We start from the raw sequence: 144,179 nt of genomic DNA on the forward strand, positions 1-144,179 counted from the left end.
CATTATATTTAACTCCATTAATCATCATTCATTGTGATGAATATTTAATAGAAGAATATTTAATATTAGATTAAACTTGAAAAAATAAATTTATAGGAAATAAATAGGGGTTAATATTTTCTTTATGCTCTGTTGAAAATTATAACATTGAAATATTTTATCTGTAAAGACAGATGAATATTCATATATTTCATTTAAGGAGCGCACATATTTTCCATGCACTTTCTCAAGAAGGTTAGAATTGTTTAGTACTATTTTCATGGTTTTTCTATTGCTAGAAACAGCTAAAGGAAAATAAGCCAAACTAAACTAGAAACTTCTTGTATTTTGTAGTCTTTCTTTGGAAGCCACTCCATTTTAATGTGAGAAAAGATAGGCACTCGCTTTTTATGACTGTAATTGAAATTGTTAGTGCCCCAAAGTAACACCTGATTGGCAAAAGCTTCCTTCTCAGCAGTTCCTTTTCTCAGTCAAAGCACTTTGCACCTGTGGAGACAAAAGCAATATATTTTGTCATCATGTATAATGATAATGGTAATGTTTCTGTGAGTGAACCACAGTATTATTTCAATAGTGTGTGACATTTTGAATCCTAGTTCAATAAATTGCATACATTCAGTTTTATGAAACATGTGGTCCATTAGCCCATTGCAGGAGAGAAAGGACTCTCATTACATGAGAGAAAGGACTGACTGCTGAGTTACTGATAATGTGAATTAAAAAAGGACTTTAAGCAAGATTGTATGCATTGAATTTTTTTATTATTCTTTCTTTCTTTTGAACAGTTCACAGGGATAGTTAATCTTCAGATTAGTTCACAGGGATAGTTAATCTTCAGATTAAAAGACCGTGGTGTGATATTTCACTGTATTCATGTCTCACACAACAGTTTGTTCATAATCATTTTTTTATCCTGTATTATTTTAATATCTATCCCTACATTTAAACTTTGGTTTAAATCATCAAATTTTGAATAAGCCCTGGGCATTATGCGTGTATCAGGGCAACTAAACATTACTATATTTTACCTAGATTTATCAAAGCTGGGCTGATTTTAAAATGCTAAATAATTCAGTTTTGAGACACTTTTATTATAATATTATTTTTGCTTTGTTGTCAGTGTATCTGGATACAAATCAAAATAACAAGACTATGTATTTTTTTGTATCCACTTACACTTCTTATGAAATAAAATTCCTGGTTTCAAATAACAAAATTATTGGTCTCGTGGCATTTGTATTCGGAGAAGACATACTTCAAACTTGATAAACCTATTGTAGCTGCAAATTTAAAATGTAATGATGAGAAAACACTAGGACTTGGTGTATTGCACATGTTTGGAGAAAGCAAACATTGCTATAGCTGCCACAGTAAGACCCTTACTATAATGGAGTTGACTGATTGCTTATTGTTACACAGCTACACAAATATGAAATTATCTATACAAAGCTTTGGGGATTCAAAGATGCAAACTGAATAGCTAATAGTTTTTATGAAGGCTTCTTGGAACTTATTCTAAAAGTTTAAGCACTTCTAATTTTTGGAAGTTAGCTTACAAAATTAAATTCAGATTTTTTTTCCCCAGTTTACATTTCTGTATTTTAGTGACATTTGTTCCTGTGTCATCTAATAGGGCCGGAGAACAACTATCTAGCCAGTTAGATTTGCTGAAAATATTTGCAGCAAAATCCTTAGGTTTCCTTTCATCAACGTTCCTATCACCTGGAAAAGGACAATAAGGGCCCATAGGTTTGTAACAGTCCACGGGAAAAACATGGTGAGAATGTGATAAAGTGATACAGTAACCCTAGATTTAAGCCACTTCAACTTTGCTTATGACATATTTAATACTTTTAATAAAATGTTTGCTAGTTGCAAATTTTTTTAGCTGATTTGGCCATGCACAATGTACTTATCATTGTAGAGCCAAATTCTAGTACAAGACTTTGCATATACACCAAAAAAAAGCTGAATGGGAAAAAAAGGTTAAGGAAACTTTGTATCGGTGTTTCATATGACATTTTTTTTGTACCTATAGTTAAATAGAACTTTTTTTAGGAAACTATTGACAATACCAAGAGATGTATAATCCAGATATGAAATTTTTGAAGGTGAGTGGGGAGATCCATGTTTTTTAAATTAAAGTCCTTAATGCTATTTCATTATTCAAATATGATGTTTTTCTGGCTATTGATTTTCTTCCAGTTTTCGGAGCAGCAAAATATATTAAATGTAATATTTTAATTCCTAATTTAATCATTCAGACACATCTGGTTTCTTACTGCAGAAAAAAAGAGATAATTAAAAACAGTCTTTTAGGAAAATTGTTTCAAACGCTGCTGTTCTTTCACTTAGGAAAGTGAAGCTCGCAGATTTTATTCTCTTTTTTCAGAATACAAATATCCAATTTGTAAAACAAGACATTCATTTAAATTGTAGATGTTATTAGGGAATATAATTAAAAAACTTCTCTCAACCCAGACAGCCTCCCCAGAAAGTTGGAAGAGAAATAAAAAAGATTTTTATTGTTAAATAAGCATAAACCAGAATGTGATGCATCACGGGCAATCCACAATGAAAGCTCACCCTTCTAAGTGGCTAAGTGAACACAACCATTAAATACACATTCTTACGGTATTTCAGAAGTTAGGAGCTAATCTCTTCCCAGGCAACCGGATATCTTCCTTGATTACATTTCAAAAGGGTAAAGAGAGAGCTTCCAGTTATAGGTTTTCTAAAGTAAATTGGAGGAGGATGTCTGTTTTTATGTTCAACAGGGAGAATGAAGCCTTTTTTATGTTTAAATTTGTTTTGCCCTTTCAATTTAATAGTCTTTGAATCTCAATCTAGAATTGCCTTTACAAAGAATATAATGGCAATCTTAAAGCTCAGTTTTGCTGAGATGAGTGAATGAGTACAGTTTTTAAAATACTAGATGCTACTGAATCATCGATTGTCCACTTTTATTTCTATGAAAATTACTGGATTTTCCCCATTGACTCAAACTTTTGATATTGGCTCTGAATTTTAACTACCATTGATGTTAATGTTTAACTATTCAAATTATCTTTTAAGAGTGCCTGACATGAGAGAAAACATTAATTTCCAAATCAGTGACTTCATATTTAGAAAACAATAATGTTCATTTGACTTGAAGCAGAAAGTCTCCAAAGTGATACAATTGATCAATTACGTTGGATTGCCAGGGCTGCTATGACAAATACCACACAATGGGGGTGGGTTGGCATAGAGCAAGGATGTGTCTCAGTTTTAGAGGTTAGAGCTGACATCACGCTCTTGGCAGGGCTTGCTTTCTCCCGGCGTGTGTAGTGTCCTGGCAGGCTTCTGTCACATGGTGTGTGCTCTTTCTCCTGTGACTGTCCTGGTTTCCACTCACTCCTGCTTTCCATTGACTGTATCTAAATTTCCTTTGCTTATAAGGACTCAAGTCATATAGATGAAGCCATGCCCTTATTCAATTTGGCCTCATCTAAATATGACCTTCAGTGACCCAAATGGGGCCACACCTAAACTAATTATAATATCTTCAAAGGTCCTATATACAAATGGGTTTTCACTCCCAGGACTTGGCATGTCCTTAGTGGAGGGTATGAGTCAGTTTCCAACACCAGGCAAACCAGAGAGGACGTGGAGATCAACTCAGCAGCATTCCCATTAAAATGTTCAACAAACACATCATCTCTCCCACCAACAGCATAATGACTACTGCGATGGCAGTTAAAAAATATAGATCCCTCACATCCAGAAAAAGCAGAATACAAACGCTTGTATCAAAGAATGGATGAAATTTAACATAAACTGCATTCTTCTTTACTCTGGCTAATAATAAGGATTTTCTTTCCACCTTTTAAGTGGGCTTGTGTGAGTAATTGTGGAAGTCTGAATGCATTTTAAAAGCAACACACAGAAAAGATAAACTTCTGTAAGGTCAAACTAATAATTCAACATTTTGCTCTGCTGCTTTTAACAACGCCATTGTTTGTTTGTTTGTTTCTATGGTTTTAAACAAACACGGCGGTTTCTCCCCACTTACTTAGAATTTTCTCCTTTTAAATTTTTAGTCAGTTTCTTTGTTTTTTTGGTACCCCATTGGACAAATGAATCAATGCTTTTTAGACTTAACAAATAAAGCTTTTTGTTTTTTTGATTACAGTTCATAATTTATTTACATACTTAGTATGGTAGAGGATATATTCTAACATGCTGAATAAACATCAAAATTTCTAACTTCTCCATTTTACTTCAAATGACATGATTTAATCTATGGCATGATTCAGATATGAAGTATTTTTCATGTAGGTTCTCATAATGTCCTCATATAAAAGCTATGAGTACCAAATTATATAGCATAAACATTTTCATAATTCCGAGCTAGCTTTATTCCCAGATATCCAAATGCTCAGCAAACATATAACAAAATGCTTTCGTAATGACTGTATTAATGAGATACTTACCCAATATCAATTGAATTAAGTGCAGTACCAAGAGTCCTTCCGTGTTATTACATGACTTGTAGAAAAGTTTTTTTTTCATTTTTACATAACTATTTTTGGACCCACACAGGCAATTTAAAAGAAAAGGGAAGAAAAACAAAGAAGAGGTAAAAGAGCAAGAAAAATAGGAAAAAGATTACCCTATGAGTTATATCAACTTTAGCAATAATATTTTAGGAATAAAATTAAAGTTGAGATAGCTTTACAAACATAATTTTAACTTCAAAGTAAAAGTTTATATTTTAGGGAGCATAAGTTCTATCTGGAATAAGCAAAAAAAAAATATATATATATATATAAAAATAAATAAATAAATAAATAAATAAATAAATAAATATATATATATATATATATATATATATGGTATATGTTAAATACTAGTGCTGTAAGTTAAATACTAGTGCTGTAAGTGAAAAGCCACAACCAGCTCCAGCTCTTTACGTGTATGTGATTTGTATGGTCGCCCTACTTAGGAAAAACACAAATGAAAACAAAGCAACAAATATCTCTCCCCTTCTGTTAATGTCAGTTCCACTAAAGTTTTAATAGGAAGTCACCAATGAAATTATTACTCAGAGATGTTGTATCACAAGACTGAAACAGCAGGCATAACGATAAAAGGAAATAGGAGTTATATTGAAAATTATGGTTTTAGTGAGAAGAATTTAGAAATACAGAGTATTTCTGCTGAACAGAGCCTGGCAGTTTTGGATATTGCAAAAATCAGCCATTATGAAAGCTGAAAGCTAAAGAAAGGGGTTTGTGTTTGTTGTGAATATATAAATATATTTGTATGTGAAAATGAGGAAAAGGAGAAAGTGCCTTAATTGTAATTGTCTTTTAAGATATCAGAAACAAAGGTCATCTCATTCTTAAACCTTCTACTAGGACTATTTTGTAGAATATTACAAAAATTCACCTTTGCTTCTCTTTACTTTCGAGGAACACTTTACCAACTCTGCATTTTTAAATTTCCCCTTGGGTATCTCTATATAGATGAGTCACAGACTTGGCAAACCTATTGTTTTAGGAGAATTTATTGTCTCAATCTAATAATTGAATCACTTTCTTCTGGTAACGCAGGCTTTCCTTGAAATTATTTCATCTCCTTTATCTCCTTTTTTCCTTACATACAGTTAATTCTAGACCGTGTTTTCTTTCCTTAAATTTACAACACATATTAATGTTTGCTTTTTTATGTAGGTATTCATTATTTATATTTTGTACACAATAGTTGCTCAATAACTATTGTATCCATTGAGAGAACATTTTGAGTTCCTGCCATGCACCAAGCAAATTATTATGAGCTGGACATAATTCCTGAACTATGGAACAGAAGTTATATTGGATCAATGAGTGTACATCAGCAATATTGTTTTTTGTTATTTCTGTTTTTCAATTGCATTTGTATTCCTCTATCTTCTGGCTTATTACAATACTTTTCTTACTGTCTTCCATCTTACCGATCCCAAGTGTTCCAATTAAAATTACTTTAGGAAATATTTTATTTTCTTTTTCTATTTTTTGCCTGCATTGTCCAATCAATTTTCTGCTTTGTCTTTCTCTATGGATATACAGAAACTATGTTTCAGACACACTACTCATTATTTTTATTATTAGAGCCATTATTTTCTTCTCTTACTTCCTTTCCTTGGATCTTTCACTGCATATTGAATAACACTCTACCAAATAACACAATAAAATAAATTTATAAATAATAATGCTTCTTTAATGGGCTGTACAACTGCTTCCAGCTTCATGAGGCCTCTTTCACTTTTTAATTTTTTATTTCATGCCCCCTAATAATTCTCTCAAGTTTTGTTTTTACTACTTCTTTGTTTGATTTACCTTTACAACTGTCATATTCTACTAGAAGATAATAAACTCCAGGATAGGAAATCATGATTGCATTGCACACACCCACCCACACACACACACACACACATATTTAATTATTGGTGCACAATAGGGTTTGTTGATTTAAGTCAAACAGAATACATCCTACTAATTATCTATGATTTACAGTGCAATGGGCAGATGTTCTTTAATAACAATTTTTATACCCCACTTTCATTTGATAACTGCTTTTTATTGTTCTTATAAAATTTTCCATAATCATATAACTTAAATCAACATATACAATGGCACTTATAAATGATGACTTCCTTTAGAAAGCATGAAAAGATATAAGGTAGATAAATTATTCATTTCTGTATTCAGACAGTTCTTTGAGTGCCAGTCCCTAGAAGATTACCATAAATTATGATTCCTCTAAAAGTTGCGATAGCACTGATTATTGAAATACTTTGAATTTTCAATCCAGCTGAAAAGCCACCCTATCTATAAAATATCTGAAGATATTCCCAATGATCAGTAAATTTTCCAGTATCATAAATACCATAGCCACCCTTATTAAGAAATATATTTATATATATTTAAAATTGTGGTACCTTGGCTGCTTTGGTATTGTTTTTGGCCTTAACTCAGATATCATCACCTTCAAAAAACCTTTTACAGATTTGGCTGAATGCCTATCCTCTCTATTTCTGAGTGTCAAATGCTAGTGAAAATCAAGGCGTTTAATGAAAAATATCTGTTAATAAGTATGTCTTGCTAATAGAGGTAAGCATTTGGCAGATGCTTTGTTCAACTCCTTTTTTCCAATATATTTCGAGTTTGGCACAGAGAAGACAATAAGTAAATATGTGCTCACGAAGTGACCCTTGGATTATATTCTATTTAATTCCTGACTTCCAGATATGAGTTAGGTTAAGAAGACATCATATGTGTGTGGTTTTCTTGTTTCTTTTTATTTCTTTTTCTAGAGTAATGCAAATTTTCTCAAAATGATCATGGTGATGAATGTACAACTATGTGATGATACTGTGAGCTAGTGATTGTATACTTTGGATGGACTGTATAGTGTGTGAATATATCTCAATAAAACTACACTGGAAAAAGAAAATGAAGACCTCATAAAAGCTCTTAATTTGCTCATGTTTTCAGTCGTAATAGAAATATGTACAATAGTAACAGGTAATTGTACAATTGTTTAAAATTTTTACACTTGGTGGTAAACTGATTAAGATGAGAGACTGTTGGGGATTGAATCATGCCCCCCACAAAAGGCATGCTTGGAGCCCAACCCCTTTTCCCGTGGATGTGAGTCTATTTGTAAACAGGACCTTTGAAGATATTTTTAGTTAGGGTGTGCTCACACTGAATGAGTGTGGGCCTTCATCCAATATGGCTGAGGTCCTTACAAGCAAAGGAAATTGGACATGGAGAAACCATGGGGAGCAGCCGGAAGCTGAAAGTCAACAGAACCCAGAAAACAAAGAAGACTCGCCTTGTGCAACGGCCTGTGGGGAACAGCCAAGTTACCCCAACAATAGCTGGTCAGGCAGAAAATACCAACACCTAGAGGAAGCAAGCCTTTTAGGCCTGAAACCATGAACCAATAAATTTCTGTTGTTAAACCAACCCATTGTATGGTATTTATTTAACAGCTAGGAAACTAATACAAAGACTGTTTCTTCTTCAAAATGTCTAGAACATATTGGTACCAAATTAAAGTTTATTGAATGAAGGCAGTTATATATTAATAAGTTGATTAAAATGTGTCTCTCATAATGGAATGTTTGACCTTTTTGAGCAAAGTTGCATTCAGCTTTGTATTCTTGATGTAAAATATAAGAATAACAATCATGTTTTGAAATAATATATTAATTACTTTGTCTATAAATTGCCATAGTGCGAAGAAACTTCCAAAATCAGACTTTTGGAGTGCAGAGGCAGGAAGGGAAATTTGAAATGAACTCAATATCTGAGCTGAGTGTGGTAATGATTTCTGCTAAAAGAAAGAAAAAATGAAGCACGGGGAGGAATCTGGAAGTAAATCAATCAAATAAAAAACAAAATTCTCATGCCCCTTATATGTCAGACTTCTTTTTTTTAAACCATATTTTTAATGGAAAATATAGCATATATACATAGAAGTGATAACTTTCCAAGTGCAATTTAACAAGTAGTTAGCGAATTTCAAAGACTATTATGGGTTACAGTTCCACAGTTTCAGTAATTTCCTTATTGTGACATATAACATATATACAAAAAGATAATCTCTTTCCAAGTATGGTTTAACAAGTAGTTATGTAGGAAATTTCCAAAGTTCTATGAGTTACAGCACCAGAGTTTCAGTTATTTCCTTGTTGTGAAATATAGCATATATTCAAAAAGGTGATAACTTTCAAATTACAATTTAACAAGTGGCTATAGAACAAATTTCAGAGATGTAAGCTTCACCTAGATATGTCACACTTCTTTTTAAGTAGTATTATTTAGAATTCAACACATAATTTCCACAAATTATTTGTTAATCTGTACTCATAAAAGGAGAATATATTTAATGCCCTTAAGCTAATATCTCTTCATTGTGATTTTTCACAAAATGAGGACTCAAATCCATTTGTTTTGAAAACAAAGAGAGTTTGAGTCAAGTCACGTCAGCTGTTTAGCAATGCTAAGTCTACCATAAATGAGGTCAATGCACCTGATGATATGTTAGCACACGTTTACTTGAATCTGTTACTTGTATTGAATGTTGACTACAGTCAATTTGTGGGAGTTTTTAAAATAAAAACTGTAAATTATCATCCATCAATTTGATAATGTTCTTCTTTGTGTCAAAAAATAATAATTTGAGTCCACTCATAGCAATATCCTGTTGTGTCTTTTCATCTCATAAAACAGCAACGTGAAATGGGTTCTTGATATATTTATAATAGTAGGAGGAAGACAATTCAGGGTGAATGTACTTGAACAATTTTGGGAATTAGAACTGTCTTTATAAAATGATCCTATGTCTGGCAGCAAATCCATAAAAGTGATATTTTTGTGTTACTGTTATGTCTTCTTGACCTTTAAATTCCAGCATTAGCACATGTGGGTCAATAAATCTTAGCAGTGTCCTCAATTAAAGTCACCATGTTCTTATTATGCTTACGAGCAAACTGCCACAAACTGTTTGCTGTAAAAGCAGCCTGAGTAAATGGAAGCATTTTGCCTTCTGTACAAAGGGTCATCGTCAGTGCTGAATGCAATTAGAGGTCAGGGTAATGACTCAAATCAACCTAGAAACAAACACCCATACAGAAATGCAAACACGACAGGATTCTAGAGCACTGCCTTTGCCAACATATACAGTGAAATGTTATTAGTTTGTTTTGTGTAGTGTTAGCATGAAATAAATACACACTCAATAACAGTAATGCACACATGTATGAAATAAACACAAACTTTGTAATTTTTTACATCTCTCTAAATTGAGTCCTCTCATTCAACAAATATATAATTAATTTCACCTGTTTGACCAGCAAAACATTAGGCTAGTGAGGATAAAGATGAATAAACCATGTCCAGTGCCATAAACAACTCATGGAATTTATCAGTTCCACTCAAACTCACATTTCTATAACTCACCTTTTTTTTTTTTTTCCTGGTTAAAAAATGCCTGTTACTAGAAAGACATTTTGTTTAACTCCTAATATTTTGGCAAGAAAATTAGAGTTTTTGGCAAGTGTGTGAGAATACTATTTTTATGGGATAAAAACCCCATGCAAAACCAGTGCTGCACATTGATAATGCAAATGTAATGGGTAAAATGGTACATGACTTAAAAGTTTGTGAATACTTCTAAGACATATAAATGAATTAATGTGTTAATGTGAATGCTCTCAGAAAGCCAAGTCCTAATTAGATTTTTAAAAACAAGAAAAGCATAAGATAATTTTAATCAATTATAATATTGCATATAAGTAAGCAAGATGAATTTTATTTGAAAAATACATAGAGATAAGACTTGCAGATAAAGCATTTTATTGTGCTTATGCAAATAAAATTCAATTTAAATCATATTCTCCACAATGAGGATACTAATGTTTGTTTGCTTTTTAACACATAGAAATATATACCCAAATAATGAAATTTATTCAAGGTTTATTTGACTCTTCTTCCAATTCTTTGATGCAGAATATACTTCACTTTCTTATGAAAATGGACAAACTTTCTTGTTATCATATGATGAATATTGGAATGCTTACTCATATATAAGCAGAAGTGAAAATTCCAACTACAGTGATTTGATTCGGGAGACATGTTGCCCATTGTCTATCTAAGCACAATGAAAGAGTTTCTGAAAATATCATTAAAGGTTTGTCTTGCCAGTGTGGTGCCTTCATCAGTAAAGTTGAGTAGTGCAATTGCAAACTCAGTGGTCAGATTATAAACATTGTATCTCCACAAGTAATGTTGGATTATAAAGCTATTGGAGTTTCTCCAGAATTCCCCAGCACAGTCTAAAAATTGCAAAGCCGAAAGAAGCATACAGAAAGATACATTTCCCAAGGTATAGGAAATAAACCAGGAAGCATCTCAACTTTTAGAGAAATAAGTTACGAATTCAGCAAACTCAGTCTGTCTAGTTAATATTCTTTTGAGGATATCACTGTGAAGATGTTGCAATATATATTGTGCAGTATTTAAAATTATCTCTATCATTATGAGGAAAACCATCTGAAAAACATTCTTAAATTGTTATTCCTTGACTGAAAGGAATGGCTTTTAATTCATTTTTTACCATCTCTGATTTCCATTTTTAGTTTTTAAGACATTTTATGGTGTCAAAATATAATGTTTAATTATGTATAGGATTGAGAATAATAAAGAAATGGCCATACACACTAGTGTATTTTTAAACGATACTAAGAGCATTGAACTATCTAAAAAATAAGTTTTGACCTCATAATTTATCACTTAATTGTAGGAAATACTATACAGTAGGAGATATATTTGAGAATACAGTGAGGTAAACCTTTTGCCCCTGTGGCCTTCTGACTTTATGAGGATTATTAGAAATGACATGCCAGCAACTATTTAAGTGTGATTATATGATCCTATTGTTAATAGACAATTATAAATCACTTAAGAATGAACTATAAATAATACCGTGGGCTTTTACTTCTCAATAACTAAAACTAAAAATTTTTCATTTTCAGAAATCAATATCAAAGTAACTTGCCTGAAAAGATCACCCATCTATTAACATCTGGATAGTGTCCAAAACAGCTCCACAAATTGATTTGCCAGCAATGACTTCTCAAAGTAATCTGATTGAATTGAAAGAGAGAAGAATTAAAATGAATGAAGGAAGAGGCGAGCTATCTGTGTTTAATCTCCTGTTTCATCAGAAATCGATTAACTAGCTGACTTTGGGTCCAAAAGAATTAATTATACTCAGTCTCCAGTATAATTAACAACACTATGGCCATCTCCCAAAATATTCATTAAAGAGTCAGGAACAATATGAAATTCAAATTAAAGTTGGAAAAAAGATTAAACAGAAGTAGTCATCTCTAAAAAGAATCATACTACATCTGAGATGAAATCATTTGAGCAATACAAAATATGGAAATACATTTTGTGTTACATTTAATTATCATTAATTCCAACACTGCAAGCTGGCAGCTATTTTAGGCTCATTGCATGGACTAAAATGGGCTAGAATGTTAATATGGATCTATCCTCATTGGAATAATGGGAATATGCTTCAAAGTTAACAGAAGTTTAGAAATAAGTTCAGAGTTTCAACTGATTCTTATAGTTTCAGTTACAAATACGCAATATACATAAATGCTAATAATACACTGATTACACTTCAGGAAAAAAGGCAACATTTTTCTTTATTATTGATAAATTTTAAAATATATACCCAGATTGTGGTTTGTTTGAAACAATTTTTGGTTTTATATTTAGAGATATAATTTAAATCTCATGTATAAAATATCTAATGTTAAATGAGTAAAATTTCAAGGAAGCAATCAAATTTCCAGAGAAATATTACTAGTATATTTTGCAAAAGTACAGCCTGCTGTAATATTTGGGCTTTAGTGTTAATAATTTCCCTCTCTAACTGCAGGTAAATTTTGCAACTGTTGGGATGGGATATATGGGGCCATATATTATGTATATATCAAATAAATGGAGTGCGTTATTTGGAAAGATACCTCAATCACCGTAATAGCTGGTCAGAATATTTTATAGATAAAACACAAAATTTTAATTTATGGAAGATGCTGGTTAATATATTTTAAACTTTGATATGTTATGTTTATCTCTGTTACCACTTAGGATCAGGTTTCAATTATTCAAGTTTTTAGTATGGTACTGAAAGGTCAGTTCATTACAGGAAATTTTTTTTAAAAGTAAAAACAAAAGTAGACATTTTGTGATAATTTTCTAATAAAAGGTTTTATATATATATTTATATGTACTTCTTGTTCCACACTTACAAAAATAGTACTAAGTCCTGTTATCTTCGAAGACATAACTGAAGTTAGGTTCCACAGTTTTGAACATTACTGTTTGGGGACATATGTATATGTCTTTTAATGAATGCCATTTGTATGAAATTTGAAAGCATATTTTAAATATCCATTACTTACATTCTCAAGTATATATATTTATGAAGGTCATTGAACCTGGAATCTGACTTAGAAATGATTACTGATATGCTGCATTTTGTCCACACAATTGGTAGTATATATAAAGAGCAAAACCATAATTAATTTCTTCAAGTAAAAATGTGAGAAGAAAAATATAAATCTAAAAGCACTTTGATGGTCCTGGGATGTGCATGTTCTGAGCAGTGTGAGTGCATTTTGGGGCTTATAAGACAGATCTAGAGGTTGTCTGTCCCTCTGAGCAACTATTCCAGTTTGCTGAAGTTGCTGTTATGCAAAATACCAGAAATGGATTGGCTTTTTTAAAGGGGATTTATTAGGTTACGAATTTAGAGTTCTAAGGCCATAAGAGTGTCCAAACTAAAGCATCAGTAAGAGGATACCTTCACTGAAGGATGGCCATTGGCATCTGGAACATCTCTTGCAGCTGGGAAGGCACTTCGCTGGCGTCTGTTGGTCCTTTGCTCCCGGGTTGCGTTTCAAAATGGATTTCCCCAAAATGTCTCTGGGCTTCTGTCTCTCTTAGCCTCTCTCTGCTCTCTGCTTGGTTCTCCTGGGGCGTTTCCCTCTAAGTGTCTGGGGGTCCTCTCTTAGTTTCTCTGGGGCAAACTCCGGGCTTCATCTCTTAGCTTAGCATCACCAAATGTCCTTCTGACTGCGTCTCCAGGCATCTCCAAGCATGAGCATATGTGTTGGCTCTTGAGCTCTCTTAAGTGCTCTAGTGAACTAATCAGGACCCACCCTGAATAGGCAGTGTCTACACCTCCGTGGAAATAATTTAATCAAAGGTCTCACACACAATTGGGTGAGTCACATCTCCATGGAATCAACTTAATCAAACCTCCTGTTCTAATCAAGACTAGTAAGTCTGCCCCCTCAAGATTGTATTAAAGAACATGGCTTTTGTGGGGGACATAATAGATTCAAACCAGCAGAGCAATAAAAGTTTAATCTTTCCTTTAGTTCACCAGGAACATGTCTCCAAACATAGTTCAACGTAGAATGTTAGGCAAATGTAACAGGGAAATAATTGGATATTATAGTTAAAATATAACAGAAAATACATAACAGAAAAATATAACAGAAAAGCTTCAGAGAGTTTCAAAACTGGGGTTGTTAGGGCAAAGTTCAACTAAAATAAAACTAGGAGAAAAAAATAGTTAATGTAGTTTGAAACATCAAGAGAATATGAGAGGAAAATATGGGATAAATACTAAAAGATATCTAAGTGAATATATTATCTACAAAATAAAAAGAAACATACATATATAAAGATTAAATTAAACTGAATATATGATAAATAATTATAAATAAATGGAAATTCAGTGCTTATAGAACAAAAGGGTAAAGAGACAATGTTGCTATAACTAATCCAATGCTATGAAAAAGAAGAAATGAGTCACCCATTTTTAAATTCCTAGTCTCACCTTGTGTTTCATGTTAGATGCTAGAATGGGCTCAGGGGTTCCTTAGATTCATCAAATCAGAGGCTTGTTTTCTATCAGAGTATTGATCAGATTTGATCCTTGTTTCAAACAGAGCATGTGTGTACTTTTCAGAAAGGATCCTAAAAAACTGCCTTCCTCATAGATTATACTTTCTTTTTGGTTGCCTTTCAATAATAAACACATATCCTTGCTTTGCATTTTCAAAAGGAACTCCTGCAAAATCAACTCTAACTTTAAAGGATTTCCTTAAGATATATAGAAAATGCCAATGGTTTTCTATCACCATTTTCTATACCTGGAGATCAAGATATAAAAATAACTCAATACCACAGGCACTTTAAAAAATAAACCATATGTGCCAGAGATTATAATGAAAAATACATGTTTTCATCTGGCAAGTTGGTGGCTAAATGCATCTGCTGGCATCAGCTGCTGTTGTCAGGGAAATTGTGAAAATTTTAATTTAGGAATTGATTTCTGCACTAAGACAATTTAATTTTGCTACTGAGTTGGCTGGATTCACAATTTTTTAGTTTCAACTGGAGTTATATTAAGTACTTAAGTCACATCGTAACTGAAGTTACAGAATATATGAAATATGTAAATGTGCTTCATTTATATTATACTTCAATTTTTGAATCATACACTTATACAGAAATATGCTTTTTTTGTGCATTAGGACCAGAAGAAACTTTGTAAGGGCTTGTCAATATACAAGAGGGTCACTTTTTTTTTTTTTTCCACCTTGATTTAGCTTCCGAACTGATATGTTTTCAATCAGACCTAAAATTAGCAAGTACAACCACATGAGAATGGACATAATATTGATGGCATAAAATCAGTAAAAGATACAGTTTGGGTATTTAAAACAAGCTAACCATTTTTCTACTAGACTGCACAAAGAAAGAAATTACTAAATTTATTTCAAATAGTCTGAATTTCTTAAACACCCTTAATGCTATGAAGAGATGATATATTAGGAAACTATGCTATATAATTATAAAGCATCTTTGTCATGATATACTTTTCAAACTGCTTCAAGTTTGAGTCCTTTTCTTGACTGATAACTTCTGGTGTGCAGATAATGCTTATTTCTCTTAAAAGGAATTCATGGATGGATAACATACTTTTTAAAAAGCATTGGTAAAGAAATTTAAAGTTTATAATATAAAATGCCAAAATAAAATTAGTGAGGTAATTGTCAATACATTGAAACAGATGTAATACAGAAATTTGCAAATTACGGTAAGTTGGGATTTGGGTCAAGGTGTCAGAATAGTATATATGAGTAAATAAGCATTTGTCTGTATTGTGGAAAATTAATCCTAGTCAAATACTCAAACTTGAGAATCAGAACATCAAATTATTGGGTGGGAGGAGCAGATAGAAGTTGAAGGAGAAGCAAGTAAATGGTGTAAAATATACAGATTTAAGGGATCAAAAGCAAAGGTTAAAATAAATCTGCAGCTAAATACGTTCTTGCTTTATCAACTAGATTTTATCCCTTTCAAGTCACTACGTATCTTCTAACAGGAGGTGAGAACAGCAGGCAGCTACTTTCTAGCCCCCCAACGAGTGAATCATATTGTCAGCACACCACAAATATCATCAGCTTGTGGTGTCAGCAGCTTTTCTCATGGTATCCTCAACATCTCATAAACTCAGCAGATTCTGAGCTGTCTTCATAAAACTTTTGGGGGAATCACACCACTCTGTCCTTCAGAATAGAGAGGGTAGATATTATGCTGTATAATTAGTAACAACATCAAATTCCAAGAAGAGCTTTTTATTCACATTTGAAATCCAGTTTAACATCTTGTTTTTGTCGTTATCAATTGACATTAATGTCTAAGAGCTTGTTGGTTTTTTCATTCAAGACCTCTTGGGATATGAGACATTAAATAAAGCCAATGGTGTTAGAGACATGGCACAATGTAGATCAAGGACTAGCAAACTACTACTGGCAGGCCTGTTTGTACAAATGAAGTTTTATTGGAACACAGCCACACCCCATTGCTTGAGTATTGTTTGTGGCTGCTGAAATGGCAGAGTTAAATAGTTGTGACAAGAGACCAGCTGGACCAAAAAGTTGAAAATATTTACTGGCTGGCCCTTTCAGAAAAAAGTTTGCCAACCCCTGGCAGAGATGAAGAAGAGGTAGATTTGGTGTTAGAATATTGAAAGTAAGGTTCTTCACCTATTGCACAAGTTAATTCACTTCACTAAAGACTACCATGGGCATATACAGAATAAGAAGAATAGCCAGTTTTCCTCTCAAATTTCAATGAATGTTGAAAGGATTTGTAAATTATGAAGTATTATAGATGTAAGTCATTACTATATATGCTAGGTGATACTATGGCATTGTTTTGGTCTTTCAACAAATGATCATTGAGGGGCTGCCAGGTATTTTACTAGCCATGAGACATGTAATGGTGAACAAGGAAGACAGAGTTTCTGATTTTAAGAAATTTATAATCTTGCATATCCTAAGATGATTGAGGATGAGCCTTGTGTTAGTGTGACCTAAGAAAGGACTGTGGGTGTGTGAGCTTCTTCCTACTAATGGGCCATTGCCGTAGACTCACACTGATCGACTCCACCCGTTTCTCCTTCTCTTCTTCCTCTTTCTTCTTCGTCTTCTTAATACAACCTGGTTCATTCTTGTAAATTATTTTCCAATAACATTTTGCCAACAATTTTTGATACCAGTTGCATGTCACTGCAAAAGCCTCCATCCTTTACGACAAAATGTGAAGGTATAGGAAATATCTACTGACAAAATTAAGAGAAACCTGGCAAACTTGAAGCCCAACACAGGTTCATGGTCCATTTGATAGGGACTTAATGATTATTACAAATATTAAAGTAAATACTGAATCTTTAAAAGATAATGGCAGTCTCAAAGTTACTATTCAAAGCAAATATGAAGATACAGACAGGTTTTTTTCCCTAAGTGGCAATGTTATGGCATACTGCATTACTCCATGGCATGTGAAATTAATACATAGTTAACAAGAAGTCATTTCCTTCTACATTTATTTTTTGGGGAAAATTTGACAATATAGAAAAATACAAAAAAGTTAGTGTTCTTTTTCTATTCCAGGATCCCATCCAGACACCCTCATTTAGTTGTCATGTTAAGTTATTCTTTGTGGCAGTTTCTCAAACTTTCCTTGCTTTTGATACTCTTGACAGTTTTGAAGAGTGCTGGTTAGGGTTGCTTTTTGTTTTATTTTTTTTTAAACTTTACCAAAAAATTAAAAACAAAAACATTTCAAACAAAACAAAACAAAGGAATAAGAAAAACAAATATCCCAAAAGAACTACATTGCTTCCAACATGCTCCTACCGTATCCCAAGAAAATTAATGAAACATAGTCATTCCTGAGCATTCCCATATCGTTAAGATTACCCTCAATATCTTATCTGTTCTTATTAGATTATCTTTCCCCCTTCACTAGTTGCTGTGTATCTCTGGGTCCCCAACATTCCACAATATAAGACACTTGTTTTACGTTTTTCACAGAGTTCATGTTAGTGATATCATACAATTTCTCTCCTTTTGTTTGCTTTAGAACAACCCTCTATTGAGATTTGTCTGATGTTTTTTCCCAGGAGTTGACTGGGGTTAAAGGGCTTTGGGGAGGAAGACCACATAGGTAAAATGCTATTTTCATCACATGATATCAAGGATACATATGATCAATGGTATATGACGTCCGATATTGGCCTCGATCACCTGACTGAGGTAGTTTGTCATGTTTCTCCACTGTTAATGTTTTGTCTTTCCCCTTTTCAAGTGTAGAAAGTCACTATACCCCACACTTAAAAAGTTATCCTATCTCCTATCCTTCCTTGATGGGGGAGTATATATGTAAATTATTTGAATTATCCTGTATGAGAGATTTTACTATTTGCCACCATTTATTTATTTGTTCAATATATTTTTTTTTTTTACCAGTATGGACTCATGGATATTTATTTAATAGTTTGAGTTGTAATTCAATACTTCTCTATTTTGTTGCACAAGTTGTTCTAACTTTTGCCATTTGAGAGCTCTTTCAGTTGGCTCCCTTGTCCCCAGTGAAGGTGTGTGTGTTGTTGTTTTGTTTTGTTTTGTTTTTCAGCACTTCCTTATCTTCTGGTTCTAGACGATGCTCCAGGTTAATCTTTGTAAATTCCTGTCTTGGTCTCAGAATTGGCCATGTCCCCAAGGATCCCTGGTTTCTTTTATTGGAGAATGGTGTTAAAAACCATGAGCTGGGTGCTAGGTGTGCTCATTGTTATCGCGGTGTCATTTCTTTAGGCTCAAAAGATGACAAAGAAAGGAAATATATGTGTGTATACTAATTTGTGTATATATAGATACCTATAAACATCTCTGCATATAATCTTTATCTATACTAAGGTAAACATGGGTTCATACTGATCTCTCTAATTCCATCCTGTATTGCACGGATCATTCCAGCCTTCTTACCTTGCTTATTTGTAAATAACCATGTGGACAGTGAAATGCCTGGCTCCCAGCACCACTGTCCATTTACTTAATTGCCCATTTCCATGGAGAGCAGTATTAGAATTGTTATACTGTACCCATGTAGGAAATCTTTATTAACTAAATTACAGAGCTTGTATGGAGTTCTTTTTTCCTTTAGTCTTAAAGACTCCACTGATGTCCCAAGTTACTTAGATCATCAACTTTTCCACCCACTCCCTTCTCTGAGGTTGTTTCATACAATTTTATTAGAGAAGTTGTAGGTTTACAGAAAAATCATGTATAAAACTCAGAATTCCTGTATACCACTCTACTATTAACACCTTGTGTTAGTGTGGTATATTTGTTACAATTCTTGAAAGTTTTTATAATTGTGCTATTAACTATAGTACATGGTTTAACTTAGGGCTCACTGTTTGTGTTGCACAGTCCTATGTCATTGTTTCTTTTTTTAATTTTTATTCTAGTAGCATATATACAACCTAAAATATCCCCTTTTAACCACATTCAAATACATAATTCAGTGCTATTAATTATGTTCACAGTGCTGTGCTACCATCACCACCATCCATTATCAAAATATTTCCATCATTCCAAATGGGAACCTTAAGTTCCCATTCCCTGTCTCCACCTCATCCCCTGGTAATGCCATCCATAGTAGGCATCAGCTCATATGCCTACTACTGTGAATTTCTTCTCCCTCTTTGGGTGGAGTGTCTAGTTTTTTTTTCTTTAATTTCCTTTGCGTTCAGTTATGTATTCATAATTACATGAAATGTAACAGTAAATAACAGTAAAAATGTTCACTGTTATATTTCATCTAGCGCTTGTGAAACGTTTATTCCATGAGACATCTCCCTTCTCCAACCACTGCACCCTGGCTTCTTTCTTCACCATTCTGAAATTGCACTTTTCTAATTCTATCTCATAATTTGATATTCCTCCTTTGTTTCCTAGTTTTGACCCAAGATCTGCAAACTTTTTCTATAAAAGGTGGCATAATAAATATTTTAGACTATTTGGGCCACCTGGTCTCTGTTGCAAATAGTTAGCTCTGCCCTTGTATTACAAAAGCAGCCATAAACAATACATAAACGAATGCATATGGTTGCATTCTGGTAAAACTTTATTTACCAAAATAGGCAGTGGGATAAATTTGGCCCATAGGCTGTGGTTTGCCAATGTCCATGGCATCCGAATCCCTCTGCCCTTGTCTTCCAAATTATTCTTTCCTGGTTTTCTTCCCACATTTATGGAAGATTCTTCTCTCTTCCTGGTAAGCATTCCTATGTGTTGACTTACTCCTCAAATGTTGATTAGTCTGCGTGTTTTCCATGGGTAACCAATCCCACCTGTATCTTTAGCTATCATCTCTATATACTGATTACTACTAAATGCTTTCTGGCAGCATTAGCAAACCAGAGCAACATCACATTATAAACTACCATAATCCTCGGCAAAATATGAGACAACTGGCAAAAAGCAGTTGTCTCATATTTTTTTTTTTTTCTGTCAAATATATTCCCTCAGAGTAGTTAGTTTGCCATATTGATTGTGGGGGAAATATACCCACAGATATAAATACCCTAAATGATACACTTAGCAGTATTCAAATTATGAAGTAAAATTAAAACCCATAGTTTCTGTGCTATGTTCTTACCACTTTATTTTAACTTCCAAAAATCTAATGATCTCAAAAAAGGTTAACAACTTCATTTTAAATGTCACATATTTATGATAGTAGTTAATATCTTACAATGTTAGATAGCCAGTGTTTAACTTAGATAAAGCAACAGGTCTTAGAAAAAAATACATTTGTGACCTCAATTAAAAAAAAAAGGTTATATAGCAGTATTTATTTGGTGTTCATAAGTTCTATATTAAAGTAAAGGTAAACTTTTATCTGCTTTACAATAACTCATCAAAACAAAATTTAGAGTAGACTTGACATCTGTGCCAGTTTGGATGTATTATGTCTCCCAAAAAGCCATTATCTTTGATGCAATCTTGTGGGGGCAGACGTATATTGTTGATTAGATTGCAATCCTTTGAATGAGTGTTTGTCTATGGAGATGTGACTCAATCAACTGTGAGTGAAACATTTGATTGGATAATTTCCATGGAGGTGTTACCCTGCCCATTCAGGGTGGGTGTCAATTGGATCACTGGAGTCCTGTAAAGGAGTTCACAGACAGAAGAACCTCAGAGAGACTGAGAGTGACATTTTGGAGAGGAGCTGCAGCCCAGGTAGACACTTTGGAAGATGCCATTTTGGAAAGCAACCTGGGAGCAAGCAGACGCCAGCCACGTGCCTTCCCAGTTAACAGAGGTTTTCCGGACACCATTGGCCAGCCTCCAGTGAAGGTACCTGATTGTTGATTTATTACCTTGGACACTTTATAGCCTTAAGACTGTAACTGTGTAATCAAATAAATCCCCCTTTATAAAAGCCAATCCATTCCTGGTGTTTTGCATTCTGGCAGCATTAGCAAACCAGAACAACATCACATTATAAACTACTGTAAAACTTGGCAAAATATATGAGACAACTGTTTCCAGGTCCTGCACAACAGGCCATGCAAGCCTATGATAAGTGAGCAAAGGGAAATGTACTTGGTGAGCCTCTCTTCACATGCTTTTTGCCAGGGATGCTTTCTCAACCATTGGGCAGCATGAAGAAGTCTAAGCTGAGAGCTGGCTGAGTTGAGGAGTCAAATAAACAGGTTGGGAACCACAGACGCAGCTGAAATTCCCAGGGTAGAATACCAGAAAAGAGATTGCTTGGCTTTAAGAAGGCCAAGAAATTGGATGGAGTTTCACCATGAGTTCTTAAGTACTTACTGAAGAACTGGGCTAAGGAAACAAAAGTTAAGACTCCATAAAGCCTATCAAATAGTGACAGTTGCAAGACTGGTTACTGGACAGAGATCCCAGGTGTTACACAATGCTAGGATGTTTGGATCAAAACGGAGTAGAAAAATATCACTGTACCTCTCCAGAATGCATTTGAGAACCCAGCAAAACTGACCTTTGCAGTGAAAACCATGCCCAGAGTAAGGGCCATGACGTAAGTCTAAGAACAAAACCAACATTGATCCACTCTAATGAAGAGCAAGGTTCTCTCTCTCTCTCTCTCTCTTTCTCGCTCTTCTGTAATTGTACTCCTTCCCCTCTCAGAGGACTCTGCCTCTCCTTCTCTCCTCCCCAGGCATCCCTCATCCCCTGAAATCTGCCTTTCCCCTCAAATGGAATCTCCAGCAATTTAACCGCCTGCCCAAAGAAAACCCAACCCCCTTTAGATAAAGACAACATAATCCAAAGTCCACACAACTTGTTAAATATGTCCAATGTATAATTTATATATTTAAACACACAGGAAAATCAAGAAACAGTCATTAGCGAACAACGTTGGAATTAATAAACAGGCATTGAAACTAATAAACATAAATTTTAAAGGAGCGCTTGTAAATATTTCTAGGAAATAAAATAAGGCAAAAATGGTGATGTTGAGTGAACAGACAGGAACTCTACGCAGAGAAACTAAAAGTATAAACTAGATAGGAATGGAAACCCTACAACAAAAAAGCAAAATATCTCAGTTAGAAACAAAACAAAACATTGGATGGGCTTAAAGCAGATTGGAGTCAGTACAAGAAAAGGTCAGTGAACTGAGACAGACCCAAAAATCCATAGAAATTATCTAAACTGAGCACACAAGAAAAGAGATTTTTAAAATATTTTAAGCAAGATTGAGTATTGTATGCACCTTGAAGTATTTTTATGCAAGCTTTTTTAACCTTAGAGTGGTGAAACCTTTCTAACTGACTTGAAATTCATAAGCTGTCAAGAAAAATTTGATAATTATGGCTGTATGAAATAATAATAATATCAATATTTTATTTTGTGAAAAATGTAAGCAATGGCAAATGAAAAACAGTGAATTCTAAAAAATTGAAACTTTATTACAAAATTAGGCTATCTCCTTATATAGAATGTTTCTAGAAATCAGTAAGAACAAAAACTTAATAGAAAAATGGGCAGAGTCATAAAAAGGCTTTTACTACTTACAAGATGGCAAAGGTAAACTAAAGCTACACTGAGTTGAAATTTTTCACATATCATATTGTCAAAAAAAATTGGTGGTTGATGACAGAGTAGAAGATGTGATTAAATACTCTCCTATATTCCTGGTGAGAATGGAATTAATATGCTCTGTATAAGGGAAAACTTGGCAGGCTCTATTAAATATTCAAACACATATATTCTTGGACTCAACTACTCATTTCTCGGCATTTATCTTGTTTGCCCACTAGCAACGTGAGGTGTGCTTAAATTAATTATTAACTTTAATTATCTAATGTCAAAATTGCTTTAATAATAATTGCCTTAACATCAAAAGGTTGGAATGAAACTCAATTTCATAAGTGGTGGACTAGTGAAATATGTTTTGATATACACATGGAATGTAATAAAATGCAGCAATTCAAAGCTGATTATTTTCCCATGTTCTGATTTGGGAAGTATTCAAGATATATGGATAATAAAAAAAAAAAGGATAAACCAATATATGGGCTCTAATACAATGTGCCTAAATAATATGTATTTATATTTTCATAAAATTTCTTTAATAATACAATAAAATAATAGTGTGCATGTACGTGTGTGTGTGTGTGCATGTTTGTATTGGGAGAGTCAGGGGATTCAGGAGTTTCAAGGAACTGGGTGGGAAGATGGCAATGTTGACAAAAAGACTTTTCATTGTGCATGACCTTTCTGTTTTAATTTTTAATGTGATTTTTAACCTATTTTATGAATAAATTAAATTCACCCACATCATGGCATTTTGTGCAGATGAAATTTTTTAATAGCTGTAGTTAATAATATCATTATATCATCATCATCACCATTATTCTTACATTCAGTAGTTCACAGAATTGGTGAAGATATTAGATGGCCAGGCTTAGGACACAAGGGTAAGCCAAGGGAATCTCGGTGGCAGGGGCTACAGTCAAAACCATGGTCGTATCACCACACCAGCCTGATTATGAGGTTACTGCTGACACTATTTTTAATGCTGCCATTAAGTTATCATTGCTACTTGATTCTCCAACTCTAGACTTCTGATTGTGTTGCCAAAACTGTGAGAAATTTTCTGTTATGTCTCTCTCTGCAAAAATCTTTCAAGATTCAAAATTGAGAGGCGGGGCAAGATGGCAGACTGGTGAGCTGCAAGCTTTAGTTACTCCTCCAGGAAAGTAGGTAAAAAGCCAGGAACTGCGTGGACTGGACACCACAGAGCAATCTGTCTTTGGGCATACTTCATACAACACTCATGAAAACGTGGAACTGCTGAGATCAGCGAAATCTGTAAGTTTTTGCGGCCAGGGGACCCGCGCCCCTCCCTGCCAGGCTCAGTCCCGGGGGAGGAGGGGCTGTCAGCTCTGGGAAGGAGAAGGGAGAACTGCAGTGGCTGCTCTTATCGGAAACTCATTCTACTGATTCAAACTCCAACCATAGATAGACTGAGACCAGACACCAGAGACTCTGAGAGCAGCCAGCCCAGCAGAGAGGAGACAGGCATAGAAAAAAAACAACACGAAAAACTCTAAAATAAAAGCAGAGGATTTTTGGCGTTCTGGTGAAAACAGAAAGGGGAAGGGCGGAGCTCAGGCCTTGAGGCGCATATGCAAATCCCGAAGCAAAGCTGATCTCTCTGCCCTGTGGACCTTTCCTTAATGGCCCTGGTTGCTTTGTCTATTAGCATTTCAATAACCCATTAGATCTCTGAGGAGGGCCGTTTTTTTTTTTTTTTTTTTTTTTTTTAAATACTTTTTTCTTTTTCTAAAACAATTACTCTAAGAAGCCCAATACAGAAAGCTTCAAAGAATTGCAATTTGGGCACGTCAAGTCAAGAGCAGAACTAAGAGAGCTCTGAGACAAAAGGCAATAATCCAGTGGCTGAGAAAATTCACTAAACAACACAACTTCCCAAGAAAAGGGGGGTGTCCGCTCACAGCCACCATCCTGGTGGACAGGAAACACTCCTGCCCATCGCCAGCCCCATAGCCCAGAGCTGCCCCAGACAACCCAGTGTGACGGAAGTGCTTCAAATAACAGGCACACACCACAAAACTGGGCGTGGACATTAGCCTTCCCTGCAACCTCAGCTGAATGTCCCAGAGCTGGGAAGGTCGAGCAGTGTGAATTAACAAAGCCCCATTCAGCCATCATTTGAGCAGACTGGGAGCCTCCCTACACAGCCCAGCAGCCCAGAACTGCCCTGGGGGGATGGCACTCACCTGTGACATAGCACAGTCATCCCTCAACAGAGGACCCGGGGTGCACAGCCTGGAAGAGGGGCCCACTTGCAAGTCTCAGGAGCCATACGCCAATACCAAAGACTTGTGGGTCAGTGGCGGAGACAAACTGTGGCAGGACTGAACTGAAGGATTAGACTATTGCAGCAGCTTTAAAACTCTAGGATCATCAGGGAGATTTGATTGTTAGGGCCACCCCCCCTCCCCGACTGCCCAGAAACACGCCCCACATACAGGGCAGGCAACACCAACTACACACGCAAACTTGGTACACCAATTGGGCCCCACAAGACTCACTCCCCCACTCACCAAAAAGGCTAAGCAGGGGAGAACTGGCTTGTGGAGAACAGGTGGCTCGTGGACGCCACCTGCTGGTTAGTTAGAGAAAGTGTACTCCACAAAGCTGTAGATCTGATAAATTAGAGATAAGGACTTCAATAGGTCTACAAACCCTAAAAGAACCCTATCAAGTTCAGCAAATGCCACGAGGCCAAAAACAACAGAAAATTATAAAGCATATGAAAAAACCAGACGATATGGATAACCCAAGCCCAAGCACCCAAATCAAAAGACCAGAAGAGACACAGCACCTAGAGCAGCTACTCAAAGAACTAAAGATGAACAATGAGACCATAGTACAGGGTATGAAGGAAATCAAGAAGACCCTAGAAGAGCATAAAGAAGACATTGCAAGACTAAATAAAAAAATGGATGATCTTATGGAAATTAAAGAAACTGTTGACCAAATTAAAACGATTCTGGACACTCATAGTACAAGACTAGAGGAAGTTGAACAACGAATCAGTGACCTGGAAGATGACAGAATGGAAAATGAAAGCATAAAAGAAAGAATGGGGAAAAAAATTGAAAAACTCGAAATGGACCTCAGGGATATGATAAATAATATGAAATGTCCGAATATAAGACTCATTGGTGTCCCAGAAGGGGAAGAAAAGGGTAAAGGTCTAGGAAGAGTATTCAAAGAAATTGTTGGGGAAAACTTCCCAAATCTTCCAAACAACATAAATACACAAATCATAAATGCTCAGCGAACTCCAAATAGAATAAATCCAAAAAAACCCACTCCGAGACATATACTGATCACACTGTCAAACATAGAAGAGAAGGAGCAAGTTCTGAAAGCAGCAAGAGAAAAGCAATTCACCACATACAAAGGAAACAGCATGAGACTAAGTAGTGACTACTCAGCAGCCACCATGGAGGCAAGAAGGCAGTGGCACGATATATTTAAAATTCTGAGTGAGAGGAATTTCCAGCCAAGAATACTTTATCCAGCAAAGCTCTCCTTCAAATTTGAGGGAGAGCTTAAATTTTTCACAGACAAAGAAATGCTGAGAGAATTTGCTAACAAGAGACCTGCCCTACTGGAGATACTAAAGGGAGCCCTACAGACAGAGAAACAAAGACAGGACAGAGAGACTTGGAGAAAGGTTCAGTACTAAAGAGATTCGGTATGGGTACAATAAAGGATATTAATAGAGAGAGGGAAAAATATGGCAAACATAAACCAAAGGATAAGATGGCTGATTCAAGAAATGCCTTCACGGTTTTAACGTTGAATGTAAATGGATTAAACTCCCCAATTAAAAGATATAGATTCGCAGAATGGATCAAAAAAAATGAACCATCAATATGTTGCATACAAGAGACTCATCTTAGACACAGGGACACAAAGAAACTGAAAGTGAAAGGATGGAAAAAAATATTTCATGCAAGCTACAGCCAAAAGAAAGCAGGTGTAGCAATATTAATCTCAGATAAAATAGACTTCAAATGCAGGGATGTTTTGAGAGACAAAGAAGGCCACTACATACTAATAAAAGGGGCAATTCAGCAAGAAGAAATAACAATCGTAAATGTCTATGCACCCAATCAAGGTGCCACAAAATACATGAGAGAAACACTGGCAAAACTAAAGGAAGCAATTGATGTTTCCACAATAATTGTGGGAGACTTCAACACATCACTCTCTCCTATAGATAGATCAACCAGACAGAAGACCAATAAGGAAATTGAAAACCTAAACAATCTGATAAATGAATTAGATTTAACAGACATCTACAGGACATTACATCCCAAATCACCAGGATACACATACTTTTCTAGTGCTCACGGAACTTTCTCCAGAATAGATCATATGCTGGGACATAAAACAAGCCTCAATAAATTTAAAAAGATTGAAATTATTCAAAGCACATTCTCTGACCACAATGGAATACAATTAGAAGTCAATAACCATCAGAGACTTAGAAAAATCACAAATACCTGGAGGTTAAACAACACACTCCTAAACAATCAGTGGGTTAAAGAAGAAATAGCAAGAGAAATTGCTAAATATATAGAGACGAATGAAAATGAGAACACAACATACCAAAACCTATGGGATGCAGCAAAAGCAGTGCTAAGGGGGAAATTTATAGCACTAAACGCATATATTAAAAAGGAAGAAAGAGCCAAAATCAAAGAACTAATGGATCAACTGAAGAAGCTAGAAAATTAACAGCAAACCAATCCTAAACCAAGTAGAAGAAAAGAAATAACAAGGATTAAAGCAGAAATAAATGACATAGAGAACAAAAAAACAATAGAGAGGATAAATATCACCAAAAGTTGGTTCTTTGAGAAGATCAACAAGATTGACAAGCCCCTAGCTAGACTGACAAAATCAAAAAGACAGAAGACCCATATAAACAAAATAATGAATGAAAAAGGTGACATAACTGCAGATCCTGAAGAAATTAAAAAAATTATAAGAGGATATTATGAACAACTGTATGGCAACAAACTGGATAATGTAGAAGAAATGAACAATTTCCTGGAAACATATGAACAACCTAGACTGACCAGAGAAGAAATAGAAGACCTCAACCAACCCATCACAAGCAAAGAGATCCAATCAGTCATCAAAAATCTTCCCACAAATAAATGCCCAGGGCCAGATGGCTTCACAGGGGAATTCTACCAAACTTTCCAGAAAGAACTGACACCAATTTTACTCAAAGTCTTTCAAAACATTGAAAAAAATGGAACACTACCTAGCTCATTTTATGAAGCTAACATCAATCTAATACCAAAACCAGGCAAAGATGCTACAAAAAAGGAAAACTACCGGCCAATCTCCCTAATGAATATAGATGCAAAAATCCTCAACAAAATACTTGCAAATCGAATCCAAAGACACATTAAAAAAATCATACACCATGACCAAGTGGGGTTCATTCCAGGCATGCAAGGATGGTTCAACATAAGAAAAACAATCAATGTATTACAACACATTAAAAACTCGAAAGGGAAAAATCAATTGATCATCTCAATAGATGCTGAAAAAGCATTTGACAAAATCCAACATCCCTTTTTGATAAAAACACTTCAAAAGGTAGGAATTGAAGGAAACTTCCTCAACATGATAAAGAGCATATATGAAAAACCCACAGCCAGCATAGTACTCAATGGAGAGAGACTGAAAGCCTTCCCTCTAAGATCAGGAACAAGACAAGGATGCCCGCTGTCACCACTGTTATTCAACATTTTGCTGGAAGTGCTAGCCAGGGCAATCCGGCAAGACAAAGAAATAAAAGGCATCCAAATTGGAAAAGAAGAAGTAAAACTGTCATTGTTTGCAGATGATATGATCTTATATCTAGAAAACCCTGAGAAATCAATGATACACCTACTAGAGCTAATAAACAAATTTAGCAAAGTAGCGGGATACAAGATTAATGCACATAAGTCAGTAATGTTTCTATATGCTAGAAATGAACAAACTGAAGAGACACTCAAGAAAAAGATACCATTTTCAATAGCAACTAAAAAATCAAGTACCTAGGAATAAACTTAACCAAAGATGTAAAAGACCTATACAAAGAAAACTACATAACTCTACTAAAGAAATAGAAGGGGACCTTAAAAGATGGAAAAATATTCCATGTTCATGGATAGGAAGGCTAAATGTCATTAAGATGTCAATTCTACCCAAACTCATCTACAGATTCAATGCAATCCCAATCAAAATTCCAACAACCTACTTTGCAGACTTGGAAAAGCTAGTTATCAAATTTATTTGGAAAGGGAAGATGCCTCGAATTGCTAAAGACACTCTAAAAAAGAAAAATGAAGTCGGAGGACTTACACTCCCTGACTTTGAAGCTTATTATAAAGCCACAGTTGCCAAAACAGCATGGTACTGGCACAAAGATAGACATATAGATCAATGGAATCGAATTGAGAATTCAGAGATAGACCCTCAGATCTATGGCTGACTGATCTTTGATAAGGCCCCCAAAGTCACCGAACTGAGCCATAATGGTCTTTTCAACAAATGGGGATGGGAGAGTTGGATATCCATATCCAAAAGAATGAAAGAGGACCCCTACCTCACCCCCTACACAAAAATTAACTCAAAATGGACCAAAGATCTCAAGATAAAAGAAAGTACCATAAAACTCCTAGAAGATAATGTAGGAAAACATCTTCAAGACCTTGTATTAGGAGGCCACTTCCTAGACTTTACACCCAAAGCACAAGCAACAAAAGAGAAAATAGATAAAAGGGAACTCTTCAAGCTTAGAAGTTTCTGCACCTCAAAGGAATTTCTCAAAAAGGTAAAGAGGCAGCCAACTCAATGGGAAAAAATTTTTGGAAACCATGTATCTGACAAAAGACTGATATCTTGCATATACAAAGAAATCCTACAGCTCAATGACAATAGTACAGACAGCCCAATTATAAAATGGGCAAAAGATATGAAAAGACAGTTCTCTGAAGAGGAAATACAAATGGCCAAGAAACACATGAAAAAATGTTCAGCTTCACTAGCTATTAGAGAGATGCAAATTAAGACCACAATGAGATACCATCTAACACCGGTTAGAATGGCTGCCATTAAACAAACAGGAAACTACAAATGCTGGAGGGGATGTGGAGAAATTGGAACTCTGATTCATTGTTGGTGGGACTGTATAATGGTTCCAAATGCTGGAGGGGATGTGGAGAAATTGGAACTCTTATTCATTGTTGGTGGGACTGTATAATGGTTCAGCCACTCTGGAAGTCAGTCTGGCAGTTCCTTAGAAAACTAGATATAGAGCTACCATTCGATCCAGCGATTGCACTTCTCGGTATATACCCGGAAGATCGGAAAGCAGTGACACGAACAGATATCTGCACGCCAATGTTCATAGCAGCATTATTCACAACTGCCAAGAGATGGAAACAACCCAAATGTCCTTCAACAGATGAGTGGATAAATAAAATGTGGTATATACACACGATGGAATACTACGCGGCAGTAAGAAGGAACGATCTGGTGAAACATATGACAACATGGATGAACCTTGAAGACATAATGCTGAGCGAAATAAGCCAGGCACAAAAAGAGAAATATTATATGCTACCACTAATGTGAACTTTGAAAAATGTAAAACAAATGGTTTATAATGTAGAATGTAGGGGAACTAGCAGTAGAGAGCAATTAAGGAAGGGGGAACAATAATCCAAGAAGAACAGATAAGCTATTTAACGTTCTGGGGATGCCCAGAAATGACTATGGTCTGTTAATTTCTGATGGATGTAGTAGGAACAAGTTCACTGAAATGTTGCTATATTACGTAACTTTCTTGGGGTAAAGTAGGAACATGTTGGAAGTTAAGCAGTTATCTTAGGTTAGTTGTCTTTTTCTTACTCCCTTGTTATGGTCTCTTTGAAATGTTCTTTTATTGTATGTTTGTTTTCTTTTTAACTTTTTTTTTCATACAGTTGATTTAAAAAAGAAGGGAAAGTTAAAAAAAAAAAAAAGAAAAAAGTCAAACAAGGAAAAAAAAAAAAAAAAAAGATGTAGTGCCCCCTTGAGGAGCCTGTGGAGAATGCAGGGGTATTCGCCTACCCCACCTCCATGGTTGCTAACATGACCGCAGACATAGGGGACTGGTGGTTTGATGGGTTGAGCCCTCTACCATAAGTTTTACCCTTGGGAAGACGGTTGCTGCAAAGGAGAGGCTAGGCCTCCCTGTATTTGTGCCTAAGAGTCTCCTCCTGAATGCCTCTTTGTTGCTCAGATGTGGCCCTCTCTCTCTGGCTAAGCCAACTTGAAAGGTGAAATCACTGCCCTCCCCCCTACGTGGGATCAGACACCTAGGGAAGTGAATCTCCCTGGCAACGTGGAATATGACTCCCGGGGAGGAATGTAGACCCGGCATCGTGGGATGGAGAACATCTTCTTGACCAAAAGGGGGATGTGAAAGGAAATGAAATAAGCTTCAGTGGCAGAGAGATTCCAAAACGAGCCGAGAGATCACTCTGGTGGGCACTCTTACGCACACTTTAGACAACCTTTTTTAGGTTCTAAAGAATTGGGGTAGCTGGTGGTGGATACCTGAAACTATTAAACTACAACCCAGAACCCATGAATCTCGAAGACAGTTGCATAAAAATGTAGCTTATGAGGGGTGACAATGGGATTGGGAATGCCATAAGGACCAAACTCCACTTTGTCTAGTTTATGGATGGATGTGTAGAAAAGTAGGGGAAGGAAACAAACAGACAAAGGTACCCAGTGTTCTTTTTTACTTCAATTGCTCTTTTTCACTCTAATTATTATGCTTGTTATTTTTGTGTGTGTGCTAATGAAGGTGTCAGGGATTGATTTAGGTGATGAATGTACAACTATGTAATGGTACTGTAAACAATCGAAAGTACAATTTGTTTTGTATGACTGCGTGGTATGTGAATATATCTCAATAAAATGATGATTAAAAAAAAAAAAAGATTCAAAATCATAGTCACGCATGGGGAAATGGCTAAATCTTGATCATTTGCCATCCCCCAGGTTTCAGGAGCCATCATTGAGATAAACTTTCTTCTTTTACATCCATTGTAGCCTGTTGGATGCTACGTCTCTCAAACAGAAAACACGTGGTGCTTGCAAAAATAATCCCATTATTTTACTCTTCCCACTATCCATGACCTTTGTTGTATAATGTTGAAGTGCCTCTCTTTCTCGGAGTTTGGACTCATCCATGAGACTCTGGGTCCATGGGATGTTTGCAAAAATATAGCAAGCAGAGGCTTTAAAAGATTTTGTACAACAGAGCTAGCTTGGTCTGCCACTGCCATAAGAAGGGCATGCTGAAGCTAGCCTGCTGATCCTAGGAAAGAATGAAAGACGTGTGGATCAGAGCCAAAACAGATGAATGGATTAGCAAGCTGATCTGAACCTCAGACACAGGAACAAGGCCAGCTGAGACCTGACAAGCTCAGCTTAGATCAGCTGAACCTTGCAGATGTGTGAGCAATAGTATGCCATTGAGATTTTGTCATTGTTCGTTAGGCAATATAATTATGGCAATAAAAAAATGACAGTCATCCGAAATAGATCAATTCTTAGTGATCAGTAAAATAATTCAGATTCTGTGTGACCAAAAATATAAACTAAACAATAACAAATGTCCATATACCAATCAGGTCCTAACAGGAAACAGGTGGCATGCTCTCAAAGGCATTTAACTTTAGATAATAGAATGAAGCTACTGTGTCCAGATGTGTGGGGAATGTCATGGAACCAATGGGAGATGGTGAGGCACCCAGGAATTTATAAAAGTGGGAAGCTATTATGACCTCAAAGTCTAAAACAGAGGCAGCAGTGCCACAGCAGCTAGGAGCTGGCGCCATGGGAGAAAGCCCCATGAATTGAGCTATAGTTGTAGATAAACAGCAAAATTTTACAGTTTCAGAGAAGCAGGAAGAACCAGTGAGAGGTGAATACCGAAACCACTGCTGCCTTCCACTGGGACCCAACTGGAAGCCAGAGGGTAGGGAAGGCTGTTGGGTTATGTGGACTCTGAAGATCACTTTCCAGGGGCACAAAGCAGGGCAGAAGGGGAGTGGGAATGGATGTGGGATGGCAAAGGGAGAACAAGTAGCACAGTCTTCTTTATTGAATATGCATATTTATTGAACCATATTGTATTATTTGAGACACCCTCTGCTGTACGTGAAATCACTTAAGTCAGTAGGAAAAAGTTGACCATTGAGAGAGGGACATGACTGTGGAAACCAAAATCAGGACTAATGTTAAACTTCAGGAACCTACTTGAACCAAAGGAAAGAAAGCCTTACTCCATCCCTTCACTGCTCTCCTCTTTTACTCTCTGAATGTCTACTTCACTCTCCTTTCACCACAAACCCTCTTTTGTGGGTCAGCACAGTGCACTCTAGGTTACACATAATGGAAAGATGAAGACTGAATATTTCTCAGTCCCAACTGCTAATGGCTAGAGAAGTGGTTAATCTGATTAATCCAGATTGGTCCATGAATCATCTTCCCCTCCAGACATCTCTTGCTGAGGAGCAGGAGCCACTTTATTCAATATGACTGATGACCCATTGTTCTGACCATGCAAATTGAGGGACCTGTGGGGAAAATTCCAGATGACATTGCTGTGAATTGGGCAGAACTTCTACCTACACAGTACATGCTTAAATTTTTATTATTGGTTTTTCTTAGAAATTTGGTAAATGTCAAATCTCCACTTACCAAAAGAGAGAATCAGGATCCCTCTAGGGAAATAAGAGATGTAAATGATTTGACATTTCATAACTAAGTTTTTATCTAATTAGAAGACACATACACACACCACTTGGTATGTAATGTAGGACAAATGATGAATCAGGACATAACATAGAGGCTGGCTGAGATTGGAGGCTGGGTGAAAAAGATCCTGAGTTTATTTTCATTTTCTTTCCCAAACTACAAATATATTGCATGAGGGATACAGAGATCAATGATGCTAGGAGGTGTTGATGAATACCCACCTCCAGTGGCACATTTGTTTTTTTTTCAAAGTTGCATTTTCACAACAGCACAGATCTGCAGGCTTTCTGCATCCTACGCTTTATATTTTGTCTCTTTTTGTGTGGGGGTTGGGTAGAGTAAGAGTCTATCTCATAACTATAATAAGAAGAGGCTTGCAGATTCACTGTTACGTACTTCTGCATTATTTCTTAGTGCAACATTTGGCATACGGTAAATGATAAGGTGCAGAAATGGGTTCTCCTCCTTGCTGTCTATAATGTCCCCACTCTGCTCTGACCTTACAAATTATTTTATTGCTTTACTACTAACACTGGGTGTTCAAGGCTCAGTATAATTACCAATCTTCCTGGAAACCTTTTTTGTCCCTTTCCCTGTTCTCCCATCAAAATCTTTCAATGCATAATAGGTCATCGCAGTATATTGTAGTCATCAATTTTCTTCTCTTGAGGTAGGAGTGCTGGATGTTCAGTCAAAAGTCAGACCAGATCTAGACAAGTAGCATAAGAAAAGGAACAAAACAAGAAGAGGAAATTCAGCTGATGAAGTTGCCAAGTAGGTTTCCATGAAAAGATTAAACAAATCAGAAGTATAATCAGGAAGATTTATGAAAGCATTCATGCTATAAAGGATATGACACCTGGCTTTTGAAAGATGTAAGATTTTGTCTGCAGGACAGAAGGGATAGATGTATTAATATCGGAAGAAAACATACATAAAAATTCATGAAGGCTTGGAATTCCTGGTATACAGAGGATGTAACCTTTTTTTGTACTGGGAGACGTTTTTCATTATTAAAATAGTAAATTGACAACAACAAATGTGGGTTCAGCCTATAGATAGTTGGACTTCCAGGCAAGAAATTCTCAAGTTCCATTATAATCACATCAGCTAATCTGTAATGACCATTATACCTTAATTTCAACTATTCGTTAAATAAAATCTTTTAAGTCATTTGACACAATCTTTAAGAAAAAGAAATGAAAAAATAAAACATGAGAACCTCTGGTTTCTGCACATACCATAAGACTATTAATTTATTTTTATATTCTATGCCACTCGATAATAAGAAAGATTGTACTGAATCTTTAAGGTACATACATAGAAATTTGTATTCTGGCATAATTTAAGCAAGAAGAATATAGCTCTCCAGTAAACAGTAAGAATATACTACATTTTTTTTAAGGTTAAAAGGACAATTCCGTCAGAGTTAGCCTCAGTCAGTTTTTATCCCTGATTGTGGGAATTACGTCAATCACTGTAGACAGCCCAGTATTAAGGAAAAAGTGTTCTTGACTAAAGTTCCATAATTTTAGTTCACTGTAGTACACCGTATCTCAGGCTGAGAAACACATAATAAACTTAACAATTTATCAATTCTATTATCTGGTTATTTCTGAAAGAAGTTTACTCATTTATCCTGTATGAAAATTTCTGGATGATATATTAAGAAAGCACTAATTACACTGTATATTTATATAATTTCTGCAAGGTAAAATGAAAAGGGAAACCATAAAGAAAATTCTTCACATTGTTTTTGCTTTTTATTAGCCAAACAATAGACTTCAGATCAGGATCAAACAATAAATTGTGATTACTTTGCAGTGACTCTGTTGACTATGTCAGTGGGTGACGTGAGCTAGTTCAATAGTTTTCAAACCTTCCTGTTTGGGATATATTTTATTGTGACAAAAGCCTCCATAGCCACAAGTACATCTGATTTCATGAAGAATAATATTCATTATAAAGAGCTGGTGTCTTTGACAATTAAATTTGGTCATTACAAATTCACAGGACTAAAAGAAACTGGAACTGTATGCAATTTTTAGTTAAAACAAGTGTCAAAAAAGAGCACCAGCTCAGGATAGGCTGATAGTGGCTTGACCACTGAAGAGTTAAAACCTGGTCAAAATGTTCAGGTTGTTTTGCAAGATGGATGTTGTGTTGTGATGGGAAGTTGGGTGTGGTAGTTTTTTGAGGCGGCCTCCAGCCTTAGCCCAGTTTGTGTTTGATGCTTGCCTAGCATGATGGGAGTTCTGCTTAACTTGCTTGCCTTAGCATGTTCCTTTGCAAAATGGAGGTATGAAAGTTACCTGTCTCGCAGACTTGCTAGTAAATGGCATCATACATGGGAAATGCTTAGCACAGAGCTGGGGACATAAGAAGTCAAAGTAAATGTTAACTATATTAATAGTCGGTTTTCTATTTATTTCTGTAATTTCATGTAAGTGCAAAAAAAAAAAAAAAAAAGGTAAATGATGACTACTTTGAGCTTAAAGACTATGTTTCTCAAGCACAAATAGGTTAAGAGGCAAATGTCCCTGACTAGATGATGAGAAACCTAGAGTAGAGGTGTGAGTGGCTGCTTAGCAGGCTTAAAGTGCCTATGATTTAGGAAAGATAGTTCATCATTTTAAAGAAGATGAATTAGACTTTGGATCTTTCTATCAGGCACTGCCCTTGAAGAATGCATCAAGTAATTCTGCGAGGAATTAAAGTCAGAGCCTGAATTATTACAGTGATTTTGCCCCCAATACTGTATTTTTTTGAGAACCTTTGTTGCTCAGAAAGAATAATTATTTCTTATTAGACATTCTTTTACCAACAGGAGTTGTAAAAGCCTACTAAGGGACAGGCATAGGTTCGATAAATAGTGATACCATATTGTTTCCCAATCAGGAACTGTTTAGAATGAAAAGGATATTACACAAGTTAAAATCAAATGATTTTTACATGTTCATGTGTTAACTAATCAATTGATTTTATTATATCTGTGATCTATAAAATAACTAAATTAAAATATTTAAAAGTAAGATTCTGTTTAAAATATTAAATATCATCTGTTTGAATTAAGAACATTTAAATCAAGTTTTAATCTTCACAGATTAATTTTATTTTTATGAAATTAAAAATGTTTAATAACTTCAGTTGTTTTTTTCTTTTAATCACAATATTTTTAACTGAATTAATATTCTCTCACAGTCTAAATGCAAGCCTTTAAAATACTCCTTCTCTCAACTCTGATATTAAATTCAAGGCAATACCACACCCCAGAGGGAATGGCAGAAGTCAGTGCTGCCTTTGACAGCCTGGGGAGGCAGGGGTGGTAGCTATCAGATAAGCTTGCTGGAAATGACATGAAACATAAAAAAACACTTCGCACAGTGCCTGGAACATAGTAAGACTAAAGAAATGTTAACTCTATTAATATTTGTTTCCTATTTGATGTCTCTAATTTTATAAAATTGCAACAACTGGTTACATTTATATCTCCAATCTCGCCAATAAATTCACCGCATACCAAATGTCCTCAAAGCCAACAGTGGACCACCACAAACACAATCTAGCTGTAGCTCCAATTCCAGATGCTGTGCCACACATGGTATCTTTATTGGTGCAAATGAACATACTGTCAAGCATATGCTAAGCCGCCATCTCCATAACTCTATCCTCTGCAGGTTTGTAGGGCCAGGTTCCCAAAGGTGAAAGACTTACCAGGATATAGAAAGAATTCCACTGAAATATAAATTAAAAAATACAAGCTCAGTAGCTTCTCTTATCCATCCTCTACTATCCAGTCCAGATTCCCCATACTCTTAACAAATACCTATGCTGGTCTCAGGGACTTAATATGAGGCATGACCCTTAACATCATGCCAGGCCATTCTCAGGCCAGAATTTCTGCACGTGTCTTTTCACCATCAAGCTGGAAAGACTGATTACCAAGTAATGTCCAAGTGAATCCTCTGGGAGCCAAACATCTTTTTCCCTGCCCTCAATGTGAAATCACTTCCTCTGTTGATGATCAGGATCAGTTAACCCTCCCAGGATGATGCTAAACTTTCCCGCCTGCTGTTCTCTTGGTGTGAGTTGCCGAAAGTGTCCATTGGGCATCTGCACCTCTTGGCAAAATTGTGCTGCTTCAGAAGCTAGACTTCATGAACTTTTTTGTGATTCCACTTGCTTGCAATGTCTTTGCCATTGGCCTAAGAATGTTCCACAGTAGAAGCTCCTCAAACCCCAGTCTGAGCTCCAGATTAAACGTACTAGGCATAGACCTGAGCCCAAACTCAGTGACAAGCCAAGGCCCCCTTGGATCCATAGCTTGAAGCAGAGACTCTAAACTGAGCAAAGCCTAAATCATCTGGCATGTGCCTCCCCAAAGTCATGTGAGTGATTAAAACAGTTTTAAAACTACATAATTTTAGGGTGGTATGCACATAGAGAAAGCAGAAATGGGTATGTGGAAGTGGGGTGTGGGATGATACTGTAACAGAAACCTGTTATATGTGGCAATATTTTGGAACTGTGTGGTGACTGGTGAGCAGAATAACAAAGGCTGGAGAATGACAGTGAAATTGTTATACATGTTTGGAAAAATGGTGAAGCAAAATATTTGGGAAAACTGTCACCTGCGGTTTTTTGAAAGATAAAAAAATACTTTTATACTGGGTAATGGTCATTTATCAGCAGAAGGATGACAGGGCAAGCACACGCCCCGGGTGAGGAGGTCCCACGCAGCCTGATGCAAGGCCTGTGGGGGAACCGACCCGCTAGGCTGAGCCCGATGGCACTTAGCCATCCCATGACACAACAGCGATAATGATATTCCCGGAAACCACTGAGTTTAGGGAAAGTTTATTGTACAGCAAAAGTTAAATCCTACTGCAGAAAATGTGTCAGTTGAATCTATTCTAAAATTTTCCTTGTGACATTCTGAGTGACATTTCATTTTTACAATCACTATATTCTACAGATAGAGGAAGTATGTGTGAAAAATCATGAAAAAAGATATCGAAAAATTAAAAATGTAGTATATGAGGGTTGCAATATAAGAACAGTATAGGTTGAGTTAAATGGAGCAAGGAGAGTGGAGGTGATCTGAGGGGAGAGAAAGAAGCACAGAGACTGTGGGGTGAAGATGTATTGGGGAAAGAGAAAGTGGCGGCAAAGGCAGGTGACGAGAAAGGTGAGGGAGAATGATAAGTGACATTAGTGAACACTCTATGAATCTGGGGTTAAAATAAAATTTAATGCTTTTCTGAAATATCCTGGGGGAAATTATATTGAAACAAAGATTGGGGTATGTGAATTTTTGGAGGAAGGAAAAAACTAGTTTTTGCCTTTAATTCTGAAATATAACTTCACAAGGTACACACCAAATACTAAATTAACCCAAATAAGAAAACAATCCGTTACATGCAAAACAAATACGTATTGTCTCCAATGTTTTTCTTTTTATTCACAAATAGTAGAAATTTTTTTCCAATGTAGTAACCTCTGTCATCCATGTAATTTCTACTATGTTTGAAGAAACTAAAATAAATCACCACTCAATTTTCCTGTCCTCTGTCAGAAACCAACTTCCTCTCTTCCTCTTTTACCTTCTTTCTCTTCCTCCAGCTTTCCCTCTGAAATAAAATGAACCTGATGTTGGATGTGTTTTAAAAATATTAAACACTGGCACACTGCCTTGATTGTTCATTTTTTTTCAAGTTGTTTAAATGATGGATTATGGATGTGTTACCAGTATCTTGTTTTCTGTAGACAGTGAGGATTTCCAGTGAAGTTTAAAAATAAATAAATAACAAGGAAACTTTAAGAAATGCATTGGTCTATTGCTTTGGGGTTTGGTGTAATCATAGCAAAAATGCTTTGTTGGCTGATTTCATAATGGGGACTGGTCTCTTTTCTCCAAGCACAGTCATAAAATTGCTTTGCCATTTTTTTCAATTACCAATAAAACCTGTCAAAGAGCCATGCTCAAAAGTGAGTCATTAGCTGAAGTCAGCTCTTTTATTTATATTTAGTGGACCCTCAGTACTTCTTGCATTTAATATTGCAACCAAGAGGCATCCAAACAATTGTCTATTACCCTAATACCACATAATACTTTAAATATTTTTACTCACCAGCCTCCAATATAATCCATTTAGACATATTCTTAAAAAAATAATACCAGTTGTTTTTAATCCCAGATGCTATTCTGGGGAAAATATTTGTGTTGCAACAAATTACCATAATAGTGGAAGCATGGCATATATAACGTAGGCATATGTCAGTCCAACAAACTGTGTTTAATAAGCTATTAAAAGACTTTTTGGTTTGTTTAGTGGAGTAAAGTAGAGCGTGTTCTGTTGTAATAAATAATATAAAGGTTTTCCAATGACAAATATGAGCACATAGTGTTGTGGCAAAAATGCCACCCATGACCTGCAGCAATTTTCAGAATCACATAATGATGTGAAGACAGGGAAGAATGGTGCTTGATAAAACAACGGCTCTACTGAGGAAGACAAAAATTGGTGACATGGCATTTACAGGATTAAAGGAAACAAGAGAGGGGGACACAGAGCCTGGATGACTTCCACATTGAAAGAACAACTCGTGAAATGCATTGATCCATGTCATTGTCTATTCAGCATGTATCCCAACATTACTGTGATGGCAAAGCTCAAATTCTGCTTCCGCATGAATTTCATAAAATCATAGACTCCTAATTGAGGAAAGAGATGTGACACCAAATAATTTAATCTCCATGTAGACATAGAGGTGCAATAATAGGCTTTTTTACACAATCTGTTTCACTCATTTAAAGTGGTGACCTGTGATTACATGAAAGCAAGAAAATCTGTGAGATCAACTATATGTAACATAAAATACCATTTAAAGGCAAGGCAGGCTCCCATTGCTGTGCCTAATTATATCTCCATCTGTACTCCACACAGTGCAATATTTGTGTGCTTTCCGTACATTCAGTGAACACAGTGATTTAGTGTAAAAAGTATAAGCTTTGGAACAACACAGAGCAAAGTGCAAATCATCAGCCACGATCAGGCTATATGACTTTTCTCTATCAGTGAAATAAAGCTAATGATACATATTTTATAGGATTCTTTGTTGGAAAAAGGCAATGGCATAGAAAATCCCTTGTGTACTCTCAGCAAAAGAATGATACTCTACAGTTGCTGGTTCCTTTTCCCTTTTATTAGTGCCTTCATACAAAATAAATGCAGTGAAGCACCTAGCTAATATTTCTAGCTGTAAAGTTGGGATGAAGATGCCATTGACTTAATACCTGGCTCTGGAATGGCTACGAATTCCTATGTGTGGCAAAATTAGTGTGGACCATCTTAGGAGCTGTAGTAACTTTTTCCAAACATCCCCTATTCTTACCTAGACCTTTCAGATGATCAGATGTGTGAGAAACAAGGACATTCTAGATAAAATTTACAAGTTTTGATTATATTTCTCATCTTGGCCTACGTGGGATCATGTTGAAAGATTTCGCAAGCAGTGTACTCAACCACATGGTCATTGTCTAAATCCAGGACCAGGTCAATCCAGCGTGAGAATCCAGGTGATGCAAACACAAGGAAGGATCCTTGTGGCCAAACTGCCACCCAGGAGGATGTATCTATCAGCCTGGCCTGGAATGGCCACAGATAAATCCTGAATTTTCAAAGTCTTTATATACCCCACTTATTTTGGCCTGGTCATTAGTCATGAGGCAAGTGGAGATGATCCCTTTATGAGGACCTTCACATTCAGTAATAAAATTGCTTTTTTATAATCTGCAGACTAGGAGAAGGTGAAGGAGGTAGGCAGAAATCATTTTGTGTTGATTTGTGAGAGGCTGCTCAACAATAAAAGCAGTCTATGGCAGCAGGCAGTGTGGAATGTCCATCAGATCCTTTAACTATGGGCCATTGTTGAGTGGTGTTTGGGATATAGGCACATATTTGTCAGGCAGTAAATGAGTTATAAGTATGAAAACTTGAAACCATTCATTTTTAAATGCCACAATGGTGTGATGTGGGCATCATGATTGGATTAGAAGAGGACCATTGGAACCTGAGAAAGTGTTGACTGTGATGAGGCACCAACGAAAACCCTGAGGTGGGCTTACAGGTCTGATGGTCAAATGCCCTGTGCCCTGCGGCCTCTTTCATCACATAGCCATTTGGAGCAGCGTTTGGCAGAGCTCACAGCGTGGGGTGCAGAGGTGACTGCTATTTCAGACACAGTCATGTTTCTTGCCCCCAGTCAGTAATGTTGGACTTGGTGCCATGCCTGGTGAGATAATGGATCCAAGCAGCAATGATGGCAACCTGGGAAGTGACCACTTGATCAGCAGCTCAAGGCCAGTCAGTCTCACGAGAGGAGGGACTTCTATGGCGGGATCTCATGTGTACAAAGACTGTCCTAGTAATACCTTTCTACAGTCCATGGCCCCGTAAAGGGCTCTCTTTAACTTGATAGTCTGTAGCCTTTCAAGTAACGGATGAGACTGCTGTGTTATTGGTAACAACTCAAGAATCAGTAACAATATAGTGTTCCTGGTCTTTAGGAGTACTGTCTGACGCCAAGGTGATGAATGTTCAACCGGCTCATTGTGCTGACTGGCTCTTGCTACAGTGGCTCTTCCAGAAGTGGACACCATCAGATTTTAATGCCCACAAATGTTTAAAAAAAAAAATTGCCAATCGTCTTTGTACATATTTTTTCTTTAATGAGGAATAATATACATGTAAAAAAGACACACTTAAAGGCTTCATTTAAATTCTTTTAAATCAAATCTTTAAGAACATATGTTGTTGGAATTACATTCATTTTTTCCAGCATTTTCCAATTTGTGGTAGTTTGAATTGTATCACTTTTAAAAAGCCAACTGCATGTAGAGGGCTCTGTAAATCAAAGGTCTGTTGAGCCAGGATTTTTTTTTTAGGAGTAGCAATTGTCCCTTTAGATAACTGCCACTTTTCCTTATAAAGCTGAGATGCTACTAGGATGGCCGGCCACATCCACAAACACCTTATTTCCATCTGACAATGGAGGCCTTTTGGGTCTTTCCTTATTGTTTGTGAATTCTGAGTTGACTCAGGCAACTCAAGCAAGTGGCCCAGCTGGACTGGGAAATGTCCTGTGGTTGAAGAGCACAGGATCTCCCATAACACTGCATCAGATAGATGGCCCCACATTACAGCCAAGGAGATGCCAGAGGGGGTTCATGGCTTCCAGTGACCTCACCATTTCAAAACTGTAAAAACAGATATTGCAACATCTTTAAGATGCTGTGCTGACGGCAGGATGGAATAATCTGTTGAAGTTATAACTGAAAAACTAGTTAGGAGATGTAATTTTGATTGAAGTGGGTGGGGTACCCATCTTCAGGAAGGAGTACACATTTTGGATCAAAAGCCTTTTTCTTAGGGTTCACTCTGTGTTGTACGGCTTTATGTTGTTTTTAATTTATATATATATATATATATATATATATATATATATATATATATATGTATTCTTATACACACACACACACATAATACATAGCATATAAAACTTGATGTAAACTATAGACTATAGTTAACAGTATAACTTTGTTAATATAGTCTAATCAATGGTAACAAAGGTACTGCACTTTGCAAAATGTTAGTAACTGAGAAACTGGGGGTGGGGGTGGAGGTGGGGGTGGGCAGCGCATATGAGACGTCTACTTTCTGCATGGTTTTTCTGTAAACCTATAACTGCTCTATTTAAAATTTTTTGAAAAAGGAAAAAAAGAAAGCCTTCATCTTGCATGATCTCCCTAATGAGAATATATGAGTATGTAACTAAGGTTGAAAGCCAGAGTTAACCTTTTTACCTTCATCTAGTAACCTTCAGAATTTATGTTATTTTTCTCATAATTCTTGATTTTGTGGATTTAGAAGTTCTTGTTCTAAAGGGAAACACTGGATTCCTTATTTTAAGGAAGCAGCAGGCAAAGGGGAGTCGCCATCTTGGCGAGAGCACTTGACCGTGATCATGACAAGAATGTGGGGCTGCTGTCACCCAGGGGGATAGGGGTAAGTATATTTGACACCTGGCTATTCTATGTGGGTACTTCCTGTCACCTAAGTTTGATAGGAAAGAGGAAAGTATAACAACCCAATCTTCATAAAATCTTAGTGATCATGGGCTCAGTCCTCTCAGGGGTAAGGGTTTGGTCTGGCCTCAAAGGAGCCATTAGCTTCAAAAAGGTGCCAGCTGAGTGTAAGGAGGTTGAAGAAATAAAAGTTCAAAAGGGAGGCAATGAGTTTGAGTTGTGGCCCCAAGGGCAGCTGCAGCAATGGGGCTGGAATTCTTCCCAGTGACATTGCTCTCCTAATTTCTCCCTCCTGGAAGAACCACACCTATAACTTATAAGAGATGTAGATTTGTAGGCACAAAAGGTGGGCTCTCGTGGGCACTGCACTTTGCCACCTAGATCCCCCTTAAGGAGTGAAGGACTTATTCCTCCAGGGGCTGGTCCTCATCTGTTCTTTTCACCTGCCTAGTCCCTTGTTGCAACAAGGTCCAAGTCTGAAGGGCCATCCTAGCTCCTAGTATCACATGGGGTCAGCCATGGCACTCATTTTGCCTGCATAGCATATAGAACAGAAACGTCTGTTTCTGCTTAGTCTTGCTTTCCCTCCCTTTCCTATTTTTACTCAAGAATATGCCCTAAAAATGTCCTTCATGTTTTCCTCTGTCTCAGAGTCTGCTTATGAGGAACCCAAGCTGTTAATTATACATGACCTTACCAGAAGGATCCCCCAAGTATTGCTTTCATTGTTGTAAAAGACCTAGTGGTTTTAGCTTATTGATGATTAAATATGCTTTTAAATATAAGCCAATACTTGTCATAAATATATTACCATTCTAGTAACACTAATTGAAGTATAATATTCACAGTGAAAAGAGCAAGGAGTCAATATTTTGTGGTGACTGTCTTAAAACAAAAACTACAGAATAAAACCTAATAAGTAAAGCATCCAAAAGAACATTGATTGAATAGTATGTAGATTATAGTGAGCAATATTGAGCAATTTGAACACATTTTTATAACAATAGTTAATACTAGTAATTAATAAATATATTATGTATTGAGAGTTTTGGAAAAGAATCTGTAAGATTAAATATTACCTTAGTAAAGAATAACAATGTACATGAGTTTGGTATACAATAAATAAATCACTTAAGAAAGAAAGTGAAAGAATGCATGCTTTATACAAATAGGTACCTGAAAATTTTGATTATATTTGCAATCATAGCTAAAATGTAATCAGCTGAAGATCCAAAACATTGAAAAATCTCACTCAAATTAAAGGGAATGTGTTGAAGGTTATTTGGCTCTTTGGTACTTCCAAAGTCCAAAATGTGATATAGAAATATTGAAAAACATATGTCACTTTATTGGTCTTTCAAACATCACTTTAAAGGAGATATCTTTATGTACCTAAAGTAATTTGTAAAATTCTATAAAACCTAAAATTGAATTTTAAAAATGTAATTTAAATATTTAGCAGAAATCCTAGCTTGGCAAAATCAATCAGGCCCTAAAGAATGTTTAATAATTAAAGACACTTTCAAGGTAAAATATATCATATTATTCCCAGTTATCACTCTCTCCAGATATTGATTTATCAAAAAAAATACAGGTAAGGCTTAGTGGCCTAATCAATATATTTGAAATTATATAAAAGTCTCTAAAATTGGAACTTTGAAGAAGACATTTAATCCATACTACCAAAATAGCTGAAACTGCATTTTGCTTCACTACAATTAGAGTGGGTCAATCTGAATGCATTATGCTAATTTTGAATCATGTGCAATTGAGAAGGTAAAGTGACAGAGTGACAGAACGTGAACATTCAAATAAAGCTTTGTGAGAAATAGATATAATGGGATCCCATGCCCACTGTATTTACCTTTAGTCTTTCTTTGGAGTGTTTTACATTTATAAAGATAAACAATCACTTATTTTATTTAGTAGTAAGTGTGCTATTTCCCTATTCCTGTAAGATCTTATATAAATAAGAGCACTATTAAAGAGTGTGTGTGATGGTTAATTTCAGGCATCAACTTGGTTAGGTTACTGTGTCCAGTTTTTTGGCCAAGCACTGGCCTGATTGTTACTGTGAAGATGTTTCATGGATGAAGGTGCATTGATAGTCAGCTGATTGTCATATAAGGCTGATTGCATCAACAATCAACAAAGGGGATTGCCCCCAGCAGTGAGCGTAGTCTCCTCATCGAACGTTTGGGGTCTTAAAAGCCAGAATGGAAGATTTCAGCAGTCAGAAAGAAAAAACTCTGCCTCTGCTTCAGTCAGCAGCTTCCTCTAGGGAATTCAGCTTCACCTTTGTTGGAATTTCCAGCTTGCAGCCTGCCCTGCAGAATTCAGGCTTGCCAACCCTCACAGTCACACGGGCCGATTCCTACAATCTCTTAATATGTATCCTGTTGGATCTGTTTCCCTAGAGAACCCTAATAAGAGAGTGCATCTATAGATGGAAGCAGAGGTGTGCAAATCAGTGGTTTATAATTGACTGTCTGAAAAGTATCTAGTCTGAATATAGGAGTTAATTATAAATTTTTCTAACATAAAAAGTAAACTCTTAGTTCCCCATCTTCTGAAACAACTACCTTACGATGGGTTGGCTTAAACAGTGAGAATTTGTTGGCTCAGGGTTTTGAGTGTGGGAGAAGTCCCAGCTTGAGGCACCGGTGAGGAGATGCTCTCCCGGAGGACCGTGGTGCTCTCGGGCGGCTGCCGGGTCCACAGGTCTGGCCTCTCCCGTCATCTGATAACGCACAGGGCTGCGCCTTCTCCTCTACCTTCTGGATTCCTTTGACTCCTAGATTCTGTTTCCTTCCCCCCGACTTTTTTCCTGATGTCTGAATTTCATTCTGCTTATAAAGTATTCCAGTCATCTGGATTAGAGCCCAAGATGATTTAGTTAGCCACACCTTAACTAAAAATGACATCTTCAAGGCATCCTATTTATTGTCATTCACCCCCACGAGAATGGATTAAGATTAAGAACATGCTTAATCTGGGGTGCACAATTCAACCTATAAGTATCTTAAAATTTACAAATAATAATACAATATTAAGAAGTCGTTCTTGTACATGCACAAGCCATTTTATTCCTTGAGAGCACTTAAGGATTTTTGTTGAACACCTGTGTACAGGGCCAAGCCAGGTTTGCAGTCGCCAAGTGACTGTAACTGTCATGAATGCTCTTTGATATTTTCCTTTATATTAAGTAGTAGCATGGAAATGAAACACCAAATACAGATGTTGTAATTGTTCTCGTTTGTAAATGATATAAACAATGCTCAAATATTGGAAGATTATCGCCTTATTGTTTAAGCTATTCATAATATAACCAATAGAGATGCAAAACATTTTTAGGTTTAGTTTAAATGATTAATATTTTCTCCATCACTTTTTAAATGCAGATAATTAGCAAAACAATGAATCAAGTACTGATTTAGAATGTTTGCAAACTTCTCGGTGTAAATGTTACAACTTGGTTGATTGTCACCCAATCACCTGACATTCCTGAACATGGAGTTGAAAGGAGATGCACATCAGAATATCATTTTATAGTATTTCTACCATACAGATATAATAGATGTAAGTACTCTCAAGAGTACAATTGATATTGAAATATAGCATAATTAGAAAGTAATGAGTTTCAAGTATTTATTAGCATTGTTTTTTTCATATAATTATTTCAATTTACTTTTATATTATTTAATTTCTAATAATGGCGCTCTTTATCAACCAGCTCACAAAAAATTCCAGAAAATTCAACAATCAGCTCTTGCATTCCCCTACAATCCAGCTGCAGTACACTTGTGGATAGAAAAAAGACAAATATATATGATGAACAATTGGAAGAATAGTAACTGCTGTGAGGAAATGAAAATTCATAATGGGATTGAAAAAAATAGCTATCTTTAAATATTTGAAAGAATGCATGTGGAAGAGGAATTGTCATTTTTCTGAGTCTAGAGATCTGTTATACAATTACTGATGCAGTTTAAGAGGGGCAGTCTTCAAATTAATATAAGAACAAACTAAGAAAATTGCTTTTCAGAAATGTTCCATGTAGAACTTCTGGTTTCAGCTGGGAAATATAAAGGGCTTGAAGTACTTACAGTGAGAAAAAGCTGCACATACTGAACAGCATCAACTTTTCTTGGATGCACCAGAGAATGGAGGTCATTGGCAAACCATCACCCCCAAATCTTGAGGGCCAGAAGAATGCAGAGAGTCACAGTGAGATCTGCTGACCAGAGTTCTGCTGACCTGGGACAAGAAGCTACTGGTGTCATAAACTGGTCAAAAACTTATGTGGTATTTTTGACACATTATTGATAAATGTGGATGAGAAAGAGAGTCAGAAACTCCAGGCAGTCTTAGACATTTAATCAATACTACCCCACAAATTTTGTGGGGTTTTCCACCAGGAATCCCACCATATTCTCACATATGAGATCCAAGGACAATCCCCATATGGCTCTGGCAGGTGACAGGAACAGGAAACATTGTAACATATGTCCAGATCTTTGACCATGAAATAAACTACTTTGCAGGGGAAAGGACTTTACTGAGTGTGCTGGTTTGGATGTATTATGTCCCCCAAAATGCCATGTTCTTTGATGCAATCTTGTGGGGGCAGACATATTAGTGTTGATTAGGTTGGAATCTTTGGATTAGGTTGTTTCCATGGAGATGTGACCCACCCAACTGTGGGTAATACCTTTGATTAGATTATTTTCATGGAGGAGTGGCCCTGCCCATTCAGCCTGAGTCTTGATTAGTTTATCTGAGCCCTGTGAAAACTCAGACAGAAGGAGCTCCGTGCTTTTGAAGCTTAGACAGACATTTTGAAGATGGCCATTGAAAGCTAATGCTGACATCTGGGAGAACGCCATCTTGAAAAGTAACCTGGGAGGCGGGGCAAGATGGCAGACTGGTGAGCTGTATGTTTTAGTTACTCCTCCAGGAAAGTAGGTAAAAAGCCAGGAACTGCGTGGACTGGACACCACAGAGCAATCTGTCTTTGGGCATACTTCATACAACACTCATGAAAATGTGGAACTGCTGAGATCAGCGAAATCTGTAAGTTTTTGCGGCCAGGGGACCCGCGCCCCTCCCTGCCAGGCTCAGTCCCGGGGGAGGAGGGGCTGTCAGCTCCAGGAAGGAGAAGGGAGAATTGCAGTGGCTGCTCTCAACGGAAACTCATTCTACTGATTCAAACTCCAACCATAGATAGACTGAGGCCAGACACCAGAGACTCTGAGAGCAGCCAGCCCAGCAGAGAGGAGACGGGCATAGAAGGAAAACAACACGAGAAGCTCCAAAGTAAAAGCAGAGGATTTTTGGAGTTCTGGTGAACACAGAAAGGGGAAGGGCGGAGATCAGGCCTTGAGGCGCATATGCAAATCCCGAAGCAAGGCTGATCTCTCTGCCCAGGGCACCTTTCCTTAATGGCCCTGGTTGCTTTGTCTATTAGCATTTCAATAACCCATTAGATCTCTGAGGAGGGCCGTTTTTTTTTTTTGTTTTTTTTTTTTTTTAAATCCTTTTTGCTTTTTCTAAAACAATTACTCTAAGAAGCTCAATACAGAAAGCTTCAAAGAATTGAAATTTGGGCACGTCAAGTCAAGAGCAGAAATAAGAGAGCTCTGAGACAAAAGGCAATAATCCAGTGGCTGAGAAAATTCACTAAACAACACAACTTCCCAAGAAAAGGGGGGTGTCCGCTCACAGCCACCATCCTGGTGGACAGGAAACACTCCTGCCCATCGCCAGCCCCATAGCCCAGAGCTGCCCCAGACAACCCAGTGTGACGGAAGTGCTTCAAATAACAGGCACACACCACAAAACTGGGCGTGGACATTAGCCTTCCCTGCAACCTCAGCTGAATGTCCCAGAGCTGGGAAGGGGGAGCAGTGTGAATTAACAGAGCCCCATTCAGCCATCATTTGAGCAGACTGGGAGCCTCCCAACACAGCCCAGCAGCCCAGAACTGCCCTGGGGGGACGGCACTCACCTGTGACATAGCACAGTCATCCCTCAACAGAGGACCCGGGGTGCACAGCCTGGAAGAGGGGCCCACTTGCAAGTCTCAGGAGCCATACGCCAATACCAAAGACTTGTGGGTCAGTGGCAGAGACAAACTGTGGCAGGACTGAACTGAAGGATTAGACTATTGCAGTAGCTTTAAAACTCTAGGATCATCAGGGAGATTTGATTGTTAGGGCCACCCCCCCCTCCCCGACTGCCCAGAAACACGCCCCACATACAGGGCAGGCAACACCAACTACACACGCAAGCTTGGGACACCTATTGGGCCCCACAAGACTCACTCCCCCACTCACCAAAAAGGCTAAGCAGGGGAGATCTGGCTTGTGGAGAACAGGTGGCTCGTGGACGCCACCTGCTGGTTAGTTAGAGAAAGTGTACTCCACGAAGCTGTAGATCTGATAAATTAGAGATAAGGACTTCAACTGGTCTACAAACCCTAAAAGAACCCTATCAAGGACAGCAAATGCCACGAGGCCAAAAACAACAGAAAATTATAAAGCATATGAAAAAACCAGACGATATGGATAACCCAAGCCCAAGCACCCAAATCAAAAGACCAGAAGAGACACACCTAGAGCAGCTACTCAAAGAACTAAAGATGAACAATGAGACCCTAGTACGGGATATGAAGGAAATCAAGAAGACCCTAGAAGAGCATAAAGAAGACATTGCAAGACTAAATAAAAAAATGGATGATCTTATGGAAATTAAAGAAACTGTTGACCAAATTAAAAAGATTCTGGACACTCATAGTACAAGACTAGAGGAAGTTGAACAACGAATCAGTGACCTGGAAGATGACAGAATGGAAAATGAAAGCATAAAAGAAAGAATGGGGAAAAAAATTGAAAAACTCGAAATGGACCTCAGGGATATGATAGATAATATGAAGCGTCCGAATATAAGACTCATTGGTGTCCCAGAAGGGGAAGAAAAGGGTAAAGGTCTAGGAAGAGTATTCAAAGAAATTGTTGGGGAAAACTTCCCAAATCTTCTAAACAACATAAATACACAAATCATAAATGCTCAGCGAACTCCAAATAGAATAAATCCAAAAAAACCCACTCCGAGACATATACTGATCACACTGTCAAACATAGAAGAGAAGGAGCAAGTTCTGAAAGCAGCAAGAGAAAAGCAATTCACCACATACAAAGGAAACAGCATAAGACTAAGTAGTGACTACTCAGCAGCCACCATGGAGGCGAGAAGGCAATGGCACGATATATTTAAAATTCTGAGAGAGAGGAATTTCCAGCCAAGAATACTTTATCCAGCAAAGCTCTCCTTCAAATTTGAGGGAGAGCTTAAATTTTTCACAGACAAAGAAATGCTGAGAGAATTTGCTAACAAGAGACCTGCCCTACTGGAGATACTAAAGGGAGCCCTACAGACAGAGAAACAAAGACAGGACAGAGAGACTTGGAGAAAGGTTCAGTACTAAAGAGATTCGGTATGGGTACAATAAAGGATATTAATAGAGAGAGGGAAAAATATGGCAAACATAATCCAAAGGATAAGATGGCCGATTCAAGAAATGCCTTCACGGTTTTAACGTTGAATGTAAATGGATTAAACTCCCCAATTAAAAGATATAGATTCGCAGAATGGATCAAAAAAAATGAACCATCAATATGTTGCATACAAGAGACTCATCTTAGACACAGGGACACAAAGAATTTGAAAGTGAAAGGATGGAAAAAATATTTCATGCAAGCTACAGCCAAAAGAAAGCAGGTGTAGCAATATTAATCTCAGATAAAATAGACTTCAAATGCAGGGATGTTTTGAGAGACAAAGAAGGCCACTACATACTAATAAAAGGGGCAATTCAGCAAGAAGAAATAACAATCGTAAATGTCTATGCACCCAATCAAGGTGCCACAAAATACATGAGAGAAACATTGGCAAAACTAAAGGAAGCAATTGATGTTTCCACAATAATTGTGGGAGACTTCAACACATCACTCTCTCCTATAGATAGATCAACCAGACAGAAGACCAATAAGGAAATTGAAAACCTAAACAATCTGATAAATGAATTAGATTTAACAGACATCTACAGGACATTACATCCCAAATCACCCGGATACACATACTTTTCTAGTGCTCACGGAACTTTCTCCAGAATAGATCATATGCTGGGACATAAAACAAGCCTCAATAAATTTAAAAAGATTGAAATTATTCAAAGCACATTCTCTGACCACAATGGAATACAATTAGAAGTCAATAACCATCAGAGACTTAGAAAATTCACAAATACCTGGAGGTTAAACAACACACTCCTAAACAATCAGTGGGTTAAAGAAGAAATAGCAAGAGAAATTGCTAAATATATAGAGACGAATGAAAATGAGAACACAACATACCAAAACCTATGGGATGCAGCAAAAGCAGTGCTAAGGGGGAAATTTATAGCACTAAACGCATATATTAAAAAGGAAGAAAGAGCCAAAATCAAAGAACTAATGGATCAACTGAAGAAGCTAGAAAATGAACAGCAAACCAATCCTAAACCAAGTAGAAGAAAAGAAATAACAAGGATTAAAGCAGAAATAAATGACATAGAGAACAAAAAAACAATAGAAAGGATAAATATCACCAAAAGTTGGTTCTTTGAGAAGATCAACAAGATTGACAAGCCCCTAGCTAGACTGACAAAATCAAAAAGAGAGAAGACCCATATAAACAAAATAATGAATGAAAAAGGTGACATAACTGCAGATCCTGAAGAAATTAAAAAAATTATAAGAGGATATTATGAACAACTGTATGGCAACAAACTGGATAATGTAGAAGAAATGGACAATTTCCTGGAAACATATGAACAACCTAGACTGACCAGAGAAGAAATAGAAGACCTCAACCAACCCATCACAAGCAAAGAGATCCAATCAGTCATCAAAAATCTTCCCACAAATAAATGCCCAGGGCCAGATGGCTTCACAGGGGAATTCTACCAAACTTTCCAGAAAGAACTGACACCAATCTTACTCAAACTCTTTCAAAACATTGAAAAAAATGGAACACTACCTAACTCATTTTATGAAGCTAACATCAATCTAATACCAAAACCAGGCAAAGATGCTACAAAAAAGGAAAACTACCGGCCAATCTCCCTAATGAATATAGATGCAAAAATCCTCAACAAAATACTTGCAAATCGAATCCAAAGACACATTAAAAAAATCATACACCATGACCAAGTGGGGTTCATTCCAGGCATGCAAGGATGGTTCAACATCAGAAAAACAATCAATGTATTACAACACATTAAAAACTCGAAAGGAAAAAATCAATTGATCATCTCAATAGATGCTGAAAAAGCATTTGACAAAATCCAACATCCCTTTTTGATAAAAACACTTCAAAAGGTAGGAATTGAAGGAAACTTCCTCAACATGATAAAGAGCATATATGAAAAACCCACAGCCAGCATAGTACTCAATGGTGAGAGACTGAAAGCCCTCCCTCTAAGATCAGGAACAAGACAAGGATGCCCGCTGTCACCACTGTTATTCAACATTGTGCTGGAAGTGCTAGCCAGGGCAATCCGGCAAGACAAAGAAATAAAAGGCATCCAAATTGGAAAAGAAGAAGTAAAACTGTCATTGTTTGCAGGTGATATGATCTTATATCTAGAAAACCCTGAGAAATCAACGATACACCTACTAGAGCTAATAAACAAATTTAGCAAAGTAGCGGGATACAAGATTAATGCACATAAGTCACTAATGTTTCTATATGCTAGAAATGAACAAACTGAAGAGACACTCAAGAAAAAGATACCATTTTCAATAGCAACTAAAAAAATCAAGTACCTAGGAATCAACTTAACCAAAGATGTAAAAGACCTATACAAAGAAAACTACATAACTCTACTAAAAGAAATAGAAGGGGACCTTAAAAGATGGAAAAATATTCCATGTTCATGGATAGGAAGGCTAAATGTCATTAAGATGTCAATTCTACCCAAACTCATCTACAGATTCAATGCAATCCCAATCAAAATTCCAACAACCTACTTTGCAGACTTGGAAAAGCTAGTTATCAAATTTATTTGGAAAGGGAAGATGCCTCGAATTGCTAAAGACACTCTAAAAAAGAAAAACGAAGTGGGAGGACTTACACTCCCTGACTTTGAAGCTTATTATAAAGCCACAGTTGCCAAGACAGCATGGTACTGGCACAAAGATAGACATATAGATCAATGGAATCGAATTGAGAATTCAGAGATAGACCCTCAGATCTATGGCCGACTGATCTTTGATAAGGCCCCCAAAGTTACCGAACTGAGCCATAATGGTCTTTTCAACAAATGGGGCTGGGAGAGTTGGATATCCATATCCAAAAGAATGAAAGAGGACCCCTACCTCACCCCCTACACAAAAATTAACTCAAAATGGACCAAAGATCTCAATATAAAAGAAAGTACCATAAACTCCTAGAAGATAATGTAGGAAAACATCTTCAAGACCTTGTATTAGGAGGCCACTTCCTAGACTTTACACCCAAAGCACAAGCAACAAAAGAGAAAATAGATAAATAGGAACTCCTCAAGCTTAGAAGTTTCTGCACCTCAAAGGAATTTCTCAAAAAGGTAAAGAGGCAGCCAACTCAATGGGAAAAAATTTTTGGAAACCATGTATCTGACAAAAGACTGATATCTTGCATATACAAAGAAATCCTACAACTCAATGACAATAGTACAGACAGCCCAATTATAAAATGGGCAAAAGATATGAAAAGACAGTTCTCTGAAGAGGAAATACAAATGACCAAGAAACACATGAAAAAATGTTCAGCTTCACTAGCTATTAGAGAGATGCAAATTAAGACCACAATGAGATACCATCTAACACCGGTTAGAATGGCTGCCATTAAACAAACAGGAAACTACAAATGCTGGAGGGGATGTGGAGAAATTGGAACTCTTATTCATTGTTGGTGGGACTGTATAATGGTTCAGCCACTCTGGAAGTCAGTCTGGCAGTTCCTTAGAAAACTAGATATAGAGCTACCATTCGATCCAGCGATTGCACTCCTCGGTATATACCAGGAAGATCGGAAAGCAGTGACACGAACAGATATCTGCACGCCAATGTTCATAGCAGCATTATTCACAATTGCCAAGAGATGGAAACAACCCAAATGTCCTTCAACAGATGAGTGGATAAATAAAATGTGGTATATACACACGATGGAATACTACGCGGCAGTAAGAAGGAACGATCTGGTGAAACATATGACAACATGGATGAACCTTGAAGACATAATGCTGAGCGAAATAAGCCAGGCACAAAAAGAGAAATATTATATGCTGCCACTAATGTGAACTTTGAAAAATGTAAAACAAATGGTTTATAATGTAGAATGTAGGGGAACTAGCAGTAGAGAGCAATTAAGGAAGGGGGAACAATAATCCAGGAAGAACAGATAAGCTATTTAACGTTCTGGGGATGCCCAGAAATGACTATTGTCTGTTAATTTCTGATGGTTGTAGTAGGAACAAGTTCACTGAAATGTTGCTATATTATGTAACTTTCTTGGGGTAAAGTAGGAACATGTTGGAAGTTAAGCAGTTATCTTAGGTTAGTTGTCTTTTTCTTACTCCCTTGCTATGGTCTCTTTGAAATGCTCTTTTATTGTATGTTTGTTTTCTTTTTAACTTTTTTTTTCATACAGGTGATTTGAAAAAAGAAGGGAAAGTTAAAAAAAAAAAAAAAAAAAAAAAAAAAAAGATGTAGTGCCCCCTTGAGGAGCCTGTGGAGAATGCAGGGGTATTCGCCTACCCCACCTCCATGGTTGCTAACATGACCACAGACATGGGGGACTGGTGGTTTGATGGGTTGAGCCCTCTACCATAAGTTTTACCCTTGGGAAGACGGTTGCTGCAAAGGAGAGGCTAGGCCTCCCTGTATTTGTGCCTAAGAGTCTCCTCCTGAATGCCTCTTTGTTGCTCAGATGTGGCCCTCTCTCTCTGGCTAAGCCAACTTGAAAGGTGAAATCACTGCCCTCCCCCCTACGTGGGATCAGACACCCAGGTAAGTGAATCTCCCTGGCAACGTGGAATATGACTCCCAGGGAGGAATGTAGACCTGGCACCGTGGGACGGAGAACATCTTCTTGACCAAAAGGGGGATGTGAAAGGAAATGAAATAAGCTTCAGTGGCAGAGAGATTCCAAAAGGAGCCAAGAGGTCACTCTGGTGGGCACTCTTATGCACACTTTAGACAACCCTTTTTAGGTTCTAAAGAATTGGGGTAGCTGGTGGTGGATACCTGAAACTATCAAACTACAACCCAGAACCCATGAATCTCGAAGACAGTTGTATAAAAATGTAGCTTATGAGGGGTGACAATGGGATTGGGAAAGCCATAAGGACCAAACACCACTTTGTCTAGTTTATGGATGGATGTGTAGAAAAGTAGGGGAAGGAAACAAACAGACAAAGGTACCCAGTGTTCTTTTTTACTTCAATTGCTCTTTTTCACTCTAATTATTATTCTTGTTATTTTTGTGTGTGTGCTAATGAAGGTGTCAGGGATTGATTTAGGTGATGAATGTACAACTATGTAATGGTACTGTAAACAATCGAAACTACAATTTGTTTTGTATGACTGCGTGGTATGTGAATATATCTCAATAAAATGATTATTAAAAAAAAAAAAAAAAAAAAAAAAAAAAAGAACGAGGTACCCCGTAGCCTAGCCCTTGTCCCAGGCTGATACCCTATCTTCTGGGCTGCACCTTGCCTAACTGCACTTCATTACCATGGAGTGCTAAATAAGCCCTTCATTACGATGACCAGAAACACCTGCCATTTTGCCTCGTAATTCTCCACACCCACTCTCTTTCAAAGGAACTATAGGTAAGAATGTAATAATAAGCCTTCCTGGGCCAAAGGGAACTAGCCTATGCCAGGCTATGATTCGAGCACTTTGATGGTCATGCCCATTACCCCATGGCCTGGCCTTGGAGCCCATCTGTGGGTGGGATCCTGCCAGCTAGCCTGCCATGGGCCCAAGGACACCAGGAAGAACGAACGCCTTAGAAAACTCCAAGTCACAGATGAAGTGATATTGAACTCATTTGTTTGCCCAACAAATATTCATGGACAGGCACTGAGACCCAACATGACTAAACTTTTTTCTCTGCCCTCCAGGTTAGCTAAAGCTGGTGAGGGAGATGGACTCTTCCACTTACAAGGGGTGACAAGTTCTAGGAAAGTGGGAGGAAGCTTAGAGGTTTGTGGAAGCCCAAAGAGGAGTATCAATCCCACATCTGGGCAGGAGAGTGTGATCAAGGAAAAATTCCTAGGGAGATGATGATGTAGGAAAGAGCAGTCTAGGGGCTGAGAAAATAACATGAGCATTGTTGTGAAGCTAATAGAAAGCAAATCATAATCTAGAAACTGAAAATAGTTCAGTATTCTTGCAGCAGAGCATGAAAGTGAAGGTGGACTTTTGCTCTGTATGAGGGCAGAGAAGTGTGCAGGAGCAGGTCATGCAGAGCTTCTCAAACCATACTCAAGAGTTTGGATTGGATCAAGTTGGCAGGGTGGAATGAAAGAATTTTAATGTTGAATGGGGTCTTCAAGGTCATCTAGATTAATCCTCATTTCCAATGTAAGAATCACCTCCATTTATCCATACAACAAATGCTTACTGAACCAAAGCTTTGCCTGTATGTGAGCTGGGACCTGGAGTTGCTCAGCTTCTAATGGGCAAGAGACATGTAACCAGGTAATTGTAAAACCAGGATAAAAGAACTCAGACAGGGGACAAACTAGTAGTCTGGGAGTTCACTGAAAATCCCAGAAACTAAGACTGGTTCATAAGATAGGGCACAGGCCTCTACCATAAGTTTTACCCTTGGGAAGACGGTTGCTGCAAAGGAGAGGCTAGGCCTCCCTGTATTTGTGCCTAAGAGTCTCCTCCTGAATGCCTCTTTGTTGCTCAGATGTGGCCCTCTCTCTCTGGCTAAGCCAACTTGAAAGGTGAAATCACTGCCCTCCCCCCTACGTGGGATCAGACACCCAGGGAAGTGAATCTCCCTGGCAACGTGGAATATGACTCCCAGGGAGGAATGTAGACCTGGCACCGTGGGACGGAGAACATCTTCTTGACCAAAAGGGGGATGTGAAAGGAAATGAAATAAGCTTCAGTGGCAGAGAGATTCCAAAAGGAGCCGAGAGGTCACTCTGGTGGGCACTCTTATGCACACTTTAGACAACCCTTTTTAGGTTCTAAAGAATTGGGGTAGCTGGTGGTGGATACCTGAAACTATCAAACTACAACCCAGAACCCATGAATCTCGAAGACAGTTGTATAAAAATGTAGCTTATGAGGGGTGACAATGGGATTGGGAAAGCCATAAGGACCAAACACCACTTTGTCTAGTTTATGGATGGATGTGTAGAAAAGTAGGGGAAGGAAACAAACAGACAAAGGTACCCAGTGTTCTTTTTTACTTCAATTGCTCTTTTTCACTCTAATTATTATTCTTGTTATTTTTCTGTGTGTGCTAATGAAGGTGTCAGGGATTGATTTAGGTGATGAATGTACAACTATGTAATGGTACTGTAAACAATCGAAAGTACAATTTGTTTTGTATGACTGCGTGGTATGTGAATATATCTCAATAAAATGATGATTTAAAAAAAAAAAAAAAAAAAAAAAAAAAAGAAAAGTAACCTGGGAGCAAGCAGACGCCAGCCATGTGCCTTTCCAGCTACAGAGGTTTTCCAAAAGCAATTGGCCATCTTTCAATGAAGGTATCCTATTGTTGATGCCTTACCTTGGACACTTTATGGCCTTAAGATTGTAGCTTCGTAACCAAATAAACCCCCTTTATAAAATGCTGATCCATTTCTGGTGTTTTGCATAATGGCAGCATTAGAAAACCATAACACCGAGCCTTTCCCAGCTGGGGGCAGGGAAGTCCTCACAGTCCAACCCCATCCAACCTTCGTGTGTCACTTAAGGAGACTATGCACCTAGGAGCTATACACCTGGAGAGAAACTTGTGAAGGTCACAACCCAGAGGTCCAGATACATTAAAAGACTGAGACTGAACCACAAGATGGTAGAGCACACCCCTTCCATTCCACCTTACCACCACTCCAACCAGCTGCAGAATAATAACATGGGCTTACAATCAAAAGAGAACAAAGCCCAATGCCTAGCCAGAGTAACATAAAACCTGACACTAAAGGCCAATTTGCCTCAGTTTCTATCACATGATACGACATTTCTGGTTTTCAAACAAAACTTAGAAAGCATGCAGAAAGGCAAGAAAAGAATCTGAAAAGAGAAAGCCAGTATCAGAACTGGGATCAGATATGATAGAAATGTTAGAATTATCCAACAAGGAATTTAATATAACTGTGATTGATATGTAAAATGAACAGAAGGGAGGAATTGAGAATAATCTCTTTTAAGATACCTGCATTAAACAGGAAGCAATATAGTATTATTTCAAGGTAAACTTGGTTTAAAATGTACATCCAAATTCTAGAGCAACCACTAAATTTTATTTAAGAAGTATAATTGATATACTAAAAAAGAAGACAAAATGGAATTATATAAAATGCTCAGTTAAAACTAGAGAAAGCAGTAAAAGAAGGGGATAAAATAAAAAAAATTTAAATGCAATGAATAGAAAACAGAAACATAGTAGATGTTAATTCACTTATATCAATAATAACTTTAAATGTGAGTGATCTAAAAACATGAAGTACATAACAGATTGTCAGAATGGATATAAAAAGCAGTCTACAGCTATATGTTCTTTATAAGAAACCCACATTAAGAAACAGATAGGTTAAAAGAAAATGGATGAGGAAAGATATAACACACTAATACTAATAAAAGAGAGTTTAAATAGCTATATTAATTTAAGACAAATCAGTCTTCAAAACAAGGAAAATAATCAAGGATAAAGAGGAGCATTACATAAGATATAATGATCCTAAATGTGTATGCACCTAACAATAGATGTCCAATAAGTGTGGGGAAAAAAACAATAGAATTGCAAGGAAAATAGGTAAATCCACTATTATAGTTGGGAATTCTGCTCAGCAAAAGACACTGTCAAGAGAATGAGAAGATACGCCCCAGTGTGGTAGTACACATTTGCAAAATACGTGTCTCATTAAGGACATATATTCAAAATATTCAAAGACCATTTAAAACTCAATAATGAAAAACCAGAAAGCTCAATTAAAATCATGAGCAAAATATTTGAACAGAGACCTCACCAAAAAAGTTATACAGAAGGCAAATAAGCAAATGAAAGTTAGTTCAACATTATTTGCCAAAGATAAATAAGCAAATGAAAGGTAGTTCAACATTATTTGCCAGGATAGAGCTGCAAATTAAAAGAACAATGCGATATCACTACATAATTATTAGAATGACTAAAATTCCAATACCTGACCATATCAAATTCTTACGAGAATGCAGAGCAAGAGAAATCTCATCCATCGCTGGTGGGAATGCAAAATGGCACAGCCACTTTGAAAGATAGTTTGGCAGTTTCTTACAAAGCTAAAATCAGCTTTATCATATGATCCAGCAATCGTGCTCCTAGATATAATCTAAGTTATTTGTAAGCGTATCTTCTTACATAAACCTGCACACAGATGTTTATACAGCTTTATTCATAATTGGCGAATACTGCAAGTGAGCAAGATACTCACCAATAAGTGAATTGGTAAACAAGTGGTGTATCTGTACAATGGAATATTATTCAATAATTTAAAATGAGCTATCAAGCTATGAAGAGACATAGGTGAATCCAAAATGTATTTTGTTAATTCAGAAAAGCCATTCTATTTGGTGGGAAGAGGGCTTAAACTCAGCATGATTAAGATCCTGACGTAAGCCTCTCTTGCCTTAATAAAAGTATGGTTTAGTGAAAAAAAAATTATCACTTTTAGTTGTCATTAGAGACTTCAATTCAGGGAATAATAAAGCCAAAAATAGAAGGATAGTGGCATTGGTGCTATACCTTTAAGGACATAAAGTCCCAATAAATAAAATTCTAGCTCAAGACAGAGCTGGGCTGTGCCTCAAGGTTGACTATGGTCTAGGCATTAGGCGATAGGCTAGGACATGACAGAATCAACCACTGCATATTTGAGTAGTTTCCTTGAGTGCTCAGGAAGATAGTAAATGGGATCAAGAATAAATTGTTTGAAGATGATAGTGTTATTATTAATAACAATTATAGTTACAGAATTACGAATGTAATTTTATGAAGACTGAGGAGCTAAAAGAAGGACATTGTGTGAATGAACACAGAAACTCATGTCATCTAGAAAACAACTGGTCCAGTTTAGGGTAGGGGATCTCCCTTTCCAGTGGGAAAGGGCTGTACAAAAAATATCCAATCTGAAAAGGCCACAATCTGTATGATTCCAATTATATGATATTCTTAAACGACAAAACTATAGGTCTAATAAGATACATGGTTTAAAGGGGTTTGAGCAAGGCAGTGGGGAGCAGGTTAAACAGGTGAAGGATGGGATTTTTATGAAATGATCTTTATGTAGTGACAGAAGGCATTTCTCAAAACTCACAGAAATTTACAGCACATAGGGTGATATATAAAAATATTTAAAACATCGTTTAGGAAGTTGGAGGATTCCAGGGTAGAATTCAGAGTGTGATGAACCAATCCAACAGTAGTAAAGATGTGTGTATGTGGGTGCAGGTGGGAAGGGAGGTGTTGACCAAAGTAATATTGAAACTGAGTGGAGTCTGGTCTAAAGGCAAAAGAAACTGTACATAAACACAGTGCTGTAGTTGGCAATGTTTTGTTTTGTTTTGTTTTTTCTCATGGGGGTATGGGTTAAAAGTCTACTCCTAGTATACTGGAATTGAACCATTAAGAATATAAATAATGGGTGGCGGAAGCTACGTTTCTCACTTTTTGAGTGAGAATTTACACACACGTAAGGGGTGGAGGTTAGAATGATCCAAATGGTAATGAATCAGAGTTGGATACATCAGTATGAATTCATGATTACCTTTATAGATAAAAATGGTTATATATAGAAATAATATTGTGTTAATATACATGAACTATTAAACAGAAACATGTATTTCCTTGCACTCTCAGCTAAGAGGGCCCAGAAGTAATGACACCCAAGTGGAAATGAGCACACTCAGAGCCAGATCTTTATTCCAACTGCCGTTAGTCAATAAAAGGAACAAGGGCTCCTTGAAGAAATGACTGATTCTAAGACAGGACCAGGAAATATACAAATTAAGCCTGGTGCATCTGTAGAGAGGAAGCAAATGCTAACACACACACACACACACACACACACGATGACTGATGTGTGTCAAAGGAACATCATAGCCAACTGAAGCACACCAAAGCTGGAGTAATTTGAGCACCAAAACAAATAAAGTAGTATTGGGTTATAATTCAATTCCATAAATAATAAATATCCAGGAGTCCATATTGATATAAATAAGTGATTGAGTGGATAAATATATAAATGGGGGAGAATAGATCCACCATGCAGAAAAATTCCAAATAATTCATGAGATTCTTCTCCCTGAAGGAGGTGGGACACGATTCCCCACTCCCTAAGTGTAGGCTGTGCATAGTGAGTTCTTTTCATTGAAAGGGGGAAGAAAGAGTAGCTTTCCAGGGATGAAGCCTGGCAAACACATCAACCTGGTGATCAAGGTCAATTCAACAGTGTTGCTTCATGTCAACAGAATGTTTTCTTGAAATGATGTAGTGAAAATCACAAGTCACCTCTCAGTCTTACTACCAAAACCACATAATCCTTGTCTAACACTAAAAAACAAAACCCTTCAAAACATGAAATATTCCCAATTGAAGGAGAGTCTACAAAATGCTTGACCATTACTCCTCAAAACTGTCAAGGTCATCAAAAATCATGAAAAGTCTGAGTAATTGCACAGCCAAGAGGAGTCTAAGGGATGTGATGACTAATATAATGTGGTATTATGTATGGGATCCCAAAATAGAAAGCAAAGACATTCATGTAAAATCTAAGGAGCTCTGAATAAATTATGGATTTTACTTGATGATATCTTATCAGTATTACTGTAATAATTGTAACAAATCCACCATATAAATGTAAGATGTTAATAATGCAAACTGGGTGTGGGGTATATGGGAACACTCTGTACTATATTCATAACTTTTCTGCAAGTCAAAAATGTCTCTAAAATTAAAAAAGTTTCTTAAGAAAAACTGTACTGTGTGTTTAAGTTCTCAAAAGCAGAAAATGTTTAAATTGAGGATGGGTGGTTGTAGGTTGGACGATTTCCTGAAATGAATGCAAACGTGGACTAAACTCATCTAAAGTGCTTTGTAGTATATTATAAAGTAAGGTCTGCTTTCATATCCCCGAGGCTCAGCATGGTTTATTTGAATCAGTGTAGAAAATGCTGACCAAGCCTCTGTCTTTGCCTTCTAGAAACTTGCAATAGAGGAAAAGAAGTGATTTAAAGAAATCTCATTAAAACTTGAAGTCCCATGATGCAGCAAGCTGAGGTTGCTATAAAAGCAGAACGGAAAACCAAGCCGAGCCTCTAGGGGTCAGGAAGGCTTTCTGGAGGAGATGATTTCTTGATTTGACTCTTGAAATTAAGGGGTATCATTCAAAGAAGGAAGGAAGGGACATTCCCGAAGAGGTAACAGGAATAAGGAGAGTAGTGAAAGAACACTGCAGCAACTAGAAGCCATTCTGTTTAGCAGACTATAGAATCTGTGACTGATTCTCAGTAATCTGCAGGAGTCAGGTTATGTGGGGCTTTCTAGATGCCATGTAAATAACTCGCATTTTCCTTCTATATTCAAATTGTTTTGCTCAAATGTGTTAGCGCTTCCTATTCTCTAGTATACAATGCTTTTATTCTTAAAAGTTGTCATAAAAATAAGTATTTTTCCTGTTCTGATTTCATGCAATTATTCAGCATGAACATTTTAGGGTAAAGTTTGGCTAACATCTGGATATTATTGCAAATTTGCCTTCAGGGATGTATTTCAGAATGGCTGCTATGAAGAATAGAATATAACTTTTCTCATTTGAAAGAACACACTAGATTATTTTGTGGTTGTTGTTTTCAAATAGGAAAAAAAACCAGGACACAGTAGAATTAGGCAGCTCTCACATGGACTCATCAAACACAGTCTCAACCACTTTGTCTCAGAACAATGGAAATTGTTTTTATATGTATTTCATAATCTGCTAAAATTCTTAAAGCAACATAGTCCATTTATACATAGATATTTTTTAAATCTTTCAGTCATTGATTTCTGCCTATTTGTACAGGATGCCAAAGGCAGTTAGAGACTCCTTGAACAAAAACTAAACTACCAGCTGCTGATTTTGTAATCCAGAAAAGTTTACAAAGAGAATTGGTCTTCATCACACATGCTTGCTCCCTCATTACTTCCTCTGCATGTTCAAATAAATGTTGGATACATCACTCTCTTTCTAATTGTAATTTCTTAACTAAGTTAATAGAGACAAGTTCTGTGGATGTGCATCTCATGGTGTGAAGAAAATATCGCCCATCAAGTAACACATCCCCTACCGAGGTGATTAAATTAACAGAACTGTAATTAAATGAACAGCAATTGTTGGTTTTGAAAGCTCCCCCTCACACAATATTTCATAAAGTGATTAGAGTGAAAGGCCCTTTAAGCAGGGACCTTATACTATCTTAGAATTGAATAAACTCTACAATAAAAGTTGTTTTGTTAACTTTTTATTTATTTAATGGTAACTGCTATAGAGACCTTCCTAGAAAGCATCTAAGATTCAGAAATAAGCTATGTTCACTGATGCCAAAGTGAGGGCACACATATATCATCTGACAGCAAAACTTAACACCATGAGCTCGGCAAAACTTTCTGAGGCTCTGAAATATGATAATAAACATATTTTTTCCAAAATGACTCCCTTTCATAGTTTTGCAAACAACCGTTTTTACACAATAGCACTTTTGCTAACAATTCATTGAGGCTTGTTAACAGGGGAGTTTGCAAAGTTTATGAAACTGAGTAAGTCAGAGTTTTTCAGTAAAGCGTGTCAGTATGCTTATTGAGAACACAGATTATTGTCAAGAATATCTGGGTTCAAATCTCGGCTTTGGCAATTATCTACCGCTTATAGGCCACACACAATCTCCTCTGCTGAGCGCGGCATATGGATTAGCATTTGTGAACAGCCACCAGCACATTTCCCGGGTGAGCACACCTATCTGTGGCGACAGATGCCGTTGGTTCGTTACAATAACACTGGCACAAGTCTTTCCTTGCTGTGATTAGCCAGTGGGAATGGAGGTCCTCCTTTGTATATTCTGCATCCGTATACCCCATTTTTCTCAAAGGTCTTGCAGAATGGTGATTATGCTATTAGTTTAGAGCATACTGGGTTTGCCACTTATCAGCTGGGCGAATGATAAATCATGTAATCTGTCTGAAACTTTGTTTCTCCATGTGCAAAATCGGGTGACAATTATGCATTAATTTGCCCCCCCCCCCAAAAAAAAAAAACCCAAATCTTAAAAGAGGACTTTCTTGCAGGAATTTAATTTTGGCAGGCTATAGCAGGAAACAGGAATGGGGGGCTGAGGAAGAGTGAGATTATGAGGAGGAAGCAATAAGGCTCCCATCCACAGTGGGAGCTCAGTTCCACAGCCCCCTGGGAAACTTACGGAGAGCGCCTGGAATTGTCCATCTAGAGAGCGGGCAGCTGGGAGTTTATCCTCTTCTAGCCCTGGCTGGGTTCCCTGCCTCCAGCGCCCAGAAAAGGCTTGGGGCAGAAAGGAGACAGCCCTCAGGGTGAGCTGAAGGGAGAAGCCGTCAGCACGTCTGAGCTCCCGTGGAACTGTGCAATGGAAGGCAACGTGGACGCTGAGAGCAGCTGTACGTTTCTACTTTATGGGATTATTTTAAAGATTAAATTTAAAATATATGCAGAGCATTTAGAAAAGTTCTGTAGAAAGCATGTAATAAATGGTTATTCTTATTAACGTCATTTTTATTGTCATTATTAGGACGGTCACTTTTATTATTCTGAGATGAATTATGCACTTTGAGACAGATCATCCATTCATTCTCTCACATGCATTGAAAATAAAAGACCTTTAATCTGCTGCTTTATACCCTATCTCACCCATAGCCTGTGCAGGACGTGAACGAATGGATGTAGTTTATATTACCTTCTTATTTCTTTTATATTGGTCATAAAATAATTGTTCATAGGATTGAAACCTAGTAATTCTACTTTAATTCCCACTTCTAATTGGCTGTGGTAATCACCTGCATTAAATTAGTCTCATTAAGTGTAAATAGCATCATATATTCTGCTTGCCAAAATACCAACAAGAAGCCTTCTTATTACTGAAGACAGTAATCTCTCCCCCTCTCTCTTTTATGCACTTCCTTTGTGGATCTTGTAGAGTTCACAGCTCCAGTAACATTGCATAAGTGTTTCCTGTGTTCTCACCGTCTCTCCTTTGGTTTTTGACCTTACGCTACATCATTTCTTTTCCCTTTTACGTCTCAGATGGTACAGCCTGAGACACATGTCCTTTTAATTATGTCCCTTTTCTTCAGCTTCCTGACCAATTATTAATTCATTCTTTCATTTCACAATGTTCTACACATTGTGTTAGGTACAGGGTTAAGTCCAGCAAATATGGAAGACTCCGTCTCTGCTTACTTATTTACCTTTCCTGTTGTTTTGACATTAGTAGATTAATTTCTAATCTCCCTTTTCATTTTTTATTCTACCATATTTTTAACACCTTCCAATCATTAAAATCCATATATCAAAATAAAAAAAATACTTATACATAATTTTCTTTGAAATAAGCAGGAAACACTTTGTATACTGAGAGTGTCTATGCAAAATAGAACAAAAAAGGGAAAATTTAAGTCAATGATTACAAAGCTTATGAGTGTTTCGGTGTTAATGAGTGATAGTTTTCCTTTTACATATTTATTCCAGTGTTCTTGTTTTATTGTTATGCTTCATTGCACTTATCTTTTCTCTATTTTTTCACTTTTATTGACATTTGACATTTAAAACAAAATTCTCAAATCTTAACTGTATATATAACTTGGTGGATTTCTGTATTCTTTAAGCCATGTAACTCCCGTTCAGAGCAAGATATGGAATGATTCTCGTGTGTGTGTGTGTGTGTGTGTGTGTGTGTGTGTGTGTGTGTGTGTGCGTATATATATATATATATATATATATATATATATATTTAATGTTTTTAATGTAATTTTATTGAGATATATTCACACACCATACAATCCATCAAAAGTATACAATCAATGGTCTACAATATCATCACATATTTGTGTATTCATCACCATGATCATTTTTAAAACATTTGCATTACTCCAGAAAAAGAAGTAAAAAGAAAAAAGAAGACCCCAAACATCCCATATCACTTCCCCCTCCCTCTTATTGATCACAAGTACTGCACTCAACTCAATTTTAAGACTTATAATAGAGGTAGGTTAACTAAGAGAGTGTGGTATTGTCAGCAATAGATAAATAGATCAGTGGAACAGAACAAAACATCCAGAAGTAGATCATAAAAACACAGGCTCTTGTACATTTTTGTGTTTAAAAAAAATGTGGCTATATTAAAATGAATAATTTATTGCATAACTATATAAATACTAGAAATTTTCAACTTTTAATGATTACAGTGCCATCCTGATCATTGTAAAAAAAGCATCCAGAATTATGCTATGATTGATAATACTTAACATTACACTTCCATTTCATTTTAGTCTGATTTCAACCATTAGCAGTCATTTGAACATCTTGTGTAATGTTTTTCTTTTTTCCTTTTCAGGATCTAGGAGGGTGGAAAACTCTTTAGAAGTTCCTTTTCATTGAAAATGCACAATGTTAGATTTTAGATATACAAACTTCAAGTTCTTTGTTAGAACATTTATTCATACATACATATGCAAGTTATTTATTAAAAATAGGATTATTTGCATTTATTGATTATAAAAATATTTAAATATCAGTGTTTTCTTCGTACAGTATATTGGAAATGATCGAGTTATTGCATAATTCTGTAACCGGTGCCCTGCTGGCAACAGTGCCAGGCAGAACCCCATTCTAGGTTTGGGACTCTTAATATGGAAAGAATTCAGAGACGAGAGGGACCAGTAGGAATAAGTAGTAAAGTTTATTAAAGAAAAAGGGAAAGATAAACATTACAAAGAGAATGTCGATGTGTTCAAGGGAGAAGCATGCACTGAGAGGTAGAGGGTTAGCTTGTTATAAAGGGAAGTTTTTCAGTGACCTTCTTATGTCAACTTTTGAACACTTGGTGTCTTCTTTGTTCTCGGAGGGGATAGTTATCACAGAGATAAGAACTTGTGATCTGCCCTTGCATATCTAAAATTTGTCTTTGGGAAGATGTTTAACAACCTTTATGACCCCTTGCTTTCTGTAATTAACTAAGACTTTGCTTTGGGCCCATGATTTTACAAGTGCTTATGGTTTGGGGAGGTTTCAGAGCTTTAAGGGAAATTCTTGTGCAGTGAGAAGTTTGTAGCTCTACTATCTCTGTTGAAGCTGAATAAAAACCAGGGACCAAGCCTTGATGCCCTCTTCTATCCTGCCTCAATGCATCTATAATCATGCTAACTTTCACACAAGAAGACTTTTCTGAAGTTTCTATCCAGCCTAATCTTTTTATCGTTAGAAACTTTTATTGCCACTCCATTGCCCACAGAAATAAAAATGGTCCATTCTTCTTGGGCTTGAAATGAAGTTAATTCTTGATCTGCACTCAGACCAGATTTTTGTCTTCTTTAATCTCAGTCTAACAAATAACACCTAAGTTCCCAACAAAACAAATCCAGTTTTCAGCTTACTGTATTTTCTTCTTTACACATGATTACCTTTCATGTGCTGCTCCTATGGCTAAAGATGCTTTGCTTGTCAGTTGTCGGAAATAAAGTGGTACCTGTAAGGGAATAAATGCTCTCTCGGTTCTGGAGGAGAAAAGAATTTACTTACGATCTTGCAAGATGGGGCATCCAGCCAAACACGCGGAAGGTTGGCGCGCCAGAGGAAGAGAATGGCGATCTTTAAATCTCCTACTCCTAATTCGCAAGTCCCTCCCCTGTTTCCCCATTGACTGGGTACTACAGAGGTTACAGCCTATCCGAGAACACTAACTAATTCATCTTTTGAGATTTTAATTTGTACAGCCAATCCTAGAGAGCCAACTAGCTCATTATTGAGATTTTGAACTGATTAGCCAATCCCCCCCCAAATTTTTTATTTTTTTGCTGTGAGTTCCCGCCTCTGATACTACCTCATGTCTCTTTATATCAGGCAGATTCTCTCTTCTCTTTGTCTGGGGCTTGTTTAAACTGGTTTTGCCTCCATTTCCCTTATTCCATGCTGTCTCTATGTGAAAATGAAACTTATTCCTTTCTTACAGATTCCCTCCTCTTTCTTTTTAAACACTTTTAGTTTTCACATTTTAGATTCTCAAATTTGCTAAGGGCTTTTTCACATTCCTCATCATAGGGATCTTTCTTATTTTTGATTCTAGTGGTTTTGATGGGTTTTTGAACTAGCCTTTGAGCACACGGGATTATGTAGCACCCAGCTGTTATAAACATTTTGGCTGGAATGATAAGGAAAATTAAAATAGATGTTGCAATTCCTTTCCATTTCTCGAACGAATTTTCCAACCATTCTATGAGTGGGTTGTTAATGTTAGAATTCTTTTCTAGTTTCTGAAATAAGGCTGTTAAGCCTTGTAGGGCTTTGGTGATAGTTCCATTAGGTGCAGTATTATTGGGGATGAATGTGCGACAATTTCCCCCAACTATAGCACAGACGCCTCCTTTTTCAGCTAGCATCATGTCTAGGGCCATTCTGTTTTCCCATGCCATTCGGCTAGTGGCATCTAACTGTTCTGCTATTTCTTTAATGACATTCCTGGTATAGTTGATAAATTTTAGCTGATGATTGACATTTTTATTGATGGTGACCCACCAGAATAAGGACGATTTAAATTCTGCAGCTAATTGATTTTTAGCTTTAAACTCATTAGGAACTTTCTGGGGAACCCCTATACTATCTACAAACATTTTTTTATTGAAGGAACTAGGTACACTTTGTACATTTTTCTTTTCTCCTTTGCCTTGGGTTGGTACTTTATTACTTTCAAATGCCAGGGTAAATGAGATAGCCAATTGAACCAGAGCACAGATTCCTCCCCACCTTTCAGGTAGTGTTGGCCAGAGGATGCCCTTCCCACAGTACCACCAGAGGTCTGCTCGGGGTATAGTTAGGCTGGAGAAGTTGCCAGTACTATCCTTGCTCACATTCCACACCTGTGTACACAAAGCCATGGTACCAAGATCCTGGAGCCCTTCTTCCCATCTGGAGAGACAGGCAGAGTGGTTTCCGGGACCAAGGTGAGACGCTGGTATGGCTTTGACACTTCCCTCCTGGACTGGAGGGAAAAGGGAGGACAACGTACTACAACTTTCACCAGGAGTAGCATTTTGAAAGAGGAGTGTTATACATTTAAACTCCCTTTCATGCTTTTTCATCCCCAAGGGGAAGGGCATAATCTGAACAGTGGGTTGTTTGGTTGTACAAGCATAACAGTCACTTCTGTTTAGACTCTGGATGGTATGTTTGCCCCATTCTACCCAGGCATTTGTATTTCCATAACCTGTCTCTATTTCTGTGGTTTGCTTTAAGTTTTTGGCCTTAAGTATTCTAATGACCTTGGGGTCAATTTGAACTGGAGAGTTAAATTCCAGCCAAGTTTCCCTTAATGGTTTTTCCTCCAACCTGGGTAAGACCCATCCCTCATACTGTGTGGTCCACCAAGCAGTGTTCCAAGAATAACAGGGGTTAGGTGTCTCATAAGTTATACTCTCAAATGTTCGCCCCCCAACAATCTTGCTTTCTATTTGAACAGTCTGCTTACATAAATGCTTATATTCCTCCCTCAGTTGTTGCTGATGTTTTAGATTTTTACAGCTCATTACTTGACAGACATCAAATTGTACAGTTTGAGACTTTAAGCCTTTGACTACACTTATAACCAGCTTAGCAGAACCTGTTACTCCTTGAATATAGAACATTATGATCAGTATAAGCAATTTCATCATTAAGCTATACACAGAGCACAATGCAAACATAGGGTTTAATCCAGCCCTTCCTCCCTCCTAGTATGTTCTTTCAACTGTTGCCTATTTAAGGTGATCCTTAGGGGATCTGAGGTAGGAGTCACTTTCCAGGATTCAGGTTGAGTTGCTGGATACTTATCGTCTGGTTCAGGCACTGGTCTCTTCACTCGTGTGTAATGAGTCCAGCCGCTTTCTGCCGTTCGGACTGCCGTCTCAGTTGTCAGCAAGACTTGATAGGGTCCTTCCCAGATTGGTTGAAGTTTGGATTTTTTTTTTTTTTTTCACGACTGGATCAGAACCCAGCTGCCAGGCTGATGTCGATGGGCAGCAAATTCAAGAGGCGGGGTCTGAGCCAGCAGTCCATGGTGCCTGAGAGATGATAAAGTAGAAGACAAGGCCAGTATATAATTCTTAAGAAAAAGATCCGTTGTGTCTAGGGAGGGGAGCTCTCCAGTCCTCCTGGGGAAAGGCAAACCAAAAAGCATTTCATAAGGGGAAATTCCCAGTTCTTTTCTAGGGGCAGTCCTGATTCTTAGTAGAGCTATAGGTAAGCACTTGATCCAAGGTAACTTTGTTTCCAAAACTAATTTAGAAAGATGTTTCTTTATGGTTTGATTCATTCTTTCCACTCTCCCAGAGGATGGTGGATGCCAGGGAGTGTGGAAGTCCCAAGTGACACCCAGGCTTCTCATGACATTCTGCAATACATGGGAGGTAAAGTGACTGCCATTATCAGAGTCTATATTTTCCACTAACCCATAACGGGGAATGATTTGTTCAAGGATAACTTTAGAAGTTCCCAATGCTGTAGCTGAGGATAGAGGGTAGGCTTCCACCCATCCAGTGAGGTGGTCGACAATTACCAAAATATATTTTAAACGACCGATTGGTGGCATTTCAGTATAATCAACTTGAATGCTCTGGAATGGTCTCAGGCCCGGCTCTCTTCCCCCTTGTACCTGTTTTCTTAAAACCTTTTTATTAATTTTCTGACAAATTATGCACCGCTCACAGATTTGTTTAGCAACTGTATAAAGGCCTACACATCCAAATTGTTTAAGTACTACATCACACACGGCTTGTACCCCCCAACGACTCCCCTGGTGTAGGACTGCTAATATCTCCCTCATTATTTGTTTATTTAACATTTGTCTGCCATCTGGGAGAAACCATTTCCCCTGATCATTTAAGGTTGCTCCTAACTGTTTCAACTCTTTTACTTCTTTGGCAGAGAATGTAGGGACCCCAAATTCCTTAGGGATAGAGGGTATTAGGACCATTATTTTTAAAGGGGGGTAGAGAGAGGCCTCCTTAGCCTTTTCATCAGCCAGCCTATTGCCTTTTGCCTCAAAAGTAGGTCCCTTCTGGTGTCCATTTATATGCACCACTGATATTTCTCTAGGTAAGAGTAGATTGGTTAATACTTGTTTCACCAATTCCCCATGAACCAGTTCTTTTCCTTTGCTATTGATTAATTCCCTTTCTTCCCAGATCTTTCCAAAGGTGTGGACTACCTCAAAGGCATACTTAGAGTCAGTGTATATTGTACCATCCTTTCCTTCTAATAATTTGAGGGCTTGATTTAGTGCATACAATTCACAAGTTTGAGCTGACCACTTATTGGGCAATCGGCTAGCTTCTTTTACTTCACAAGTTATTCCATCTACAACTGCATAGCCATTGTGCCTTTCTCCTTCTAGGACTTTGGAGGATCCATCTATGAACAGTCTTTCCCCCGAGTGCAGGGGAAGATCCCTTAGGTCAGGTCGGACTCGAGTTTGGTATTCAATTAGGTCTAAACAGTCATGCTCGGGGGTCTCTACTTGCTCAGGCCCCTTCCAGAGGAAGGAGGCCGGGTTTAGGCCATGATCTGTTGTTAAGACCAAATCATCTTTTTCCATTAGGATTGCTTCATATTTTAAGATTCGAGAATCAGTTAACCATTTCCCTGCCCTTTGAGACAGAATAGTTCTCACTTGATGAGGAGTACTAACTACTAATGCCCCTCCAAAGGTTAATTTCCTGCTTTCTTCTACTAAAAGGGCAGTTGCTGCAATGGCTTGAACACACCCAGGCTACCCCCTAGAGACTGGATCTAAAACCTTCGAAAGGAAAGCCACTGGCTTTCTTTGGCCTCCCCAGATTTGGGTTAGGACCCCCAAAGCTGTTCCCTTATCTACTGTAACAAACAGGTGAAAGGGTTTTTCGAGGGAAGGAAGTGCTAGAACAGGAGCTTGCACCAATGCCTGCTTGAGTTCATTTAATGCCTTTATTTTCACTTCCTCCCATTCTATCTTGTCAGGCTCCTCCTCTAGTAATTTTTGGTATAGCTCTTTAGTTCGAGATGCAAAAGAATCTATCCACAATCTACAGTACCCTACTAATCCCAGGAATTTTCTTAGCTCTCTTTTTGTTTGAGGAAGAGGCAACTCTACTATGGCCTGGATTCTTTCTGGATGGATTTTTCTTTTTCCTTCACTTATGAGGTGGCCTAGGTACTTAACTTCCCTTGCTACAAATTGCAGTTTACTTTTAGATACCCTTAATCCTTGTTCCCCTAAAAAGTTCAGTAGATTTTTCGTAGCTTGAGCCACCACTTGCCTTTCTTTACCTGATATTAATAGATCATCTACATATTGCAGAAGGGTGATTTCAGGTGGGACTGGAAATTTTTCCAGTACCCTCTCTAACTCTTGTCCAAAGAGATTGGGGGACTCCGTGAAACCCTGAGGTAAGACCGTCCATCTGTATTGCTGCTTTCACCCATTGAAGGGATCTTCCCACTCAAAGGCAAACAGGTCTCTACTTTCTGGATCAAGGGGACAGGCCCAGAAGGCATCCTTTAAATCTACTACACTAAACCACTTATGATGGAAGGGAATTTTACTCAGGAGAGTGTAAGGATTAGGAACTACAGGGTGTCGAACCTGGACAATTTTATTAATGGCCCTTAGATTCTGCACCATTCTCCAGCTACCATCTGGTTTCTGAATGGGGAGAATGGGAGTATTAAAAGAGGACATACAGGTTTCCAAGAGTCCATCTCGAAGGAGACCCTCAATGATGGGTTGGAGTCCCTGTCTTCCTTTAAGAGGAATAGGATATTGTTTCTGGCACACGACCTCCCCTTCCTTTTTTAACTTGATTTTAATTGGGGGAATTTGCAACCCTCCCCTGTTTCCTTCTTTTACCCATACCTCCTCCTTAATGTCTTTTTCATTTTCTTTAGTGAGCAGGGCCAAAACCTCAATCCGTCCATTCCTTACCTCTAAATCCAGTCCCATAGGTATTATTAGGTCTCTTTTTAATAAATTACTCCCAGCTTCTGGGATGTGCAACAAGGGAGCTATGATTTGATTATTTTCCCAACAAATGTTAGTAGGTTCAAGAATGGGAACTTTAAATCCTTCCCCTTTTACCCCTGTGACGGTGAGGGAACTGCCAGAGAGCCTGGCCCCCTTTGGAAGATGATTTACAGAGGAGCAAGCTGCTCCAGTGTCTACTAAGAATGTAATTTCCTCTTGATATGGGCCCACCTTTAAATTTATTAAAGGCTCCCGGTGGGCTTCTGAGATGAGGAGCCTCTGACTCTCCTAGTCTTCAAAATTCATTAGCGGTATAACTCGACCCTCCTTCTGTAAGTCTGGGCACTCCCTTTTGAAATGGCCAGGCTTTTCACAATGATAACACCCTGCAGAGTTCTGCATTTTCCTTGCTCCTTTTTTTTAAATTAGTCCAGCCCCCTCCCCTATCTCGCCTCTGTCTGCATCCCCCATTTTCTGTTTCTAATCTTTTCTTGACCAAGTGGTCAACAGTGGCTATCATGACTTTAGCCTGCTGCTTTTGTTTTTTATCCTCCCTTCTTATAATTTCTTACTTCTGCACTCGTTAATGGGGCATTTACATACCCGACTTCCTTTGGCCCCATAGGCACCTCCCTCAAGGGGTAAAGGGATTTAACGGGGTGATGTTCCTTTACTCTCTTTCCTTCAAGAGTTTTTGGAAATGGAAAATTCTGTACATCCTTTTTGCACTGTGTTAATTCTTTCCTCAACCATTGATGGGTCATATCTGGTGGGGCAGTTGGTGCCGATGGGCCTCCTGATTCCCCTGGAACCTGTGCGGACCTTATTAGGTCCTCAGACTCTAACAATCTCTGCCCTGGGGGAGGAGGGGAATAGTAGGGAGGAGGAAGGCTTAATAAGGTGTCCCAGGGTTTAGATTCTACCAACTCATCTTCCAAGTTTGGGTTTTTATCTTTCACAGGGTAAAGGGGAGTTTTTTTGTTCTTTAGCCAGCACGTGGCATAATCAGACTCCTCCTTAGAAAAGGGTTTCTTCTCATTAACATAAATTACAAGGTTGGCACAGAGCCAGTCCTCCTCTGTCCCATACTTTGGCCAGAATACGTCTGGCGGTGAAATGCTTTCTTCAGTCCAAATGTAACAACAATATTTAATCATTTTCTTTTTGTCCTTTCCCTTGGTCCGATCGCTATCGGTCCAATATTTTAACATCCTACCTAGTGGGCTATCTGGAGGGATGTCCCCGAGGGACTCTATAGGTGCCCCCTTTTCTTCTTCCCCGGCTGGCCAACTGCCTCTATTTCCCATCCTGAGTCTTGTCTGGGCTTCTTTCTCTCAGTTCCTTTCGCTTCGTCTGTCTCTGGCCCTTTCCCTCGCAGGAGAAGGGAACCGCAGATTGAGACTCCGCACTTGCTTCGTGCAGTATGTCGCACGTCTCAGTCACACACAAGCAGCTCCAGACTCATCAGGAATTCCTGACCACCAAGGCAATATATTACTTTCCATACCTTGGTCCGTGCACGGAGTTGCCTGGTCAAACAGAGGCAAGCCTTTTCCCCCTTTTCTCATCCACAACCGGCAGATCCAAGCGTCTGGTCTCGGGCCCTTTAGCTGCCGGAGATGGGCCCCCAATGGCGGAGTCCGAGACTGCTCAATCAGCGGGGCGTGCCTTCCCTTTGTTCACCTTGGGGGTCCCCCTCCGAAGCTTTGGATCCCGGATGAGCCCCCAAGTTGTCGGAAATAAAGTGGTACCTGTAAGGGAATAAACGCTCTCTCGGTTCTGGAGGAGAAAAGAATTTACTTACGATCTTGCAAGATGGGGCGTCCAGCCAAACACGCGGATGGTTGGTGCGCCAGAGGAAGAGAATGGCGATCTTTAAATCTCCTACTCCTAATTCGCAAATCCCTCCCCTGTTTCCCCATTGACTGGGTACTACAGAGGTTACAGCCTATCCGAGAACACTAACTAATTCATCTTTTGAGATTTTAATTTGTACAGCCAGTCCCAGAGAGCCAACTAGCTCATTATTGAGATTTTGAACTGATCAGCCAATCCCAGAGAGCCAACTAGCTCATTATTGAGATTTTGAACTGATCAGCCTATCCCCCCCAAGTTTTTTATTTTTTTGCTGTGAGTTCCCGCCTCTGATACTACCTCATGTCTCTTTATATCAGGCAGATTCTCTCTTCTCTTTGTCTGGGGCTTGTTTAAACTGGTTTTGCCTCCATTTCCCTTATTCCATGCTGTCTCTATGTGAAAACGAAACTTATTCCTTTCTTACATCAGTGTTTTTGTTTTTGTTTTTGTTTTTTTGTCTGCCTGAAGGTAACATCCAGATTAAAGGTTAAATTATCTGTGAAGTTATCTTTTGACAACCCAAACTGCTGCCTTGTCTAAGCACCTGAGTCATAAACTGCCTGCCCCAATTGAACATGTCTAATATTTAATCAAAATAATTTCCTTAACTGACTGTCGCTCCTAAGAGAATAAAGATACGTAAGGGGAGGCTCCATGTCCTGTTCATCTGTGTATTACTAGGTGTTGTTGGAATGTAGTATAAATTGGCCAAATAAACGAACAAGTGGATACTTCCCTGGGCATTAGTGAATTAGGTTGCTATTTCTGAGTGTGAATTTTTGGTAGAATTTTCTACATGAAACGTCTGTTTTCATCTCAAATTTCCATGTAATTTTGAACAAAAAGTGCATCTAACCATTGAATTGTTTAAGAAAAAAAATTTCCTTTAACTAAAGTGGGTCATAATAAAACTCAGTATTTTAAGGATGAAAGAAGCAAATTGTAGTTGCAGCATTTCTTGCATAACATTCACTTATGGACCTGTTTTCTAAGTATTTGAATTGATACAAAATGTCCCAAATGATACGAGATTAGCCACTCTACATTAGCTGATCCTTTGTGAAGTGGCAGCAAACCCAAATGTCACCTCTTGCAAATCAAAGGCCTGAGCCATTTGGTGAAATACCCGGGAAGGAAAGCAGCTTTGATATGGTAATGATTCAATGTGTTATGCATGAAGGGTTGCTCACCCTGGACACCATATCAACTCCAGCAGAAGAACTGATTATTACACTTTGTTTCATTTACTTTCCATGCTTCACATGAAAAGTGAATATGAATGAAGAGAATGCTAATCTTTGTTTTTGGAAAACCAAACCTTCGAGGGAATAATATATCTTTTTTTTTCCCTTACACCCACTTCAGGATTTCTAAAGGCTATTTCACTCTTCATGGAAATATTTGTTTCCATTCCTGGACTTATCTTTTGCTCCTCCACTCTAGCCAGCTTTATTGAATGGATGAGTTCACTGCTATACTGTAGAACAATTTCCAATAATAGATACAATTGATTTAATGCCTTCTCTATCAGGTGTTGTGCGTGCATTTTCTTTAATAATGAGTGATTCTACTAAAAGCGAAACTCACAATGTTTGTGCCATTCCCTGTAGTTGCACACATGAAAACGGGTGGAGAAAGGGTTTAAACTCTATACTCATGTTTACCTTGTTCCAATGGCCATGTTCTTTGAAGTCCATTGTAAATGGGCTACATTTTGCTAGAGTAACAGATAATTGCCAAATAAATCTCAGTGACATTCCACAAAATAAATTTATTTCTTGCTGATATTCTATATCCTATGTGAGTTTATATTACATAAACAGAATATGTATATCTATCTTTATATCTATCTATGTATCTATTCATATCTATCTACCTGCCCATTTATATACCTATCCTCATATATTTGACAGCAATCAAAATCTGAGAGAAGTAGTATAAGTATGCATATGTGTATATATTTTAAAATATTTCTCATGCTTACTAGCAGTCTATGAATACTCTTTTTCAGTTTCTCTATTTTATTCACCCCTCCTTTTTTTTTTTTACTTTTTTAAACAAAAATTGTTTCTTCTTTTCAAATAGTAGGTAAAATTTGCTGCCACGTTAACTGCCCTAAAGTTCTTCTTATTCATTTCTCTCCTATGCACAAAACCTTGAAAAGCTGTTCATTGATGACAAGATTGGTTTAATGAGTACTGCAAACCTGACACACAAATATTATTGCTTGATTGCTGTCAATTTGGGACTCCCTCTCCTGCCTAAGGTTGGAAATACGTCTCCCCAAATCCTATGTCTCCTATGGCCAGTGAGAGATACTCACATGGAATTTGGAAGGTGAAACTGAAGAGGAGGCCATTATTCTCGGATGGCCCTGGCTGCCAGTGGCTTCCTCAACTGTGAGGTGACTTCCTTTCTCTTCTGCGGAGGGAACTCCTATCACAGTCAAGGCAGGTGTCACAAAAGAGCCACCAGAGTCTTTGATGTCCCAGGTTGGTAGCCAGATGCATCTGTGTTCTTATACTCTCCTGTGCATTCCCCCTGTACCGCTTGCATTGAGGCTGGAATGTGTTTCTCTAATACTCCAACTGCACCTTTGCAAATTTTGTTCTCATGGCTCTTCCCATGTTCCTGTGAAGACTTCATTCCCTGCCAGAGTCCCTGCAAGGCTTGTTTTCCAGGCCATCTGTGACTTGGTCCAAGAGACATGACTCTATCCTAGCGTGCGTGGATGCCTAGCTCAGGCAGAGTCACATTCCCAGCCTTTTCCTTACACCTCTCCTTAAACAGGCAACCGTCAAATGGAGCATTTAATCACAAAAGTCATATTTTATTCTGCCTTATGTCACAGTTTTAGTTGTTGGTTCCTTTCCTGGTGATGATTTTCCTTAACTCCATTTCTATGTATCAAAGTCTTACTAATTTTTCAGGAGCTATTTTAAATGCCACCTCATTCTTGATACTTCTATAGTCTGTTCGTTTAGAGGTACTCACTTCCTTTCGATATTCAAAAGGTATGTCTCATACTTCCTTCCATTTTCATTATCACTTTCAATCATGTCTTTTAAATAAATGTGTACATATTTGTTAGGGATAAAAATGGAGACTGGTTTTCAATATTTATTTAGATTGTTTTGCTTTTCTGTAGGGTTCAGTTTGTGAGGTGGTGGTGGTGGTTGCAGTGATTTAGAGTTCTTATAAACGAGAATAATTTTTGAGATAAAATATTTTTAAGCTGCTAGTCACTTGTATGATTTATACCTATCAAATAAATATTTTTTTAATGTCAGTTATAGCAATTAGTTGTAAAAGAGGAGAAAACAGCATCAAACAAATGCAGCCCTTTTACTAGATCTTCAGCACACTCGAAACTTAAAATTACACCTTTGGGACACATGCCTCGCTGCGATACGATATTTTACAGGCCTTATTTTAGTAGGTTTCTCAGAAATATTTGACACTGGTTACCATTTCATCTTTCTTAAAGCACTCTATTTTTGACTTTAATAAAAACAGGTAGACCAAGTTCTCTTCCTACATCTGTGTTTAGTCATTATCAATCTTCTTTGCTAAAATCTATCACATACTTCACCGCTCAGTCTTCAGTTCTCTTCTCATTTCATTCTACTTCCCTACATGTTCTCTATACACTTAGGAATTTAATTATTATTCATCCGTACCCCAGTGATACTAGGCTGTGCTTTGTATACCATATATGATCTGATGACTCAAATTTCTATTGGGACAAATAACCCAATTAAAAAATGGGCAAAGGACTTGAGCAGACATCTCTCCAAAGAAGGTATACAAATGGCCAGAAAGCATCTACATCATAAGCAATCAGGGAAATGAAAATCAAAACCACAGTGAGATACCATTTCACACACATTAGAATGGCTGCTATTTAAAAAAATATGGAAAATAAGTGTTGGAGAGGATGCAGAGAAGTGGAACACTCATTCAAGGCTGGGGGGAATATAAAATAGCGAAGCTGCTGTGGAAAACAGTTTGGCAGTTCCTCAGAAAACTAAGTCTGGAATTATCATATGACCCACACTACCACTACCGGGTATATATACAAAAGAATCGAAAACCAGGGCTCGAACAGATATTTACACATCAATGTTATCCACAACTACCAAAAGATGGAAGCAACCTAAGTGTCTTTCAACTGATTACAGGATAAATTTAATGTGGTATATACACACAGTGGAATATTATTCAGCTGTAAGAATGAAGTCCTGATACATGGGACAACATGGATGAACCCATATGACAACATGTTGAGTGAAATAAGCCAGGTAGAAAAGGACAAATATTGTATGGCCTTAATGATTTGAAATAATTAGAATAGGCAAACTCGTATAGGACATATAGGGATTTTATCTTCTGCATTGATTCCCCCCTATAGCATTTGTCAAATTTGGTGAGTTTATTAAAAATCCTTTTTCTTTTCAATGATCTCACATAGTTGATAATTTTGAGACATCTTTTGAGTATGAAAATTTCATTAAATAGTGGTCATAAAAAGTCTTTTGATAGTTATCTGATTTAAATACTGTGGTTTGAGTAGCACTTCTGATATGGAGGAGTAAACATCTAAGAACCTGGCATTCTCACAGATAGAAAATAACTGTAACTCTGGAAATTATGCAAATTATACCTGAAGTCTCTGGGGATTGAATAAAACCAGGGAGATTAGGAGGAAATTTGAAACTTGAGGAACTTCCCACCATAGTATGAATTCCCAGTTTGTGTGGTTGTCCAGAGAACACCTGCAGTCACACTGAGGGAGGTTAAAACTCTGATAAGAGGAAACCGTCTTTCTCATGGAGAGTCCAAGAGAGGAGCCTGAGGCCCAAGAGCCACAAGAGACTGAGGGGGAAATTCCATAAAGTAGAAAACCAGAGAAAGCAAAACCCCATGTTTGTGTATAAACTTCGACCAAGTCTCTGAATGAACCCTGAGCCACACATGCCTCAGGCAAACAGAAAACAATCTAAATGGAAATCAGTGCTGCAGGTGAGAAAGTTTGCAATTTGAATCAGATCAAGCTGACTGCTTGCCAGAAAAAGAGATAACCACTCACTGGAGGAAAAGAACAGAACCCAGAGTACCACAAAATAATGTTCACAATATCTGAAAGCAATCCAAAATTACTGGACATGTGAAAGACAAACAAACAAATGAACAAACAATGGAAATGTGGCCCATGCTCAAAGGGGAAGAAAAATAGCAATTAAAAGTAGCTAAGACAGACAGAACCTAAATGCTGGGATTATGAGACAATAAATTTAAAAGACGGAAAAACTCTCAGCACACAGAGGAAACTTAATAAAGAACTAAATTTTAAGCAACGTAAACTAACAAAATGGCATCACTTTTGTACCTTGCACCATCTAGGGTACATTTGTGTGTTATTAATCTCTATATTGTCTAATGCAGCATTTTACTGAGTTAGTTCTATTGATGTTGTTTAAAACACTGCACATTATATCACACCGTTCTTTGTAAACATTTTAAGGCTAATTTTTGTGGACATCCTTGCTGAATAATAGTTGTATATTTAAAAATATAAATGGCAAGTTCTAAATATAAGAAGTTACTTTAAAATTTTAGGTCTTGCCAAGCCTTGCTCTTATAATTCTATTTAATTTCCTCATGTGTAAAACAGAGATAATTAAACTTTTTCTTAAGGTGAGGTCAAACCATTTCTAAACTACAAATCAGGTAATAAGAACCAGTATTTGATAAGGAGAAACACTGGAGACAAGGGACTTTAGTTCAATAAAATCACGGTTATGTACTGTGAAACCAGAAGGAAGCATCAAGAAATCAGCATCTGGTATATCAAGAATTATTTGCTATCAAAAATTTTGTTCAAATTACATCAAAGAAAGCAGGCTTTAAAATGTCTTCTGGAATTATAGTGTTAAAAACTAATAGGTAGAGGACACTGTATTTACACAATAAATGCAAATCCTCCTACAATCTATATTTATCGTGTAGTGCCTTTCATCCTGAAGTGCTTTAAAAATTGATTTACAAACTCTGTGTATAGCAATCATTTTCATTTCTGAAATGCACTTTATTTGTTATGCATACATATAATGCATTTTATGAATTTCAGGGTATAGCAGAGCAATCCCCAGCTATCACTTTGAGTTTGAAATACTATTTTATGGTTTCAGGAAAACAAAATGACAAGTTGCTTACTCTGGTTTCTGTGACAAATCTGCCTTTGCAGTAAGTGGAGCTCTAACTGAAACATACATTTCAACTTGCAGGCAGCAAAAAAAAACAAGAAATATCAACTAGGGGCTCATGATTGGGTGAGGCATTAATTAGCAAGAAATTTAATGGGTTACCCTTATCTCCAGAAAACCCATTTAGGTGCTATATGGAGGAAATAAAAAGTACAGGCTCTGGCCTTGATGATCACACAGATTAATTTGCACAGAAAACATATAGCTACATCTAGATTGGAGTATTTTCCTTATGTAGCATACCAATAGATGTGAACAAACTCACGGCTCAAGCTCAGTTCACAAGTGCTTGGAGAGTGCAGTAAGAATAGAATATTCAGAGCAGGACTGACTTAACAGATTCCTGAAGGAAGGAATTTGAGACAAGTTTTTATTGGTAGAAAGGTTAAAATACTCCTAACACTTATTGGTAGTCTTATAAGTGAATGTATTAGTGTACTTATCAGTATGCTTGCTGTACTAATTCTATAAGAGTTGGTACACTTTCAATATTTTCAATTCATTTGTCATTTCATGTGATGATTCATTATTCATCTGTGTATTCTATCAATCACCCGTTCATTCATTCAAATGATTTATTGGGCATTAATGTATTTCAGAAAATGTGGTGGAACTCAGTGACGATTAAGGAACAAGACACAATCTGTGTCCTTGAGAAATGATTACTATTATTAAGATAATTTGTTTTTTGATACCTGTTAACACTCATGGGCTTAAACAATCAATTAATAAATTAATATATATATATTAAAGTTTAATAGCTAAAGTTTGGATATTGCTTGTTTATATCTACAAATATATACTAGATAGACAGCAAATGTCCTACATGATCCCTTTTTCATGATCCTTATGCATTAGATTATTTTCAGCAGTTGACAGAATATTATAGAGTGATTACAACTCTTTCAGTTGCCATTCTGAGAAGTGTCTCAGTAACAAAACTCTATCAATTCAATACCATGATGATAGTGGTAGAAATATTTTTAAAACTATACATTGAAAATTTTACCCTATTGAGTTATATTTTCAAGTAGATTTTCATTATGAAATTGGAGGTATATTGCCACAAAAGTAATTTTGTCCTCAAGATACAATAAATCACATTTTTTAAATGCAGACAAAGGAAGAAGGGAAGCACATAACCAGGAAAGAAATGGGGTACATAAGGTATATGGACTGTGAAAAGCAAAATAAAGTCAAATCAATACCAAAAGAAAACAAGAATATAGTTTTTATTCATATTTCTGATTATTATTTCTAAAATAATTTTATAGGAATAGATGGTACGGGCCACTAAACTGAATCTCCCTGACTATATTTCACTCCTTTAATGCATTCTTCTCTTATCCTTTCTCTGTCTATCAGTATGTTTCTCTTAAAAACTTATCTCCTTTTCTTTACAATTCTAAGGAAAACATAAAGCTCTTTGCTGCTATATAAGCACAAATATGATTTCAGGTATTGTGAAAATTGCTATATCTGTCATCAAATTTATGACCCAAAGACAGTTATATATTATAATAAATATATCCATGAATAAAATTCATATACATAATATAAACATACATCACATTTATAATTATCCTTATATGACTCTTACAACATTATACACATAGAGCACTTCTGAGTGATATAGTAATTATATTTTTCAAGTCAAAAATTAAAATGCAAAATTTGACATGGAATTTTGTATATTGGAATTGCTTCTAAAGTCAGGAGACTATATCCAAATCAAATTAGAAATCGACATTTATTTCGGAGATGAATAGTCGGGAAAATTTGAAGTCGACAGCATTATATGTAGCAATATATCCAGATTTTTTTAAATGCTAGGCAAAATTATATGTATTCCAAAGAAATATAAGTGCTTATATTCTAGGATCACAAAAGAAATAAAGGAAAAATCTGATTCACTGTATTTTGGGAGAAAATATTTTTATTTTTACCAATCACCACTATCCTTAAGATTTTAGGGAGAGCATATTATTAAAACTATACCTTATATCTCATTTTTTGATCAGATTTATTATTAGAAACAATACTATGTCCCAGAGTTTCTTTACTATTACATATGGATTTTGAGTAATGAGACTGAGTATAGTGTCAAATTCATAGTTGAATATTATACCAGTGTAATAAATGAAATAATTTATATTAAAAACCTTCAAGTTTATTTAAATCTTGATGTTTAAATAACATCTAAACTTGAAAGTGGAGTGATATGACAATATTGATAATAATATTCAGATAGCTAATCCTATTGAGTACTTACCAGGCTTCCATTCACTGTGTTTAGTCCTTATTGATTATTCACATGGTTCCCATTGCCATGGTAATAAGATGTTGTTATTGACTATTTGAAGATATTACAACTTTATGAGGCTTAAAATTTGTTATAGGTCACAAAATTAATTACAGAGCTAAAATTTAATACAATGTATGAATGAATGAATGAGTAGATAGATGTAGAAAGGAGAGAGAAAGAAATGAGAGCGAGAGGGACAGATATAGGTAGATGGAAAGATAGACACTTAGATACAGAGATACAGATATACAGAGATTTGGAGATAGATATTGATAAAGATAAAGATGTAAAATATCTGTCTCCATGTGCATTGAGTTTTTCCTAGCTTTTCATCTATCAGTAAAATCATGGATAATTTACCCACAGTTTGAGAGTACTAAACTTCAGTAGAGAAGATGTTTCTTCTCATGTAATTATTTTCAAAATCCCATGGTTTGTTTTTTGGTCTTTAATAATGGATAGCTTCAAGCTAGCAGAAAAGATTACTATAAAGGTAGATGTCATACTTCTAAACTGTTTTTAGGACTCTTCATTATTGAGAACATCTAGTGAAGAATACACATATCTTTATTTAATGTCTTCATAGTATGTGATAAATGCCCTTCAGCCTGAAAAGTTATGTGCTTGAGCAATAGATTCAAACATGACTATAATTATTATGTTGGAAAAGTTATCTAAAAGTGGATTTGATTAAGTAAAATGCTGGGAAAATTATGAAATGGTTGTAAGTTTTAGTTAGATGTATTAATTACTGAGTTTTCTAATGAATGTAGATGCAAAAGTAGTTCTCCCAGGCTCCTGAGGGAACTTTACGTATATAGTTTTACCTGCAATTGAGTCAAGTTTTCAGTACTTCAAAAATCTTATTCTTTTATGTTTCTATTTTCAACTTTGGATGTATTGGGTAAAAACCATGAAATTTAGGAAGTCTGTGTTAGAACTGTGAAAAAAAGTGTATTCCATTATGCATCATATTTATATGTGTGTGTGTCCTGATTACAGATAAAATTTTTAATTAGGAAATATTAAATATTTTTTAAAGTAGTAACAGCCTTAAAATATCTTTTATTTGCATTTTTTATTCATGCATTCACTCTTACGTAACCCATCTACATGGCTGCACTTTGTGCAGAGAGTGAGACACTAGGCCAGAATGTCTGGGCCCAGCCAGCCAGTCCTTCTGTCTGTCCTCAACGCTGAACTTGGGGACATGGACCTGTGGGGCCATCCATGCTCCACCAGGAGTTGAAGATGATTTACAAGCCCGCAATAGGTTCTCAGATTAATATGAAGACATATGACCTGGTGTCGGTTTATAAATCCACATGGGGAAAATAAGAAGTGCAGAGAAATGCATGTCCTCAGGAGGCAGAAAAAATGAGAGTCACTGCATAAAAAAGGGTCAAAACTTACGGATATTGCATCAGAAGTCATGCCAGCTATTTGGAGCCAGAGTCCTTTCTGAATTGGTCATTTTTCTTGTTCCATCAGTTAAAGAATTTGAATATCACCCCTGTGTCTACTGTAGACAAGAATATTATAATATTTATTCCATTGTCTGCCTTTACATATATGGAACAGTAAAAAAACAACTATTGAAAACGATGTCTATTTGTTGCACTTGCTTAAATAGTAGTGTTTAAATTCATATAGGTTTACCCCATTTCATAAACAGTCATTAACATAAAATATATTATTTGTTCATAATAGCAGTGATATTAGGTATGGCAGGAATCATTTGATTTCTTTTATAAAAGAGACTCTGAGGTAAATGGGGGGAAGGAGCTGGATGCTTGGTGTTTTCTTCCTGAGCTCCTGAAAGCTTTTCTTAAAGTCAGTGGCTCTTGGCAAGTGAAACACATTGAATTCCTTAGTCAGGTTGCATAAATTGTAATGCACACTCCAGTGGAATTTAAAGAGTTCAGGACTACAGATACATATTTGTTTTAAGTCTCCAATGATTTCAATGTATACATTTGACAACAAACAAATAAACAAAAACCTGTTCTCTATAGGTTTATCCCTTAGCTTACAAATAAAAGTAAATAAGGAATTAAATATTAAATTGATGCAGTAATCATGTTCCCATTCTCAATGAATAATTCAAGCATTCTTTTGAGGAGTCCCGTTTGTTCAGTTATTCACAAAGATGAATAACTCTCTGAATAGATCACAATATAGAGGTTGTGAACTAACAGTGAGCATACAAAATAATATATTTGAATATTGTATTTAAGAAGCTCTAATGTGTTTGTGAAAAACTTCATATGTCCTAGAAATGTGTATAAACATATATAATGTATATGCAAATACATACACATATATTTTTTGTCATATACATGCATGAACAAATACATATCTTTGACCTATATGCATATTATACATAATATTCCAAATTTCACAATAGATGGAAAAATATTTTCATCATGGTAGCTTTCCCCAAAGTAAAACTAATTTATCTTGTTCAGGATTAGATCTTTTTCTCTCAACAACAGAGACAAGTTATATTCATTCACATAGCTAGAAAAAATTTTTCTCAGTTGTAACTCAATAAGTCCAAAAGTTTTTTAGATAGATAAAAATTACCAGTTTCTTCAACTTCCTGACAGGCTCATATAATGAATGGCAATTAAAGGGCTATTGAATGAATCTGAAGGGTAATAGAAAATGTTAGGTTGACTAGAAGAGGAAATTAAGGAGAAATGGAATTGCAGAGAAATCAAAAAGTAAGGAAAAGAGAGTGGATAATTAGAGAGAAGGCACATAGCAAGAAAGGAGCCAAGAAAGAGGAGATAGAATATAAATTTAAACAGAAATTGCTTAGAGTGTCCTTTCAATATAGAAGATGACACTCATAATTAATGTAAATTTTGACTCAGCCTGTCTTGTTAGAAGCTAGATGAGTGGTGTTTCCTCTATATATTTTTACACCATAGTTGAATAAGCAATCATTGTCTTTAAAACCATTAAAAATTTTTCAAATAAGTATCTCTCTGAAAATTCAGGTGAAGTAAGCAGTGTTTCTATTACAGGTTTTAATGTATTTAATTCTTGATATATATATATATATATATATATATATATATATATATATATATATATATTTTATTTTTTTATTTTTCCACTTGGGTCTTACGATGCTAATGTGCATTTATGGGGCTGCTTACCCCTAGCTTTTCAAGGTAATAATGTGGAGAATAAGGTACAATGAGACCCTGGTATTCGTTTGTTAATCTTTGGAAAGTTCTTTGTTTTCATAGTTAGAAACAGAGAAATAAGCTCATCACTAGATAGAGAAATAAGGATAATGTTACAAATAATCATCTCATGTCTTTGGATGTAAGCAAAGAGATATGCATTATAATTTTCCAAAGTACTTTTCTGTAAGTTATCTTTGAAAACTAAATCACAGGAGTTCCTAAAACTCTTCTATGAGGTCTTTTCACATAGACAGAACAGCACAAGCCTCCAATAGGATTTTCAGTCATGACTTCAGGGAAATATTACCTTAATTTATTCTGCAGACAGAATAAATGAGGGCTGAGTTTTCCCTCAAATAATTGTCAAGAACCTGAGGCTTGAGTACTTCATCAATTTGAGAAAGTCAAGAGACACTTTTAAAATCAATTTGCTACATCAATAGCCAGGGTTTGCTGTAAATACTTGAAGTATATCAAACAGAAGAGTGATGTGTTTACTCCTGAAGCTTTTAGTTCATTGTATTCAAAGCTTTAAATAAATTCTCCACAACTAAGGGCCCTCCTGAAAGTTTTAATTTCTAAAGGTCTGAAACAGTCTTTCCCCAATTATTCTCAAACCAGGAAAACTACTGCCTTCCAACTAACAAAGTTTCCCAACTAAGTTTCTTTTTGAAAATCAAAGATCATTCATGTGGAACAGAGGGGGGAAGACTTGCTTAGATTTAAATCTTAATTCCAGAGCTGTACCTAAACTATTTTTTTCTCAAATCTAGTCAATTAGGTAAAGAAGTCGACAATTTCTCATTATTTATATGGTGGTGATGACACAGCTTATCCTGGAAGTAGATTTGTTTTTATTTTTTTCTGTCCCATTGATTTTTACCAGTAATCTTGATTGGGAAATTCAAAGATATTGAAGAATCCATACTTTTTTTTTAAAATTCAATTTTATTGAGATATGTTCACATATCAGATAATCATCCAAAGTGTAGAATCACTGGTTCACAGTATCATCACATAGTGGTACATTTATCACCACAATCAGTTTTTGAACATTTTCATTAATCCAAAAAAAAAAAAAAGAATAAAAACAAAAATAAAAAAAGGAACACCCAAAACATCCCATACCACTTACCCCCCTATTATTTATTTATTTTTTGTCTTTGCTTTCATACTCATCAGTCCATACACTGCATAAAGGGAGCATCCATCTCAAGGTTTGCACAATCACACAGTCACACCTTAAGAGCTATATATTTATACAATCATCTTCAAGAATCAAGGCTAAGAGATTACAGTTCAACAGTTTCAGATATTTCGTTCTAGCTATTCCACCAAAAACTACAAAGGATATCTATAGAATGCATAAGAATAACCTCCAGAATGACCTCTTTATTCTATTTGAAATCTCTCAGCCACTGAAACTATTTTGTTTCATTTCTCTTTCCCCTTTTGGTCCAAGAAGGCTTTCTCAATTCCACAATGCCAGGGCCAGGCTCATCAAGAGTTCCGTCCCATGTTGCCAGGGAGATTTACACCCCTGGGAGTTATGTCCCACTTAGAGTTGGCTTAAGGGAGAGCGGCCACATCTGAGTAACAAAAGAGGTTCTCTGGGGGTGACTCTTAGGCATAATTATAAATAGGCTTAGCTGCTTCTTTGCAGGAATGTGTTTCAGAAAGGCAACCCCCCAAATCTAGGGCTTGGCCTATTAAATTGGTAGTCCCTATTTCTTGTAAGAATATCAGGAATTCCCCAGGTGGGGAAGTTTAATATTTCCAAATTTTCCCCAGTCCCTCAACGGGCTTTGCAAATACTTTTTAATTTTCTGTGCAAATTACTGTGGGATGTATCAGGGCTTCACACTAACAAGTACAAACCAACCAGATCTCACTCCCTATTCAAGGTTCCATGTGTTTATGGTGTTCAAATAAACTGACAATACAAGTTACATTAGAAAATGTGCTATAGAAAATATAAATTTTACACCAAATAACCATCTCTTCCTTTGGCCTTACATGGAAGTTGAAGTTTTAAAACACTGTCAATATCATCCTTTATCCCTTAGTCTGATTTGCCTAGTCCTAACCAGATCAGCTTCATTCATTTCTCTAATTGAAGTCTGATCTCTTTTTCAGCTTTTTAAACATTTGCTGTCTGGGGTAATGCTGACATTCATAGCCACAGAACTCTAGCTCTGATTCTTAGGTGTCACACAGTTACCTGAAATTCCAGGGAACAACCAGATTATACACAAAGAGCTCAGCATCTCAGGATTTAGAAATTCCCGTAACCACTCAGGAATAGATGTGACTGCTTTAAGAGCTTACAATCTACGAATCTTTATGATAAGCCTTCCACTGATAACCCATGCTCTCAGATTCAATTCTCAGAGTTTGCACATTATAGTTAGTTCATATAAATGAGGCATTATAATGTTTTTCTTTTTGATTCTGGCTTATTTCATTCAACATACAGTCCTCAAGTTTCATTCATCTAGTTGCCTCACAGCTTCATTCCTTCTTGCAGTCACAAGAATCCATACTTTTTGATCTGAACATCTTACAACACAACAATCACGATTGTTGATTTGTCCCATAACTCACTCAGGTTTGTGTTTCATTACTTGAAGGTGAACATGGAATAGTGAACAACGAAATACCAGCTTAAATATTTCACTCATCTCCATTATGGGGATAATGAAGCTAAAGATCAGAATGAAACATGGAGTAAATACAAAGCCATGCTTAAATCCCAGCTTTCTCTCTTCAATATTTATATTCTATTAACACAATCACATTATATAGTTCTTTCCTTGGATAAGTGCAATTAAAATTATATGTAGGCTTGAATATCTTAGTAACACATAAATTTCATTCATATAGCTCTTCAACTCTTCTAAACCCACTTATAATGTGATATTAATAAGATAACTATGAAGTAAAAAACAATGGGTGTTTCAGATCTGTATTTATACATTAACATGATTACTTGAAATGTAATCTTATAAATTATTGCCTAATTATATGCCTTTATCAACTATACTGTGATGTACAGGTTTTTAAATTTTTTTCTAATATTACCCAGCTTATCTTAACTTTGTTAGTGAGAATATTAAGTTATGATAATGGATTTCTTAAAAATTGCATATAAATTCCATTTAAAAATAATGCAAATGCTTGGAAAAACTAGAATGATTGTCTTGTTTGTTCTCTTTGTTTAGAAAGTATATCATTATAAAGCCCTAACAGTTCTTTATATTGTACCTTTAAATTTGTTCATGTTAAGTGAGTGGCTATATAGATTATTGATCCAATCTGAATTCTCATTAAGCAGAATATATCTTAAAATATCAATAGATATTCAAGAATGCCTCCTAAAATATTCAAGATACTTCAGTGAATATCTTGTCAAAGTTTTAAAAAACATGTCTATTCTTTATGCTATCATAAGGCATCATACAGAACAGCTCTTTGCCACTCTCAATGATCTATTTAAACTCATTTAGCTTTTTAGACATCAGCAAAGGCAACTAAAAAAACAAAAGATAAATGGAAAAACTGTTTACTTAAAATATCATCTAAAGTAATTAAACTTTGAGCCTAACAAAATGCCCCCCAAATATGTTTGAGTTTTGACTGGAATTTTGTAATACTGGACTGGCAAGCATTATTTTTATGCAATATGGGAATTTGAACTCATTTTTAAAGTATCTTTTATTTTGGAAAATAATTTTTAGTAGTGTACCATGGAGCTTTCATCAAGTTTCACCATAGTAACAAATGATATACAAATCACACATTTACATATCAAATATTTATAACTGAGTCATGTGCACGTTCTGCAGAGTGGCATCGGCTCTGCTTCCCCGGTGTCATTTATAGCACTGCCTCATTTACAACACTGTCTCATTTACGGCACCTATGGGTCTGTACATTTTGTAACGGTGCTATTAACATGTAATTGACAATACGAATCCTTGGCGTGCCCATAGCCTTGCACATACACAGGGCCTTCAAGATTCCAATTACAGTGTTGGAGTTTTACAAAACCTCCTATATACATCTCTTTCCTATCTCCCAGATTTTCCTTTTAAGCTTTTTTTTTTTTGATGAGCCTCTTGCTTGACCAAACTGGTGACACCACTTCAGGCAGCTATAATGTTAAGTAATTACCCCTAATTGTTTTAGACAAATTATCTTGGGATGGGACTGTTCTCAATGAACAAGCTCTGAGTCAGATGGGAATTGGGCATGGTAAAACATCACAAGACCTGTTGTTCTTAACAGGAGTCAGTTTTTTTTTTTTATTATTGAATAACCACTCTTCAGATTGTCTCAAGCCTTTGAATAATTTCCAGAGTTTTGCAAAAGTGAGTTTAACAATTTTTTGCCAGTTTTCTCATTGCTTTTTATAGAGCAGATTTCCAAAGATTCTTACTCTTCTGAATAGCAAAGATAGAGGAAGAGTCATGCATCTTATTTTCATTGTAGTTGCCTGGTTGCTTGACATAGTCTTTGTTAATTGAAGTACTTAAACTTTCAAGGTGAAACGTATATGTGTGTGTATTTGTGTGTGTGTGTGTGCTCTACACTATATACTTGAAACAAAGTGAAATATATTATTGAAATATATATAAAAGTAGTATGTACATCTGTACATGCATGCATACATGTGTGTATGCCTATTTTCATTAACATTACACAAATGTGTAACATAACACATTTATTTGCAATGTGTTTCTATTAAGAAGTATGATCTAAAATAATAGCTCAGTTTCCTAATTTAATATTATTTTGAGGCAATTTATTACCAGCATTTTTCTATATCAAAATTACTGTTTTAAAAGTGGGCACTTTCCTACTTCTGAAAATTAGGGCGATTATAACACAATTATAAGGTGTTTCTAAAAGACTATAGTGACAAAACTGTATAATCCTAGTAAACACTTCTACCAAATTATAAGTTAAATCCAAAGTGTCACAATCATAGGAAACACTTATATAAGGCCTGCTATGGGAAGGGCACCTTTAAAAAAAAAATATGTATACACACACACACACACACACACTCACACACACAACATTATTTAACCTTTATTTCTCCCAACATATTGATGAGAGTGCTCCCATTTTTTATATCCATTTATAGTGGCAATTTATATACCTAGAAATTACAGGTAATTTGCCCAACATCACACAAGTTGCATGCAAGGAGGTGTTAAACTACTGTTTTTAAAAGGTAAAATTGTAACACTTGCAGTAAAAAAATTACATGAAAAATATTTTAACTCCTTAATTAGTATGGATCTAGTAAAATATTAAAACCTGTTCAATAAGTATTTGAGCAGCTGGATCTTATAAGCAATTTAGTGAAGGAATTTTATGTTACATTTGCTGTATAAAACAAAGTGTTTAAATCCTGCAGAATGATAAGCCATAATATTTGGGGATATATTTTCCACCAGACAGAAATTATTTAAATTTTACCAGACAAAAATCTATGCTAACCTCTCTACCCCTATGGAATTGTAAAAGCCCCATCAATACAAAGACAATCATCATTGCTAAATTCATCCCTATCATGTTTATGGTCAGAATTAAATGTAAGATAAGGCCTAAAAAGAGTGCCTTGTTTAAACAAATATTTAGTTATTGATACTTCATTAAATATTATATTTAATATCTTTAATTATAAGATAACTATATCATGTAAAATCAACAGATTCTCAACTTGGCTAACAGGCTGCAATATTAATTATACGCACTATTTAACAGTATTATTTAGAAGTCATTAGAAGTAACTTAATTACCCTTTAAATTTAAAGCTTTAATTCTCTAGAAAATCAGTTTTTGAAATTTATATGCAATTTGAAATGATAAAAAGTAAAACATTTTCTTCATTAAACCAATATTTCCTACTGTCTTATTTTTTATTGCTGCTTATAAGAGTCTAAATTCAATTCCCTTTTGGAAACTGGTAGTCAGTATTCAGAACAGGAAGAAAAATATCTTGTCTTCCTTGACATTAATATATATGTAATTAAGGCATCAAATAAATATTAAATGTTACCTTTCTCCAAGTTTATATTAGCTGTCATGTAATTGGAAAACAATTGTATCCATCTATTCAGCTATAGTTCAAACATTTTGATTTGTCATTAATTGTTAGAAAGACAAGGAATTATCCCTCAGTGTGATATGATCAATACATAATTGTCCGCATTGCAATTAAAATTTTTTTTTTAATCTCCATCACTATATTTTCCCAAGTACCTTCCCATCTCCTCTCAGAATAATACTCTTAAGCCTCTGTGGACCTTACATATGCTCACATATTTTCTGTCTCTTATTAATTCCTATTTCTTTCCCAATTATAAGTTTCCTGAACTTGCCACTTTCACTTAAAATCTTGCTCCATTCCTACTGCTTTGAAATGTTACTTTTAACACCACAATTTCGTGGACTAATTTTAATCTTTCAATATTCCTTATTTGACAGTTTCAAGACAAATTACAAATCCTGAAAAATTTCAGACTTGGGTACTGAGACACTTCTTTAAGAAGTTGTCCTCTCTGGTCTAGTAATTGTTTGCTTACTCTTTAAATATTCATTTAATTTAATTTAATTTAATTAATTTAATTTCCAACAATCTATCTCTGAGTATTTTATGGGGTTCTAGCTTCAAAGCTCTTCCATTTTCTATATATACTCATTGTTAGAGAATTGAAGCCATACTCTGGACTTTATCAGAGTTTGAGTGGATATGAATGAAATAATGCAAAATAAATATGCCAGTGGATAATAAATTTCACAAAAGCTAGAAAAAAATTGAAATTGCATTGGTATTACTCAACAGGATTAACTAACTTCAAGTGTTTTGTAGCCTGAGATTATAATCTAAACATTAAAGAATTAAGCTAGGCATAAAATCAAAGTGACTAATCAATAATCAAAATGAAGTCTGTCATATGACACAGGAATTGTCTTAGCATTTTGCAGGATTTGCATTTTGAATACTGAATTCATATCAGAAGTTAGCTTGCACAATTGGTATACAAAATATTTGGTTTAATTTCAAGAGGAAAGCTAACTTTGCAGTCTTTCTGCTTATAATTTAAAATAATCGACTTAATAGCACACTCTCATATCAAATGAGCATTGGGCACAAGCAAATTAAATCAACTGGCTAAATCGGAAATCCTCATTCAAAAATCATATTGTTAAAAAGTAGGAAGTGTTAGCTAGTTTGCATCATAAAATGTTACATGTACCATTTTTCTCTAGTATTGCTACTTCAATACATTTTTATTCTGTTCTGTTTCCCAAAACCAGAACAAATTTTTCATATTTTTATTCATTTTATCATAATGAATTTTTTCTAATTCATCCTACCATAATGAATTTATTTGAGATATGAATTCATATGAAGTAATTAGGCCTTCAATTGTTAAAAATTTAGGATGTTCCAACTACACAGAAGACTTAAAGTTTTATGCATGATATGATATTATGTTAGTTCTAATTTTAATGACAAAAGAGATGAGAAAAATAGTACCTGTGGTAGAAGATTATTGTATGACATTTTTCATTTGCCAATCATTATCTTAAGCACTTTAGATATAGTAACTAATTTAACCATCCTAAGAAAGGTATGAAATACTAAGTAGCTGAATAGTAGACAAATGAGATGTAAATAGCATGTTTAAGAAACTTGATCTGATTGATAAATATTGAACACTATACCTTAAATTTGTGGAACATGGAAAATGTGCATACTAAATGGTAAATTGAAACATACAAAGTATATTCTTTGACCACAGGGAAGTTAAACTGGAAATCAGAAAAAAATAATAAGAAGAAATATTAGCAACGACACTCTAACTCATGGATCAGAGTAGAAATGATGATAGAAATTAGAAAATAATTTAAACTGAGCAATAATTAAAATAATGATTAAACTTTTGTGAAGCAGCTAAACAGTGCTTAGAGAGTTGTTTTGTTTTTTTTACTAAATAAAAATGTTAGAAAACAAGAAAGGGTGAAAAATTAATTATCTAAGGATTCATTCAAATATGTTTGAAATAAGTGGAAACTAAACCCAGAGGAATCAGAAGGAAAAGATAAGAGCATAAATTAATGAAATATAATATAACAAAAAATGCAGAAAACAAAACTGATAAACACTGGAAGATGGATCAAGGAGGAAAATAGGCAGAAAGGGTAAAATAACCAGTTACAAATAAAAAAGCATGTTTCACTATATATTTTAAAGATTTTAAAAATATAAATGGAACAAATAAGATGAATGGTCAAATACCTAAAAGCACAACTTACCAAAATGACACAAGGGTTAGTAGGAAACCAGAATACTCCAATATCTATTAAATAAAACAAATCTGTCCAACAGAGTATACACAGGACCCAGATAACATGACTGATGATGTCTTCCAAATATTTCAAAAAGAATAATAATCTTATAGTAACTATACAAATATAGAAAAAAATGAGAACCAGGACAACTAAAAATAAAAGGGAAGAGTGAAGATGTTGGGGGGAAAAACAAAAGGAAAGAGAATGATAGGCCAATCACTTTCATGAAAGTAGACACAAAAATTCCAAATATTTGAATTTTGAATCTAATAATGACAATACATCAGAACAAACCTGGGTCAATTTCAAAAAGTTAAGGTAAGTTTAAAAATTGAAGATTAATCATTGTCATTGACCCAGTAGCAGATAAAGAGAAAAAACTCTAATAAACATCTTAATAGGTGTAGAAAAATTTTGAAATATTTAAAACATATCTTATTTTAAAAACAAAAACTCAACATATGAGAACGTAAGAGAAAAATCTGAAAAGTGTGTTAAAAACATTGACGCAAACATCATATATTTTATTGAAATATTGAATGTTTTACTTGAAAATTGGGGTGGGATATGGATGTTTGCATATTTCACATTGTACTGGACTTCCAAGTCAGTGCAATAAGGCAAGAAGATTAATAACATATGTATGGAATGGAATGTAGAAATGCATACCTCATTATTCAAAAGAAAAATGCAAACCCCAATATCTACATATAAAATATTAAAATTCATAAATAACTTGAGTAATGTTCCTGAAAACAAGAACAATATCTAAAAATCAATTGTATTTCTACATATCAGTAAGTAAAAATTAAGAAAGTATTTTAAACTATGGAAATTAAAAAACAAAACCATTTAGAGTAGCTTAAATATATTTTAGATTAAGAATATATACTTAATACTGTAACTATATAATCCTTCCTTCATTGGACTCCAAAGTGGTTGCAATTCCGATTAAATTGTCAGTAGTTCTGTGTGTGTGTGTGTGTGTGTGTGTGTGTGTGTGAGTGAGTGAATGGGGCGATTGTCAAAGTGATTCCAAATTGTATATTAAAATAGTGCCAAGGCATTTTTGAAGAAGAACAAAGTTAGCAGGTTTAAATTACCAACCAGTGATCACAGATCTCAATGCTTTATATGGTGCGGTAATTAATGCAAAGGTTGACCAATTCAATAGAATAGAGAATAGAGAAGAAGCCCACCAAACACAGACTATTGATTCATGACAAAGACATATTTCAAAGTAACCATTACATGCTGGATTTTTCAGTAAATGTACTGGTTAAATTGACTATCTGTATGGAATTAAAAAGAGTATTAATGTGTTTCTCATATACAAAACATCATTTCCAGATCTATTATAAATTATATATGAAAGAAAAACTAGTAATGTTTCTAGCACTTAACATAGGAAAACATTTCCTTGCTCTTGAGGTCAGCAAACATTTCTTAAACAGGACCAGAAATTATTAATTATTAATAATTAATTATTAATGTTATTAATGTTTTTCAGTAGGCTACATTGAAATTAAATACTTCTATCATAGCACACTATTAAAAGAGTACAACAGAAATCCCCAAAATGGGACAAGGTATTTTAAACACATATAACTGACAAAGGACTTTTATCCAGAATGCATAATTACTTCCTATAAATCAAGAAGAAAAAGAAAAAAAAAGTCCAATTTTTAAAAAATGAGTTAAAATGAGTTAAAATTTGAACAGGTTTCTCACAAAAGGGAATATCCACAAAGCATATGACATCATTAATCTTGACATCATTAATCCTCTTGGAAAGGCAAATTAAAACCTAAATGAGAAACCATTACACATCCGCCAGAATTGCTATGTTTCAAAATATTGACATTAGCAAATATTAATGCAAACATGGAACAACTGAATCTTTTATTCACTGCTCATGTAAATACAAATTGTTTAAAACACTTTGAAATACTGGCAATATCTACTAAAGCTCAACATATGTATTCAGTATTACCCAGCAGTTATACATTTGGATTTATTATACCCCACAAAATATGTATATATATGCACCTATATATACACATATAAAGAATGTTTATGAAAACTCTATTTCTAATAGCCAAAACTGAAAAAAAAGTCCTAATATCCCTCAAAATTAGTATATAAAGTATGACATTTAATACCATACACAAAAACAGGGATGGATCTTACATACAAGCAAAAACTTAAAAATAAAGCCTCTATACAGCTGTATGCATAAAAATCAATCTATGGTATTATAAGACAGTGTAGCGATTACTTTTTTGGAGGTGAGATTTTGTTTGGCAGGGACAGAAAAGGTATTTCTGGGTCTGTTTATATTTTATTTCTTGACCTAGTTGGGTTTACTCACATGCATTCACTTGAAAAAAAAAGTGGTATACAAATACTATGTTTCTCTGAAAAGCAAAAATTTAAAATACATATTTATGAGATAAGCAGGATTGAAAAGTAAACATGTTGCATGTAATTAGTAATGTTTAAGAAAACAAGAAGTATCTATAATATGAAGAGTTCGTAATGGCCCCACTTCCTAGTAGTTATCATCTCAATGGATTATTTTAGGTCAAAAGGACATTTTCAGTTTTCAGTCTGCAGCATACTTTTCAAACTCTGAGCCAACATGATAAAAATGAACTGTGCAAAATCACATTCTAGAATCCTTAGAATGAAACATTTATGTTTAATAATTATTGGGAATGTCATAATTCAGTATTTTGAAAATCATTTTCTGGAACTCTTGGCATAGAACAGTTCCACTTTGATATGACTGGGCTTTTGTAGCCAAATTAATTTTTAATAAATGATCCTACTTTTAAAACATTTACAAATAGAGTGATAATCTTCCAAAATCAGCAAAGTCATCATATGGGATGACCCTCCCTGATGAGGGAAAATTAACAGGGAGCTTTTGCCAAAGATTTAGAAGCAGCAGATTAATTTAGTAGATGACTCCTGTTTGTCAAAACAAAACATCAAACACAAACATTCAGAAAATGAAAGTGGAAGCCATGCCTACTGATGTCAGAACACTGGACAGATCCAAAGGTGGTAGTATACAGACTGGGGTAGACATGGAGACGTGTTGTCTCAGCAGGCAGCATCCAGCAGTCACCTCCTTCAGTAACTTTCTCAGCTGCAGAGGGCCTTTTTGCCAAGCTGTGTCCTTCCAGGAGACCTTCAGCCCATGGCTGATTGCAGAGCAGTGTAATGTAATAGCCTCTTTGATACAAGGAGGGATAACTCTGACATGCCAGCCATATATGTTCCTGAGCTCCCTCTAGGGTTTGACCCAAAAGGTTCAACCAATTTATGGGGCCAGAATCACTGTTTAACTTTCCTTGTGTCCCAATCTTTTTTCCTTCCCATTCTTTCCACAGATATTAATCGCAAATAAATAGCCGGAATGTCAAACTCCATCTCAGCTTCTAATCCTGGGAAACACAACTTGTGACCTATCAACCAAATACCACTTTTATGCAAATGTGCCCACTTATCTATCTAGTTACCTATCATCTGTCTATCCATCCATGTATTTATACTTACATAACAGTAGTATCTAAAATAGTACATTAATCTATGAGGCTGAATATTCATTTATATGTCCTATCTTTAGGTATGAGCAGCAGTAAGGAACAAGAATCTTCTGAGTCATTACTCCAGTCCTTGTTTAAACTAAGACACATAAAAAGGTTTTTTTTTCCCCTATGAATCATTTATGCATATTTATGTAGCAGTGAATATAATCTGTCTTAAATGCACCATATAAATCATTTGAGTTTGTTGCAGTTTCTTGTGATGGTGCCTTTGATAATAGCCAAGAGCCTCCAAATATCAGAATATATTATGTGTATTTTTGATAACCATAAGCCAAAATAAGATATATTTTAATGCTTTACCCAAAAAGAGGTCTGGGTATGGAAGATAAACAAGAGAAGCTTCCCTATATTTAATTTTTGGAGACATTTGAACATTAATAAAAAGGGATTTTTTTTTAGGTACTGTGGAGGAAAACTGTTATAATTTGCTATAAATTTAAAAAAAAGAATGCTAAATGATCTTGATATTTGTCTGGAAAGGTCACTATCACTGCTAGGGGAAAGCATAAAAGACTTTAGCTAGATAGTATCTAGGGGTGACATTAGAATTAAATCTTAGAAACCAAAGGAGACCATTGGATAGAGGTCAGCCAATTCCTGGTGCCTGCCAGGACAATTAAGAAAAAATAAAGCTACCATTTGCAATGGGAGTTAGCGTAATGAGATATTAAAAGGTAAAACACGTCAGACAAGTACTAGAAATAAAATGTGAAAATTAAACATAACACAGACTCTCATGGGGTCATTAAAGTTTTGTCTCTTCTTGAGTGAGAAGGAAAATATGCAGTGGGTTAAGTAATTTACCAGCCCCCTCTGCCTTCACTAACAATATTTGAAAAAGATTTAATGAGGAAGCACAAAGGAAATGGAAATCTACCTGAGGCCTTTTGCATATATAACACAAAACAATCAAAAATTGAAAAATAATAGAATTTAGGACTGAGAATTTATCTTGATAGCAAAAAGAGAATCTAACCATTTTTCAGATGCCATAGAGGTATTCTCAGAGGGGAAAAAAAGGAGGGATAAAATAAGGAAGAAAAGAGAAGAGTTGCAAAATTTTACTGTGGAAAACTATTTTGCAGAGAGAAATAACACAGACAGATTTCTTTTAGAACTGGGCAAGAATTATTTGGGCACATAGTAAGTTCAAGTTAATTATTCAATGATCTCCATATTTTATGAAATTGATAAAAAGTATACCTTTTTGCTGAAAAAACAGTATGCAAACTATTTTTATTTGGTGGTGATGGTAGAATTTTTTTCTTTCTTATGAACAAACTAATGCATATTGATTATGGAAACTATGAAAATATGGATAAGCAAAATTGGGGAAAATCCCTTGGTCTCTCCACCATATTTTTAGCATTTTGATCAGCAATATTCAAAGTAACTTACCGTGAAAGCTGATTCCATAAAAAGGCAGGTGAAATTAAACATTTTTAGTCAAAGTTGAGGAAACGTTGCTTACTAAATCTTTTCCTGGAGTCTCACAAAATGTATTAGCATATTAAAGCTCTGAGTAGTGGTTTGTATGAAACTTATTAACCTTCTGTAACTTAATGGTTAACAAATAGAGCACACCACACATCCAAATTCCCAAAAGGAAAGTGGTAACATATTTTAGGAAGCCCTGATGCATAGATCACCAGTCTCTCTCTTACTCCTTGTAAAACTAAAACAATGCTTTATATACTATTTTGTAATGTGATTTTAAAATTAAGGTTATATTTTTTTTCAGTAAATGTATTTTTATATTACTATTTTAATGTTGAAAAATACATGTGGATACCCATATTTTAGCTTACCCAATTCAGTCATTTGCTAATAAAAGCACTGCAGGTTTATCGTCTTTGTAAATACACTTTTGGCCATAGCCAAACTATTCTATGCATATTCATGAGTTAACCACAGTCCTCGGTTTGCTGCCCATTTCCACTTTTGCTCTCTGGAAGGCCCTTCTTGGCCTCATTGTTCCCTGTTGCCCCGTGGAGCGAGCCTGCCTTTCACGGCTCCCACTCCACTAGAGGCAGCCATTCAAATGGGCTTCACGTGCCACCTTTTCGCTTGTACGTTTTCTAGCATTTTGAGGATGGTGCAATAGACTTTTTTTTTAAATGTAAACTATGTTATTTATTTTGTTCTTTCTTATTTGTTTCACTCAGCAATGCGTTGTTAAGATCCACATACGCCGCTGAGGGAACGCGATTTCCTTTGCTTCTCACTGTAGCCGATCACAGCGCCCTGCGCGTTTTGCTCTCTGCTCTCCCGGTGGCAGGCGCTCTGCTTGCGGCTAACTCCCCACTGCCAAACCCAGAAGCATCCAGTATATGCCCCTGGTGGAACGCTAGGACAATTTCTTTTGGCTGTATAAAGAATTCAAAGATTTGCAAAATTGGGTCCAAGTGTATGTTCCCATTTAAGGTTTTGATATGAATTATTAAATGATAATGCTGCAAATGTATACCAATTTAAACTCTTCTAATGATATGTGAACTCCCCACGTTCCTTCTTGCTGACCAATTAAAAACTGATTTCAAAGGGAGACATTGTTTATGTTTTAATTTAAGTTTCATTAATTATGTGCTAATTAATTTTGCATGATTATTGGCCATTTGTATTTCTTATCTCGTGAATTTCCTTTCTATGCCCTTTGCTTTTTTGATTTTTAATCTGGTGGGAGTTTAGTTTTTTATTTATTTATTTGTATAAAACTATGTGTTTTCTAAAGATATTAACTCTGTCCTACATATGTATATATTCTCATTTCATAGTTTGACTTTTAATTTTGTACATAGATATGTGTGTGTTTTACTTTTCCTATATAATCAAATTATCAGTTTGTTCTTTGAGATTTATGCCTTTGATGTTTTGCATATAACCCCTGTCCTAGTTTGCTAATGCTGCAGAATGCAAAACACCAGAGATGGATTGGCTTTTATAAAACGGGAATTTATTTCGCTACACAGTTACAGTCTTAAGGCCACAAAGCATCCAAGGTAACACCTCAGCAATCGGGTACCTTCACCGGAGGATGGCCAGTGGTCGTCTGCTCCAAAGCTCCGGCCTCAAAACGGCTTTCTCCCAGGATGTTCCTCTCTAGCAAGCTTGCTTCTCTTCAAAACATCACTCCCAGCTGCACTCTCTTTTCTCTCTGAGTCAGCTCATTTATATAGCTCCACCGATCAAGGCCCACCCCGAATGGGTGGGGCCAAGCCTCCATGGGAACATCTCATCAAAATTATCTCCCACAGGTGGGTGGGGCACACTCCAAGCAAATCTAACCAACACCAAAACTTCTGCCCCACACAAGACCACAAAGATAATGGCATTTGGGGGACACAATACACTCAAACCGGCACATTCCACCCCCTGGACCCCAAAATGACATTATCTTTCCAAATACAAAATACATTCATTTCATCACAATATCACAAAAACTTAAATCATTTCACTAACAAAAGTTAAGTACAAAATCCCATCAAAATCAGTTTAGGCTTGGTCAGTCCTAAGGCATAATTCCCCTCTAGCTGTGGATCTGTGAACCTAGAACAAGTTATGTGCTTCCAATATACAAAGGAGAGACATTCATAGGATGAACATTTCCATTGCCATAAGGAGAAACAGTAAGGAAAACAGGGTTAACAGGAGCAAAACAGTTCCTAAAACCCGCAGGACAAACTCCATTAGATTTCAAAGTGTGAGAGTCATTAACAGAACGATGTTGCATCCGTGGGGCTTGAGAGAGCAGGAGCCTAACCCTTCTTAAGGGCCTTTGTGGCAGCCCTCTTCTCTCCAAATGCTTGGGTGAGTGCTCCAACATTTCCACACATTGGGGAGACCACCTTCTCGGCCCCACCCTCCTCAAACCTCGGGGCAGCTCCCAAATTCCCTTCCATCTCCGGGGCACACGCTCAACCCCTTCAGAACAGCGTGGTGGCAGCCAGGCTCTCCCCAATTCCCTGGGAATGTGCTCCACCCTCTTTGGGGCTTGGGGTGGCAGGACATTTCCTGAGCAACGAGGCGGAAGGCCCGCCCTCGACCTCCAGGGCAAACTCACCCTTTCCCTGCGTGTGGGCTGCTCCTCTCTCTCAGCCCTAGACCTCCTGACTCCAGACCTCAACCTCCATGGCTCTGTCTTTGAAGAGATTTTTCCTTTAATTTTTTCCTTGTCTGTCTCCTCCAGTCCAGACCGGCAATGGCTCTGTCTATAAAGATCTCGCAAAAATTCTGTTGGCTTTGCATGAAGCACACAGGGGTCAAAGCCATCAGACAATAGGATTTTCCACAAATCCTTTCTGCTTAACTCCTTTTCCAATCTTGGCTTGTACTGAAATGGCGGCTGGGTTCCATGTTTGGTTACATCCTCACGTTGGGCTGTAGCTTCTGGGATTCCACCCCCTGGAAGCCTGTAATTTTCCAAGCCATCAACTTCTGGTTTCTTTGAACCCAAGAGTTCAGTTCTATGTTTATCTCTCTCTGGTCGCATTTTACTATAAGCTGCAAGGAGAAGCCAGGATATGTCCTCCACACGTAGTCTGGAGATCTCCTCAGCTAAGTATTCCAGGTTGTTGCTTCCAGATTCTTCCTTCCATCTGACACCAGGACTCAATTTTGCCAAATTTTGTGCCACTTTAAAACAAGGATCACCTTTCTTCCAGTTTGCAACAACACATTCATCATTTCTGCTCAAGTCCTCATCAGAAGTATCTTTAGAGTCCATATTTCCACAAACAGTCTCTTTAAAGCAGTTTTGGCCTTTTCTATCAAGCTCCTCACAACTCTTCCAGAATCTTCCCCTTATCCACTTAAAAAGCCGTTCCAACATGTTTGGTATTTGCAGACTCAGCAGCAAAAGCACCCCACTTCTCTGGTACCAAAATCTGTTCTAGTTTGCTAATGCTGCAGAATGCAAAACACCAGAGATGGATTGGCTTTTATAAAACGGGAATTTATTTCGCTACACAGTTACAGTCTTAAGGCCACAAAGCATCCAAGGTAACACCTCAGCAATCGGGTACCTTCACCGGAGGACGGCCAGTGGTCGTCTGCTCCAAAGCTCCGGCCTCAAAACGGCTTTCTCCCAGGACGTTCCTTTCTAGCAAGCTTGCTTCTCTTCAAAACATCACTCCCAGCTGCACTCTCTTTTCTCTCTTTGAGTCAGCTCATTTATATAGCTCCAGGGATCAAGGCCCACCCGAATAGGTGGGGCCAAGCCTCCATGGGAACATCTGTCCTCACAGAGCCATGGAGGTTGAGGTCTGGAGTCAGGAGGTCTCGGGCTGGGAGAGTGGAGCAGCCCACACGCATGGAAAGGGTGAGTTTGCCCTGGAGGTCGAGGGTGGGCATTCCACCTCGATGCTCTGGAAGAGTTTTGCCACCTCAGGTCCCAAAGAGGTTGGAGCACATTCCCAGGGAATTGCGGAGAGCCTGGCTGCCACCACACTGTTCTGAAGGGGTTGAGCGTGTGCCCTGGAGATGGAAGGGAATCCGGGAGCTGCCCCGAGGTCTGAGGAGGGTGGAGCCGAGAAGGTGGTCTCCCCAATGTGTGGATATGTTGGAGCACTCACCCAAGCATTTGGAGAGGAACGGGCTGCCGAAAAGGCCCTTGGGAAGGGTTAGGCTCCCGCTCTCTCAAGCCCCAAGGATGCAACGTTGTTCTGTAAATGACTCTCAGACTTTGAAATCTAATGGAGTTTGTCCTGTGGGTTTTAGGAACTGTTTTGCTCCTGTTAACCCTGTTTTCCTTACTGTTTCTCCTTACGGCAATGGAAATGTTTATCCTATGAATGTCTCTCCTTTGTATATTGGGAGCACATAACTTGTTCTAAGTTCACAGATCCACAGCTAAAGAAAAATTATGCCTTAGGACTGACCACGCCTAAATTGATTTTGATGGGATTTTGTATTTGACTATTGTTACTGAGATGATGTAAGTTTCTGTGATATTGTGATGAAATGAATGTATTTTGTATTTGGAAAGACAGTGTCATTTTGGGGTCCAGGGGATGGAATGTGCCGGTTTGAGTGTATTGTGTCCCCCATATGCCATTATCTTTGTAGTCTTGTGTGGGGCAGAAGTTTTGGTGTTGGTTAGATTTGCTTGGAGTGTGCCCCACCCAGCTGTGGGAGATAATTTTGATGCGATGTTCCCATGGAGGCGTGGCCCCACCCTTTCGGGGTGGGCCTTGATCAGTGGAGCTATATAAATGAGCTGACTCAAAGAGAGAAAAAAAAGTGCAGCTGGGAGTGATGTTTTGAAGAGAAGCAAGCTTGCTAGAAAGGCATGTCCTGGGAGAAAGCCGTTTTGAGGCCGGAGCTTTGGAGCAGATGCCAGCTGCCTTCCTAGCTAACAGAGGTTTTCTGGAGACCATTGGCCATCCTCCGGTGAAAGTACCCGATTGCTGATGTGTTACCTTGGATGCTTTGTGGCCTTAAGACTGTAACTGTGTAGTGAAATAAACCCCCGTTTTATAAAAGCCTATCCATCTCTGGTGTTTTGCATTCTCCAGCATTAGCAAACTAAAACAACCCCCATTTTTTTTTTTAAAAGCATGGGTTACGGTAGATTGAATTATGTTCCCCAATTCCCAATTTAGACAAATCTGCATTCCTGTGGGTGTGTGGGTGTGAACCCACTGTAAATAGGATTTCTTGAAGATGTTATTTTTAGTTAAAGTGTGACCCCAGTGAATGAGGGTAAGCCTTAATTCAGATTACTGGGCACTGTATAAGCAGAAGAAATTCAGGCAGAGCAGGTGAAAGGCCCGGGGAGGGTCCGGAAGCCGGAAGTCAAAGCAGGAAGTCAACAGAACAGAGGAGAAAGGAGAAAGGAGAGGACATAGCCCGTGGTGCGAGGCAGGGATACAAGCCAAAGAACTCCAAGAGTCTCCAGCAACTAACATCAGAATGTTACTGCCTTTGGGGAGCAAGCATCCCCTTGCCAATGCCTCAGTTTGAACTTCTCTTAGCCTCAAAACCGTGAGTCAATAAATTTCCATTGTTTACGTCATTGTTTATGTCAAAGCATTTGGTATTTGTCATAGCATCTCAGGAAGACTGAAACGGGGATGTATACATATTTGTAAGTTTTTTTTTTAAATTAAAATCGTAAATTCAACTAGAATTTATTTTGGTATAACGTGACATAACGATCTAGCTTACTTCTTTTCTAAGGATTTCTTGTTTCTATTTTGGTCTATTAAAGAATTAATCTTTCTGCCCTTATTTTTAAATTTACGTCTTCATTGGTCTTTCCTTTATCACACTATTTAAATTAATTTGAATTAATGGATAAAAATATAGCATGCTCTTTTTCTTTAAAGGAGACCTATGGCTTCTTTTTAGAAAAGAGAAAGGGAGACCTCCTCAAAGGCAGTTACTATAGGTTTGGTCAAAGGAAGTGGTGGTTTGAACTAGATTTTCATGGAAATGGTACAAACTTAAAAGATACCAGGTAAATTTCTAAGGTAGAGTCAACCCTTTGCAAATGATTTTGGATGTGGAGAAACAGGAGTCAAGGATGTCTCCAAAGTTTTGCCTTGAGCCTCTGGATAAAATGGAGTTTGAATTTCTTCAGGTAGAGAAGTCTAAGAGAGGAAAATATTGAGAGGTGTGGAAAATAATTTAAATTTTAAAATGCCACCAGAATGGAGGTCAAGAAGCAGCACACACTTCTAAAGAAGATTTGACAGTTGGAGTAAATACAGGATAACTTCCTAGCTCTCTCAACAAGATTTATTGTAGAGGTTATTAATTTTTCTGTAGCATCTTTAACAGAGATGTTGGGTGGCTCATATCTGCCCCGGGCTTTTTGAGTGTCTGGTGATGTTCAGTGGCTACAATTATTTGTATTGAAAAAAAATTTTTTTATGATCCTGGACAATTCTCTTGGCCGTGTGTCACCCAAGCTTAATTTCCTTGTCCTTGTAGAAATTGTCAGCCAACAAAGAACCTGTGATAAGACCCTTTCTGTTTAAGCTAGATGAAGCAGATTTTGTAACTGAATCCTGGCAAACACACAGAAACAGTCATATCCATTCAGTGCTGAGCAATTGGCAAAAATACTTGGCCATATGTGGCAAAAGGTAATTGTCTTCATTTTTGCCTGGTGTGAATTCATCTGCTCTTTCCAAAAAAAATGTGAGCTTATTTGCTCTTACATATATCACACTGTTCTTATCCTATCTTTATTTGCATTGGGATGACCATTCTTATGACTTTCCCTTGGAATTGCCCACATTCACTTTAAATATCAAATCTCTATTAACCACATAACCTAAGATTTGCCCCTGATTTGCTCTGTAAGATGTTTACCATTGAATATTAACCTTCTTGAGGCAATACCCTCATTTACACAGAGCTGCAGCCCTCCTCACAGTTCTCTGTGTGATGAGCAGGTGGCCTCTCCCTGTCCTTGGCCAGTTGTCATTGTGTTCATGTAATCACTGGTGATGGGAGGAATATTTTATACTCCATTCCCTTAAGAAAAACTGCATCTGGCTGGCTGTGGGGGCAAACTTTAAACTAATTTCTCATTGGGGAGACATTTATAGCAGGAGGTTTGATTATCCATCCATAATAGTATTTAACATGAGGTCTCCTTAGATTCAAGTTTCTATGTTCGTGGCCCGAGGAGATAGGGAAGAAGCAAAGAGAAGAGTTGACCTAGGCCAAGGGGAAGAGTGGGTGGCAGAGTGTTCGTGACTGCCATGGTAAACAGATGAGAAAACTCTTGAAGGATGTCCAGAGGGCCACCTCGTAAACTGCCATGAGCATTCTAACCTCATCTTGCAAAATGCAAGAAACTTGTAAGTAAGAGTAAATATATGGAGCCAAAATCAGCAAAAGAAGCAACTGAGCCATGGGTGGAGTTAAAGCAAGCCTGGAGGAATTGCCAAGCTGCCATGAGGGTACACAAGAGAATGTTAGGCAGTGCTCAGTATATCTTTGTAGAGCCACAAAGTTTGCTTGAAGGGGCTGAAATAGAGGACAAAACAGCAGCTGAGGCTGCAGTTGTAGTTTCACTTGTCTATATTTCTTAAGTCCTGATCTGGACATGCAACACCAGAAGTTGTTTAAAAAAATGAAAAGCTCCTTCCTAGGCACTGCTCCTTTCCTTTTTTCTTTTTTCTTTTTAATTTAAGATGTATTTAGAAAGATACCAGGATGTATACCTTAGATAGAATTAAGGGAGGAATATAACTTAGGGTCCCAGAATTTTTCTCTCTGAAGGCAGGACGGACTTTATGAGTTGAAGAAACTTATAAAGCTCAGTTATATGGCAACAGGAAGAAGAGAATGTGGTTCATGTATATAAATATTCAGCATTTAGAGTCATGTCAGGCATATCGTAAATGTTATGTGACTTAGTTATTATTTCTCTGAGGGCTCAGCTGATATCTAGTCATTCTCAGGTAATCATTTATGAACAATTTTTTTAAAAGAAAATTGTCAAAAATGCCATTGTTTAAGAACATGAGTTTATAGAATGATTATAATCAATATGTGAAAGGAAGGTAGAGACACACACATGTGTGTATGGTATGGATGTTCCATAATTTGATCATCTATTAACAAAGTGATGGGCATTTGGCTGTTTCCACATTTTGGCTCTAATGGATAAAATTGCTATAAATTTTCATAGAGAGTTTTTGTGATGAGCACATGTTTTCTTTTCCTCTGTATGAATACCTAGAAGTGGTATAGCTGGTTTTATGATAAGCGTATGTTAAAATTCATAACAAACTGCTAATTTGTTTTATGAAGTTACAGCTGCATTTTGCAATCTGATGAGTAACATGAGTTTCACTTGCACCTAACCTCTCACCAGCACTTCGTATTGTCTGTTGTTTTTGTTTGTTTCTTTGCTTGTTTTTTATTTTGTTCTGTTTTGTTTTAGATCTTATGCTAGGTTATGTAGTGGTATCTCAATGTAGTTTAATTTGCTTTGCCCTAATGACTAATTACATGGTGCATGTGTTTCATGTGGTTATTTTTTCCCCACATATATTTTCTTTAGTGAAGTGCATTTCCAGATATTTTGCCCAGTATAAACTGGGTTGTTATCTTATTATTGAACGATAAGAATTCTTTACATGTTCTCAAAATAGGTCTTGTATCAACTTTGTGTTTTGCATATATTTATTCCCTGCCTGTGGCTAGTATTTTCATTTTGTTAGCATTCTCTTTCAAAGAGCTTAACTTTTAAATTATTACGATTTATAATTCAGTAGTTCAATTTATCAAGCTATTTTATGAATCATGATATTTGTGTGCTAATTTATTGCTTCCTAACCCAGGTCACAAAGAATGCCTCCTAGATTTTCTTCTTTGGGATACTTTATAGCTTTAGATATTATGTTTAGGTCTATGATTCATTTATTTTGAGTAAATATTTGTTTATGTTGCAAAACAGTTCTTTTGTTTATGTGTCAAGATTCAGTATTTTTTTCTAGTGAAATACCTTGGCACCTTTGTCAAAAATCAACTGGATGATTATATCATGCACAGATCTACATGGTAGACTGAAAGTAATATTTTATTTCTTCCATCTATAAGACCAAACTCATTGAAAATTAGTCAAACAATTTAATTATATAACTTCCAGAGTTATGGTGTAACTGATCAAGTCATTCATGTAAAAGGTAAGGAAGGAATATGGCCCTGAAACTATAAAATTATAAAAAGTCTATAATTTTCTACAGCTAAGACCTTATCCTTTGTCACAGAGAGGAAAGCTGGAAAAACAGGTTTTTGTTTTTGTATTGACTCAAAAATATCACCAACAGGTAACAAACAACATAAATAGACAGGCATATTTTAAAAAAATGTGCAAGTCTTTCTGGAATATGACCCTGCTTTTGATGTCAGTTGTGAAAATCAGCTATATACAGATCTGTAACAAGTCTACAGAAGACTTCAGTTGTTCAAAAAGTAATGAATCATTAGGCTAAACACACTCCAGATGAAGCATTTAGCTGAGAAGACCTAGGGAACCCAAATTTATGCCTGGTTCGTGGTGACTTTTCTGTCCCACTGGATGAGTTAAGGCACATTCAGAAGATCTGATCACTCTATGAAATACCTCTGCACAACCACACCACATCATCTGATAAACGAGACCTAGTCCAGAAAAGAGAAAAGACAGAGATGAACAAATGAGCACAGAAAAGTAAAAAAATATTGGTTATGAACAGAGTGACAGTATTTTTTACTGCCAGTAGGTTTTATGCGAGAGACAAGTAGGGTCAGAGTCTGAAGATTACTTTTATTTTTTATTCTTCCTGAAACTGCTAATAAACAATACAGGATATACGTAATGCAAAGATGCAGTGTGAGGGTGCATCTTTTCCCCCTTTTCTAATGACAGGAATCCAGTATTCACAAGCCTTGACAGATCTGCCAGAAATGCAAATGTATGTGCTCAAGACCTTTCATTCCTGCCACATATTAACAAGGAGCACTTAGACTTACACTGAGGAAATAACTGTTCTTCAGGAATTTCCTTCACCAATCTAATGCCTAGTTTCTGCACATGAAGTTTTCAGGGTTTGTGTGGGTGTTTGTGTGAGCACTGGAGTAACTTCCCCTTATTTGGTCCTGAGAGGCAGGACCTGGGAAGCTTTCATTTTTGCATACGTAGGGTGTCTGTTGGATTTGCCTCTCCATGGCCTACCTTGGGCACTCGTGGAGATGATGAAAAACTGACATCAGAAAAGGAATCACTGGTGAAAAGAGAAGAAAAGTAATTCTTTACTCCAAGGGCAGGTACCATTCAATCTATACTATCAGAAAAGAAAGATTTTTACTTAATTCACTGTCCACTCTAAAGCGTAAGTACTGTATTTTATTAATTAAAGCAAAAGATACAGCAGACATTAAGGTTTTGTGAATTACAAACAAATCTCAATGTAGCTTGAAAATTTGATAAAAAAAGAGCATGGGATTATTTTTCTTGATGAATTTTCAAAATCTGATAGCTGGTAATATGCAAACATCCATAAAAATGCTTTCTCTTCCTTTCAGTGGAAGCACAGTTCCAAAATAGAAAACCAGATCTGAAGGGAATTACACTGTTTTAAGAACTACAATTTCTATTGCTTGTAGTGACATTGTTCTTTTGTGTAAGAGGTGGGGGGTGTAATTATCTTAGGCTAATTTTCATGCATATCTGTTCAATTAGCCAGAGAATATATGAATTATAGTGTTAATATCCTTGAGGACAAAGAGTAAAAAAATGCATAGTCTCATTGTTGAAAAAACAAATGAAATACCTCTGTGTGACAATGCAGGTGGTATAATACTGCATACAATCAAATGCTCACTAAACAACATTTTGGAACAAAATTGAATCCTGTCACATATGGAAGTTCATTGTATTATGATTTGATATTCTCTATGGTCTAGGTAAACCACATTTCCAGATGGCAGAAGTAAATATGGACTCCCTATGATTTAAAAAAAAACAAACAAACCAACCCTAGGCAATTTTAGTTTTGGCATACTACATAATTGCTTAACAGCAAACATGATGAGAACAAAGACACATCTTGGAAAATTTATTGGCTGCCTTAGTTATTTCCTGATTCAGATATTGCTTATGTGCAATACTTGGAAAATGAAAATATTTGGAATATTTGGAAGCATCAAAGACATGAAAGAGAAAATAAACGTGATTTCTAATCATACAATATAGAATGTGTTGTAAGTGCATGTATGGGTCTGTGTTTTTGTATGGTGTCTGTGTATTATATATAGCTCATTGGTATAAATTTATCATAAATCTGGAACTTAAATACATAAATTTAGGAAATTTCTATAGCCTTCTCTCAAAAATTGACCTGTTGTGGGTGGCACCTTTTGGTTAGGCTATTTAAAATGACATGTGACCCAGCCCATTCAAGGTGGGTCTTAATCCTTTACTGGGTCCTTTGTGAAAAGAATAAAAGACAGTAAAAGCCCAGAGAGCAGAGAGAGAATCATCCCAGGAGAAGTAAGTAAGGGCCCACAGGAGTTGCGAGAGAAAGCCATTGAAACCAGAACCTGGGAGAGAAGGACCGGCAGATGTCGCCACATGCCTTCCCATGTGACAGAGGAACCCCAGATGCCAGCAGCCTTTCCTCAGAGAAGGTATCTTCCTCTTGATGCCTTAATTTTGACATTTTCATGGCCTTAGAATTGTAACTTGTAACTTAATAAATCCCCATTGTTAAGAGCCAACCCATTTCTGGTATATTGCATTCTGGCAGCTTTAGTGAACCAAAACAAGTGTCTACGTAAATCCTACAGCTAACATCATACTTAATGGTGAAAGACTGAATGCTTTCCCCATAAGACTGGGAGTAAGGTAAGGATGTCCAGTTTTATTACTCTATTCAACATAATCCTGGAAGTCTTAGCCACATAATAAGGTAAGAAATAGAAGTAAAACATACAGATTGGAAAGAAAAGATTGTCCCTATTTGCAGATGCCAACGCACAACACTTTTAAAAAGAACCATTGGAGGATATCTTCAGGATCCAGTGGTTGGTGAAAAGTTAGCTTTTAGACATGATGCCTAAAGCACAATCCATAAAAAATTAAATTGGATTTCAGTATACTAAAAAATGGTTTCTCAGAGAAAGACTATTAAAGAAAAAAAATTAAAATAAGCTACAGATTGGGAGAAATTATTTGCAAACCGTAAGTCTAACAATAGGACTCATATCAAGAATATGAAAATTATTCTCAAAACTCAACATTTAAGAAAAAAAGATAAATTAGGAAGCAGACAAAGGGCATGAAGTGACATTTCATCAAAGAGGCTGGGTGGCAAACAAGCACATGAAGAGTGTTCATTATCACAATTCATTAGGAAAATGAATATTAAATTACGAGAATCACTATCCACCTATTTGAACAGTTTTATTTATTTTGTTAATGGTGACAATAGCAAGCTGGTTAGGATGCAGGTAAAATAGATCTCTCATACATTGCCAATGGGAATGTAAAATGATCCTGCCTCTCTGGAAAATAATTTTACAGTTTCTTTTAATTTTAACCATATAGTTACCTTATGGCCCATTAATTAGTACTCTTCAGCATTTTCCCCAGAGATATGAAAACATGTCTACAAAAATCCCTGTGCATAAGAGCTTAATTATTATATATAAATATGCTCTTTACCATAGTATATGAATTTGTAATAGTCAAACCATAAAAACATCCAGAATTTCATGTAGTTGGTGATTGGTTAAACAAACTGTGTTACACCCATCCCATGTAATACTACTCAGCAATCAAAAATAACAAACTATTGATACATGCAGTAACTTGGAGGCAATCTTAAATGACACATGCTGTATGATTAAAATTATGTATATTCTTCAAATGCCAAAACCCAGAGATAGAGAACAGATTAGTGGTTGCCATGGGTGGGTGAAGGATGGTGGAGGAAGGGCATGGGTTTCAATAGTTAGAAATAATGGGCAGTGAGTAAATGGAATGTCACAATTGTGAGTTTCTTCTATCAAAAAGGTTTTCTTGACTTACTGGAAAAAAAGTGGAAATATATACCATGTTATGGCAATATGCTAATAATTATATATTTCATATAAATTCTTTTTTATTTCTGCTTGCAGTTTTTTTGGTAGGAAGTTAGTGTTTGCATTAAGAGCTGTTATGCTAGTATGTCAATATATTAAAGCTTTTATAATAGGAGCCCAATGTAATTGTTCATAGCTAGTTCTTAATTCTCCTGCTTCTCTATCCCCTATCCCTAAAACTACAATAACAAAAACATATCTAGTTTGGTGTTTTCTACCTTAATTTGCTTAAGTTCATCATTTTAATTAAAAAGCATTGTTGTATTTACAATATTCAAATTATATCATCAAGGATAACTTTATTGTGTATTTTTTCAAGTCTTGTAAGTCTTTTAAGAAAAATAAAGACTCCTTTATGTTGTTCTCATACATTCACAGCAGACGATTCTGACTCAATTTTAATTTTATTGGGATTGCTTAATTATTATATATAAATATGCTCTTTACCATATTAAAGGAATCTACTTTATATCAAGAAGTTATAAATTTTATTAAAATACTTTTTCCACATCTTCAATAAATAAGATATTATTTTGCCCATTAGTTTCAGTTAAACTTGCTTTTTCTGCTGAAGCAGGAGATTTAATTGCAATGGTTGCTGTTGGTTTGGTTCAGAAGGACATTCCTGGCCTCTGGGGGTTTTATGTTGAATGGATTTCCACCTTCGTGTTGAGGGGAAGGAAGAATCCTTTCCAGCATTTCCATGCAGCTGATCCAATCTAGAGAATTAAATCCAAGCTTACGCTGCTGATTTATGAATCATTGTTTTCCCCTAAGCAAACTCCCAGAGACATAGGAAATTACATACTTTAACAATTTTCTACAGAGAAAATAATCACATGAGTCTACTTTTCAACAAAAAAATTTAACAATAGAAGGACATAGTAATGTCCAAAATCATACTTATGTGTCTTAAGGAATCAGTCTCTTCACTATGGGCTAATGAAATCTATTTGTGTCTTTGTTCTGGAAATCGTTTTGCTTTGAATTAGGCAAAAATCGAAATCTGTGAATGTGCAAGCACACCTGAGGGCATGCCTGACAAACACTGTTTTATGGATTTTGCACGTTATTTTTCTCTTTAATAGTCATAAATCCTATGCTGAAAGTATTGTTGTCCATATGTCAAAAATGAGGTAACTAAGTTACAGAGTAATTAGGCAACTTATCAAAAGTCATACAGCCAGTGGAGTTTGAGGTCTGACTTCAGAGTACAATACTGTGCTACAGGAACTCCCAAATATTCAAAGCCTTCTGCTGCCACATGGTGGATCAGGTTCTAGATGTGAATTTCATGATCAGGGTCTGGGGATGTTAATCTCTAGATGTTAATCAGGGAACATCCAGATTCAATGTCAATTTTACTTAAGTGAATTCCTTGAATTAAAGAGACTGCTGTGGTTGGTTTCTCAAAATGAAAAGGAGACAAAAATATGTCCCAGCATATTATTGGACATGACCACAGGCACTATTATCCGTAATGAAAGTAATACAGCCAACCAAGGCTTGAACTGTGGCTAAAATCAGCATGGGAAAGCCTGGGGGTAATGCTAGTGATGGCTGTGATCAGTTGGGACAGTTGGATCAGGAGGAGAGATACTAGAAGGACACTGAGCCAAAGCTGACCTAGGCAGGGTCTCAAAGTGAATGATCTGTTTCCTTTATTTTCCAGAAAGCTAAAATCTGTTGTTTACCTTGACTTTTGAGAGGGCCTGAATCATGTCTCTGGTTAGCAGGACATCCTACTAGAAAGGAGAAGGTGTCCAGGTGCACCGTATTGTGGCAAGTGGTCTCAGAAAAGATAAATACACAATTAATGGGTGAAATAGATCTACTGATGTGATGCACTGTGTTGATAGATTTCAAATAATAAAAATAAGAAAACTTAGAGGCTTTCTTTCTGGAATAAACTCTATCTGCAGAGTTTTATTTGTTGATTTATTGTATCTTTTCTTGGTAAGTTAAACACTATTGTCAATTTGTATTTTATCTTTATGTTCACATTTAAATTCCTAGGTGAGATGATTCATACTATTTTTACATTATCATTGTCATATTTTAATATTATGGTTATGCTAACTATAAAATCAGTTGGAAGCTTTTAATACTTTTCTTTATACTAAAGGCGTTTATATGGTATAAAATTAATCCAGTTTTCAATATTTCTTTTAAAATAAATAATAATTCAATCTATTCATAAACTAAGTGTAAACATGAGGCATTAAATAAGTGAAAAAACTTACTTAGAAATGATGTTTGCTGCTCATAGCTATTTTCTCCCTGTAAAAAGGCATCATCACTAATTGGAAAATGTTTATACATGAGTGTTTTTAATTATTTCCTTTTCCAAAAGCTGTCATACTAACACTTGTGTTTCTCTTCTGTGTCTATTTTAAACTTTATTCATTTACTCATCCATTCAACTTCTTTCTTTGTCTTTTCTTTTCCTTTCTTTTCTTTTCTTTCTTTCATTCCTTCTCTCTTCCTTCTTCCTTCCTTCCTCCCTCCCTTCCTCCCTCACTTCCTTCTTTCCGTCCTTCCTTTTTCCTTCCTTTCCTTCCTTTCTCCTTCCCTTCCCTTCCTTCCTTCCTTCCTTCCTTCCTTCCTTCCTTCCTTTCTTTCTTGTGTTTTGGTGCCTTGTCTAAGTTAGGCTCTGAGATAACTGCTGTCGATACAATTATTTAAAATAAACTAGTTCTTTCCTTCATGAATTGTATACCCTATGGCAAGAGAGACATTAATCAAATTATTGCATAAATATATAAATAACATTAACTATAGTATATTCTGTGAAGGAGAGATATGTAATCTCTGAGAAATATAATAGGATGAATTCACCCAACCTAGAAGATCAGAAAACATTTCTTGAGGAAGAAATGATTGTGCTGGTCACTGAAGGAATGTTCAGAGATAGGCTGGCACAGCTAAAGGATGTCAGGGCGAAATGAGGCTGGTATGGAATGAAGAGAGCCATGTTGAGGTATTTGTTCACTTAGTGTTTGAAGCAGGAAGAGTGTGTGTGTGTGTGTGTGTGTGTGTGTGTGTGTGTGTATTATATCTTGCATGAGTAGTTTAGAGACTAATTCAAGTAAGAAATGATGGTGGCTTGGTCTAGGGGAGGCTTGTGGAAAATCTTGAGAAGATAGACATGTTTCAGAAGATAGAAATGAGGAGGGAGACGGGTATCTAGAATCCCAAATCCTCAATGAATGGAGGGTGTATTTATTAATATTTAGGACATTTTTCTTTCTTCTGAAGGGGGAAAAAGCAAAGTATGGATCACTTTGCACTTCAGAGAATAATGCAGCAGAAAGGAAGGATGTAGGAGTGCTGCAGAATAACCTGAGCAGGATAATGAAGCAGCTCATTGTGTAGCCAGAAGCTTAGACACAACAAGGACTTTCAGCAAATGGCCAGTTTATTACTTACACAGCACAGAGCGTCCGAAAGAGCTGGGAAAGGATCCCCATGTGGTCTCTCAGAGAGGCCAACTGCTCGAGCCAGGGTTGGTGGATGTAAATCCTGCACAGCCCAGTTGGCACGAGAGAGGAGAGAGGATCCTGTGCGGTGGAGGCCCGGGTGTGAACAGACCCCAGGGGAGGGACCCTGATTCTGAGTAGAAGTGTGTGTCAAGCAGCCTTTGCATAGAGTTCCCATCTTGATAAGCAGCAGGGTCTGCGTGTTTCAGGTGTTAGATTCAAAGTAGGGTGAGGCTGTCCCGTTAAACCTGATGTCTCCCCCAGGATGGGACTGGAAACCTATTGGAACTTGGGCCCACAATAGAAGAGGAGGGAAGGTAGGCGAGGGGCGAGGGCTGGGAGATGGCCAAAACTTCCCAAGGATGCACATATAATTTTATTTTCTCTCTTTTAGCTTTCTGCCATCCATCTTATTCTAAAGCAAGGCAAAAAAAAAAAAAAATTTCAATACTATAACAACTAATAATAATACTTCCTGTTTAAATGTCTTCCAAGGATATCAGAGTATTATGTGCATGACTCCATCAGTCTTCATAACAGTGCAAATAAGAGCACTGATGTTGGAAGAACAGTGGGGAAGAATGAGCACTATTGGTATAATAATGGTCAACTGAAATTTTAGATTAGTTCTAGTAGCTCTGTGTGAGCTCATTAGGCAAAGGTTTGCTTTTGAATTATGTTTTCCTAACTTTGTTATGAAAGTTGAGCATTCATATCAATTAGTTCACACTCCCTCTGAAACTCTGATGCTCTACAGAAACATTTTTAGCTTCCCTAATTGTTAAACTGGTCTGTAGATTCTTTGCCTCACTACACATTCTAAGAGAAGGCCTCTGACATGGATCAGGGCATATAATATTTAAGAATGGAGATTTCTCTCCCATGTGCTATTTTGTTCCATTTTGATTGATTCTTGCAGATGTTTCTAGTGTGATGAAACATAGGATTGGGATGACTTGGTTCATCTCTTGAGCGGTGTTCCAAGCATTGAATCTCAGCAGGACCAGGGAAGACATCACAGGAAAGCTGTGGGTTGGGAAATTTAAGTTAATTCTCTTCTCTCTGATTTGACCTTTCACAATTTACGATTTGAGTGATAAAATTCAGAGTGTCAACACCAGGGTTTGAGAGCCAGCTGTCTTGTCTAGGCAAGAGGAGTTTGCATGGATTTCTCATGGCTCAACCCAGTTCACTGCGGCAGAAGACTGTGCAGGCATTTAGGGTCCGAGTTCAAATGTTACTGGCATTCTTTAGATGGGATGATCTGATGCACTGATCTCTGCACAGTGACATTTAGGAATGCATTGGCCCACTGCAATGCAAGGAATTGCAAGAAGCAAAATAATTTTTGTCCATGTAAAAGATTAAAAAGACTCAGGGACCCAGGTCCCTAAATCCAGACTACAAAAATATGTCCTAAGTCCAGCTCGATACTGTCTAGAGAGCCAGGTGTCATTTTCTGATACTCTATTCACCTACTGTTCCACTTGGTTAGTGGTGTGTGTGAAAGCACACCCCCCCTTGTCTAGCCAAAGTCATCAGGGCATATACCACTGTCCATGACATTCCTGGCTAATGGCATTAGACTACTTTTCTAGGACTCCAAGGCCTAAGTAGTGTCATTGATAATTTTATCAGACTACCTTTTTGGGAAAAAAAATATTTCACAAGATATGTATGAAGAGGGTGTCAATTATTCTTCAGGGAATTCTTGTGAGTAGCCCAAATCTAAGGGCTAAGTATGTGGAAATATCTAAGTATTGTTCTTTGAGAAATGCAGTCCACTAGAGGAATAGGGGTTTTAATTTCTAAAGCCTTTGATAATTCTCCACATATACAAGAAACGTTTGTGCACAGTTGGGAAATGAATGCCTGTTGTCCTAATAAGTAAATGCTAGTTGGATGCAGAATGAATGAGGAAGTCAGTGTCATCCATATGAATCAGTCCATTATTGGTCCCTTGAGGTAGGCAGATTCTATGTATGGAGTTAATAAGTTCCTAAAAAGAAGGTTGGAGGGTCTCTGATAACTAATGAAGGTCACAAGTAATATGGACAATGAAGTTTGTACATTATAAGAGGAACAGAATGTTGTATTGAGGTATAACACTCAATATTTTAAAAAAATTAGTCAGTGGTTATTGTGGAAGTAAAAACATACCATCAACACTAAGGATTTTGACAAATCACTGAATATTTATTTTATTCCATAAAACGTATTATCAGTGTGCCCCATTGACAAGGATATCTAAACTTAGAGAAAAGACTTTCATCAAATTAATTTGTATTATATCAGTCTATTCATAAACATGAGGACATTTAACCTCAAAAAGTACACACTCATTAATATAGGATAGCCATATTAATAATTTTCTAAACTTCTTATTCATCACTCATTTTTTTTTTTTACCTTAAGTTTTGTGAACAAAATATTTTTGGGGAGTATTTGAGTAAATTAAATTTGAAGAATGCCAACAAACTTAATTATTCAGGTTATATTTCCTCTAACAAAGGAGTAGCAAGTATTTGTTTTACTAATGCCCACTTAGAAAACCAAAAGGCAGTTTAGTTTAACAGACATATAAGCAGATGTATTTTTTTTCAAATAATTATGCTCATTTACTTTTTAATTAAATTCAGTTTTATTGAAATATATTCACGTACCATACAGTCATCCATGGTGTTCAATCAGCTGCTCACAGTACCATCATATAGTTATGCATTCATCACCACAATCTATTTCTGAACATTTTCCTTACATCAGAAAGAATCAGAATCAGAATAAAAAATAAAAGTAAAAAAGAACACCCAAATCATCCCCCCCCCATTCCACTCTATTTTTCATTTAGTTTTTGTCCCCATTTTTCTACTCATCCATCCGTACGCTAGATGAAGGGAGTGTAATCCACAAGGTTTTCACAATCACACTGTCACCCCTTGTAATCTACATTGTTATACAGTCATCTATAGGAGTCCAGACTACTGGGTTGGAGTTTGATAGTTTCAGGTATTTACTTCTAGCTATTCCAATACATTAAAACCTAAGAGGTGTTATCTGTATAGTGCATAAGAATGTCCACCAGAGTGACCTCTCGACTCCATTTGAAATCTCTCAGCCACTGAAACTTTACTTCGTTTCATTTTGCATCCCCCTTTTGGTGAAGAAGATACTCTCAATCCCACGATGCCAGGTCCAGATTCATCCCGGGGAGTCATATTCTGCATTGCCAGGGAGATTTACACCCCTGGGATTCGGGTCCCACATAGAGGGGAGGGCAGTGAGTTCACCTGCCGAGGTGGCTCATTTAGGGAGAGAGAGAGAGGGCCACACATCTGAGCAACAAAGAGGCACTCAGGGGGAGACTCTTAGGAACAATTATATGCTAGTTTAGCCTCTCCTTTACAAAGGAGTAGCAAATACTTGTTTTACTAATGCCCACTTAGAAAACCAAAAGGCAGGTTAGTTTAATAGACATATAAGCAGATTTATTATTTTTAATATGCAAAAGATAAAATCAAGAAGAGCTCTCAGAAGAGACAAGAGAGGAGCAAAATCATAAGTACTTCAAAGAACATAGTTTTTAATGAGGAATAAAAGTATGCAAAATACAATATTTTTAAGAAAAATCATAGCAATAAGAAATAATGATTATTAGGAATGTTATCTCTTTTTCTTCCCAAATATAAGCCAAAGGGACAGAGTTAACAGGATTCTTTGTTGAAAATAGGGGAAGATCTCTATTAATTTGGCCATATAATAACTTTGCCATTTTGATGGTAATAAAACAGAAATTGTTACATGCTTTATAATACTTTGTATAAGAAACAATTCCACTTAAACAAAAAGAAGACAAATTTTACATGTTTTTTGTAACATCCATATAATAATTTGCAGCAAAAGATTCATAATTTTTTCATTCTTAAAAATAAACTCACCACATTTAACAAATTTCTAAAAATTTTAACATTGTATTGTTTCTTTTAGCTCAGTATTTGTTAACATTTTAAATACAGACAGTTGAAATTTATTTCACTGTGACCTTTCCTACTTGTAACATAATCTCAAATTTGTTTTTTATCTTCATGCTCTCAATTTTTTAAATTGAAAGACAGAATTAATATTTTCTGTGAACAAAGTACATCCATTATCATGCACAAGCATGCCCTTGTTCTCATAAATCCTTTTGCATTAAAAAAAATAAGCATGTACATTAACGTAACCCATAGCTATTTCTACAAAAATTTAACTTGTTAACTGATAAATGTTGTTTCACAGTATCCAAATGTCACTTATTGATTCAAATTTGTATTAGTTTGAATTATGACTGCTAAGAAACTGAACATTACAATTTGAGTTGACCCCTTATGATTTGTAATATTATGAGTTCCACAGCATTAAAATATTTTAAAAGACATTATTATAATTTCATCTAGTTAAACATAATTTTATAATTTCTAAATCTTAAAAAGTTTATAGAAACAATGAAACTTACTTTATGCATAGATTTTGAAAGTTTAAATCATGAGAAAACACAATCTTGTCTTACACAAGCAAAAAATTTGGTTTCCGTAATTTTGCCAATGGTAAAATCAGAAATAAGGCATTGAGCCATTTGCAAATAAAAATTATTAAATGACTTGAATTTGTCCAAAAAGTATCCTGTTAGGAAATTGATGAATATTTTCTAATATATTTTTAACCTGTATATTAATAAAATATATGTTAAAAAGATATTTTAAATAAGATCTGTCACATTTTTATCTTAATCTGGAAAACAAAACTATTAGCTTAAATGAAAGTTAAACTAAACTTTTTTTTTTCCTCTTTACGGATATATAGTTGCAACTGAAAAAAAAAATTAGAAGGCCTAGAATATTTAGATGAATTAGAATATTTTTACTTTTAGAGATACACACACACACACACATATACACACATGTATATTTATATTTGTATTTTTTCATGTATATGTTTATATATCATATGGTTTCTAGAAGCTAATCGTAATAAGTTTTTTCCATCATATTTATTTGAAATAAATTTTATTGTATGGAACTTTTTATTGAGCTACATAAAATAATTGCACCATTTTAAGTATATATTCCAATGAGTTTTGACAAATGAATACATCTAGGTAGCCACAATCCCAATGAAGATGTGGAGCATTTCCTTCACACCAAATCTATTATACATTTATTTTGTTGTCCGTTTCTAATACTTAACACACCATTCAGCTCGGAAACCAATGAACTGCTTTCTGTCACTATAAAATAGTTTTGTCTTTTTTTAGTAGTTTATATAAATGGGATCATATTGCCTTATTTATTTTTTACTTATTTCACTTATAATGTTTTTGAGATCCATTCATGTTGCATTTTATTAGTGAATGGAATTTCATTCTAAAGAGATACTATCCATTGTGTATCCACTCATCTATTGATGGATATTTGGTTTGTTTCCAGTTTGAGACTATAATGATTAAAGCTGGGCATTGGTATCTATTTAGTTCACGATAGTACATAAGTTATCTTTTATGACAAAAGCAATCACCTAAAGCAATCAAGAATGAGAAGGAACAGCATGAAATTGAGAAAACCTCAATTATTTGAACTAGAAATTGTGGTGACTCAAAGGTTTCCTGAGATGAATTTGTTTGTGCTTTTTATATTAAAAAATTTGCTTTAAGCAAGTATGTAAAAGTAAAATATCTTGTATTCACAAAGTATTTAAAAGGAATTTAATATGGCTATGAACACTTTAGAAGCATCTACCGAAATACAATAGGGCCAATTAGTTTTAACGATTCATGTATTCTTTCATTCAGCGTATGTTTGTTGAGCAACTATTTTGTGTTATTGGTAAATTAAAAAGTGAAGAAAAGAGTCCAATTCCCTGACTCGCTTAGAGATTAAAAATAAAACAATTGAAGTCATTTATAATGTGTCAGGTAGTGATAAATGCGACAGAGAAAACTAAGGCAGGTAAATCAGATTAGAAGTGATGGGCGCTATTTTCAATGGGTGGAGTGGAAAGCCTTCTCTACAGAGGTGACATTTAATCAGAGACCTGTATTAATGCAGGAGTAAACCAAAAAGGTTTCTGGGGTATAGAATTACAAGGCAGAAGTAAAAGCAAGTTGAAAGCCACTTGAAGTGGATCATTTTTGGAATATTTGAGGAAGAGCAAGGAGGCCATTGGTTCTGATTGGTTTTAGCTAGAGGATTGTTAGGAGACAATTTCAGGGACAAGATATGTTGGGTCCTTTCTGACCACAGCAAGAGCATTGCTTTACTCTGGGTGAGGGTTTGGGCAAAGGAGTGATATGATCTGATGCATAGTTTAAAATCATCTCTCCTCTGCTGTGTGGATAATACACTGTGTAAAACAGGATGAGTGCTTACAAGATGATTGGAGTAATAGAGGAGAGCAGTTGTGGCATCTTGGTTAGTGCAGAGGCAGTGATAAACGATTAGAGTCTAGATATATTTTAAAGGTATAGTCAATAGCATTTGGGCTTTGCTGATGGATTAATAGTAAAATGTGTGAAAAAATCACTGTATGTCCAAGTTTTTCCTCTCCCGCATGGAGAACTAGAAGAATGGAGTCACCGTTTACTGAGTTTGAGTACTGCAGAAGGAGGCTTCTTTGTGTGGACTTTATTTGGTTTTGTGAAGTGTGATAGACCTAGGAGACATCATGTGGAGGTCAGACTATATATGAGTTGGATGAATGAGTCTTTATGTCACGAACGGTGTCTGACCCAGGGAAATGGTTTGAGGTCTTCTGATTTGAGGTCTTTACTGTACAGATGGTATTTAAGCCCTGACATCACTGAAGATTGTGAAGAGATAGGTAAGTGTTAGCCCTGGTTGCCAAGGGACTTGATAAGGGCAGGTAGTGGTGCTGTGGAAATGAGAACCCAAACTCAAAATTAAAAAATAAGGCTGTTTCCTAGAACTGCACTTCAGGTAGTACAAAGAGGAAAGGGGGAAGTGTTCAGCATCTGTTTTAGTTTGCTAATGCTGCAGAATGCAAAACACCAGAGATGGATTGGCTTTTATAAAAAGGGGGTTTATTTGGCTACACAGTTACAGTCTTAAGGCCATAAAGTGTCCAAGGTAACACATCAGTAATTGGGTACCTTCACTGGAGGATGGCCAATGGCGTCCGGAAAACCTCTGTTAGCTGGGAAGGCACATGGCTGGCATCTGCTCCAAAGTTCTGGTTTCAAAATGGCTTTCTCCCAGGACGTTCCTCTCTAGCAAGCTTGCTCCTCTTCAAAACATCACTCACAGCTGCACTGAGTTCCTTCTCTTTGAGTCAGTTCATTTATATGGCTCCACTGATCAAGGCCCACCCTGAATGGGTGGGGCCATGCCTCCATGGAAATATCCCATCAGTTATCATCTACAGTTGGGTGGGGTGCATCTCCATGCAAAAAACCTAACCCAAGTGTTCCAACTTAATCCCCACTATTATGTCTGCCCACACAAGATTACATCAAAGATAATGGTGTTTGGGGGACACAATATATTCAAACTGGCACAGCATCCAATAAGTCTGGGACTATCAGTTCCTTCACATGTCAAAAGGTTTTCCTTTGTATCTGAGGACAGCATGAGATCTGCTTTGAAAATGGCCTTTGGAAAGCGTGGGAGGAGGAGACTGTGATTCATTCTGACTGCGAACATAAATGGTGACTGCCAAGTCTATTACACAGGCCACATGTTTACAATCTGTTCACAGGTTGCCTTCTTGCTATCTATGGCAGCTATTTCCACACACACCAAAAAAAAAAAAGTGTGGCTAGATCCTCTGAAACTGTTTCCTGTTTACCTGTTAATATTGTCATATTGCAATCTGAGCAGCAAAGTAAAAAAATCTGTTCTTTGAAAATATGATATTGATAAACTCCTCCCAACACAGAAGAGAAAGAGTGATTTAGAAAACATAAATTTCTAATATGAACAGTAAAACACAGAATATCATTACAGATTCTACAGGTATACAAAATCAAGAAGCTGTGAAGCACTTTAGTAAACTTGACAAATTGGAGGAATGGACACATTTCTCATAAAGTTCATTACAAAGCTTATAGAAGAATATATACATAATTTGAATTCATTGATAAAATTAAATAAATTGAATCTTTCTTATAAAACCATCTCACGAAAGTAATTCATAAACCCAGATGGCTGAAATGCTGAATGAAACATAAGAAACTTTTAATGAAAAATAGTGCCAATCTTATTCAAACTTTTCAAGTAAATGAAAAAAGAGGGAATGCTTCCTAACTCCCTTTATGTGACTTGCATATCCTTGATTCAAAAACTGGGCAAGTGTATTGTAAGAAATAAATGTTGCATGGAGTTTTCAAAACTGAACATAGATGTGTCAAGAAGCAGAGCCTACACATGGATTTCTGGATTGAGTTGTATACGTATTTTACTAACACATGGAAGACTTTCTTTCTGAGTGGAAATGACATTGCAATCTGTGTCACATGGAGTCATCTCAGTTATTCACCTTTTCCTTGGAAGTGGCATGGGATTGCATATTACCAGACAATACAGAACTAGAAGATCAAGTGGCCACAGGTGTTCATTGTCACGGCAACCACAAAGGTAATAACATGAACTGCCAGGTATATACAGGCTGCTTCTGACCAATCTGGAGCGCTTACCAAAATGGTGTGTGTGTGTGTAAATGTATGTTTAGAAGTCTCAACTCAAGGCGCTACTAAAAAAATAGTTTGTGTGTGTTGGGGGGCTGTGTGGGGGTGTGATGACCTTAGAGGTATCTCCTCTGTAGTTACATGATCAGGCCCAGTACCTAATTCCCTGGCTTGTTGTGTTGCAAAGCCTGTTAAAGGGGCAATCTAGCCACATGGAGTCATCTGTTAGGACAGAAAGCAAACCTAATTCTTGGAATGGGAATATTTGAATAAACAGAAATAAAGCTGAGAAGCTTAAATACCTGAGCTTCAGAAATAATTGTCAACTAAAGCCACCTCTCCCCCAACGTAGGGAAACAATTATTCTATTGAGGAAAAGAGGAAAAACAGACAAATTCATTTTGATGACTTGAGTGGAGTTGACTAACAAAGAAATATTTATTCTTCTCAAGACCCATCAGCAGCACATCTCACTGGTTCTAGAACTTTAAGACATTGTCAGCACAGTCCAGACAGTGGAATACAAAAATGTTCATACTCCTAAAGCCACAGTTGCTGAAAACTGCCTCCTACAAAACAAATACAGTCACAATGCCAGTGTTAACAGAAAAGTTCTGTTTCTTTGAAACTGGCAAAAGAGTTAAAAAAAAAGTAACCTGGGAAAAATAAAATTAAATTGATATTTTAAAATATTAACATATTTAATATTTATAAATATTAACATATATAAATTTATATAATTATCATATATAAATTTTATAACAGTTTTTTTTTTATTTGCTGAAGTTCAAAGTAATAATACTTATATACTAAGAAATTTGGATCCATAAAAGTCTTGTGAGTCAAGATCATATTTTGGATTACCAAAGATAATCTATGTCATTAAAAATGAATAAAAGTTGCAAAGAGAATTTAGTCATTCCATAAGGAACATTAGAGTGATTAGCAGGAGTGATAAACATATGAATGTGAAGAAAATTGTAATTATTATTGGAAGAAATGAAGAAATAAAGTAACCATTATAACAAAGAAAATCAAAGAAAATCTATTATATATAAATTCTTCCTAGGGAAAAACAGTGGTTTTAAGGATGAAGGCAAAATTAGAAAATTAATGTACAGTCCTGTTTAGCCTTCTTGCGTTTCTCTGCCTTTGAAACTAAAGTTCATGAGTTATGTGTTAAAATTCCTTTGTGAATTAAATGGGCAAGAAGACATTACTTTATTGTTGTATGTTACAGTGCATAGCTTCCATCAATGACTCATAAACAAGAGCCAGCACAAATACAAATATAAGAGGTAGTTAAATTCAACGACAAAGTTAAGCAATACTATCAGCAAAATCAGGAAGATCTGAAGAAAGAATGTGTAGCTGTCAGTTTGTTGATTTATTTACTTAATTTATTTGTTTGCTTATTTGCTGATGATGTTAATGAAAATTTTCTAACACAAAATTTAGATTTGTTCAATTGTTTGGATTTCAGAAATGGTCATGGGTATATAAATGTAACTTTTCTTATGTGCTTCCCTAGCTTAATTGTGGTTACACGTTCACATTTATCACTGTTCTAATGATCCCTTATTAAGGGAAATTATCATCAATATATAAACATTATACATCAATTTTTAAAAATAGCAAGACTTTGTTTCCTTCCATCTGACCAAGATAGATTATAGAGGAACATTACAGACTTTAAGCCAAATATCACAATACGTAAGAATATTTTTTTCTATTTTTCCTGATAACTATCATGATAAATTATGTGAAGATGTACAGTTTAAAAGCATATTTTATACTTTTTATTATTCAGTCCCTGAAACAATATTATAAAGGCAAGATTAAACCTCACATTCAGATCTCAGAATGGCAAAGGGATCTGTCCAAAGTTATACTGTATGATAGGAAGAATAATCGTTCCCCTAAATCCTGGAATCCTTACAAGAAAAAAGGGACTTTGAAGATAGAATAAAGTTAAGGATATTGAGATGGGAGATTATACTGGATTATCTGGGTGGACCCAATGTAATTACAAGGGTCGTTGTAAGTGAGAGAGGGAAGGAGGCATCAGAATCAGAAGGAGACGTGAAGATGGAAGCAGAGGTCAGAGCAGTGCAGAAGCTGGCTTGGATGATGGCAGGGAGGCATGAGCCAAGCAATGTGTACAGCTTCCAGAAGGGGAAAAGACAAGGAATGAGATTCTCCCCTAAACTCTCCAAAAGAAAATCACCTTGGTACCCAGAGCTTGATTTTAACCCTGTGAGACCCTTTCCCAATATTGGACCTCCAGAACTGTGAGATAGTAAATCTGTGTTGTTTTTAAGCCACCAAGGTTGTGGCAATTTGTTAAAGCAGCAATTGGAAACTAATGCACACTGTTAATATGCTTCAGAGCTGGATTTCTAGCTACATCTGCACCTTTTAAGCAGAGCCTTCATTTGAATCTATCATGCTCTTCTAAAAAAAGTCTCATTTTAATGTTTGTACTTGTTGAAAAATTCATTAATAGATTGAAAATAAAATAAAAGGAATACAGTATAATCGGTGCCATTGAATTTCTATGTATATGTTATGCATTACTGGGTACTGATTCTCCCAGTAACTTCAACTAAATGGAATAGTTTCACAGGCTTTGGAAGTTATTGGATCTGATACCTAAATTTTTACATTATCTTAATTCAATATGTATTAGCCTTTCATTTTATCAATTATGTTAGCCACCTTTTCACTCCATCCCAGTTTGGTTTTGATTTTTTTCTGCTGCTATAAATGGGAATAAGATATAGCAGCTTGTTGGGCTATTGGGCTATATTAACATTATACCTCTGAAAGAAGCAGATAGATTTAGTTCTTGTATCTTTAATTTCTATTAAAAAATGGAAATGTTTTAGGGATGGATGCCTTCTTGGCTCACTTTAAATTATTTTGAGGGATTGTTGCTACTTGATAAAGTAGTAAATATCTTTTGAAAAGTGAATGGTACAGGTTTTAAACTGAATTTTCTTTCTGTTGATGATATTTAAATGTACCTAGAGAAAATCTGAGAAACAATATTTTCCTTTGTGGACAGCATATTAAATGGCAGTACAGTATTTGGGAAGCTTTTAACACCTGCTCACATTACCAATGACTCTAGATAATTAAAAAAATATGGCTAAATTGTCACATTAATTTAATTCTGGATATTAGTGGTTTCCAATGGTCTGTCATATATTCAAATCATTAAGTATCCATTTAGGTTGATATTGTTTCTAAAATCTACATGAGTATGCTAGCTTTATTATTGGCACAGGTTTATGGCAGTTTATGTAAATATTAATGTTTCTTCTGGTTTTAAAATAGAAGTATCAAAAGATAATTACCATTCTGCTTCCTGGCAGTTTTGAAAACAATTTAAATATGTTAATATAATATGTCACTGATTGCTTATAGAGAGAAAATATGAAAAATGTGTAATATTGGAAGCTTTATACATAATTATATTGTTCTGGTTTGCTAATGCTGCCAGAATGCAAAACACCAGAAATGGACTGGCTTTTATAAAGAGGGTTTATTTGGTTACACAGTTACAGTCTTAAGGCCATAAAGTGTTCAAGGTAACACATCAGCAATCAGGTACCTTCACTAGAGGATGGCCAGGTGTCTGGAAAAACCTCTGTTAGCTGGGAAGGCATGTGGCTACTGTCTGCTCCAAAGTTATGGTTTCAAAATGGCTTTCTCCCAGGACATTCCTCTCTAGGCTGCAGTTCCTCAAAAATGTCATTCTTAGTTGCACTTGGGATATTTGTCCTCTCTCAGCTTCTTAGGAGCAAGAGTCTGCTTTCAATGGCCGTCTTCAAACTGTCTCTCATCTGCAGCTCCTGTGCTTCCTTCAAAGTGTCCCTCTTGGCTGTAGCTCCTCTTCAAAACATTACTCACAGCTGCACTGAGTTCCCGCTGTCCCTCAGCTCATTTATGTGGCTCCAGTGACTCAACTTAGACCCACCCCGAATGGGCGGAGCAACACCTCCATTGAAATTATCCAGTCAGAGTCATCACCCACAGTTGGGTGGGGCACATTCCAAAGAAACACTCAAAGAATTAAAATCTAATCAACACTGATAACGTCTGCCCACATAAGATTACATCAAAGATAAAGGCTTTTCGGGGACACAATATATTCAAACTGGCACATATATTTACAAATATATGCATATAAATATAAAAATATGTACATATATCTTAGTTATTGGAGCACCATAATAGACCTCCATATTGATTGGCCAACATCCATTCCATATCAATTCAAATAATGAACCCCATTTGGCCTAAAAAAATCATGGTAACCACATAATCTCTGCATGTAGTTGGTTAAGAATTTGGGGCTTAATTTTGGGCTTCAGGTAAGGGCCTGTGATCCTATTCAGTTCAAGCAGAAGACATTTGGACATAGAGAAGGCCACAGGGAGGAGACAGAAGCTGGAAGTCAATGGAAACCAGAAGGGCAGAATCAAGGAGAAAGAGATTGCCATGTGATGGGAGGCAAAGATGCAAGGAAAAGAGTCCCTAGGATTTCACCAAGCCAGACCAGAACCCTACTGTGCTCCATTCTCTAAGTCTGTAACATTTCGTTGCTGATTTCATGGCAATCCTGGGGGTTCCATGGATTGTAGATGCATCTTCACCTCAGTCACATAATGATCTGTCTCTCCTTCTCTGGCTTTTACCTCTGTGTCCAGTTTCCTTTGCTTATAAGAACCTCAGCCATATTGTATTAAGGTCCACCATCATTCAGTTTGGCATAACCTTAACTATTAACATCATCAAAGGTCATAATTTCAGATGAGTTCACATCCACAGGCTGATTCACCGTAACTAACATCATCAAAGATCCTATTTACAAATGGGTTCATACCACAGGACCAGGGCTTAGGACTTGAATATATCTTTTGTGGGGGAAATAATTCAATCTCCAAAAGGATGCAACAGAGAACCCACCCTCCCTCCCCCCAAAAAAAGAATGAATGGAAATAATAGCCACATTTTAAACTTATGCTGCGGAAAGAGAAAAGAAGCGATAATTAGAATGTATTTATTTTATCAAAATGGAGGGTGAGATAAATGATGATATATTTAGATGATAGATATAGATAAAATGAATGCATATTATTAGAAATAGAAAAAAAGTTTATGAGAGAATTTCTTAGTTTATTTTATTGTGATGGCTTTTATCTCATATCTTGGTGTATATCAATGCCTGGTCAAGGAAACAAGTATCTTTCTATCTATCTATATATCTATCTATGTATCTAGCTTACTAATTACTCATGTAACACAGACATAAAAATATTCCTTTCAGTTAGTTTGCTGGTAAATTGTAGCTGAATTTGGCAACAAAGTGGTCTTTTGCTATGACATATGCATGTATAATTTACTTTGACCAACCTTGAGAACTCATACATATCCTTTAGAGGGAAGTTAGGTCCAGAAATGATCAATGACTCTGTCAGTCATCAGTGGATTCAGTGTATGTTAATGTCATGATCAATTGCAATCTAGTATTTAATACCATTTTGAAATAATATTTTCTGGGTAGATCAACTTTAATATAACTCAGACTCTTTTAAAATCAGACTGCTTGAATTGTTGTCAGCAGACATGGTGTTTCCAGATTTGACAAGATAAATACAAAAATTGAGAGCAAGAATTTAGAAATATTCATGGCAGTTTGACAGAGTAATTTTATCTCTGTTGAATCAAGTAATAAAATTGGCTTGTATTCCATATGCCTTTATTTCATTTTTAGCATTCATTTATTTTTAATTGTAAAAAAGGATAAGTTTGTGATGCATTGAAGAAAAGTAACATGAACTGGTCCTTCATTACAGACAATTTGAGAATCATACCATTAAATTGATATCATTTATGGAAACCTTATTGAAATAAATGATATTTTTCCATCTTGGAAGAAAAATATAATGAATACCACACAACCTTTTTTTGAAAAATGATCTTAAAATTTTGACACTAGCTATTATACCATTGAGTTTTTCACTGAATTTTCACAATTAGGTTATTAATGTCCTTAGTTCTTCAGACCCCAGCCCTACTCAATAAAGCTGAGAGGTCAAGAGGAATTTTTTTCTCTTCTACTAAATGGCCTTTGACTTTGTGCTGTTCTGGTTGGTGATTTCTAATTCCTTCATCACTGGAGTTTCCTATATCCCCAAGTTTACATCATCTAATTAGGGAGATATTGACCAGATCTTAGTGTCTCTTCAGCACTGCATTCTGTTTTTTGTTGTGAACTAATGTTGGAGTAGATGCAATAAAAAAATTAAAATAAAGTTACAAATGTTAAGGAAAAAACTGAGATAACTAGAATGAGTCCCTGAGAATGTCATAGATGGTTTCATTCACATGCTAAGGCTTTGAGACAAAATTTGACCCTCGTGTGTTTCTTATACACACTTATTTACCTGTTTGAAGTTTTTGATGATACAAAGATGCTGAAAAGAAAGAAAGTGTTTTGGAATATATTACAATCAGTGCTTCTATAAAAGTTTTGTAATATTTAATATTTGTGGAAAATGGACTCAGTTCTCAAAGAACTGCTTTATCTCTATTCAGTAAACAAAATTATCCCATGGTATTTCATTATTTAATTGATTATATTGTTAAAACATTAATTGCAGGTATATTTAACCGTATCTGAAAATATTTTATCGTTAGATCAGAGTATTGTGCCATGATCCCATGACCACTAAAAGTTATTTTTAATTCTTCCTTTATTAAATCCTATAAAAAGAGGCATAAAACTGTGCTATAAAAAGTCATTCTGGACTCATCCAGAAGAAACACTTTTTTCCCAGATAATGACAGTTAATTATAAAGTTTAAGAAAAGGGGAGTCAATGGGACAAGTTCTCAACCTGATAATGTGCATTTACAAAAAACTTTCACCAAATACTTCACTTTTTGGTAAAAGATCAAATGCTTTCTTCTAAGATTAGGACCAATACAAAGATGTGCACACTTACCACTTCTTTTCAGCAGTTTTCTGGAGGTCCTTGCCAGTGCAATAAGGAAAAAAAATCCTATTGGAACAAAATAAATAAAGCCATCTTTATTTGCAGATGGCATGATAATCCACATAAAAAATCTGATGGAATCTACAAAAAACTAGAAATAAGTGAATTTGGCAAGGTTACAGGATACAAGAACAAGATACAAAAATCAATTTTATTTCTTTATACCAGGAACTAACAATGAAATATTAAAATTGTAAAAGCAATGGCATTTATAATAATGTAAAAAATATGAAATACTTAGGGAAAATTTGACAAAAAATGTGAAGTGTGTGCTGTAAGTACAAAATGTTTGGAAGAGAAATTAAATGATTCAGATATTGGAGAGAATTTTCATGAATTGGAGGGACCATTCATGAATTGGATGTCTCAATATTGTTAAGTTGCCAATCTTCTCCAATTTGATCTACGTGTATAATGTAATCCCAATAAAATCTCTGAGGAGTTGGAAATGCAAAGCAACTGGAAGGCCACCAGAATTTTTAAAAAGGGTAAGTTTGGAAATGATTTACTACCTGATTTCAAGACTATTATAAAGCCAAAAGTTTCAGATATTCTGGTATTAACGTAAAGATAGACAAGGAGATAAATCGAACAGAATAAAGATTCCAGAGAAAGACTCACATGTATACAGGCAACTGATTTTCAACAAAGGAATAAAATTCAATGGAGAAAGAATAGTTTTCAAAAAGTTATGCGGAAAGTAGTGAATATCCATATGCAAAAAATAAAATTCAATCCATACCTCATACTCTATAGATAAATCAACTCAAAATCAATCATAGAAAACCTGAAACTATAAACATTTTGGTAAAACTTAAGAAACAATCTTTTTGAACTCATGTTAACAGTTCTCAGATATAACACCAAAAGATAGCTGGGACCATTGGAATTTGCTGATGTGAGGAAACCAAGCAGTAGAAAGGAAAGTGTGAAGACTGGTTGAGACAAGACAATGGAGCATCTTGAAAGGTAGATAGGAACATTAAAATGGAGGGAATGTGGAGGAGACCAGCAAAGAAAATTGGAAGAGCTCAGACATGGAGAAATTTAGAGTGATGATGAAATTTGTGGTATTGTATATTGTCTTAGTTTGCTATTGCTGCAGAATGCAAAACACCAGAGATGGATAGGCTTTTATAAAACGGGGGTTTATTTTGCTACACAGTTACAGTCTTAAGGCCACAAAGCGTCCAAGGTAACAACTCAGCAATCGGGTACCTTCACCGGAGGATGGCCGATGGCCTCCGGAAAATCTCTATTAGCTAGGAAGGCAGCTCCAAAGCTCCCGCCTCAAAACGGCTTTCTCCCAGGACGTTCCTCTCTAGCAAGCTTGCTCCTCTTCAAAACATCACTCCCAGCTGCACTCAGTTCCCTCTCTCTGAGTCAGCTCATTTATATAGCTCCACCAATCAAGGCCCACTCCGAATGGGCGGGGCCACGCCTCCATGGGAACATCTCATCAGAATCATTACCCACAGCTGGGTGGGGCACATTCCAAGCAAATCTAACCAGCACCAACTTCTGCCCCACAAAACTACAAAGATAATGGCATTTGGGGGACACAATACACTCAAACAGGCACATATATAATCAGGGAAAGTTAGAACTTCAACAGCATATAAGTTAAATCTCTTGTACAGATCCATGTGGCGCTGTTTTTACCCTAGTATTGGCATGAGGAGAATGATGGAAAAATACACAATAAAACAAGATAGCTCTTTAACCTCTACAAACTTTTAAATTGAGAAGGTGACTTTATCCATATCCACTGGTCTCATATAAAGTTAGTCCATTACAAAGCAGTCCCTTAGTGATTTTATTCTTCACTTTGTACAAAATTGTTTGAACCAGCTTAAAATTAAATTAAAATATTAGCAGCAATATGGTGTATTAAAGCATATATTAATAATACAAGTTCATGGATCTTTGGCAGCAATGCCGATATTAAAATAATAATTTTCAAGTAAAAATCATCTTGACTTCATCCTGGTTGAAGGTTTTTGGTTATGATCCAGGTTTCTCTTTCCTTTTTGACATTTTAATAATATTTTAATAAAATAAGATCATTCCTAATCAATGAAAATATTTTTCTCTTTTTTCTGATTCTGATATTTATCATGGCCTATAAACTAAAACTTTATTTCAAACTTGTCTACATTTCTTGCCTTTCCAACTAAATTATAAACTTCTCTAGTATCTAACAGTAGAATAGACAAGGACTTAAAAGTATCTCTATATAAATACATAAAGTTTTTTAAAATTCTATGCCATTACTAATTGCCAGGTAAACCTAAATATCCAACAATATGTATTTACCTTTCTAATAATATGAAATATTTTTCTTTCCAATTAAACTCTTAAAATCAAAGGGAGTTTCTAAGCTTTCTTAACTCTCAGAGTACGCAGATTCTTTTGTGTAAACTCTGTCTACCTTTAGGTATGTAGTGCAATGTAATGAGATGCTGTATCTGTTATCATAAGTATAGGCTTAGTCTTGACCCCTTTGGATTTTTAAAAATCAGCAGTAAAAATTTGACTTATTTTTAAGAATAGTGAATTTTATCACCATTTTCTATTTGATTAAAATTTTAATTTCCTTTTCCCTTTGTTAACTAATATATTGCTAGAAGCTGCACATCTCTCAAAAGTTAACTAGAAGTCATTGAAAGATAGACACTTGGCATATGAATGGACTAAGTACAGGAATTGAACAGACCAATCAGTTTTTGAAATTTTTAACATATAATTCAAGAACTTCGGCTAATTTGGCAGACGTGTGGTAAATGAGAGACTTTTGTACCTTGAAGTCAGCAAGGTAAGAATTACAAGAACCACTTAAATATTGCAAAATTAAAACTTTGTAATAAAAGTATGTTTTAAAATAAAATGTATATACTGTAGATGCAGTTTCACATGTGACAGTTTCCTCCCAGGTATCAGAAGTAAAGTAGAGAACCTAAATATCTAGGGAGAAGTAAGCCTAAAATAAGTGGCAGAGAAGGAGTTGAATCTTCTAGTTGAATCATTTAAAGTAATGATACTTTTCCAAGAGAAAAATCACAAATATAAGTGTATAAAATAGCTGTTTTAATAAAATATTAATTCCTTAAAGCAAATAATTTTTCTAAAAATTAGCCTTGAATAACCTGTTTTGACCACAAACCAATGACTGCCCATATTGGCACAAGCCAGTAGCTATCAATTTCTTTGCTGGTCAAATTTCTTTCTTTCTTAATTTTTTTTCCTATTTAATCAAAGTATAATCTCCTAAACATTAAGGCTAAATTATTAGACAAAATATAGGGAATATGATGAGATTTCCTAATTTCCATGCAGAATATGAGGCCACATAGCCTACACATAAGGGCCAATTTCTGGTATTTTCACCCTTAGCCCAAGTGACAAGTTCACTAGACATAAAACATGGTGACCTAGAAGAACTAGTCAGAAAAAGAATATGGTCATTTCCAGGAATCAGGGACTCATTGCCTCATCAATAAATGTGTGAAAACATGTTCAACTTAATCAGTAATCAGGGCAATTAAAATTTAAATTAAAACTACAGTACAATATTATTTCAACCCATTAAAATGGCTAAATTGAAAACAAAAACACAGAAACTGTCAAGGTTTGGAATGGATGTAGAGCTGATGAGATTTTTAAATTGGTAAAATCACTTTGGAAAATTGTTTGGCAAAATCTGCTAAGACTAAATAAATACACACTTAGACTGAGCACCTCCACTTCTACCTAACACATAACCATGTCATAGAACTTTTCCTTCAGGTTTACATTAGATATTGGAAAATTTATTTATATATTTACTTACAAACTGACATATATATTCACATTCTATCAAAACAGCATTCTATATTTTACTTTAAATATATTCAATGTTAGGAAATACTAGATATTTGGATTTTCTTACATGTGAACTTACCCTCTAAAATGTATTTTCTGAACACTGCTTTTTGTTTTTTTCATTGCTTTTGCCTTACTAAGCCTTTCTGTTTTCTCATTTAAGAGCACTAAAACCTGTGTGTTTTATGGTCACCAAACCTAACAGAGTTACCAAATTCTCTTATGGAAGAAAAATTCATTTATTAATTACAGAGACACTATGTCATTTTACCAAATACAGAGAATTAAGTATCAGCGACTCTATTAATTTGTCCTTGATATAAAGAGAGCTTTAGTTAGAAGTTTTAAAGGGATGCACATTACAGTTTTAGAGAAAATGTCTACTCAAACACTACAAAGCTTTTGCTCTTGTAGGAATAAAAGAGATCTTATTTTTTAAATGTTTAATAGGTAAACATTTTATAATAAGAATATGACTGAAAAGTAGGCAAATATCATTTTTTAAAACAAAAATATATTGAAAAGAAATCTATACTTGTACACACATAAAAGCATACACATAAAGGAAGTATATATGAGTATATACATGCATACATATACTCATATATAAATGTACATAAATACATGTATACATGAGAATATTTAAGAAGTATATATGTATGTGCATACATATGTGTATGCATCTGCATTTACTCATTTCACTTATGAACCTGCAGAGAAAATTGTAAATAAAATACTCATAATCTACTCTTACTCTTTTTTAAATGATTATATTGAACGCGTAATTTACCTAAGGAAATCAAGGGTGGCCCAATAGTAAAATATTTCCCAATTTGGTGTTCTACAATATTCTTGGAAAAGGAAAATTCACATGGCCATTTCAGTAAATATGGAGAAAGCTTTTAGTAAAATTCAACACTCAGTGTTTCAGCAACCTAATGAAATGGAGTCCTTTCAAAATTATCCTAAAATATTTACCACAAGGATCAAAACTTCATTGACTATAATGTCAAGAAGGAAAGAATCCTGAAAACTTTACATAAAAGATTTCATTCACTATTTCAATGTTAATGAGGAATGTCTTTTTCTTGGGATTGTGTACATTTGTATAAATATTAGTCCCATATTAATTTTTAATGAATAATAAAACTAAATTGGATACTAGTTGTATAAAATGTAATTGGCCTATGAGGATCTCATGTCTGGTTCTGTTTTTGAAGATTTGGGATGAGAAGTCTGGGAAATCAAAAGAGAGAGAAAAACCGATACCTATTTTTCTGATTGTACAATGCATGCACTGCTTAAAAGCATCATAACAGGAAGATATTTGTAAAGATCACTTAAGTTAAGAAGTTTGTGGATGAATTTATTACAAGTCTCCTTAAAAATGGTGATTGATACACATGGAATTTTATGATGACCTCTGTCATCACAGAAGAATCCATGAATTTGTCACTCTCACACCAACTAAACTTCAGATATGTGCACTCATGATATATTTTATAAAGCCAAAATACAGTTCCCTTCCAAATGTCACATACATATATTACACTATTGCTATCCATCAAACTTCATTTGTTTGCTTGCATTTTTGCCAGCATATCAACACTATTAAGTACTCAGTATTTCTGTAAACATATTTACTTGTAAAAACTAATCTACTTTGCTTCCAAGTTCTTAAGTCTTAGCATTCACATTGCTTTCAATTTCTTTTATAAACTTCATGGCTGAATAGTCATTATGCATAATAAAAAAGAACTGGTCCTTGTCTTCTAGATGTATTATTATAAGTAGAAATCATAAAAAAAATTCTTAAAAACATGACTTTTGCAGATCATTATTCTCTGGTATTACTTTAGGATGTATTACTGGATAATTGCCTTTTATAACTAATTTTATTTCAACTTTTTATATATTTAAATATAGATACACTCACATGGGCTGTATCTATGGAGGACAAATATTCATCCTTATTGTTCAGTTCTTGATTTTAAGTTTTATTTTTCTCTGATTTTTTAAAAACTCTTAGACTTTTACATTTAAAATCATATTTTAAAATAAATGTGTATATTTGCCTTACTTGGCTCAATGATTTTATTCATCTTTCTTATCATTTCTTTGATTGTATCTAGATTCAAAGAAAGAGATAAATTAATTGTCTTTTGCTCTTGGTATTTCTTTCTAATAGCATTTCTCCTTATTCTATTTCTAATAATTTCTAATAGCATTTCCCTTTTTTCTTATTCTATAACTTGTTTATGATTGACTCTTAAAATAGCCTGAAAATATGGGATCATTATAAACGTGTTTTTGAACCGACTACAAAAGCCACAGCTATCCAATTCTGACTTATTTATTCATTCAGCAAATAATCACAGAATACTTATAATGTTCCAGCACTGACTGTGGGGAATAGAGGGCAAAACAAAACAAAGTCATTTCCCTTATTGAACTTATATTTTAGTGAAACAACAAAAAGGGGGTGGTGATAATTCAGTGTTAGGTAACAAGTGCTATAATAAAAAATAAAGCAGGCTTAAAAAATTAAGCCTTACAGATGTGGTCAATTAAAGCCTTTTTAAGGAGATAACATTTGAGGAGATGACATTTGAACAGAGACCCGAATTCAGTGAGGAGGTTGAGTTATACGAATATCTAGAGACCAAGAATTCAAGATAGTGAAATATCTTCAAAACAGACCATTTTTGAAGAGCTCAAGAAATAACAAAGTAGAAAAAAAATGACAAACTTGTAACAATTTGATTTCACTAAATCACCAAGGAAGAGAATAGCACATTAAAATATATCTTATATAATAGCAAATAAACAAAAACCAAATAAAAATTTGCAAGCTCTCTATCCATAAAAGTATAATATATTACTGAGGGAATAAAAACAAAACTAAGTAATTAAAGTGTTATGCCATGTTCAATGAATAGAAGATTCAATATTTTTAAAATATCAACTTTTTACAAACTGATCTATAGATACATTGTAATCACAATCAAAATCCTAACAATTTTCTTTTTTCCCTTCCCTCCCCCTTCCTTTCTTCCTTCCTTCTTTCTTTCCTTCCTTCTTTCCTTCCTTCATCTCTTTCTCTCTCTCTCTTTCTTTCATTTTTGCTTTTTAAAAAATTTTTTCTTTTTATTGACAGGCTTATTTAAAAACCTATATGAAAATGTAAAAGACCAAGAATTATTGATATATTCTTCAATAAGAACAATACAGGAGGCTTACTTTACCAAATGCCAACACTTATTATAATGCTACACTAATTAAACTATATTGGTCACCACCAAATGACAAATTAACAAAGGAGAATAAAGATGCCATGTATGTGTATAGGCACGTATAGAAAACTTATTTCAAATGCAGGACTTTACAGCAGTGTACACAGGAATCACCTTTTGTTGAATGGTCCTAGAATAATTAAATAGCCATGTAAAAGAAAATGTAGTTGAACCTTACATCACTCCAACCATAAAAATCAATTCCAGTCAGATTGTGAAAACAAACAAAATGATGTTATAGAAGAAAATATAGGAAGATATCTTAGGGTATTTAGGATTAGGAAAGACCTCTTAGGTACCAAAGAGTCTAAACATAAAGGAAAGAATTGATAAAAATTGACAACATTAAAATTATATATATCAGTAAAAAAGTTTAGAGCAGAAATAAATGCAATTGAAAACAGGAAAAGAATAGAGAGAATCAACAAAACCAGAAGTTGGTTCTTTGAGGAAATCAATAAAATCGATGGACCATGGGCTAGGCTAACAAAAAAAAAGAGAGAGCAGATGCAAATAAACACAATCAGAAATGGGAAAGGAAATATAACTAACGACCCTGCAGAAATTAAGGAGATAATGAGAAGATACTATGAGCAACTATATGCTAATAAACTAGACAACTTAGATGAAATGGACAACTTCCTAGAAAAGCATAAACAACCAACATTAACTCAAGAAGAAATAGATGACCTCAACAAACCAATCACAAGTAAAGAGATCGAGTCAGTCATCAAAAAGCTCCCAAAAAGGAAAAGCCCAGGACCAGGTGGTTCAACATGTGAATTCTACCAAGCATTCAAGAATGAATTAGTACCAATCCTGCTCAAACTCTTCAAAAATATTGAAGAAGAGGGAAAGCTACCTAACTCTTTCTACGAAGCCAACATCACCCTAATACCAAAACCAGACAAAGATACTACAAAAAAAGATAATTATAGACCAATTTCTTTAATGAATATACATGCAAAAATCCTCAAAAAGATACTCGCAAATCGAATCCAGCAGCACATTAAAAGAATTATACACCACGACCAGGTGAGATTTATTCCAGGTATGCAAGGCTGGTTCAACACAAGAAAATCAATTAATGTAATACACCACATCAATAAATCAAAGCAGAAGAACCACATGATCATCTCGATTGATGCAGAAAAGGCATTTGACAAAATTCAACATCCTTTCCTGATGAAAACACTTCAAAGGATAGGAATAGAAGGGAACTTTTTCAATATGATAAAGGCAATATATGAAAAACCCACAGCTAACATCACACTCAATGGGGAGAGACTGAAAGCTTTTCCTCTAAGATCAGGAACAAGACAGGGATGCCCATTATCACCATTGTTATTCAACATTGTGCTTGAAGTTCTAGCTAGAGCAATTAGGCAAGAAAAAGAAATAAAAGGCATCCAAATTGGAGAGGAAGAAGTAAAACTTTCACTATTTGCAGATGACATGATTCTGTATGTAGGAAATCCAGAAAAATCTACAGCAAAGCTACTAGAACTAGTCAATGAATACAGCAAAGTAGCAGGCTACAAGATCAACACGCAAAAATCTGTAGTGTTCCTATACCCAAGTAACGTGCAACAAGAGGAGGAAATCAAGAAAAAAATCCCATTTACAATAAACGGGATTCAAAAAGGGATTCTTTTTGAACCAAAAGAATCAAGTATTTAGGAATAAACTTAACCAAGGACACAAAAGACCTTTACATAGACAACTACAAGAAACTGATAAAAGAAATTGAACAAGACCTAAAAAAATGGAAGAACATACCATGTTCATGGATTGGAAGACTAAATATAGTTAAGATGGCAATTTTACCTAAACTGATTTACAGATTCAATGCAATACCAAATCAAATCCCAACAACCTACTTTACAGAAATAGAAAAACTAATAACTAAATTTATTTGGAAGGGTAAGGTGCCTCGAATAGCCAAAAATATCTTGAGAAAGAGGAATGAAGTGGGAGGTCTCACACTACCTGACTTTGAAGCATATTACAAAGCTACAGTGCTCAAAACAGCATGGTACTGGCATAAGGACAGATATACTGATCAATGGAATCGAATTGAGTGTTCAGAAGTAGACCCTCGCATCTACGGTTAACTGATCTTTGATAAGGCAGTGAAGCCGAAGCAACTGGGAAAGAGCAGCCTGTTCAATAAATGGTGTTTGGAGAACTGGATATCCATTTCCAAAAGAATGAAAGAGGATGTCCATCTCACACCTTATACCAAAATTAACTCAAAGTGGATCAAAGACCTAAACATTAGCACCAAGACCATAAAACTCTTAGAAGAAAATGTAGGGCAATATCTTAAAGATCTTGTGATAGGAGGTGGTTTCTTAGACCTCACACGCAAGGCGCGAGCAACCAAAGAACAAATAGACAAATGGGATAGCCTCAAAATTAAACACTTTTGTACATCAAAGGACTTTATCAGAAAAGTAAAAAGGCAACCTACACAATGGGAGATGATATTTGGAAACCACATATCAGATAAGGGTTTAATATCCCGAATATATAAAGGAATCCTGCATCTCAATAACAGAAAAACAATCCAATTAAAAAATGGGCAAAAGACATGAACAGACATTTTTCTGAAGAGGAAATACAAATGGCTCAAAACATGAAAAAATGCTCAACTTCACTGGCTATTAAGGAAATGCAAATCAAAACCACAATGAGATACCATCTCACACCTACCAGAATGGCCATTATCCAAAAAACAGAAAATGACAAGTGCTGGAGAGGATGTGGAGAAAGAGGCACACTTATTCATTGTTGGTGGGAATGTAGAATGGTGCAACCACTCTGGAAGACAGTATGGAGGTTCTTCAGGAAGCTAAATATAGATTTGCCATATGACCCAGCTATTCCATTGCTGGGTATATACTCACAGGAACTGAAACTTAAGACACAAACAGACATTTGTAAACCAATGTTTATTGTAGCATTATTCACAATTACCAAGAGATGGAAACAGCCCAAATGTCCATCAAAGGACGAGTGGATAAACAAACTGTGGTATATACACATGATGGAATA

The sequence above is a fragment of the Choloepus didactylus genome, chromosome 16 (assembly GCF_015220235.1).
Source record: "Choloepus didactylus isolate mChoDid1 chromosome 16, mChoDid1.pri, whole genome shotgun sequence".
Lineage (NCBI taxonomy): Eukaryota > Metazoa > Chordata > Mammalia > Pilosa > Megalonychidae > Choloepus > Choloepus didactylus.